Genomic DNA, 144,179 nt, shown 5'->3' on the forward strand with positions numbered 1-144,179 from the left:
GCCTACTAATGGTTTATTTTTGTGTTTTGAACATGCATTGACTGCGTAGTGAACGTGTACTGAACGCGTATTGATCGTGTATTAACGGTGCATCAAACGTCGAGATGGTTCGGCATATCTTTTTTCTGTTCTTTCACTGCGAGGGCCTGCAGCAGAATTTCCTAAACCTGAAACTTTGACTTCGTCAAAAATATTTTGCTTCCTTCTTGCAAGAAATATCTGAGCAAGAGTCTCGGTCTTTAACCTGGTCCAAGCTGTGCGTTATGATCGCAAGGCAGGCGCATAACACTTCCTGATGCTTGTTCAGCGTCTGCTTACTGCGGACCTGCTTGGAAAGGAGTCTTTGGGGCGTCTAAAATATTTAGTTGTTGCGAATAAAATAAGAATGTATACACCAGTTACCAAGCGCCATAGTCGCTGTGCAACACTAGAGAATTCACAGGAAAGTGCGTAAGATGTGTAATGTCGAAAGATCCAGCATGTCTAACACGGCAATGATAATAATCATGTTGCAAAAGTTAACTGCCGCAAAGTAAGAGATAAAAAAAGATCAGAAATATACCTTGGTGCTACATACTTCTGGCTCATGAGTAATAACAACGATGCAGATATTTTGAAACGAGTGTTTAGAGATACCTCAATTCAAGCAAGAGAACCACCGTTCCTTAGATATAATACATCGGTACTGTTGCTAAAGACCTTTGCAAGCTGTTCACTATAATTCAGGAGAATATGCTTTATCAAAACAACATAAAGAGAGAAGTGGGGAGGGAAAGTATTGTTTATTTTAGTAGAAGTTTCCAGAAACATACGTTCTGTACACTTTGAATAGACGACTTGATGTCTCTTGCATGTTCTTTTTATTTTTCTAATGTCAGGCTTAAAACTCTGAAATAACTGCTAACATTTCTGTTGCTCCAAAAGTCAACCGTGCGCGAGGATGACCGGAAAAAAGACGAACTCAATGTTTTTTAATCACCCTGTAATGGGATGTATATTAGGCTAGAACCACATTGCAACCATGGGGTTATTACATGGCTATGTCAAAGTCTACAGCAAGTCAACCGTGCACAAGGATGGCCGGAAAAAAGGATGAACAGGATGTTTTTCTACCACGGTCAAACTTGATTCGAATTTAGGATACAACGACATTTTAAACACGGGGTTTTCACACGACGACGTTTAAGTCTGCAAAAAGTCAACGGCAGACAAGGATGGCCGGAAAGAAGATGCACGGAATGTTTTTGAATCAAGGTCAAACGTGATTATAATTTAGGATACAACAATATTGTAACCATGGTGGTTGTACAACATGTCTTCACGTTAGCATGTTTTCCGGCCAGTATGCAACAGCATTATTGGCAAAAACGGTTAGTAGTCCGTTCTTTTTTGCCAACTGCGGTGATATGTTTTTATCTACATAGAGTTATAAGTGGTCTCTTTCATACTAAATTCCCCCAACACAAAGTCTGGTTCGAAGTTTCCACCGGTCTAAATACTTGTTTTGTGAACCCTCGGAAGCAAATAGGGGTTCATTGGGTCTCAAGCATGTAACATGTATAAAAAAAACCATAGAATGTGTGAAGGAATTGTAGAGTTATAACGCACGTTATAAGGCACACATATTATTTTGTGTTTCTTTTGACATTTGAAATCATAACCTTTTGCGTTGGTGTATTGACCTCTGTGGCCTAGAGGTAAATAAACTTCGTCTTGAAGGTTTAAGGCTTAAATTCAAAAGTAACTACTAGAAAACACTGAACACATTCTGAAACCAGTTTTGAGACGGGCTTGTCAAAGACGTGGAAAGCACATGTCCGAAAAGGAACAAATGAATTTTAATGACGCCAGTGTTAAGCAACCGGCGAAAAAAAGCCATATGTCGCCCTGGGCGATACGCGTAAACTCCGGTTCACTTTTATTACATACCTCTGGCGCCCGCACACACACCCACGCTCACACAAACACACATACACGCACGCACGCACACACATACTTACTTTCACTTACACTCTCTCCCACACACGCACGCACAAACGCATAAGCACGCGTACACCTCCGCACACACTCACGCACACAAACACACGTGCGCACGCGCGCACACGCACAAACACGCACCCACGCATGCTACACACGACAGTTTCAGCAAAATACATTAAGAAATACAAAGACCAAAAAAGTACATTCCGGTTATTTTATGAATAAATCATTTAGGTCAGCACTGCTACTCTCTAATTCCTGACCCTCAAACTGATTGAACAACCTCGGCAGATCCTTCTTGAGCACTTTAAGCCAATAATTTACCTGATATTTCAGGACCTTCTATTTCTCTGCTTTTGTAGTTTGTTTTAAATCATTGTTATGTATATAAGCTTCTTCATTTATAAGAGGCTATTGGTATTGGTAGAGTATTGGTAGTAGCAGAATATTGGTAAACTTTCCGGCTAACCGGTGTTGATTGATTTGATTTATTCTCATACTTTGTTGCGCTGTAGGCACTATATATGATTTAGTTGTAAGTACTCCTGTTTAGTACTCACTCTTAGTACTTACTCTTACTCTTACTAGTACCCTTATCTTATTTAAACTTCCTAATTTTGTTTCCTTTGGTCCGGTTGTGTAACCACACATTCAAAATGTCAATCATAAAATGTGTCCACATGGTCAGGTTGATATTCACTAATGCCGTATATCCTCGCGAAGGTAAGCCGCTAAAACGCTGCTGCATTTAACAAAGGAAGCGAACAATTACTAGTAGCAGATGACCAATCTTTTGTCTTCCTTCCTTAAAGGGGCACTGACACAAAAATTTTGCATCTTGTTTTTTTTGTTGCGATAAGTAGCTAGTGACGTACTTATAACCTGTAGAAACCTCATTTGCTTCTGCGTGCGACGGTTGTTTAATTAGAGGCATTTTCAATGCGGCCAGTCGCAGTTTCGGTTTCAGCGAGTGCCGCGAAACGATGGATTTTGTGGATTTTGTGTGAACAAAGCTGACCACGTGACCGTCGGAGGGATATCACAGAGCAGAGCCGCCGTAGCACTGTCGAATCCGCATCGACGGCAGTTTCTGCGAATGCCCCCCCGTACTGATCTCGTGAGGCGCCTAATTAAAAAGCGACCGTGGATGTGACGCAGGCGCTGCGAGTGCAAATGCTAGCGCGGCTAACGAACGACGCGCGACGCTCGAGACGGTGGGTGGCAAGACGCGCGCTGGGAGCAGCCGGCCGGTCTGCCTACAGGTCCGCCTACAGATGTGTTCGGCTTAGCACTGCGGCGGATATTCGAGTGTCGCTCTCGTAAGCGGTGCAGATGACAATTTTTAATGCAACCCGCCATCGCATCATTAACTCCTTTCTCATGTAAGCCACCATGGTCGGGACTTGGGGACAATTTCGTGCAGCGGTAACAAGCTATCACTCGAGCTACCTGCGCCGGCGTGGGCCACTTCGCGGCCGTGGCCGCCGCCTGCACAGCGACCGTGCGGCTTGCTCAGTGGGCTTTTCGTGCCTCCGGCGCGTTTCCGCATCCAATGGTAATAAACAGTAATAGAAACAGAGTGCCTGGAATCGCTGTAGAACTTTGGTCGCGGCCAGCTGCCCGATGAGCTGACGAAATCACGGCGCCTCCGCCGCCAACGATCGGGTCGTTCGTTCTCGTGAGCAGAAGCTCCGCCCTCCGGCCCTCCGATTGGAGCGGCGAGCCGCGCGAGACGGCGCAAAACGCCGGTAGTGCGGAAGCGGCAAACACAAACTCGTGACGTGTTTGGATGTTGTTTATTTACAATTGCGCGTGGTCCTCTGCTGGCTGCTCGGTTGCGTTTCGCACACTTCAAAACTGATTTTAAATATGTTCTAGGCTGTATTCGCCGCTGATATTTTGCAGATGATGTATGTGTGTTCCCACCAATCTATCTCCGAAGTTATCTCGCCTTCAAAATTTTGTGTCAGTGCCCCTTTAAGCAAAATAGTCGAAAATCTATTCGAACAGTGCCTTCCAAACTATCTCCGAAAATGTCAACTTCTGACACAACGCAATACCAATTCCGCCATGGTGTATCGACTGGCCTTGCCCTAACAGGTTTAACAAACAAGGTAAGAACCAAAATTCACAAAGCAATAACGCTGGGTCTGTTTCTACCAACATTAGTGAGGTCTTTCGCTGAATTTTTTATGGTATTTTTTGTAAACTGCTATCATTACTCATAAGTCGGCCCGCAATACAGCTCTTCCGCAACTATTTGCCTCATGGTCCGCATAAAGCAAACGTATGAGGAGCTTTTCTTACACCACAATTGTGACAGATGGTGTTCCCCGATATATCATTCTTGGCTTGTTAAAAGTCGTGATTTATATTGTCAACCTGTCTAATTGTCCGACATCCAAAAACCGACTGCATTTCGTACGCAGATGGCACCCCCTTTTCACCTCGCAATAATATTTCACAACGTAATATTACACCTGAACCATAACCTGGCTAATATATCTCACTGGTGTACTGAAATTAGTTACAAAACGTATCTAAGAAAACATTCTTAGTGTTAAAAACGCAGAAAACCGCTTTCTGACGTCAACCTTAAGTACGTTAATACCCACACCATCATTTCGAGTGATAAATGCTCATTCTAAAATATTAAACGTGATCTTTTTCGGAAATTTGATGCACGCCTTAACCGAACAATAAAAAAAGGTGTTTTAGGAGGGTAGGGTATTGAAAAGGCGCGACATTATATAAAAAAAACAGGCCTACATCAACTTTTGGTATGGTCTGTTTTATAATTATTTTTAATACTGTACCCAGTCACTGGTTCTCACAAGTTAAACATAGCAACACTACAGCAAACTGAAAATCGTGTATTGCTCATAAACACCTGTGCTCGTGTTAATGCCCACGTTACTCAATGCCCCTACTGAATTGCTTATAAATCTCTTACAATTACAATCATAATAATTAACGTTGCCACAACTGCTTTCCCCTTTACGACGAACCCGAGATTCTTTATATAATTCGTAGAATGAAAGTAGAAAACAATAACCAAACCAAAGTTTCCTGGCAAAATAATTCTTTTACTTCCAAATGTGCGCACGACCTACAATAAACAAAGGTTCGCTTTTTTAAAATTAGAATTCGTAAACGACCTATCTTGTACCATTACAATGTCAACACGCAGATCAACATTTTAGCGTTCCTTTCGATCACTTTCGACAAACCGTTACGTATGAGATTGACGCACACGTGCCAACTTTGCGCAGTGCCGTTTATTTTCGATGCATTTATGCACTGCATTTATGTTGTGATTGGGGTAGAATTTCCACTGGCGCACCCGCAAATTTTCCCAACATTTTTTCGCGTGGCTACCATAGTTGCCAGACCAGGAATGCTCTCCCCGCTCAAACAGCGGCTGCAGGTGGTCGCCAGTTGACGTGACACATTCGCCTAATGTACTAAAGTTTTTTTTTTGTTTTTTTCCCCTCTCTTTGTTCACTTCGTCGTGCCTCCCGTCATCCCTCCCTCTCCATTTATTTCTGTTGTCCCGTCGTGGCCGATTCCTCTCCGCCCTACTCGCCGCGCGTAATACGCGCGCGTTTGAGGCCTGCCTGCGAGCGGCATTCGCTTTGTTTACTGTTTTTTATCGCATTCGCGGGTACAAAAGATTTATGCGCACCGGTTCCAGCAGCGGCTGTGTTGATTAGCTCGCATCATAAATTCGCGGGTACTACAAACTTATTGGGGTCCGTAAAGGCCGTGGATCTGTCAGTCCCCTCTTGTTACAAACCCCTGCGCGCTCGCGCCGCGGGCTCGGGCCCGGGTTCGCTTTTTTTTCGCTTTGTCCCCAGGGGAGCTACTACAAACGTATTGGGACCCGTAAAGGCCGTGGATCCGTCAGTCCTCTCTGGTTGCAAACCCCTGTGCCCTCGCGCCGCGGCTCGTGCTCGGGCCCGGGTTCGTTCTTTTTTTTCGCTTCGTCTCAAGGGGAGTTTGCGCGCTCTAAATAGCCATAAATGCATATTTTATGGCTCATTTCAATATCGGTGCCTATGTGAACACTATTTTGTGTCAAGTTTCTCTTTTTGAGCAAGACCTCTGCAATGAGGTGAGCCATAGTTGAAGTGTGCGCAAAAATTCTGACCACAACGGCAGCTTTGACGCGAGTCAAAATCCCATGATGGTACGTATTCATGGTTCAGATATTTCCGTAAAGCAGGGCGCGCAGTAAATTGGCTGTTTTATTTCGTTTACCTATTTCCTCAAGGTTATCGTAAAGGTCGTCTGTTTGCTTTCATCAATTTTTTTCTCATTCATTGCTAATATCTGCAATGTGAAGACTCAACCTGCGCATGTCTGCATAGTACCTTTCTTTGCATCATATAGCTGATTACTCTACTGCTAGGAACTGCAATTGATATATTTCTGCGTATGGTATCAAAAGGTATACAACTACCGTATATTAATTTGGTACACCATTCCGTATTAACTGCAATTCATTTATGTACCGTATGTAGAAAACAATAGGGTTCGGTAGAAAGTAACTCAGTCAACGTCACCCGCTGGCAGTGAATATGTAGGACGAGTAAGGTCGGCCTAAGCCTGTGTTTATATCAACCAAAAAAGAAAAAAAGGCACCGCAACCGAAAAAGCATGGCGACGACAATGGGATACCACAAGCGTACATATTCCTGGTCGCGTGCCACTATAGGATCCATGTCATTAGGGTGCTGAGAGTGAACGCGCTGCCATTGACGTGACACTTGTTCTACGCATTTAATCGGTGCGGTGTATGCGGTAGCGCATTCTGAACCTTCTGTATGTAGAGAAGCTGCAAAACAGTGCGGCGCACACCATACCGGCATTCCCTTTCCATAATCCTACACGTATGCTGTCACGTTCACTAAGCGCAAGAAGTACTTGTCCAAAGGGTTTCCTTTACTATAGCCTACTTAGTCACCCTTTCACGGCTTCCTTGTTTCAAGTTTTTTTTATCCCGCAAAGGGCTATCAATATCTCCTAAGGCTCCCCTCCTCGCCCCTTCTCTCGCCTTCCCCTCTGCTGTGCCTAAGCCCGCTCTCATTCCCACCTTTCCCTCGCACTGTGAATCCGTGGTTTCTCACCTCTCTTCATCACTTCTCTTCCCCTCCACCTGCAGTTCTCCTCTTGCTCTGCTATTTTCATGTATCCTTTCGCCTAATTCATAGTCGGCCTCTCTCCCCACTCCATTTCTTTTTTTATCGCCTGTTCCCCTCACATGCACAACCTTCTCAAGACGGCTCATCACCTGCGCTTCGACTTATAATTTGCCCACACACACTCCCCCGGCACAAAATTACCCCGGTCCCTTTAACAACGTGGTCCTTTTCCTTGGGTTGCCTCTTGTGTGTTTCTGAGTTTCTTGCTATATTCTTTCTTCCGTCTCTGGGTCCCGTTCCCGTCATCTCCTTTACGCTCGTCCTTCTTTCCTACCCCTTCTTCCACCGCCACCATTGCCACCATCTTCGGCGCCAGCCTGTATGTGTCCTTTGCAGGACAAAGCCTATTAGAAAGTTTTTCAGCATCTTGTATCGGGAGTTCTCCAGGTATATTAAAACGCGAAAGCCCTAATTGTAAAATTTCCCCAAGTACCGTTGCTGTTGTTGTTGTCGTAGTCGATTTCCAGAAAAAAAGGCCGCCTAAGTAAAGAGTAAGCAAAAAAATTACACGTGTGAACCGAGGGGAAAGAAGAAAGAAATATTGAAAGCACTTGAAGTTGCGTTGTATAATTTATTGTAAGCTCATTAAACCAAGATTTCGGTTCCTGTTCTCTCCCGGTATGAGCGGTTCGGCGAGCTATGACAGTCCTCCGGTACGTCAGTGGGTTTAAAATAGCAATAATCGCCAGACAAAAAGCCAGCCTGAAACAGAATTCAGTGCAACATGCAACATGCTTGTTCTCGCCCGAGTAAGGAGTAATTTCAATCTTTACTTTTGGTAAAAATCAACAAAATGCGTTACTCTCTCTATGAAAGAACAATTGAACAAGTATTTGTTTGTATTTGAACGCAGTGACTTTTATTTACTTTGAGAAAAAAGCGTCAATAGAACAAGCTTCCTTTTAATTTTGCATTGCTCGTACGACTTCGTTCGCGTGCCCGTTGGGGAGCACTCTTTCTCCTCTCTGAAGCTGCTGTGTGTGGGCGCAGCTTCCACTCTTCTTGTATTCCGTAATCGCAGCTGGGTGGGATCGGTGGCGCTATCAAGCGGTAGCCAAGAAAGGCAGTGAGTGCATTCGACCACCATGCATTTCCGACCGTACCGATAGAAACGCGGGTCTTGGTTTGAACCACCTTTTTGAAACTCCTTTAAAGCCTCGCCGTCATGAAACTGATATTCACTTTGTACGCACGGATCTCCTTTCGTAAGGCATTGTCTTTTCCTAACCTCTCTTTTAAGGCCCTTATTTTGCGATCGTTAGCTTAAGCGGCAGCAAAGCAGCCTTGCACTCCCATGTTCGTGGCAAGAATCCGAGAACCGCTAAGAACGTCGGTTTCTTCGGCAGGATAGAGTGGTGAGCGGCTTAGTGCATCGACATGTGCTTTGCTTGTATTTGTTTGCTACTCAATATTGCAGCTAAACTCGAGCAGTGGAAGCCACCATCTGCCGGTACGAGGCAGGAGTGTTCGTTTGATCATCGTTGCCCGCACAGCGTCGCAGTCAGCCACCCGATTGAAGTTGAGTACTACTGAGTCGGACGGCAACTTCTCCAGCGCCCACACAACTGCGAACATGTCCAGCTCGTATGAGCGGTAGCTCTCCTCACACTCGGTTGCCCATCGACTGGCATACACGACAGCATGAAGCTGCCCGTTGTCTTGCTCGTGTAAGAGAATAGCTCCCAGTCTGTGCGTGCTGTCACCTGTGTGAACTTATGTCGTATGAAGTATGAGACAAGGTAGGCTTTTCAATTAACATACTTTTCGCTCATCGAATGCAAAGTCCCCTTCTGCAGCCCACCTCCAGGTTCCGTCTTTCTCAGTTTCTCAGTTTCTCACAAACTTAGCAATGGTGGCAAACCCGTTGACAAATCGTCGGAAGGAGCTTGCGAGTCCCTTGAATCGGAGGTTGGGTTGTGGGTTGAATCGGAGTTGGTTACGGTAATCCATGACTTCGAGTAGCGCAAACGAAAAAACGAAATGCCCGTCGTCTCCCTGTGTCCGCTGTGGTGTTTTGTTTCGCTCTACTTGAAATCATGGATACCCTTGAATCGGCCGACCTCTGCACTTTCACCGATTTCGGAAATTCCTCGACACACTGAAGTTTGAGAATCTATACCTGTACCCTATCCGAAAAAATGTTACGAATGTAGTCGACCCAGTCGCAGAAGAAGTCACCACCATCACCCCATCACCACCAGCCTATCTACGCCCACTGCAGGGCAAAGGCCTCTCCCTTTAATCTCCAATTACCCCGGTCCTGTGCTAACTGCGACCAATTTATCGCCGCAAACGTCTTGATCTCATCTGCCCATCTAACTTTCTGCCGCCCCCTGCAACGCTTGCCTTCTCTAGGGATCCACTCTGGTACCCTTAATTAACAACAGTTATCTTGCCTTTGCATTACATGCCCTGCCCACGTCCATTTCTTCTTCTTAATTTCTACTAAGATGTCCTTAACACGCGTTTTTTCCTGACCCACTCCGCTGTCTTCTTATCCCTTAATGTTAAAGCTATCATCTTCCGCTCCATTGCCCGCTAAGTCGTTCTCAATTTAACTTGAACCCTCTTAGTGAGCCTCCAATTTTCTGCCCTGTAGGTGAGTACCGTAACATGCAGCTGTAATACTTTCTTCTTCAGGGACAATGGTAGGCTTCAATTAATTATCTGAGAATGTCTGGTGTATGCACTCTAACCCATTCTTATCCTTCTAATTATCTCTGCCTCATGATTGGTATCCGGGGTCACAACTTGGCCTAAGTAGATATATTCGCTTACCACTTCCACTGCCTCGCCACCTATACCAAACCGCTGTGCTGTCCCGAGGTTATAGATCATTAGTTTGGCTTTCTGCATATTATATTCAGGCCCACCGTTCTACTCTGTTTGTCCAGTGCGGAAAGCACGCTTTGCAATTCGTCCCCCGAGTTACTTAGCAAGGCTACGTCATCAGCAAATCTGAGGTTACTGAGGTATTCTCCATTAACCCTTACTCCCAACTGTTCCTAATTCAACGTTCTGAATACTTCTTGTAAACATACTGTGAATAACATTGGAGAGGTTGTGTCTTCTTGTCTGACACCCTTCCTTGTAGATATTTTACGCACAAGAAGTGCACTTACTCAATCATAGCGTCAGTTGGCTATCTGTAGAGCCTTTAAAATCTTTCGTGAGTGTGCGACTGCTTCGTCTATGGTTGTCATTGGCAGTAAGATGTCGTCCACGTATGTTAGCGCCGCATAGTATCGCTAACATTCGAGAACCGCGTCCATCATGTGTTGGAAGACCACTGGGGCGTTGACTAACCAAAACGACTTTCCGAAGATCTTTTAGTGCCCGTCAGGGGTAACGAACGCTATCATGTGTCTCGGCTCGTTTTCCATTAGAATCTGGTAATAACCATACGCCAAGCCGAGACTCGTCAAGAAGCAATTTACACGGAGGTAGTCCAGCTAATAATGAATTAGTGGTAGCGGGTAGCGGCCCCTTTACGTCGCCACTGCTAAGTGCACGGTAATTGACATAGTTATTCGGTATTCTTTCGCACAAAAAGAATAGGGCTGGCGTGTTCGAAAGGCGAGACGACAACGACTCCCGCTGCTACTGATTCGCGCCGCCGTTACCAATGCTTTAGCACTGGACTGCCTTTTCAATTTTATGGTTGCCCAGTGACAAAATGCAGCGATAGTCAGAAGCGTGATCGGTTTTGTGATTCAGGAAGTAGGGGCAGTAGAGAAACGTGATCGAGTGAACTGAGTGGCCGTTCTATTTCCTCGTTCGCGCTCACTTTAGTTACGCTCTTTCCTCATCCATTCCTATTTCCCACTTAATAGAAAAGAACAGCGTTCGCCAAAGTTTTAAGGTAGAGGGCCGAGTTGGACGAAGCGGGAGCGGTGGAGGGCCGGGTGGCGAATATGGGGGGACGGGGAAAGGGGCTGTGAAGGCAAATTGGAAGGAACCCAGCGAATCGCCAAGAATATTTGCCAATAATTGAGAATCTGACTGAATGTGAAAATGGGGGACAATGCAACTGGAAGCGATCAATTCTCTGTTCTTGGCTCCAGCCTAACTCAATTTGATGTCAAAACTGGCGTGTCGGTCTTGAGATAGTTTGTTATAGGGGGAGGCGGGCTTCGTGCTGGGCGACACATTATAATTCCCCGCGGGCTGCATGCGGCCCAAGGAACACACGTCGTTGACCCCTGCACAGATGATGACGGACATGGTCAGTGAGAATCGTACGTAAATACTGGGGTCGCGCACATTGCATGCGGTTGTTTAATGTGATGTAAACATAGAAGTACACATCTAAGCAGTCATTGGACGTGCGATTTGGTGCTTGCTCTACGTCCTTTTATTGCGGTTCATTTGTTTATTTGACGCCATTGCCTCACCCTACTCGCTAGAATACATGTGTACCCTGATGTTCTTTGTGAGGCGTAAAAGGTTAAGAAAGAATCATTTAGTTTGGCGAAATATAAACCGAAATTGCCACTCATTTTCGAGGTGTTGGCAGGCTAGCAGTGTCAACTGATTCGGCTCCGCTTTCCGCGTCAGCTTGCATGCACCTGCTGAAGTAACCTTTTGCAGTCACCTGAGGCTTATAGGGGAGCAACGTTCTGTGTCCTATGCTACTTGCGAACTGTTCCTTTGTCGACCGTACGCAACAAGAAAGAGCGATAATTATTGTCATGAAGTTGGACCACCTGACTGGGCGATGCTGACGCACGTTGCGACGATGGCGGCAGCTCGCTCAAAAGAAGGCGGACAAATCGGCTTGTTGTGACGGCTATCATTTTGCTTATCCTTTGGAACTACTTTAAGGGCTATTTTATTCTGTATGCAAATATTGAAACGAACCAAAATGCTATTAGATGAAGTACAATGGAGTTTTCTCTGGCTTGCAATTGAAAACACCGGGAGGGAGGCCCGGGTGGTCTGATTCTGTACTACCTAGACGCGGCGGGCACGAGGGGGCGCTGCATTTCACCAAAACTAGGAAAACTTGAAAAAGATTACGGGCGCAAGAAAGTGCTTAGATATCTACAGAACTGGGAAGCGGGAGATCACTAGGGAAAAATTCTTTGATAATACCACAGGGAGTGCATTCCGTTTTGAAGCCCTGGCGGGGTCCTCAGGGACAAAAACGCTTGCCCGTACAGGACGAACTGCGCGCAGTTTCTGACAGGGAGCCATAAGCCATGCGACATATTTTAACGGAGTTCAAAGGTATCCTCGAGCCGGTGCAGGAAGAACTCTGCGCAGTTTGCGGCAGGGAGCCATAAACCATGCGACATATCCCGCCCAGTACTCAGCGATGAAGACAGCCAGCTTCCAGAAGCCCTTGGCTTTAACGTTAACGGAAATGTTGGTGGGAAAAAAGGGGAGAACAATCTTGGAACACATGCAAACACACTCAGGCTAGCAGGAAACTTCCATAAAGCTTTTCTTTTTTTTCTTTTTTGGCCAGGTGACTGTACAATGTCGTTACGACTAAGGTCGCTGTGCAAAGCGACCGCGTTACAAAGGGGAAGCCGCTAAGCATCATCATCAACACTTCAGTGAAGGAGCCCCATTAAGCCTACTCAAGCATTGTTAGCTGTCTGCCCATGTGAGCACGTAGGCCGTGATGCAATTCGTATTCAATTCGTATTGCAGTTCCAATTGAAATTATCAGAAGTAGTATGCACATGTACACTCACTGTTGCACCAATAAGGACGCAAGCGATTACACCTTTTTCTATTAATTGCCTTGCTTAAATGGCATTCCCTCCGCACCTACACCTATTTGTTTTCGGGTGTGCCAAGCAATGGTTTTGGACACTGTCCTCAAGGAAATAGACGCGTTTTTATTATACATTCATTGACACTCCACGATGTTTCAATTGACACGTGTTCTCTTACTATTTCCTCCTCCTCACCTATGCTTGGCACATTGGGTACCCATTTTGTCAACAACAAAGGGTAATTAAGGTTGATATATTCTTTTCCAGTGTACTCACTGTCTTCCCTCTAGCCATTGTGCTACTATTTGCAACTCCAAAGTTCCGCGGAGTAGCTCGGCAACATCAGACAAAACAAGTAAACGAACGTCGTAACACAGGCCTGCCTTGGTACTTTCGCTTGCTTCCTTACTCAGATTCTTATGTTTCTGCGTTGATTCTCATTGTTTTAGCGAGGAAGAACCCATAATTTCAGCCGAGAACATCATGTTGTTGAGCGGGTCAACACATCGGAGCAATAAGAACGCCGAGATCGTTTTCATCACTCCGATGCTTATTCAGGGGCCGTATGCGGCCCCCAGCACGTCATAAGAACCAATACGCCTCCCCATGTCACTTCCTCTCTGAAGGCCGACACGCCAGTTTTGACCTCAAACAGGATTAAACAAAAGACAAGAACCGAGAATTGGTCGTTTAGTCCCCGATCTTGACGCTTCGCCAGATTTTTGTGAAATATTGTTGTAAATACGGTGAATTTTTTATCTTTGCCTGCGAACCCCTTTCACCACATTTGACGTCCTGCGCTCCGCTGTATCGACTTTATGCAACTCGCCCTACATCTGAAAAGGTGGCCGTCCCCCGCTCTAAATGAACTGCCTTTCTAGCAAGCCACAAATCGTGGAAGGGCAGTGCTCGTGCGAAGCAGGGCTGTCAGAGAAGTACAAGCACCTTGCTGCGGCTCTCATCCGCTTTTACCGGTAAATCGTAAAGTTTTAATTACTTCAGACAGATTGTTTCCCAAATCCAGTGGATTACAGCCGATCTTACCCAGGGGTCTATTCAGATAAATGCAAGGCGGGGGGTGATAGGGCTGACCTACATCATATGGTATGGTATTGCCCTCTCCGGAGAAATGACCCCCAAAGCAGCAAGGCAGGGCAGACTGCACTCAGCATAATTTCGAAGGACCAGTGGGAGACAGCGCTACTCAGCTCCGACCCGACTATCCAGACCCGGCTCGTCCAGATGGCCACGACCGCCGTCAGGGACCAAGGACTCCTGACCGACGGCTAAGAGACAAATCTGGGCAAATAAAAAGTTGTTCAATCAATCAATCAATTTAATTACCGCTGTTGGGGCCGTGGTAGAGCTTCGTCATAGCGCAAATAATGATGATCTGTTGAAAGCGCAAACTGCCCACAAATATGAATCGGAAGAGGCAGGGGAAGAAGAAAACTTTGGATTTTTTGTTTCTTGCCTTTTCACTGGCTATACCTTATTAGAGGCCCGCGATATACGTTATATCACTGGCGTATGCCCAAGTGGTCTGGAGCCCGAGGTTTGGTGTTTTGCCAATCGCAAGTTAGAAAACCCAATACTGGATATTTTTTTAAAAGTTGATGTATTTGCTTTTGGACAATGTTTGGTATACTGAAGTCTCCATTTTTGCGCTGTAACATTCATTGCTCCGCGAGTGAGTTCGAAGAACGCGTGCAGACTGACATTGACGTGCTGGAGGTCTTTTCTTGTTGGCGTAATGTTGTCGTGAGCAGCGACTGTTTGCGCGCACAGTCCCGAATCAGCCAACCCTTGGCCTGGTGCTAACGCGTGTCTTAAGATGCAGGCACAGGCCATGCAAGATTTAAAGATGGGGGAAAGAGCATCACATTTGAGCGTCTGCGGTGACTCCGAGGGCGCTTATCAGCCGCGCATTCCTCGGCTAGTGATTGCTAAGATTTCAAGCCGTGCTGGTAGGCTTATCTGACACATTTTACAGGCAACATGACTGAAGCGCGGTATGCCCATTAGTGAGACATCAAGGGTGTCCATCCAACGATAACGTCGGATGCCAAAAATGTTGTTTCACAGAACCGAAAGCGAAACTCGTTTGAATTCTAATATTGGACATCGTCCAATCACGCAGCACCTTGTAATGACGGCACTGCTGCTAATTGGTGCGGCCGCCGCAAACCACGCATGGTAATTTTTTTTTCCAGTTTATGAAAGAAATGCCGCCTCATCGTCCAGATAAACTATGAAAAGTGTGTTTATGAGAGCCCGTCTACGCAGTGCAAGCAAAAACAGGAGTTTGACAAATTCACTTTAGTGTTCCTTTAAATTAACATATTTTTCCTGGTGGAGCTTATGGATCACTGCGTTTAATTGTAGTGGCGCGCTGCAGCAGTGTACCTTCGCTGCCGAAGTTGTGCATGCTGCAAAAACAAAAAGCAAAGAACTGGAGTATCTCCAGTAAAGAATTGAAATTTTAGGTAACTTGGTTTATTTGACGGGATCTTGAATCCCTGCAAAGGTTTAGTTAATAGGAGTCCGCAGGAACTGTTAAAACTATGTATCTTTTGTAGAAGTAACGCACAGTAAGTACAACTTGGTGTGTCATATTCAGTGTTAATGCTGTCTTTTAGGGCTGGACTGCAATCATTACCGATGATGCGAAGCTTAACAGCTGTGGACTGTTCACAGGCAAAATGAATGTTGTCTGGCATAGGCTGTAACCAGAGTCTGTAGTAACTCTATGGGAAATAATCTGGTGAAGGAATTAACATTGGAGTTATCTAGGGTGCAGAGAAATGTGGGCCAAGTGCTGCTTATTTTACTTGGAAAACCTTGTGAATTTTCCGAAGAGTTTGAGACGACAGTTCTGCAAGGGCCTTGCTCTTTAGGAGTGAAAGTGGGGCTCTTTTGCACTTCCTTGAAAAAAAATACGAATAAAAGTAAACAGGAAGTGCTAGTGCCAGCTGATCAATAATGGTTTTTTTTTTTAAGTAAGTGCTCGAAGCTTCGCGCTTCGTTGGGACCATGAAGATAACATGGGCTGGCCTAACCAAACTGGGCTCGACCGCACCGCAATGGAGCGAGCTATTCTTTCACGCTTCTCTTTGGTGCAGTTCTTCGGATTTCGGTGCCTAAAGCTCTGCGAACCGCCCGGACTGCGCGTCGCGTGCCCCACCGCGGGTGTGGGTGCGCTGTGGGTGTGCCGTTCACGGTCCGACTTTCGACAACGAAAGCGGACGAAGCGGAGTTACCGACACCCGAAGGCCACGCGCATCCAGATCGACGCAGCCAGCTCAACTTCCTGGCCATATCTGGTGACCTCTTGGCGATGCCGCACCTATCTGGAAACCCCGACATCCTGCACAGCGCATGCGTTCAACGTGGACATAAAGACCACCCGCATCTTCGAAGGACTCAGTCGGCTCGGTAGCACCGCAATGGACTGAGATAATGTTCCTCGCTTCCTTTGGGTGGAGTTCTTCGGATTTTGGTGCCTACAGCTCTCGGAACCGCCGGGAGTGCACGTCGCTTCCCCACCGCGGTCGACAACAAGGTGTGCCGTCCACGGACGCGCATCCAGATCGACGCAGCCAGCTCAACTTCCCTAGCCATATCTGGTGACATCTTGGCGGGGCCGCAGCTATCTGGAAACCGGGACGTCCTGCACAGCGCACGCGTTCAATGCTTCTTTTAGGTGCAGGTGAAAAACTGCAATGGTCTTTCTGCTAAGCGAACTAGTTACCGTGCTCTAGTTGTGCTGCCGAGCCCACACTGGTTTTGTAATTATGTTTATGACTCTACAAATGCGCTAGTACAGCTTCTTTTGTTAGCTGGCGATGTTGAGACAAACCCTGAGCCTGACTCTTCCAACTCTTATGACTACGCCGACGTTTCGTCGCAAACGCTCAATGCACTAATGAATAGAGATCTGGGCATTCAGCTATGTTATATCAATTAAAAGCGATTCAGACAACGTTAATGAAGCACGAAAAGACCTTCACAGAGCTGAAGGAGCGGCTAGACAAGGTTGAGTAAGACCACGCTTCCCAAGGTACTATGAGACCGCTACTGACGGGACTGCAGTCCGATGGAGATAACAATGCTCATCATGTAAAACTGATGACGGCTCGAATCAATGACGGAGAGAACAGATCAAGGCGCAATAACTTGGTATTTTATGGGCATAAAGATACGGAAAACGAATCATGGCAACAGTCAGAAACAGTAGTAAGTGAGCACTGCAATCACCTCCTTCAAACTACCGTTCAACCCCGTGACATTGGAAGGGGCCATAACATTGGTAGGTTTCGCGCCGGAAAGTGCAGACCAATATTAGGTAAATTCGCCAATTTTAAAGATAAGGACCGTATACTGTCACTTAGAAGTAAGCTTAAAGACACTGACTTCAGCATTTCCCAGGACCTCTCCCCTAGCACTAGCCGTGCCCCTAAGAGGCTGATTGAATTTGGAAAAAAACTCAAAACTCTAGCTACAAGCTACGCCATGAAACGCTGACCGTAAACAACAAAACCTACGTGTTTCATCGTGCTTCATATACAGTTGTCGAAAAGAGCTCATAGCAGCCAACAAAGAAACCACACGAGTCACCTCCTTCCCATCAGTCTTTAGCATTTTTGTTAACCAACGTACGAAGTGTCATTCCAAACCGGAATAAGCGGTGCGACTTAAAAACTCTTCATCATCAAATATTGTGCTGCTAACAGAAATGTGGCTTAACCCGCTAATCGATGATACGGAAATATTGCAAGGTCCCACTAACTTTGACATGTTTCACAAGAACAGTGATAACAACTTGCGCGTTGTTGCTGTCCTTGTAGCCACGAAACGGGCCCTACGCTGCGTGCGCACAATACTACCTACCATTAGTAATTGTGTGGCCCTGCTGCCACGCACCGCACCCGGGCATCTTGATCGGAGTTTGCTATCGCGCTCCTAGTTCTGACAGTTCTTTTGCACGCCGGTGTTATGAAAATTTGAACCAACTAAGAACGACCCACCCGAACACTCCTATATTGTTATTTGGCGACTTTAATTTCTCTTGTATCAATTGGTCTGATATTGCTTCTATGTCATAAAAAATACGCCCCCTGTCGAGTTTATCCACACGTGCCTCACCTTAGGATTGACCCAACTGGTCACTCAGCCTACACGCGTTGCCGACTACTCTTCTAGCATATTAGATCTTGTCTTAACTTCACACCCTGAGAATGTCTCCCCTATCACCTGCCTGCATAGCCTGAGTGATAATTTTATTGTGCATACCTCATTCTCATACGCAACTAAAAAACCAGAAACACACTTACGTTGTACGATAAAGGGGATTACCACAATAACAACCGGGACTTATCAACGTTGTTTGAAATCTTTACTCTAAGCTTTGCACACTGCTCAGTTGATTCCAAATAGCTTAAATCAGAAATTCAGCACCTAATACGCATTTATATTCCTATTGAAACGATATCCGAACGTTCGAGTTCTTCGTGGTTTAATACACGCCTTAAACTATTAAACAACGAAAAAGAGCTATTGTGCCAGGCATCAAAAAATTTTAACACGAGTCATGTATGGCAGAAAGATTACACCGCTGAAAATGATTACAAAACCCAAACCGCCTACGCTAAACAAATTTTCTTCTCTGTCACCTTACCCTGTATGCTAAGCACTAAACCCAAGCGGTTCTGGAAAGCAATTAATCGCAGTGCATCTAACCCTGCTTCCCTATGCGATCGCTCTGGACTCCCTACCTGGGAACATGAAGTACCAGATATATTAAACGGCGCGTTTAGCACCGTGTTTACGCGTGAACCCTTAAATGGCCTTCCCACTGTCCCTTCTTATGGTAACCCCCAATTCCGACTATTATGTTTGAATCACAAGGCATAGTCAAAGTTATTGACTCACTGAAAAATTCATCATCTGTGGGGAATAATGGTAGATATGCTAAAGTGCTAAAAAACACCAAAAACGTGAACAGCTTGCTTCTCTCACTCATTTTGCAAGTCTCTCAGCACAGAATCGGTTTCCTATGACTGGTGCATCGGTAAGGTCATCCCAGTCATTAAAAATGAAAATTGTTTGACCCCTAAACATTATCGCCCTACTTCAATTACCAGTGTTTCTTCTGACATCCTGGAGCATATATTGTATTTGCACATTGCCAAATTTTTTAATTCTGGTAATTTCTTCAATCATAATCAGCATGGTTTCAGTAAAGATCATTCATGCGACACTCAGCTGACCATGTTCCTTCATGACGTACATTCATGCCTAGACCACAACATTCGAACTGATGCAACCTTTCCTGGTTTTCAAAAGAACATTTGATAAATTCCCACATAATCGCCTACTGCTAAAATTGTCTCGCCTTAATTTGGACCCATTAGGTTTGAATTGGATAAGCCCATTGATAAGTGACCGCCAGAAATTTTTTTACGCCAATTGGCATACATCACTCACGCACGTGCCCTCCGGTGTGCCCCGAGGTACCGTCCTGTGGTGACTTCTTTTTCTCATGTATACAAATGATCTCCCCATAAATCTCACGTAAAACGTCCGTCTCCTCGCTGACTGCTGTGTCATTTATCGCCCTATAAATGGTAGCTCTGACATATCCGCACTACAGGACGACCTCTTTCGCGTGCGGAATGGGTGCAATAACTGGCTAATGTCATTAAATGTGCAAAAAAACTGTGCACTTTTCATTCCCCCAGCGCCGCAATTATGTGCAGCCTAAGTATACTATAAACAACACTGCCATTGGCTCTGATGACTCGGTTAAATACTTAGGTGCCCATATATCGCACTACTCAAACTGGCCCTGCCGCAATAACCACATAACAAACTCTGATAACTTTGCTCTTGGCTACCTACGCCGTAATCTTGGCATAAGCTCTCCCTCAGTAAAATTACTTGCGTACGTAACTTTCTTGCGGCCTAAACTAGAATATGCAAACGCGATCTTTGATCCTTATCAAACTTATTTTATCAACACCGTCTAATCTGTCTAAAATAGTGCCGCTCGATTTATTTTGTCTCATTACCCCCACCATTGAAGCGTGTCAGCGTTAAAAGCAGAACGTAACCTTCCTACACTTCAATCTCGGCGCAAAATAGCTGGACTGTGTGTTTACCACAAATTCTCTTACTCGCAACAACTTAAAAAACAATACATCCGACTAGCCCACCTCATTTCCCGTACTAGTCGCACCAACGCCGTCTATTCGGAACGTGCCCATACTAATATCTTCCAACCGTCATTTTTGATATGCACATCCCGAGACTGCAATGACCTACGTGCTGCAGTTGCTACTAACATTGGCCAATCTCGTTTCAAGCACGCCATTCAAGTGCCCCCATAATTAGTGTGCCCATTCTGTTGCTGTCACTACGCTGTTGTAACCCCACTTTCTACTAGTGTATCATACTTACCCCTTATATAGAAGTGCCACCATAATTGCTCTACATTGTTGCCGTTACCATGTTGTTACCCTTCTTTCAAGTTCCCTGTCATGCCCACACGTCATGTAATGTCTAATGGGACCTTTGAGGAATAAACAACTCAATAAATCAACTGGCAGAAGTGCCTGTCTGGCCATTCTAGTACGTTCTCTGTAGCGTAATACAAAGGGGCTTAATTTTCCAGCTTGTCAGTTTGTATCCTGATGTGTCAGTCGTCGGTATTGTACTATGGCTCACTTTTGGCCGAAAATACATTGAAAAACTATGTGCTTTTGGCAGTTCCGAAATTGTGGTTATTTAAATGCAGGCCCCTCTGCTTTTCAGTAGGACGGGTGACCTACGGCCCAGACAGAAGCTTTTGTTAATAACAAGCTAAAACCCCGCAAATTGTGCATATGTGTGGCCTGTTGTAGGGCATATGTGGCTGTATAAACATTCATTGTGGCTGGTATACCTCACTGGAAATGAGAAGAGCAATGCAAAAATGCATGCTGTTGCTGGTTCTAACCCATACCGATACAGCTGCGACATATTCACACGGGCAACATAAAGAATGGCAATAACCGACTAGGACATGTAAAGGGTCATGTGCCAAAGGATAATACTAGCAGGTTTCCACATGGCGGATTTCGGCACCCTGAATTCTTTTTCTCAGTTTAAAGCATCAACATTAAGAAGCACTTAATCAATTGTTGCAACAAGGGGAACACAATACTCCCAAAGCTGTGTGGCAACAGATGTCACTGTGGGTAATATCACGATAGTGTTATTTCGTAAATTGGTTTTTCTTATTGTCTCTACACTCTAAATTTTCGGGAGCACTAAGTAAAAATAAATTTGACGCGGCGAAGAGCCAGTTTCATTACTGGCAGCGCTTGCTTTTGGGTGTGCTGACTGACTTATGAGACAAGTTGAAAGAAATTGGTGGTCCTACGCTGCATTTTTCTCAAAAATGAAAATATCCGTGATTGACGCAAAATGATGTTCGTTGAAATGGAATAGAAAATTAGCACTGTTGTCCCACCTGAACAGGAGAAGTGACGGCAGTGGTGATCAGTGTTATGTCAATAATGTGAGCTGCGCGATGCAACCATAACCATTCTCGGATCCTTATTTCAAGATAGGCAAAAAGAATTAGTACTGGGCACATATTTAGAGAAAGGTGACAATCCACAGAAATTATTTCAACTTATGGTTCAGGTGGTAAACCACTAAATACAATCCTTGCTGCTTTCTTTCACTCAGTTGTAGAAGACAGACAGCTTTCGTTGCATCGTGTGTGGATGATTTTGGCATGTTCTGACTTCGAAAAGGCGTTTCTTTTGTGCCTTCCTTTTGGATCTTGAACCTGAAAATGAGTTCGAGATATTATTACTCAGCCATAATTCATGCCTTGCACCACGCAACTTCAAGTGCAATCCATAGTGCATATCCGTTCAGTTATAAAAGAGGTGTATTTTGAACAACATAGTACATACAAAATGCTGTAAACGTTTCGTTAAAAGGGAAATGTTTTGTTTATGATGTTGCGATGATGACACAAGAAGTTTACACGTGTTGAGAAAACTTATGAAGCGAATATCTCGCGCAATTGCGCAATTTCGAGGGTATTGGGCAGCTGCAGGGGCCGTCAGGCTGTATGCATCCGGGATGCATTTTAAATTTCTCGACATTCAGGGTGCACGTTATGTTACCGGTACATTTTCTCCGCAAATTCTTAATTCTTTGTTTCAAGACCCACGGTCATACTTTTGATTTGAAGGCACCCGGGCCGTTCGGTAATTAATAACGAGTAAAACTAGACCAGAATGTCCATGAGGGATGCTCAGAACACTCGTATGGGGATGGGGTCCGGCAGATCGTGAAGACGCTTACTCAAGTCATCGCCACCACATACAAGAATCACTGCGTAGACACGGCACTTAACACCCATGGGACGACCATCACAGTGTCACCAGGATATGAAAAAAACAGAGGCATAACCGCAAGTTCCGCAAGAAACTAGCTATGACAAACAAGCAAGCGGCTGAGCATGCAGTAGCCTTATGCAAAGATAATTGGCTTGAAGCATGTGATGAACGATCGACGACGAAGTCCTGGTAGCTGTTGTACCGCTTAATCGCCGCTAACCAGAAGGGCGAATCGGAACGTAGCATGGCCGGCGCATTCAAAGCATAATCCTGTCTCATTAATATGGACGCCTCCGTTCCCCAGGAAAATCGTCCATAATGTGAGTCGTCCATAATAACGAATCAACGTCAAAAAAGAAAACCCTCAGGAATATTCGTTTAAGGAAACATCGTTTCAGGAAGAACAGTTTAAACAAATGTAAGGGAAAGCTCGGCCCATTTACGCCTAACACCAGCCATTGCCTCCACCGAACTGACCGTAGAAGCCTTGCCTTTTATGCGGATTGAATATTGGCACGAAATATTATCGTCATGGCAGCTTGTCCTGAGCCTCAGGACTGGCTCTTTCCGGCTTATGCAGCGCCGGGAAATCTTGTTTGATATATCAAGGACGACAACCTGTCGTCACTGCCCTAGAGTGATGTTCGCTGATCCCGAATGTTCTCTATCTAACTCGCTGGTACTGGTTTCTGAGATAAATGCATGCTTCGGCTTTGTATGCTTCGTAAACAAGAAAATTCCTAGTCGCAATGGGGCCTCGGGGGTCGTCAGCCGTCTTTTGTATTTTTTTCTTTGTGGATCTGTTTCCATAATAACAAGACAAAAATGCCTCCATTTATTCCATTTAGTCCCCAAAATAGCCGTCCAAAGTCGGAACTGCGGGTTTCTATATTGACGGTGCAGAATTGGATGGCAAGAGACCGGTCGCCGAAAATTTCGTCCATATTGCTGGGTGTCGATATTAACTGGGTCCATATTAACGAGACATCACTGTACCAGGAAATTACGGACCAACTTCTGGACGATCTAAAACACAAATAACTGAAGACGGAACGTAACTTCACGCCTCCTTCATACACTAGGAAACCGAACGCCGAAATAACAAAAAGTTACAGCTCTTCGAAGTCGAGGCAGCAGTAGCGTAAGGCAGAAAAAGCTGAGCCTTAGAACCAGACCGCGTTACCTTCAAAGTTCTGGCAAACTTAGACGACTAAGCCCTTGAAACTCTCGCAGACCATTTCAAAAATTTCTGGACTGATGAAAAGTTCAGCAGAAAGGGAAATGGTAGGAAAGTCACCACACACCCAAAACTTTCGACCAATTTATATGACGTCCTGCGGATGGCGAATATGGAATATATAATAGTAAATCGTCTCCAGAAACAAGCAAATGCGGGAGATAATGTTGATATTCAGAATACACCTGGGGACCAGGATGTGCTCTTCCAACAGAAGAGGAAGATCGTCGTCTTTACGACTCGTCATACACCATGGGCCATCCTCGCTCTTGATCTGAAGGGGCTTCGACAACCAGGCACAGGAAGAAGTCCTCCATTACCTGAGCACTGGGTGCAGAAAGAAGACGTCAGACTATATTGTCAACGTCCTGTCCAACCTAAAAGCCATATGTGATACATCGACAGCGGCATTGTTGCCTGTGGACGTCAACTTTCTCCCCATCAACCTTGGCTGTGGGAGGAACCCTAAGCTTAGTCCTGTCTCCGCTTTTGTTCAACATCGCTTTCTTGGGTCTTCCCAGGAAGGCTGGAAAGTATACCGAACATAAGACATGCCTTCTGTGCAGAAGATGTAGCCCTGTGGACGGGAACTGATTAAGTGGGAGGGTCTGCAGGAAACTGTAACTCGCCGCTGATACAGTCAACCAGTTGCCAAGCAGTATGAATTGAATTCCTTACTCTCAAAATCAAACATCTGGTGGTTCAGCGCCACCGCTGCAAAGGGGAAGACAACATCCAGTTAACCCTTGAAGAAAAAGTAATCGAGCCGTGCACATCACCAAAAGCGCCATGTGTTATGATACAATTGGACACGAAAAACGACCAAAAAATACAGCGGTTTCCAAAAACAACAGGACAGGTGTTACACATAATCAAAACGTCACCAACCTACACAGAGGTAGGAAAGAGAAAGACAGACTTCGTTTCTTCCAGGATTTCATCCTCTCAAGAATAATTTACTCAGTGCCGTATGCCGTACTAAACAAGAGATAAACGAACAAATTTAACACTGCCATCATTAAGCAACGAAACAAGCCCTGGGCCTTCTGAAGAGCGTGTCCACAGGCAAGCTATTAAGCATTGGGATATACAACATAGTAGGTGAGCTATTTGAAGTTAACCTGTCTAACCAAAACTCTCGACTAGCGCAAATCCAAACGGCACAAGGGAAATCCAAACGAAATGCCGGAGAAATGGCAGAAGCACAACATAATCCGTCCACTGCCGAAGAATATGTATCCTGTTCTCCATCAGGGTAGGTGAGAAGCAAGAGCTCCAGCTGTGGAAAAATAATATGAATCTCTACCCACAGTGGTCTACACAGATGCAGCCAGATACCCCTAAAACAAGCCAAAGTAGCGGTGGTAATAACGGAGACGGACGTCGTTGTGGGGGAAACCCTGCCACGAGCCTAGCCCAACAAGCTGAAGTAGTATCCGTAGCCTTAGCTTTCTGAAAAAAGGCAAATGTCATAATTACTGACCCACAAGAAGTTTGCAGGATTCTCACGTCGGGCTGGGTGGCTCCGATGATATGCCGCATACCATCACGCAAGCCAGCAGACAGGGTAGTCGATGTGGTGTGGACAGCGGCCCACTCCTCTCTCGAGGGCAATGATCAATACCACCTGGACGCCCGAGGTTTTGTCGACAGGCTGCTGAGGGCTAACCTTAATTTATGATACTTATGACGTACGAGGATATTACAGAGCACTGCAGACTCGGTCGCGGAACACTTCCGTTGTTTCACCCACAGCTAACGAACACCCAAGAAACTACGCTCACACTTGTGCAAAACAACACGTATCCCCAACCAACACTGATGTACCTGATGTTCTTAAATACACGAGGCCCAATGCAAATTCTGTACGCAGCCAGGAGCACTTAGACACGTTATCCTTGAATGCAGCCAAAACCCTGGTTTTCCACCACCACCCCATACCCATTCACCGGACCAGTGGGAGACGCGGCTGTCCAGATTCCTCCTTTGCCATCAGCTCCTTCTGCATCAGAGAGCGGGAACATTCATGCACGGGCGTCCGGAAGGGGGGGGGGCAAGGGGGGGCAACAGCCCCCTCTTGGAGATTCGGATATTTTTATGCACTACAAAAAAGCTGCACAGCTTGGTTGGCCCATAATTAAAATAACTTTGCCCTGAAGGGCGGAAGAGAAGAGAGAATGACGCCGAAGTTCTCTCCTTTGTCCCGCCTTTTAGCGCAAAGTTTTTTTAATTATGCACGTGTACCAAATTGCCCAGCAATACATGCTACTCAAATGATTAGTACACTCAGGTCCTGCGTATCCGCATAGAACGCCCTTCAGGACTGCGGTCAACATTGCACTTTAGACGGTGGGACTCTTCGATTTACAGTCTCGGACTCGCCACCGACTCCTCGAGAAGCAGTCCGGCATTAGATTTTCCCATGCATACCTATGGCTTCGGGGAATCCTCGGACTACCCGCGGACTCTCCACGGTGAGTCCGAGACTTTAAATCTAAGAGCCCCACTGACTGACATTGCCGGTCATGTGACGGCAGTGAAACAGACTGCCTGTGCTGGCTATTTAAGATAGCGAACAATTCTGAAAGGCTTGACGTTTTTTTTTTCTCTTAGCTCTAGATTTATGCAGTCTTACCGCAAGAACATCAGTTTTCGGACAAATTTGCAGCTATATCTAGCTTAATATCTTCACCGCTACAGGGAGAGTGTAACATCCTCCCGGGCCACGGAGGACAACCTTTTCTTTCCTTCATGTCCCGTCCCATCACCTTGTACACCCTTTCCTTCGAAATTGCGAAATGTCGGCACAACCCAATCCCCGAAACAAAACCTATAAATCATCCCCTCAAAACGCTTGTACGCCTTTATTGCATTGAAAGTGAGCGAGGCCGGTAGTATCTTTATTGTGTGAGATATTTCAACAGACTTCATCACACATGCCATCCCGCAATTTTCCCAGAAAAACTCGAGGCGTCTGCAGCTGCTATTCAAGGAACATTAACGGAGTGCAGTTGTATGTATGTGAACGTATTTTGCTGTGTGCTGGCGATCAGTTGTTCTAAGTCAAAAACCCTCACGCAGCGAGGCTGGCCACTCTTCTTTACAAAGTGACAGTAACTTTTCGCATTTTCTTTGTTAACTTTATTTCTTTGTTTGGTAATAAAATCCAATGTATATTCTCCAAGTCTTGTTCTAATAAGCTGTTTGTAATTTTTGTAACCACAAATAGCGCCTTTTTTGGTGCTATCCAACCGTACCCCCCCCCCCGGCTAATGAATGCCCCCCCTTGCAAAAAGTTCTGCGGACGCCCTTGGGTACATGACCATTTGTAAGAAACCTATACTCCCACAAGGCTCTGCTGACTAAAGAAGTTTTATTTCATTCGTAACCGCTGGTTAACAGGCGCGTGGATATTTGCGGTAGTTTGGTGCATACACAAAATACATTCGGGAAACGACTGAACGTGCGCGTGCACCAAATGTAACCAGAAAGGCGATTGGTCATGCGCTGACAAGATCCCATTGTAAGCTCGCTGCTTTGAGAAGCCGAAGCTGCGGGCTTTGTGCACGTCACTTCAACTTGACTGTCATGGACCTTGAGCTGCGCGCAGTGTGAACCCGCAGACGTGCAGTTGAGGTCCGCTCGAAGCACGTAGTAAAAAAAAACAATGATCCAAGCAAACTTTATATGGGCCTTCATTCATTTCAACCAAGTGTATTGAAATATTTAGCACCTAACAAATATCCGAACACGGCAGGTACTGTACATGCACGAGCATAGCACAAGCGGGAAGGGGGCTGACAGAAAGTACGCGCCCGCATGGAAAGTTGACACACAGAACGGAATGAAACAAAAGTCCTCACGCGTCCGCTTTTTGGTCTTCGGTTCTTCTTGCAGCGGCATCACGACAGCTACGCAATTACGAGGATAAACAAGTGCGCTGCGCCACGGCGAAGTCTGCAGCCGGACACGGTACGCGGTGCCCGTGACAGCCGCTAGGTGGCGAGCAAAAACATGGGGTCGCGAATTGAGCCGCGTAAAGCGGAGTGGTATGTGCGAAAAATCATGTAAAATATGCTTCAAAAGAGCTGGAATCTTTTAAAAAAATACTCTTCATGTCTAAAAATAGGAAGCTGTGAACATCACTACGTTAAAACTGTTTGCGCTCACAAAACTGCCGCTCACATAGCAATAAAATAATACAGCCGGGCAGACTTCCTTTGGACGTCATTGTTATTCTGCTCATCAGATCGACGAAAACATGGCATTGAAAAATGCCATGACCCCGTCACGTATTACTCCTGCATAGATGCTGACATGTGTATTCCGTTCGTTTCTGAGAAGTGGAATTCAAGCTGTTGCGGTCGCAACTATAAGAAACAAGAACTATCCTCCAAGGCGTGATTCGAAAATGAGGTTGACATATTTGCTTTTTCTGTGTCTCCACGAAGCAGCTAGTACTGGCTATTATACTATCGGCAAGGTAAGTACTGACTGATTGATTGTAGACCGCAATCCTGGGCGTCTAGGCCAAGTGTACAACTCCGAAAAACGAGTAAAGCCACACGCGCGTTAAAGAACTTACGTCGTTTAATTTAGAGATTTTACTGTAACGGTCCTGTACAAAATATTCGTATGTGGCAGTAAACGTGCGCATGATTTTTATTTGAGCATGCTGGCAATGCCGTTATACATTCCACTTAAACGCGTAGGCTATATCATCTTCGAAACTGTAGTTTCTACTCCTGTACTACCATGTCAGGTGGACGTTCCAATAATGTACTGACACTACAAGTTGTTTTTTACTTTCAAACAGGCTGAGAATCGCACAATGTGTAACATTAGCTCGGCTGTTTCCAATTGTTGGAGCTGACGAATGTTGTTTTAGGAAACAAAAGGGAATGGCGAGTGGACTTTATTTCCAAAAAGCACACATATTTTCGCAGCCACAGTCATGTAGCATAGAATCCAGACTTAGCTCCGCCAGAACGTCGGTATGTGGCAACCCTTGCGGTTGCTATGAAAGCCAGTGAATAGCAAATACCAGTTAACTGGTGCCACAAGAACGAGCAAAGTCCGAGAAGAACGGTATTTTTAAAAACGTTTTTAAACAAGATTCTGCCTCGAAACGTTTAGCACTGTGCAACTCGCATAACTGCCCACATTATATGGAAATTACAAAGACATCCGAGGAAGATCAATATAGTTCTATGCGACGGGCACATCAACGCAAGAAAAACATCGCCTCATGCCAATCGTGCTGCGGTGGCATCAGGCGAAGCCATGGCGCATTTGGATATCTATGTGATGTATCGAGGAATTCAAAAATCGGAAGTCAGATACTTTGCAGAAAGTACACAAGCTACTGTCACTAGTACGGCAGTCCTAAACCACAGCTGGTGGACAGGTTTCTGTCCGTCTGGTATGTCCTGATCAAGGAAGTATTAGAAGTGCTCCCGGCTCCGACGACCGAACCTATTCGCCGTCCATGATAAGACTTCGGTGAAGCTGGGTAAAGCGACCGTTTAAAACGTGGACTATGCATAACGTTTTTAAATCCTTCTGTAGGCGTCAAATCCGCACGCAGCCTTACATGTCAGGTAAACCTAGCCCACCATGCTTACCGGACCCGTCTAACACGATGTTGAAGACTGGCTGTTATCCTACGGCCGGTTCACTGGATACAAGTCGACGACGGACTCCTGGGAACGAAGCAGCTGACGTGGCTGTGTAGGAGGCCCTTCTCACAATAGCCTCCGATGGGCTCCTGCACCGCCCTTCTCAAACCAATCCTGGCCCAACAGCACTGACGATTACCCCACTCTCGCTCCCGTAATCAGGCTCCGTAGATTCAGGCAACTGAAACAACAACTTCTCAAGGCACTAACCCCTTCAGGCCACCTTACCTCCTTCCCCACCCTGACCGGTGTACAAGATATCTTCTTGAACAAGATCCTGACCAACACCTGTACTACACCAGAGGCCATTCGACAATGGTATTATTCGCAGCACGCCCCCCGATGTCCCTACTGCCAGCATACTATCGCAGCCGATCTCCACGACCTCACCTGACACTGCCCCAAGTTTTCTCGATTTCGTATATTCACTCTCTCTCACCACGACACTTCAACATGAATCAAGCCAATATCCCTCTCACAAGACACACTATTCGAAATCATCATTTACGCCTCGAAATCGGCTTTGTATGGGCAATTTAGCAGTGGTCTGCACGACCTCTGATGAGATCCCGTGAAGACGATGTCATAAGGAGTCTGCTCCGCACTCCCCTTTCTCTTTCTCCGCCCCCCCCCCCCGGTCTTCGGCCTTCCTTTCTAATAAAGTTAACAACAACAACTTAAGAAACTGAGTGATGTCGTTCTATAGCATGCGCACGTTTCAACCTAATGGTTTCACTAACACTAATATAACGTCGTCACTAAGACCTTCTTCGCACTGGCCTTCAAGGACATCTTCGGGCTTTCGGCAGAGCAGCGGCTGCGCCAACCAATGCAGCAGTCGGCCGACATTTTTATGTGCTATATTGAGGACGTCGTCAACCTCATAAGGCGCGTTCGCGCTGAGAAAATATGGACTTGTCTGAAAGGCAGTGGGGGCAATGCCTTTCCAGGGCAACAATTGGAAGGTTGTTTGAAATGTCAGCTGATGGTGCCAAAGCAATGACGAGCTCCGTATACGACATATTCTGACACCCGCAATGCCGTTTGCTGTTTCCCTTCCAATTCGGCTATCTGAGCGACTCTTTGGCCTAGACGCCCTTACACGATTAAGCACAATCATCAATCAATCAATCGATCAATCAATCCCGTTGCTGTTTGCTTGGCAGCCTAAACGTGTCACAGTTGACATTTCCTGTTTCTTGGTTGGTTTGCTTTGACGCGTTTCTATCCATTCTTGTTTGTACCTTAGGAACTATGTCCTACTATCGGTATTTGCTGAAACTATATTCCAAAACAAATGTCATTACGAGTTTTTAAAACATTTTCTCCAGTCCACAACGTCGTGGAAACACGCATGGTCTCATAGAATTTCCGATACTATGTGCAGCGACAAAACCTATTTAACGATTTCTACGTTCCATCGTTTAACCTTCCAGTGTCAATTCCCATTTTCTGATTCACTACATGCATAGGGACGGCCTCTGTTCTGGCAGTCTTGGTGCCAAAGGTAGCTTAAGAGGGTTCAACGCTAGTCGACCACTCTCGACATGTCGTAGACACTCGAGTAACGGCCCGGGGGTTAAAAAGAAGGTCCCCTTCACCCCGAGTAGTCCGAGTGGCGCTGGCTACCACCCCCAAGTGCAGGAAACAAAAATACCTTGACAGAAATACTCAAGAAAGTGGTGGGGAAACACCCCCCCCCCCCGGTAGCGTAGTGGTTATCGCTCCAGACCGGTATTCTGGAGGTTGTGGGTTCGGATCCCACCCGGCGTGCATTTTTTCACCACTTTCTGACTCAAAAAATTCTACATCTGTTTCTAAGACCTACCGCAGTCCCCACTTTGCTTTCCGTGGTTTTCTTCTAGAGTAAACCAGTTCTAGAGTAAACCAGTCATACAGTAAACCAGTTAAGTTTGCCTTCGGCTTCTCGTCGGCGTCTGCAAGGCAGAAACATTTGCTGGCCCCTCAACACCACGCTACCACATGCATGACGGGGGCGACGGAGCCCGGTGCTGGGAAGCCTTCCCGTCAATAAGAACTTGTTGGCAGTGGTGGGATGGCAAGTTCGTAACACTATGCTCTCAATTGTGAATGCTGAAGAATTGGCTGCAATTCACGCTGCGAAGGTGGTTAGAAAGCCAGGCTTTAAACCACACCCACAAGAATTGCCCACACGACGTCACTTGAATTCACACACGTGGCTCTGCAAGGAGTGAAACGAGAGGTTCTGCCACCCGTTACTTAGAATTCACTGGGACGGCGTCCCGACCCAGCAGCATCTGCCAGGGCCGGGCTAGAGTGGTGGACGCCACCGCCGTAGCTCGGCCGTGCGTCGGCAGAATGAAAACGAAGAGGACCGTCTTTCGAAGGCTGAAACTGCGGAACCAACCCATCCTGATTTGCTGATTTGTTAGACCATCGTGCGACAGAAGCGTAGATACCGAAACAATTCGACAAGTGAGCTTAGTGATTTCCATTTATACCGATTTAAACTAGTTAGTTTAGTAAGTTTGAGATTTTCGAGAAAGCTCAGGGAACTTTTAGAATCGCTATTTATCAGGACCAGTTGCCCCTTCCGCTTTTTGTAATGCCTCTAAAAGCACAAGCGAATTAGTATTTGTGAATTTTGAAAAGGGAGTCCCATTCCTGGCAAGCAGGGCAAAAAAGTTAGCGTTTCTCAAGCGGCCAGATGTCTGTATGTAGGCTCTACATTTTGTTTTCCCGCCCTTCGAACCAATCATTAACGTATATTGGCCGTACCACCACTTAATTCCGCCGGGTCCGGGTTACCCAGGAGGCGCTGTCGAACAAGTTAATCAAGCCGTGCGAAAGAAGCGCGGAATGGAAGCGAAGCTGAGCCAAAACAGACCTAAAACAACCGTCGTTAAAGCAGTCGTCAAAGGCGTACCGCCGACGCACATGCATCTCCACGAGGGGAACGCAGGGTAATAGCGCCCTATCACCGCGCCATCTACGCGGGAGTGAAACCCTCCGCCCCCACTTCCCTCTCCGCCGCCACCGCCGCGTTGGGAGTTTGTTGTCGGGCACGCCGCAAAAGGACGTCCCGTTGGCTGCCAGAACTACACTGCTTTGGTTTAAAACGTGCTGACATGCGGGCGGACTGAGCCTCAGCGCGCGCAGTGAAATAAGCAGGCTCTGAGCGCCGGTCGGGCTGCCTAGGTGACGGTGCCATATTTCCCGCGGTGCTGCGCTTGCCGCAGTGAGTTGGTAAAGCGGCTTCCTTTAGCTTACGTCGCCTGTCGAATGGCGCCCCAACGTGCGAGACGCTAACCTTGGAAGATATCGCGGCGGAATGACAACATGAAGCAGCGCCGGCACTTGAAGAAGCCTCCAAGAAAGATGGCGGCAACGACCGGGAGGAAGAAGTGGCGTTTCTGTAAGGCCACATAAGCTTAGGCCATAGTCGGTTTGAAAGCGGTGCATAGTAACTTTGGCTTGAAGAACAATGACAGTGCGAACAAAAGTCTGCAATGCTTAGGAATAGAGCTCTTTCTGTCAAAGGCGAGCATGCGCCTGCAGACGTTGACAGACAGGTACAAGTCAAAAAGGCCGTTAAATGCTCATGTTCGAGTCTCAATAGCTTGTTTACTACGGTGAATCATACATTTTTCCTGATATTACGGTTCTGCCTCGTGGTGTTTTGAAAAATATATTGCAGAACCTTGTTGATACATTAAAAAAAACGCAGTGTAGAAATGTACCATCCGCAGTAAAACGTACTATATATATATATATATATATATATATATATATATATATATAGCGAATCAGAAAATGGGAAATGAGCGGCTCCGTGAAAATAAGACAGAAAATAAGGGTTGGCAGTCAAGAAAACCTCGGAGAGCAAAGGGGAGGTTGTGGTGGGTCATAGAAAGATATGAAGAATCTTTTTAGTCGAAAAGAAAGTGGTGAAAAAATGCCCGTCGGGTGGGATCCGAACCCACGACCTCCAGAATACCGGTCTCGTATTCTGGAGAAAGATATGAAGAATCTTTTTAGTCGAAAAGAAAGTGGTGAAAAAATGCCCGCCGGGTGGGATCCGAACCCACGACCTCCAGTATACCAGACCGGTATTCTGGAGGTCGTGGGTTCGGATCCCACCCGACGGGCATTTTTTCACCACTTTCTTTTCGACTAAAAAGATTCTTCATATATTTCTATGACCCACCACAACCTCCGCTTTCCTTTCCGAGGTTTTCTTGACTGCCAACCCCTATTTTCTGTCATATATATATATATAGATATATATATATATATATATATATATATATATATATATATATATATGACACAAAATAAGGGTTGGCAGTCAAGAAAACCTGGGGAAAGGAAAATGGATATATATCTATGTATATATATATATATATATATATATATATATATATATACGCACAAAGTAGAAGCAGACCTGTCTCAGGTCTAAACGTTGGAAATCAAGTCTCCGAAGAGCGTACTTCTACTTTGTGCGTATTCCTGCAGCAACTAAGGACTTTACTTCACGACTATATATATACATATATAGGAAATGAGGGGCTCGTAGAAATAACACAGAAATAACGGGTGGCAGTCAAGAAAACCTCGGAAAGCAAAGGGGAGGTTGTGGTAGGTCATCACAACACATAAAGAATTTGGAAAGAAAGAAAGAAAGCGGGGAAAAAATGCCCGCCAGGTGGGATCCGAACCCACGACCACTAGAATACCTGTCTGGTGCGATAACCACTACGCTACCGGCGAGGCGATTCCCCCCCCCCGCTTTCTGGGGTATTTATGTCAATGTAATTGTTTCCTGTGCATGGGGGTGGTAGCCAGCGCCGCTTTCTCCGCTTTCTTTCTTTCCAAATTCTTTATCTGTTTCAATGACCTACTACAACCTCCCCTTTGCTTTCCGAGGTGTTCTTGACTGCCAACCCTTATTTCTGTGTTATATATATATATATAATATAGAAGGGAAATGATGGGGTCGTTGAGGAATACAGAAAGATAAGTCAGCAGTCCACAACGGATGAGGTGTGGTTGGGCTCTTTTTTTTACTACGGTTAATGAACTCATTATTTTTTTAAATATGCGGAAGAAAGAAAGAAAGAGAAATATGCGCGCAGAGTGGGGACCGAACCCACGCCTTTCGATTAGATCTTGAATGCCTTACAAATTCGGCTATCTGGGCTACTGTGTTCTCCTTCACTTTCTGGGCTATTTATATTGTTACCCGTCGGTGCCGTGAATGCCGATGCTTCGAGGAGGCAAAAAGCCGCCGGATCGGTCAGCACTTCGCCCGGCTGCCGAATACTGCCGCGACATCGACGTGCGAGGACCGGCCCCTACGACATCCCGAAGCGCCCCCGTCTCCGGCATTAGAGAGTATTAGCATAGCGGCTCCCGTACGCTACGCTAAGGTTAGCGGGTAGCGGGACCGGACTGCGCATGCGCGCGCGGGGAGTGCGAGGAGGTTGCCCCTCAGCGGAGGGTTGATTGATTGATTGTGGGGTTTAACGCGCCAACGCAACGCAGGCGATGAGGCGCGCCGTAGTGGAGGGCTCCGGATTAATTTTGACCACCTGGGGATCTTTATCGTGCGCCGAAATCTCGTACACACGGGCGTTTTTGCTTTTCGCCTCCATCAGAAAAGCGGCCGCCGCGGCCGGGAATCGAACCCGCGACCTCGTGCTCAGCAGCGCAACGCCTTAGCCACTGAGCCACCGCGGCGGGTCCCTCAGCGGAGGGAAAGAGCGGGCATGGCGAAGGCAGGCCGCGCGGAACTAATCGACCCCACCGTATTTGCTCTCCCCAGTCGCGCCCCGCTACCCGCTGCCGTAGCGTTAGAGTACGGAGCACGCTATGCTAAAACTCTCTATTAACACGACTCATCCGCCGGGAGGTCGAAGCCATGTCCCCCGCTACTTTGCCACCGTCACGGAGCAAGATAAACAGGAGCGCCGACTTCACTCTCTCCTGCGGGCTCTTAATGTCCACCACTCGCGGAGGACAATGTAGATGGCGCAGCGAATGGTCAAGCGGCCGGCGTTGCCTGTGCGCCGGCGGGCGCGTTTGCGGAACGCATTCCGTCGGCTTTTGTCGTCTGCTTCGGCGACGGTAGTTTTGTGCACGGAATGCTTTGGGCCTGCGTTGGCGCCGCTTCGCGTTCATTACGCTCCTCCTTCGCACGGCTTGATTGTTCGACATCACCTTCTGGGTAACCCGAACCCGAAGGAATTGAGTGGTCGTACGGCACGGCAAAGATACGTTAAGGACTGGTTTGCATGGAGAGAAAACAAAATGTAGAGCGCACATATAGACATATGGCTGCTATACAAACACTACCTTTTGCGCAGTGCTTGCCGAAAATGTGACTCCGTTTTGTAAATTTGTGAACACCAATTCGGGTGTGTTTTAACAGGTTTTACAAAAGGCGAAAGGAGCAACTGGTTCTGATCACTAGCGATTACAAAAGTTGCCTCAGTTTCCTCGCCATTCTCCAACTTACGTCCAAAAAAAGAGTGTGCCTAGAACCACGGACCGGCACTCACACGCTCATTAGAAAATAACAGAAACGTGATAACATCACCCGCGACTGCCCGCGACGTAGCAATCTGCTAAAGATCGAGGCGCTGACAGTGCGGTCTTTTCACAAGCCTTAATTTCACGATATTTGAATTCGTCCGGACCCTATATCTCTGTGGTGATGACTCGCTAAAAGAAAAAGTTAGACGAGCCGGATGTTTTGCTGGTCAGCCGCTTAAAGAAAAAAAAACGCCGGGAACCCTCGTAGGCCGAAAATTGCAGCCATACAAAACGCAGCATTTTATTTGGAATCCACGGCGTTATCGACGAGATAACACGACCGTAGAGCGACAGTGAACATCGGGCGGTAAGTTGCGGTATGGGTTACAATGAATGTTGCGTTTGATATTCTTGGGTGCTTCAAATCAAGATCACAGTGTTTTTGTACACTTATTACAACAGGGCAGCCGTCCAATTCAGTCATTGGCACAGAAATGTGTGTCTCATTGCCGTTTGCCGATGGAGCCTCCGGGCGACCCTTGTAAGCATTGTTCGTGCACAGAAGGGGCCTAAATATTAGGCAGGCGGCCGGAGAGCGGGCCAAGAACAGAGGGTAATTTTTGCGCTGCATCGGTTTGTCGTAAGCAGAATCACGCTAGACTGCATGTTGTGGCGTTTCATATTACTCTTGCTCATTCTTTGGTGATTCTAAAGTCGTCGTCGTTCAGTTGCGTCTTACATCTGCTGGGTTAGTACAATATTTTTAGCGGGTCTTCATAATGTCAGAATAAACGCCCCCCGATAGGGAATAAGCGATCGCCATGAATGCGGTGGCGTGAGATTATCTGCGCCGTCAATTCCGGCTGCGCACCGGTGTTTAAATTCCGCGCGTTTAAATTCCTCATTCCCTTACTATATTATTCTGCGAAAGCCTAACGAGGGTCTCCGTTCTGGATGCCTTGATGCCTAGGTAGCATAAGAGGGCTTCCCGCCAGTTACCCGCTTATGACAGGCTGTAGACATTCGAGGCACGCTTTGAGGGTTGAAAAAGAAGGTCCCCTTTTCCCCGTGTAATCAGAGTGGCGCTGGCTACTACCCTCAAGCGTCAGATACACTTCTAATAAATATAAATACCCCAAAAGTGAAAGAGAACACAGTCGCCCAGATAGCCGAATTGGTAAGGCATTCGAGATCTTATCGAAAGGCGTGGGTTCGGTCCCCACTCTGGGCGCGTGTTTTTCTTTCTTTCTTCCGCATATTAAAAAATAAGAACTTCATTACCCGAAGTAAAAAAAGAGCCTAACCACAACCCTATGCCTCCTTTGGCGTTGTAAACTACCGACCTATCATTCTGTATTTCCTCAACGAGCCCCTCATTTCCTTATTATAATATTCTGCGAAAGCCTAGCGAGGGTCTCGGTTCTGGCAGCCTTGATGCCTAGGTAGCATAAGAGGGCTTCCCGCCAGTTACCCGCTTATGACAGGCTGTAGACGTTCGAGTCACGCCCTGGGGGTTGAAAAAGAAGGTCCCCTTCTCCCTGTGTAGTCAGAGTGGCGCTGGCTACCACCTTCAAGCGTCAGATACATTTCAAGTAAATATAAAAGGCCTAGAAAGGTAAGGAGAACACAGTCGCCCAGATAGCCGAATTGGTAAGGCATTCGAGATCTAATCGAAAGGCGTGGGTTCGGTCCCCACTCTGGGCGAGTGTTTTTCTTTCTTTCTTTCTTCCGCATATTAAAAAAATAATAATAACTTCAGTAATCCTAGCAAAAAAAAGAGCCTGACTACACCCCTATGCCTCCTTTGGCGTTGTAGACTGCCGACCTATCTTTCTATGTATATATATATATTGTAATGTGGTAACTTGCGCTGCAATAATTAGGAACTGCGGACAATCCCTTGTAATGGCTATGTGCCATCGGTCATCGCCATGTTGCTAGCAGACAACCAGCCGCTCGTGTGAACGAAGAAGCTCGGTCTGCACGGCTTTGGGTGTGACCGTTCGTCGGCTCTCTCGCTCTCTCTGGTTCTGGACCTCTGCGACCATCTGCATCTACCAGCCAATAAGCCCCCTTTCATTTTGGTGGAGTTTGCGGTTCTTCAGCTACGCCCGTCTGGGTTCTTGAAGCCATCCCCTCAAGTCTCAAGTATCGCATCGGTCCGCGTCGGTCGGCGTCCCTGACCAAGCCCTGGAACTACGCAGCCGCACCATACCAACGGCCATGCCTGGCGGTAACGACACGCCCCATGTGCCTCCGAGCCCAGCTATCATCTGCGCTGGCGCTCTCCGTGAACGTGAACCTGCCAAGTTCAACGGCAATGAGGAGCAAGACGTTGACGACTGGTTGGCGTCATTCGAACGTGTGAGTACGCATAACAGATGGGATGACGCCATGAAACTGAATAACGTCGGCTTTTCTTTCACCTGTCTCGCCGAAGTGTGGTTCAACAACCACGGATCCGGCGTAACCGCGTGGCCGGCCTTCAAGACGGAATTAATTGCTGCTTTTGGCCGTCCCGCTGTGCGGAAACTGCTCGCCGAACAACGCTTGCACGGCCGCGTCCAGAAGACCGGCGAGACGTTCACGCGCTACATCGAGGATGTTTTGGACCTCTGCAAGCGTCTGAATCCATCTATGACATACCCTGAGAAAATCAAGCACGTCATGAAAGGCATCGACGAGGGTGCCTTCCAGATGCTCTTGGCGAGAGGCCCGGGCTCCATTGCTGAGCTGGTGAACCTTTGCCAGAGTTACGACGAGCTTCGTAAACAGCGAGTGAGCACACGACGCACCTCTGTCCAAGACGAGGCCATAGCGAGCTTGGTCCGTGACCCCGACAACTCTTCTCTGCTGTTGCAGATCAAGCAGATAGTGCGGGAAGAAGTCGCCCGTCAGCTCTCTCTGCTGCCGTACACCCCGGAGCCTTCGTCTACTTTGGCGCCAACACTCCGCAGTGTAATTCAAGAGCAAGTTGCTGACGCCATTTCGCCGACTTCCACTGCGCCTCCTCGCCATAACTTGACCGTTACCACCCCGCTGCCGTATGCCGAAAGCGTCGCAAGGACTCCGGTACCGCTCGTCACGTACGCTGACGCCGTGGGTGTCCCTGTTGAGGAAAGAAGAAGACGAGCTTGGGACTATCACCTTCAGTGGTTGGAGAAGAGAAAGAAGTGGGAATAAATAGCGTTCTGAGCGGTGCCATGGCCCGGGGCCCAGTTCCTCAACATTTGGTGCCGTGAAACCCGGGAGGAACGACCCAGTGGACTGCCTGACGGCGCAGCGCGTCTCCGAGGCTCGCGAGGCCTGGGAAACTCCTGGTTGGGATACTTCGTGATCCCCTCATCTCGGAGGCCTTGCCCTTGGGAGGCGCCCGCCATGGCCGGCTGCTCGACACTCCACACCACCCACACTGAACCCGGAGACAACCCATGAGCAGACCTGACCTGATGCGGAGCAGTCTTCGAGGACGCTAGGCCTGGGGTCCCCTGGAAGCTACGCAATTCTGCGAGCCTCGTCATCGAACCCTGTCTGCCACTCGTGCTCGTGCCTAAGACACGCAGTCGCCTGCGTTCGCGCCGTCTGCCATGGAGGAGCTCCGCCGCCACCGTGACACTGTGAGGGAAGCCGTCACAAGGGGCGTAGCTGCCATTCAATTGCTACTTCAGGATCCCCTCTCATCGACCGGCCAGATCCGCTCGCACCTGCACGCCGTCGACAGCAGGTACGAGGAGTTGAAGTCCCTCGATAAGCGCATATATGAGGAGACCATTGATTTGGACGACCTTGAGGCCGATTTATTCGATAGCTACGAGTACGACGAAAAGGCCGTCACGATCCGTACACTGGTGTGCTTCGCCAGACCCTCCGCTGTTCCTCCGCCAATTGATGCTCGGAGCACCGGAGCGCCCAGCGATTACTCCGCCGTCATCAGGCACGGCAAGACCGCGGCGCCCTCCGGCGACAGCGGGATGACCGTGGAGGCTGACAAGGTGGCGAAGGTTCGCGCGGCGTGTGAGCCGTGCGTTTCTGACCGTCGGAACGTCCTCACAGCTGCCGACGAGTCTTATCCTCCAGAGAAACCAGCGGAGAGCACGACCGATTCTGTTGAGGCACAACTGGGTGCACCCGGCCGTCCGCCCAGCAGTGACTGCGCCATCGTCCAGGACGGCCACGGAACTGACCTCTCCGAGGACCCCATGACCACGATGCACGGTGATGCGGACCCGTCCAGCGTGATGTTCTCCGACGCTTCGGACATCGCTGCCGCTCGTGGGGGTTCCTTGCTTAGACAACACGTTGTCGTTAAGTGTCGCGAGCGGGCGCCGTTCCCACTAGTACGACGATGGCCGTGTTACTCCCGGCGCTGGCTTCTCCGTTGCCATCTCCGCTGGAGTCAGCGCTTCCTGGTATCCCCGACTCTTATCGGTGCACCGGCCTTCCGAGTTGGATCGCACGAACCTTCAGGTGACCATGGTTGTTAGGAGATCGTGAACGGCAAACGGGGAGCCTCAACTGCCACGCTTGGCGGTCCCCTAGGAAGCTCCAGGAAGCCACACCATCCGCTGCCACGATCATCGCTCCTGAGGCATGGGGTCGCAGTTCGCGATCGCGATGTGTGCACACGATGAGCGGTCACGTGTGAGCAGCTACCATCCCTGCCGCCCGGCACTGGCTACGTGCGTGCCTGCCGCGGGCACAGGACTGGGTTCGTCAGTCTGAGGCTACAGCCCGAGCAGGGTGAGTTCCCGTACGATCCTGGCGGCTACGGCGAACCGGGAGAACAAGACGGTTACCAACGCACGGGGGCCAGCAATGACCTGTTTGCTCATCAGCGCTTCCTCGCCATCAGCCACTCCACAATGTTCACTGAGGATGGTGAAGAGGAGCCCGCAGCCGCAAAGGAAGCTTGCAGGAGCAAGCTAGACCAAGTGTCCAAAGGTACTATGCACTCTTACCGACGAAAACGGCCTCTGAATCACGAGGAATCTCAATCAACCTGGTGTTGCAAAGAACCTCGACCCAAGATCGCCCGCTATCTAACTCCTACACCGAAACCGAGTGTTGTTGGATTTTCCTTTCCAGTGCTAAACAAAACCGGTACAAGGAATCTACATCACTCCTCAAAGCACCGGTGGAAAAAGAAGCCACTCACGACCTGAGACCGACCGGCTCAACGAATCACAACCAGGATGCTGAACTGGCTGTTATTTATATTTGTGATATTTCCTGCGTGGGACCTGTGCATGTGTGTGGTCACCAATCATTGTCGCGGGCGGGAGTGTGTTGAGGAAAGAAGAAGACGAGCTTGGGACTATCACCTTCAGTGGTTGGAGAAGAGAAAGAAGTGGGAATAAATAGCGTTCTGAGCGGTGCCATGGCCCGGGGCCCAGTTCCTCAACAGTCCCCCCTCAGCGGGTCCCCATGTCTTACCAACACCCTGTACCGATGAGGCCGCCGCCCTTGTCTCGGCCTCCGCCGCAATCCAGCAGTGCCTGGCGAACGTGGGACAACCGTCCCATCTGTTTCAATTGCCGCTGTGCCGGACATGTCGCCCGATACTGCCGCCGACGCCTGACGCCCACCAACGACGATATCGGGGCCCCTAGTTATCGCCCTCGCAGCCAATCGCCACTCGAAGTCTCCTACAGGTCCGACTTCACCGCTGCACCTTCTGACTCCCGCACTTTCGCTACCCGTCGCTCGTCCTCCCCTCGTCGTCGGTCTCTTTCTCCCATGCGCCGCCGACCAACCGTTACCGAAGAGGAAAACTAGTTGACGCAGTTCAGGAGGCAAGAACTGCGTTACCAGCGAACTGTCCAAGGCCTCATTTTTCGCCCTCAAATGTTATAGACGTATTTGTGGAAGATCGACGTGCATTGGCGTTAGTCGACACGGGCGCTGCCGTTTCAGTTATTCATGCCGACCTTTGCCGTGAACTTAGAAAAGTGACGACGCCGTTGGATGGCTTTGCCCTACGTACTGCAAACGCACAGCACGTGCATGCGTCTGCAGCGTGCACGGCGCGAGTGACGATCCAGGATGTTTTGTACATTGTAGAGTTCATCGTGCTTCCTACTTGTTCCCAAGACCTCATATTGGGTTGGGATTTTCTCGCTCGTCACCACGCCGTCATCGATTGTGCGCGTGCGGAAGTTGAATTTGCACCAGATTGCGACACGCACCATAATGAGGCAACTGCTGCTAAATTGGTCGTCAGCGAAGATGCAAAAATTTCGCTGCACTGCTCGGTTTCCGTGCCCCTGTGCTGTGTGTGGACTGCTGACACAACCGTGCTTTTTACGCCGTCCGACCTCTTTATCCGACGGAGACGTCTTCCGCTGCCGTCCGCTCTGTTAACGACCCATGCTGGTACGAGCCGCATGATTGTTAGTAACTGGTCCTCGGATGAAATTTCGCTGCTACAGGGCGAGACTATCGGGTGGATTGAGCCTGTCGAGCCAAGTACTGTCATCGATGTTCCCGACGATACTCCCATTATCACTCATGTCGTGGAATTGAGTGTTACATCCGAAGCAGAGGTTTTGCCATCCGACGTTTTCAATCAGGCTATCGATGGAGATCTCACGCCCACACAACGAGATCAACTGCTGGCCCTCCTCCATCGGTTTCGCTTGTCTTTTGACTGCTTGAAGGCTCCGCTAAGTCAAACATCAACAGTCGAACACACGATTGACACTGGCTCGCACCCGCCGCTACGACAACGACCTTATCGCGTTTCCCACAAAGAACGACGTACCATCGATGAAAACGTGGACGAGATGCTTGAGCGAGGCGTCATTAGGCCCTCCAACAGTCCCTGGGCGTCTCCCGTAGTCCTTGTGACCAAGAAGGACGGTTCGATACGCTTTTGCGTCGACTATCGGCGCCTCAATAAGATAACTAGAAAGGATGTATACCACCTCCCGCGTATAGATGACGCCCTCGACTGTCTGCAGGGTGCCGAATATTTCTCGTCGCTCGACTTGCGCTCCGGGTACTGGCAGGTACCTATGGCCGAGGCTGATCGCGCAAAGACGGCTTTCATAACACCTGACGGCCTGTATGAGTTTAATGTGATGCCGTTCGGCCTTTGTAATGCGCCTGCGACTTTCGAGCGCATGATGGACAGCATTTTGCGCAAACTAAAATGGAAAGCATGCCTGTGCTACCTTGACGGCATCGTCATTTTTTCTCCGGATTTCGAGACACATCTACGCCGATTAGAACAAGTTTTAACTTGTCTTGCCGACGCAAAGCTGCAGCTCAACCTCAAGAAATGTCACTTCGCCGCTCGCAAGCTCACTATTTTGGGCCACGTCGTTTCGAAGGATGGTGTTCTACCCGACACGTCTAAGCTGAAGGCAGTTGCGGAGTTCCCGAAGCCGACATCTATGAAGGCCCTCAGGAGCTTCCTCGGACTGTGTTCTTACTTCAGGCGCTTCGTCCGCAACTTTGCGAGCATCGTTGCACCATTGACGCAGCTTCGGTCCGGTACCTCTAAAGACCTCACTTCGTGGTCCCCTGCTTGTGAAAACGCGTTCACGACATTGCGGAAGCTTCTTACGTCGCCACCTATCCTGCGGCATTTCGACCCGAACGCCCCCACTGAGGTTCACACTGATGCCAGCGGCGTTGGCCTTGGGGCTGTGCTTGCTCAGCGAAAATCGGGCTTTGACGAGTACGTTGTCGCCTACGCTAGCCGTAACCTTACAAAGGCAGAGGCAAACTACTCCGTCACGGAAAAAGAGTGTTTGGCCATAGTTTGGGCACTAGATAAGTTCCGACCTTACTTGTACGGCCGCCCTTTCGACGTCGTCACAGACCATCATGCGCTATGCTGGTTGTCTACACTAAAAGATCCGTCTGGACGGCTAGCTCGCTTGGCTTTACGGCTACAAGAGTACGACATACGTGTCAGATATTGGTCTGGCCGCAAACATTCCGACGCTGATGCCTTATCCCGTTCTCCAGTGTCACCAGAGAATGCCTGCATCCTGCCTGACGACGCTGTTGTGTCCCCTCTCTCTTTCATTGACATGCCCTCTGAACAACGCAAGGACCCATGGATTGCTTCGCTCATCTCCTTGCTCTCGGACGTCTCCCGTCCGAGGTCCCGTCTGGACCTCTGCGACCGTCTGCATCTATGCATCTACCAGCCAATAAACCCCCTTTCTATATATATATATATATATATATATATATATATATATATATATATATATATAGAGAGAGAGAGAGAGAGAGAGAGAGAGAGAGAGAGAGAGAGAGAAAGGAGAGAGAGAGAAAGAGCACCGTATTTACAGGGCAGTGGTCAAGGTTGCTCCACGACGGGGCAATGTACCTGGCATGTGCTGCAACTTCCGAGGACTAGAGAATCGTGGTTTCGAAAGGACGGGAAACGTATACAATAAGGTATTCAGTGGGTAGGGAGACTGGTTCGGAGGGATCCATACAGGCATGAACAAAGAATGTGTTTTGGGTGTGCCCACCGCGGATGGACAGAATAGACAAACTACACAAAAGAGCATTGCACAACAGCTAGCGACTGAACAGGAAATAGGTAGGGTCCATAGATAACAAAGGGTTAAACGTTTCTAAGTTGTGGCGAGAACGCGGCCTCCTTCCTAAGTACAGATCGCATTGTTGAGTCGCATTAGGCTAATAAAGCTGCTCCATTTGCGGAGTTTCAGCGAATTCTGATGCTAAACTTAACAATAGGGTTAATGAAGAATGTGATATAAATTATGAAGTCGCCAATTTTAATCGAGGGATAAGCACGTCAGTTTTCCGTAACTTTCATTAATACCAATTGTGGCTGACCCAAACTTCTAAATGAGATAAGATTCCCAAACCTCGCGGTCATGGTGAGTTTTCAAAGCGGATTCTAAAATTGTGGATTTAAAATGTTCAAATGCATGCCCGGGACCGTTCACATGTCTTCACAGGGGCAAATAAGGGCAACGTTTTGCTCGAGAGCGGTGATTACTGAATCATATCTCAAAGAGCGTTTCAGTTTGACCCGTATATTCCTGCCTTCAAACAGTGCACTCTAGAAGGTATACGACATTAGCAGAGTCACAGTTGAAGTTACCCTTTATATTTACTTAGTAGTCTGAAACCGGGCTGGATTCACGCTGTGTAGTGGTCATGTGTGGGCATACTTTACATCGAGGTTTATTACAGGGCATGCAACCAAGATTTTCTGGTCGGTTGATACGAGAGTTAGCAAGAAAGTAGCGCAAATTCTTATTACGCCGGTAGACAACGCGCGGCGGTTCGGGGAATATGCTTTTTAAGCATTCACTTTAAATTAGGATATTGTGATGTTTTCTTAGTATGGTTGACACTCTTGTAGTGGAGGCTGAGTGGGTTAGAACTAAGTTTGTTTGCGGGTTGAGGTTCGGGGCTTTTTTTCTTATAGATTTCATTTCGGTCTAATTGGTTGGCTCACACAATGGCTTCGTCGATAACTTGTTCCGTGTACTTCTTATTCAGGAGGGTGGTCTGTAGATCTCGACAGTTTGAGTCAAAGTCTGCTTGGTTCGTGCAAATTCTCCTCAAACGGTGGGCTTTGCTGTAAGGTATTGCTGCCTTCAGTGTCTGACATGGCTACTTTAGAAGTGGAAATACTGCCGCGTGTCTGTCAGTTTTCTATAGTTTAGTTTGAAGCCGACCTTGGGAAGAAGTAACACTGGCGTACAGAAAGTTTACGTTGTGTTCCGAATACGAATGAGCAAGCGAAATTTAGGTTAAATGCCTCAATGAAGGTGAGGAGCTCCGCGTCACCGTGCTGCCAGATCATGAATGTGTCGTCAATATATCTTTTATAGTACAGTGGCTTTAAGTTTTGAGTGTCAAGAAAGTTTGATTCCAGGTGAGCCATAAAGATATTGGCGTAGTTGGGTCCGAATCGAGTTTCCATTGACATTCCGCTGACTTGCACGTAATGAACTCCGTCAAACTCATAATAAGCCTAAGGACAGTTTGGAGAGTAGAGGAATCGATAGGTTTATCGCGCGATGACTGCTCATACGCAAGCGATACAGCGGTGATGCCATCTTCGTGGGCGATGTTAGTATACAGGGACGTAACATCGAGGGTGACTAGGAGGCAGTTATAAGAACTTTCAATTTTTGGGAAGTCTGAGAGAAAATCATTGGTTTCCCTAATGAAGGAGGAAAACCTGGGCTGAATGTCGCAAACGAGATTATCGACATAGAGCAAGAGATTTTTGGCAACAGTGCCAATGCCAAAAACAATGGGGCGCCCTGTGTTGTTCACCTTGTGAATTTTAGGCAGAAGATAGAATTGACGAGCTACTGGGCTTAAAGGGATCAAGGAACGAGCCGTGCTTTCATTTATCGTTTTATTTTTAATAAGCTGAGCTAGTTAATCTTCGTCGCTTTGCCTATAGTCTTGAGTGGGATCATTGGGTAGTGCTTTGTAGAACGTCGATACCGATGGTTGCTTATTGGCCTCGTTAACATAGTCGGTTTTTTGAAGGATTACGATGGCGCCTCCCTTATCGGCAAGTTTAATAATTACGTCGGGACAGCTTGCGAGTTCCTTTAGAGCTTTCGTTTTGTTGGTAGTCATGTTTTGGTGGAAAGAAATTTGTGTTTGGTATGCTTTTCGCAAATCGCATTGGACAGCTTTGATGTACTTGCTGAGGCAACTATCACGCTGTGTTGGAGAGGTCCAGTGCTCATATATAGGTAGGGTGCGGCGGGCTTCTTCCGTCGGAGGGTGATCGTAGAGATATTCTCGTAGCCTCATGTCTCTGGCGAAGTTATCTAAGACCCTAAAAAGTTGAAAATCATCAAAACCACCAGTCGCCGGGCAAACAGTTAGGCCATTTGACAATACGTTCATCCGAACTGGGGATAGAGACATACTTGAAAGGTTCATTACATTCCCGGTCAGATTTCCTTTTTTGACGGCCTATGAGGGAAAAGTATTAGTACTGGTGTTCAACTGAACTTGTTGGGGTGCAGTAGTAGAAGCATTAATTACAATCGTAGGGACATTATCGGTTGTGTTGTCAGAGTGGGGGAATTTACTAGTGCTGGAGCTTTTTAGATTCTTACGCGTGTGACCAGTGTTAGAAATCTCATCTCGGTAAAATTTGCAGGCTTTTGTTCGGGATATGGCGGATGCCTTCTTTGATGCGTAGTTGCTTAAAAGGCTCAACTCTCTTTTCCTTAGTTCCTGACTGAGTAGTTCTTCTTTCTTTCGGAGGGAGTGTGCCGTAGTTTTGTAGTGATTGAGGATTATATCAGTTAATTGTAAAGATGCCTTATAGAGTACCTGTCCCACTTTTTCATGTTGGACGGGGAAAGTTCGGTAGTAGTAGGTTTTATTCTGATCCTGAGACCCCTGGGTGCCACGGCGGCAGTCAAATACTGTGCAGGCATAAAAGAGAAAGACACCCTTCGTCTCGTCCAGGCTTTCATCTTCTCAACAATAACGTACTCAGTGCCATGTGTACTTTTAAAGAATAAGGAAACCGACAAACTTAACACCATCAACAGGAAAGCAACAAAACAAGCTGTGGGCCTTCCAATGAGTGCGCCCATAGACAGGCTATATAGCATTGGGCTACACAACACAGTCGACGAGCTAATTAAAGCTAACCTGTCCAACCAAAAAGCTCGCCTCGCGCAAACCCGAACGTCCCGAATGGTTCTTGCCGAATTAAAATTGACGCTAGTGGGGACGGTATCTCAACAGAAGAAATGCCGGAGAAATTCCAGAAGCATATCAGAATCTATCCACTGCCGAAGAATATGCATCATGTTCACTGGACAAAAGGACAAGCCAAAGTGGCGGTGGTGAGAACGAAGACACCTGATCGTCGGGGCAACTCTGCCATGAGCCTCAACGCAATAAGCCGAAGCTTTAGCTCTATCACAAACAAAGGGAAGTGTCATAATTATTGACTCACAAGAAGCATGCAGAAGTCTCACGTCGGGCTGCGCGCCTCCAATGACATATCGCATAATGTCAAGCAAGCCACCAGACAGTGTAGTCTAAGGGTTGTGGGCGCCACCCCACTCCTCCATGCAGGGCAATGTTAAAGCCCACCTCAAGGCCCTAGATTTCATCAACCAGGCCGCGGAGGACCCACATGATCCTATGCTACTCTCGACGTACCAGGAAAAACAGAGTATTACCGATTCGGTCGCAGAACACTTCCATTGCCCTACCCACAACTAACAGACACAAGAATTTACGCTCAGAGTTGTACAGACAAACACGTATCCTCGCCCAACACTGATGCGCCTTATGTTTCCAAATCAACACGAAGCCTAATGCAAATTCTGTACGCAATCAGGAACACTTGGGCACATTATTCTTGAATGCACCCAGAGCCCTGATTTGCTACCTCCATCTACTCCACATTCTCCCGAGGAGTAGGAGACGCTGCTGTCCAGCTCCCGCTTTTTCGATTTGCTCCTGCTGGTTGAGAGGGCGGTAGTATCAAGGACAGCACAAGGTACCTGTAAGAAGGCTCCACTCCCACAAGGCTTTGCCAAATAAAAAAATTTTCTCTCTCTCCGTTTGATGACACGATACGGTCCGCGGTACTTTGAAAGGAGTTTGCACAACAGCCCAGGAGTAGTGGCCACTACCCAGAGCTAAACGCGATTATTCGGAGACGATTCTGCAGTAGGCGTCGATGTATCATGGCAGAACTTTTGGCACCATTGCTCGTCCGACGTGAACGAGCGAGCCAGTTGGCGACACTCCTCCACACGTCGGGCGACGTTGGAGATTGACGAGGCTTCAGACACGTCGGGGCTGTAGGGGAGGATCGTGTCAAGCAGGCACAACGACTCGCGTCCTTACACCAAGAAGAACGGAAACCTGAGGTGTCTTTTGTAGCAGTCTTGTAGGTGTAGGTCATGAGTGGAAGAAACATATTCCAGTAGTAGTGATCGTATGTAGAATACATTGCTAGCATGTCCTCCAAGGTGTGGTTAAAACGTTGCGGTTAAAAGTGCGGTTAAAGGTGCGGTGGACATTGAAGCAGGCTTGTAGGAGCGCTTCAGTTACGTCAGAAAGAAATACACGCCCCCTGTTAGTGGGATATTCCCGAGGAGCGCCGTGACGTAGGATTAAGCGGTTGACATAAATGTTGCAACGGCGTCGGCAGCGCCGGCACGCAGCGCAGCAGTTTCGGCATACCGTATCAGGTGGTCGATGGCTACGATGACCTAGCTGTAATGGACCTCAAGATCCTCTGGCTGCCAAGCCGTCTTGAAAGAGCGGAACGTACACGTCAAGTTAAGATGAGGGCTTTAATCGAACTTGCTGCTGGTGCAGCGCGAGGGTGTAGTGCGAGCGCCTGCAACTGCTTCGTAGCCAGATGTGAAGCTGGTGATTATGAGCGTCATTCGCCATGACAGAAAAGAAAAGTTCCAGCATTCTTCCCCGTCGACAGATGACGCTAGTTTGCCTCTAAGGGGTACAACAGTTGAACCGGACGGCCGACAATTTTGTTGCAAAGCAATCAAATGAAACAGGAACGAACTTTTACATCCCGTCTGCGATGGATTTCTTGAATTGGTCCAAAGGTCTTCACCTGTCTAGGACGATGCCTTTCACCGACGAGAACCACGTTTCCTTTCATTAATATCTGAAGAGCCGCAAAGGCCTGAAAGCTGATCTCAACGCCTTGCAAAACTTCTGCTTTAAACAGGTACAAATTTTATAAACACATCCTGATTATGGTATACCAGCTCTATATCGCTTTATAAAACTTCCACCACGGAGAGAGTGAAAATTGCCAAAATAATTTTTCAGATGTTTGTTTTTTATCGCAGCAAGTTCGCATAGTGAACTTTATATTATTGCTAGAGGTAACCTATTCAGGTATATAAACACTGTTCCAGAAGATTTTTCTAGAATATCCGATAATGGTGACAAATAAACTCACAATACTTTTTATCAAGTTAAAAAAGAAACTTCGCCGCAGTAACGGCAGCAAAACACAGAGGATGAACACGGAAGATTTCAACTGCCTGTTCAACTGTCGTCTAGATTGATCGAACGCCTTTCAAGCCAGAATTGCACTAACAATTCTGAGCTTAGAGTTAAATATTTAGAATCTAATCTTATGTCAAACTACCGTGTTTCAAGCGTTTAGATTTATCGACGCACTGGCTACCCTCACTAGCAAAGTATCCCTGACCCAATACACACCCCATATAACCAAACACTCCTTACCGATTTGTAATATGCCGCCAGCATGCACCCTTTTTACGGGTAAAAGCACCATCTAAGATATTTGTACATCGAACACACTATTCTTCAACGTGGTAACAAACGGGTCGAGAGATTCTAAGAGGAGTAATCACACTATCATCATCCACAAGCGGCAAAGAGAACGAGAACGCTGCAGTGAGTATGATGGTAATGATAACTTTATTTTCCCACCACAATTAGGAAGCTCACAACGCGGAAAACGTGATGGTCGTCAAGCTGCAGGCAACCTCGAAGACCATCACGACTGTTTAATTCCACGATTGCAGCCGATTTTCTTCTTCATCGCTGCCGCAAGGACCTTTGCTTTATCTTTGCTGCTTTAACAACGACGAAGAAGCAAATCAAAGAAGTAGAACGAACGAACGGAACGCGCACATTTAAACTAGGTGGAGCAGTTGCAATGTGTAACTTATCACGTGTTCCGAGTCGAAAAATTGGCGTGATTGCTCTCCGCTCCGCCACAGCCGAGCGCGTAATCCGTTTGACTAACTTCTGGGTATTAGCTGCCCGTCGTAGACGAGTGGGCCAGACGAATGACCCCCGCACAGGGCACATTGAGTTTTCTTGGTAACGGTATTGGTGACAACACGGATTCCGAGCCCACAAACATAAGCTGTGACCAACCGTGGCGAGGTGCTTAGAGGGGGGGGGGGGGTCAGAAACGGTGAACGGGAGCCGTCGGAGCCCTGGCCAAGCTACGACAGATGGGCTCTCTGTCTGTCTACCAGACAGGGAGCTCCGGGACTTCTTTGACCGTCAGGGCAACATCAAAGAAGAAAATACCGCAGGTCCCTGCTTTATACTATGGCGCATAATAATATCTAAAGGCATTCTTTTAAATGATTGGGCACAGAAAGCGCCCGCACTACAGAAATCTTCAAATCCCTACCAAACCTTGCTTTCACCAACCCAGAGAACTTTCCTCGCTTTCTAGTCGTGCAGACTGTCGATAAAGCAATGCCTATAAATTCGAAAACTGTGTTCCTGATCGCCAAGTTCATCGAAGATGTGGTCGGAAGAAAATTTGACGCAAAGAAACTTGCCTTTCGTGACATGCTTATTGAGGTCAGAACTAAACAACAATCTCCTAACCTCCTCAAACAAACAAGCATAGGGGACGTTAAAATCACTGTACAGTAAAGCCCGCTTATATCGAACACGGATACATCGAATTATTGCTTATATAGAACCCTTGTATAATTCCGGTTAAAATGACATATCGAACGCGATTTTGCTCACAATGGATATATCAATCTCTCCCCGCGCGGGATTTTTCGCTCTCCTTAGGCATGCGGCAGGTTTTCCCGCAATACATCCGCGCGCAGCGGTGGCGCGGGTGTCGCATGCGACTCCCGCGCGGGCTCAGGTGTACCCATACCGGCAGTGGCAGAGTGGACCAGCTCCACGCATGCATGCCGTTGGAGCCGGAAGCGCCACATTGGGCTATGCGGGCTGCGGTGTCACCGAACTTCAAGTCCGCGCCACTCGCTGCCCACACTTGCTCGGTTCGCTGGGTTCGCCGTTATTCGCTTGTATCCATGCTTGTCTCCGCTCTGTCGAAGACGCCGAAGACTCCGTACCGCTTCCGAGCACGAGCGAAGGCGTCGCTGCAGTGGCCCTGTTAGGCGATACTGCAGTACCATTCAGGGCAGAGGTGTTGTGCTTGTCGACTGTTTAGATACCGTGAAGCAAGCAGTCACCAGAGACGCGTTGCACCCCAAGAAGCAGGCTACACTCACATAGTCCTTTCGCCCCAATAAATGATTGTTTTCTTTCCGAGAAAGTGTATCAATAGTGAACTGCAGAGTGGTAAGATCTATGCGTTAGGTGGTGACTTCGCCGGCAAGATTGCTCTCGTGTAAGTTTTTTTTGCTTGACTTTCTATATCGAATTTTTGATATATCGAACTAATACAGTCGTCGCGCGGTTCGATATAAGCGGGCTTTACTGTAACACCTCACCGAAAATTCAATAGCTGCCAAGGCGTGCTCTCGAAAACTCAACTCAGAAATGAAACTGAGGCCGATATTCTCGAATGCTTGCATGAACAAAGAGTGACTGCCGCTAGACGCATCACAATGAGGCGCGACGAAAATGTGATCAAAACCACGCATGTGTTCTTAACATTTATTCGCAGTACACTCCCCGAATCGGTTACAGGAGGTTTTCTTGACTGTCAGGTGGGGGCATACATACCAAACCTGCGGCCTTGCTTCAAATGTCAAAGTTACGGGCACAGTAGCAACAACCGTCGAGGGCAAAACCCATGCGCATAAGGCAAAAAGCATGACTACCAGACAGACGAGTGTAACACCACACAATTTCATTCTTGAAACTGCGAAGGATCTCGTCCCGCAAATTCCGGTTCTTGCAAAAATTCAAAAATGAGGAAGAATTCATAAACCTCAGAGTGACTTATAACCTGTCTTACCCACAAGCTCGGCAAAGACATTCGATGCTTCCGTGAGGAAGATACGCTGCCGCTGCTCACTGGGGGTGGGGCGGCGTCAGGTTTCGGTGGCGACCCAGTGCAGCGACGTTGACCTGGTCCGACCCCAACCAGCCCGCTGGGCTGGCTTCGGCTGCCCTAAATGTTGTACCACAGCCTGTGCATTCCTCTGCCTCGGAGGTAGCAAGGAACACCGTGTGTTAGATGGCTTGGTTTCAGCTCCTGCTCCGCCGTGACCCGTGGGCACAGTAAGCAGTGAGGTGGGGAGCCACGCGTCCACATCCACGCGCGCAACGCCGCTGCAGTCGTCATATGCACGCGCAGAAAACACGATTGGCCTTTCCGGTGCCCACGGCAAAAGGAGGCAGATCCTGCATCTAGTCCTTCGCCGTCGGATGTAGTGGTGGACATAACACCCACGTTAGCTAGGTCAGCTTTTCAACCAAGCGAGCAGAGTGGCAACATCGGCCGCGGGGAAAAAACCAGCTCCACATACAAGTGGTCCTAACGCAGTTTCAGTGACACAGATAAAATCACCCAATTGCAACACAAAGACACACGCTGCTCTCTTTCTTTAAATACTTATGGTAGATCAATGCATTACACAATGGAACTGCGGGGGCTTAATAAGAAACTTGGATGACGTGTACAAACTTTTTCATAAAAACCAATGGACCATCTTATGTATGCAGGAAACACACAATCGAAAGAAACAAACTTTCTAGCGCGCTATTCTGTGTTTAAGAAAGATATAGACAACGATTCTTACTTCTCTCGTGCTGTAGCCGTAGTCATACAGCAACCAATTCCCTGTAAATTTGTTGCTTTGGCCACAACCCTCGAAGTGGTTGCTGTGCGTGCAATAATCGCCCACAGGGTAATAACGACAGCTTCAATATGTATCACCTCTGAAGTTCAGAATTCGAATTCTTAATTATTCAGCTACTTGACCCATTCCTACCAGGGGTCGAATTTAATGCCCACAGTAAACTTTGGGGATGTGAACGCGAAGATTGCTTGTGCCGTTTAGTTTAGAGATTCTTACTCTCATCTGGAGCCTGTCTATTTAATCAAAAGAAACCCGCATACTACAGCACAATACAAAACACCTACTCACACATCGATTCAGCAATTAATTCGTCCCTTCCGGCAGTTTTCTTCGTTCTAGTGGAATGGGACTCCAACCGTAATGGGAGTGGCCACTTCCCTGTCACTTTTAAGTGCTAAAATACACTTTCTGACAGTTCCGTATACCATAGGAAGGGCTCTACACGTGGTTATGCCCAACGTGTAATTCCCGTGAGCTTAAATCACACGTGCCTGGACGAGTTGGCTCCAGCGCTGCCGCTAGCTCGACCGGCAGTGATGACGAACCTTTTTTGAATGACGTGATGGCAAAGCTAGATATGGTTCTTCAGCGTTTGAACGCTCTTGAAAAAAACCATGAAGAGCAAATAGAAAAGCACGAAGCCACAAACGATAGTATCGCTAAGCAGGCAGAGACAATCCAGAACATGGAAGCGAGTTTAGAAACGCTTTCTTCAAAATATGACGATGTTGTTCGTTCGCTTGAAGGACAGAGAGCGGAAATAAAAGACATAACAAAGAAAACACATGACTTTGGAACGAAAGTGGCTGGCAAAAGTGCCCGAATTTCTTTTCTTAAAAATTAAGTGGATAGACTGGCAAGTTTAAGGTTGAGATTCATGGCATTAAAGAAACCGTCGGGGAAGACCTCCGAGGTGTCCTGGGTTCATTACCTAATAAGCTGAAGCTACCGGTTCCCCATCCTGAAGAGGTAGAGGCTGTTCATAGGGTCAAGGCCCGATCTAATGCTGTTGCGCCTATTTTATTTCGCATCACTAGGCTTGACAATAGGGACAAATGGCTAGAGCAAAGGACTTTTTTGAGGGACGAAAAGATATTCGTGAACGAAAACCTGACTGCTCGCACAAAACATATTTATTGGTTAACAAAGAACAAGGCTGCCGCGAACCAGTACCGTCTCCTTTGGGTCCGAAATGGGAAAATATATGGTAAGAAAGATGAAGGGATGTCACTGGTCCGCGTTAAGTGTGAAGCCGACTTGTCTAAAATAGTTGGAATTGATGACTGAAACTTTAGAATCTCTCATTGAATGGGAAAACAGAAAACTGCGAATGGGCTGCTGAGCATTGTAGCAATGTAGTATTTAATTTAGTTCACGTAAATGTTAGAAGTTTGCAGAAACATTGGGGTATGCTCCAGGTTTACCTTGATTGCACACTGCTTTCATTGGATGTCCTTGTTCTTACAGAAATGAATGTCAGCAAATCTGAATGCTCTCAAAGATTTCTTAACAATTTTCAGTTAATTAGTCTATGTAGAGAAGGTAGAAAAGGAGGTGGTATTGGAATGTTTGTGCGGAGCACTATGCTGGTTGAACGTTTAGAAGTCCAGTTCAGTGAGGCAGAGGTAATTGCTGTTTCTATTACTAAAGATTGCGAAGATTTCCTGATTTGTTGCGTTTACCGACCCCCGAATAGGGATATATCTGTCTTCCTTAACGAACTGCATAATTTCTTAACCACAGTTGCAATAAACAGGTAATTTTACATGGCGACTTTAACATTGACACATGTAATTCATCTAAGCCAGGAGTTACTGACTACTTTAGAGTATTGGCAAGTCATAGTTTCGAAAATCTGATTCAAGGATATACACGTGAAGAAATACTAAACAAACGATTGACAAGGACGTGTATTGATCATATAAATGTTAGGGTGCTCCCAAAAACTACCCTGGGCTGTATAATTAAAGAAAATGTTCCTGATCATTATATAATTGCTATGTCTGTGTTAGGAAATGATAATGTACACGATAATGTTGAAGGTGATACCAAAGTTATTATAAATTCTGAAAAGGTAGACAGAAAAATCGCAGCATTTACCTGGGATTCCTTGCTACACTACGACCATTTACAAGCTTATAGCTTGTTTGTTGAAACATTCGAAAATATTTACGATGACTCAAAGGTTAAAATACAGGTTACACGGAGAAATAAATCTAGCCCGTGGATCAATGTAGAAATAATTTCGCTTTGTAAATATAAAAGCATTAAAATATAAAAGCATTCTGCAAAAAAGTGCCAAAGAAATCCTAAAAATACCCTTTTAAAGAAAGAGTGTCGGCAACTTTGAAACAAAATAACAGCAAAAATAAGGTTAGCTAAAAAATTATATCATGTTAAACATTTTACAGCATGCGGCCGTGACATACGAAAAAAAATGGGGTGCCGTTAATAGTATTGTAGGAAGACCGCAAAAAAAGAACATTGATATGATGCTCCAAGAAACATTTCCAGATATAACTGCCGTGACACTTGCGAATGAGCTTAACAATAACTTTGTCCGATCAATTAACCAACTTACTAACCTCAAAAACGCAAATCGCCTTGATGAATATACGTCGCCCTAAATATAAAATCAGCCTATTTTCCCACAGTCAATGAGTCTGAGTTATGGGATGTTGTTAAATGGATACCGCTAACTAAATCAGCTGGATTTGATGGAATTAGAATTCGAGACCTGTTTTGTAACTTTGAGAAACTGAAAAATATATTGCTCTATATAATAAATAAAATCTTGGCTACTCGTGAAATTTCGAATAAAATGAAAGTCAGTGTGATTAGACCCCTTCATATGAAAGGTTCTAAAAAACTGTTTTATAACTACCGACCGATAGCTAATTTATGCTCCTTGTCGTGTATTTTAGAGAAAATTGTGTATAAGTCCATGATTTCATTTTGCACTAAATACGATTTAATAAACCCTGTTTAATTCGGTTCCCGCAGAGGGCTAAGCACAACACAATTATTGGAAGATTTTAACGATTACATTTGCAGCATCTTTGATAATAACAAAATGGTAATTTGCCTTTTCGTCGATTTGAGAAAGGCATTTGACACAATTAACCTCCAGTTATTGCTAAGGAAATTAGATACCTTTGGTTTCAGAGGACCGTATCAGCAGTTTTTTAATAATTACTTTCCCGATCGTGCCCAATGCGTCCGCATTTCAAATTGCAGTAGTAATATGCTTCCCATAGACCATGGAGTACCACAGCGGTCTGTGCTGGGGCCTTTATTATTTAATATATATGTTGACCAGCTGGGCGATCTTCCTTTGAAATCAAACATTTTTCTTTACGCGGATGATACAGTTCTTGCATTGGCCTGTGACACATACGATGATGGAGCTCAAATTATTCAAGAGGACATTTGTGTTTTGGTAGACTGGTTCAACATAAACAGTATTTTTGTTAACAAATCAAAAACAAAATTAGTATGTTTTCATAGCCCGCATAAAGCCCCAGCGCCGACTTACTCTGCTTTTCTCCATGGTACTCAATGTTTCGGTTTTCGTGCTCTGAACTTGATCTTGTACACAATGTTAAATACCTTGGTTTGATCTTTGACGACACATTATCTTCGAGTCTGCTAATTAATGAGGTGGCTAAACGGTTGCGTTTGATTTGTATATATTTGTATTCTTTGAGGTCGTGCTGTGACGTTTCCGTTAGAAAAATGGTATACAAATGTCTAGGTGAGTCTATTATTAAATATGGTTTGACTGTTTATGGTTTTGCTTCCCCTTACAAATTAAACGTTATAAACCGAATATTGAATAAAATTGCCGTTAAACTTGCGTATGGTACGCGATACCATGATTACGATCTGCAATCAATTATGTATTCCTTTGACTTGTTGTCCGTGCACCAGCAGTGTATTTTTGATGTAATAATAAAAAAATATTTTGATGATTCATTCAAAGTAGTAAACAATAAAGTAAAGCCGCTACGTTACACTCAACGATTCGTCGTACCTCGTGTGTACACCAATTTCGGTAAAAGATGTCGCCGCTTCTATATTCCATTTTCTTTTAATAAGCTTCGCTTTGACCCCAATATCCCTAACTTCACCACAGTGAAACGCTTGCTTCGACAGTGGTTGAGCACAGACGCATAAAGTTTCGCATTCTTCCGTTTGTAATTCTTACTGTGTTTGAACACCAAGCTTGCATTCCTTTATGTAACGATTGTATTATTTTTTTTCCTGCGAAGCTTCCTTAATTGCAGTGTTTTCTCACGTCTTGTGTGTTCCTATACTCGTGTTTCTATTTATCGAGCTTGTTTTGTTATGTTGGAAATCTAGTACTTGGTTGTAAATGGCTATATGTATAGTTAGTATGTTCAATCACAAACTGTAATTCGCTGGGCTGCCCAGCCACGCACACAAGCGACCCCCACACGCTTATGCGGGCTAGATCATGTATTTGCATATGTACAGTGAATAAATTATTATTATTATTATTAATATTATTATCATTATTATTAATATTATTATGAAAGGCTTAAACAAACGAGCGCAGGCTGGGTGGATTTTAAGCAAAAGTTGTAACGCTCCTACACACTCATAAAATACTGACGGGTCGATGACGCTTATCGCCTTTTTGCCACCTATAATCTCGATTCTGCCAACAGTCCAATTCTTCAAACTCCCGGTACTCAACAACAACCCAGGAGGCCCTGGTGGAATGAACACTGTCTAAACGCACGAAAAGCAAAAAAAACAACACCTGGGGTCATCTTCGAAGGTACCCAACAGCAGAAATCCTTATTGCTTTCAAGAGCGCCAAGGCAATTGGAAGTCGTTTTCGCCGAGAAGCCAAACCAACAGCTGGAGGTCTTTTGCCGGTTAGATTATTCTTACACTGACAAAAGCAAGGTGTGGAACCGAATAAGTAGCTACAAGGGCACAAAACAACAGTACCCCTTGTGAGAACCACAGGTAACGCGCTATAAGACCAGGCAAACACACTAGCCTAACACTTAGAACTTGTATCAAGCTCTTCACACTACACAGATTTGTGATGTAGAAAACATCTGCCAAGCGCAAATCTATTCGGGACTTCAAGAATCGTGACAAGACTCTTACAACTGTCCATTTTCCATCCACGAGCTTAAGGTTGCCTTGGCGACTTGTAAGAAATCAGCACCAGGTGGAGATCAGAATGCATACACAATGATCCAACACTTCCACGCAGACACCCTCGAAACACGCCTTTGTGTTTTAACAAGATATAGAATACAGGACAGTTTCCATGGACGTAGAAAGAGGCAATTGTAATACCGTTGTCAAAACAAGTGAAAGATGCCTCTTCTTCTAGTCATCGGCCAATAGCAATTAGCAGTTGTTTAGGTAAACTGTTCGAGAAGATGGTCAATAGAAGGCTCGAGTACTTGTCAGAATACCACGGTATTCTTGATAGCTGCCAGGCAGGTTTTTGTTCGGGAAGATCTACGACCGACCGGCTTTTGGCCTTGTAATGGACCGTTTAAAATGCTTTTGCCCAGCGGCTGCAATGCATGTCGATTTTCTTCCCCTAGAAACGGCGTACGATACTGCATGGAGCTCTGGCACCCTGCGTGTCCTAAAATATTACGGTGTATCTGGAAACATGCTCAACCCTACAGAAAGCTGCCTTTGTAAGCGAACTTTTCGCGTAATGGTAGGAGCATCACTTTCTAGAACACACATGCAAGAAAACGAGGTCCCGCCTTTTGGAGTACACAGTTGTAAAGTTTTTATTGTCAAAAAACGGCGGCGTCTCCACTCCGTGAATGATGGCGAGGGTGCGGAGTGCGGGGACTCGAAATGACTTCCATGTTGCCCCGTGAGTGACAACCGATTTGCGCCCCGACCGTCATTAGATTTGAGCCCTGAGCTGCCCCGTGATTATTCCCTAAATAAAATTGCAACTCACGGCTCAAATCCAATTTATCTTCATGGTGGTGTGCGCAGGGATGAACGCGGAAGGACATTGGGAGGTCCTAATGTACTCAGCATCGTTACAGGCGAGGAAGTGAGTCGTTTGACGCTCTGGTACAACACATGGTCGTAGCCCAATGATTCTGCTTCCAGCTACTGCACAGCGCGGACGCAGGGTGGCGAGGTCCGCTGAAGGAGCGGCTTTTGCGGGCCTTGCGGCCCGCGGTAACCGGTCAACCGGTATAGATAGCGCCCAAGATTATCAAGTTGTGCTGCCGCAACTGCCGCCCGGACCATCTATGCTTAACACGATTTTTTGCACGCCCATGTCTGAGCCAGGCCGTACAGGCGGGGACTTAATTTTGCAGACCACGCGAGCGCGTGGCAAAAGCCACCGATGCGCGCTCTGTAGGCCCGGCGCCTGTTGTCGAGACCGGCGCGGCGCGCATGCGCGACCTGTTTTACTCGCAGGCACGCCGATTTCCACGCTCCCTGCAGCGGTGCTGAGATGGTCACTGAAGCACCGCAGAGCGACGCGTTTGTAGCATTCCCTTCTTTCCGATGACATATTCGGGGCCTAATGTGACGATTGCGCGGCCGTTGGCGCAAGTGCTCATCGCGTCCTGATAAACACTTGCGTGGAATGTTTTATTTGTTTGTTTTGGGCTTTATCGTTTATAGACGATGAGACTGGCGGCTTGAGAACGGCGTAGCCAAATCAAGCGCGTACGAAGCACAGTCACACGGTACCGCACTACGGACAACGAAACGTTAGCTATACGAAAATCGAACCTTTATTCATGTTGTTTATTTTGTAAACTATTTGTCCACTGAACATAAATTTCAGCTCGCTTTCCGCTGCCGATAAAGTAGGCGATTTGCAAGTTTTGTAAAAGAATTTTTTTTTTGGTTTGTTTGCTGCCTACTTCCTTACTTAAAAATGATTGAAAGACATGTCGGTTCGTTCTGCGTGTCAGCATTCATCAAAATGGCACTTCGGGTTTCCATCGAAGAGGGCCATAACATTATTCGCTACTTGTAGCCGTAATATTAATCGCGACTTAGGACCTTCTGAATGTTTTTGTCACTAATAAACGGGTGTTCAACCACAGCCAAACAATCAGCTTGTTGTCCTCCTGTTTCGTTGTTGACCTTGTCCTGCTGCTCAGCTGGGCGTCTGCAAGGCGGCCCTTTGCTAATTGCGGCGAAAAGGGAAAATGCTCGAGTGTATTCGGGATTTCGGTGCATGTTGAACATCCCCAGGTAATGAAAATTAATCCGCAGCTTTCCACTACGGTTCGCCTCATCGCCTGTGTAGCGTCGGCACGTTAAAACCTCATAATCAATCAATGCAAGCCGACCTTACAGAATTGCTCCAGCCTTGGAGCAATTCATCCCCGTAGGCACGAATTGCTCGGCTAACAGCATCCCTTGGCCTATTAGTAAGCCGGCAAATGTCCCTTTTAAAAACGGCTTCTAAAAAGTAGCCAATAATATTATGGCGTTCTTCGATGGAAACCCGAGGTGCCATATTGACGAATGCTGACGCGCAGAACAAACCGATATTTATATGGGTATGTCTTTCAATCATTTTTAAGTAAGGAAGTAGGCAGCAAACAAACCGAAAAAAAAATGCTTTTACAAAACTTGAAAATCGCCTACTTTATCGGCAGCGGAAAGCGAGCTGAAATATATGTTCAGTGGACAAACAGTTTACAAAAAAAAAACATGAATAAAGGTTCGCTTTTCGTATAGCTAACGTTTCGTTGTCCGTAGCGCGGTACCGTGTGACTGTGCTTCGTACGCGCTTGATTTGGCTACGCCGTTCTCAAGCCGCCAGTCTCATCGTCTATAAACGATAAAGCCCAAAACAAACAAATAAAACATTCCACGCAAGTGTTTATCAGGACGCGATGAGCACTTGCGCCAACGGCCGCGCAATCGTCACATTAGGCCCCGAATATGTCATCGGAAAGAAGGGAATGCTACAAACGCGTCGCTCTGCGGTGCTTCAGTGACCATCTCAGCACCGCTGCAGGGAGCGTGGAAATCGGCGTGCCTGCGAGTAAAACAGGTCGCGCATGCGCGCCGCGCCGGTCTCGACAACAGGCGCCGGGCCTACAGAGCGCGCATCGGTGGCTTTTGCCACGCGCTCGCGTGGTCTGCAAAATTAAGTCCCCGCCTGTACATGGTTGAAGAATTCCGCGACACTTTGGTTCGTTTGGAGCTGTTCCTCTAGGTTCCTCGAGGTTATGAAGCTGTTCCCCGAGGTTAACTGTTCAATGATGCACACTGCGCAGGAAAAAAAAAATGTGCTGAGGTTTACGCATTTTCAGGGAGCGAGCCACACGCGATTAGATAGGGTGTACGTTTCTTGCGATCTAGTTTCCACACGCAAAAAATATTGCTTAGACGACGTTTCTTTAACTAATCAAAGTTTTGTTACTTTTTCCATGGGAGAAAATAGAGAAGGGTATAATAAATTTACATGGGAGTTGTGGAAGTTAAAGGAGCACTGACACTAAATTTCTCGCTTTCAGTTTTTATCCTGTAAAGAACACCTATTGGCACAGTAATTTCGAGAATCGAACCTAAAGCCGTCAGCCGCCAGCACAGAATTAATTATAGCACGTTTATTGCAACCAGTTTCAAATTCAGTCGCCGCGCGAGAAAATAGCCCGGCCGTTCGAAGGCCAACCTGCAAGCGGGCCAGTCTGACGTCACGGTATCACCCGTGACGTCAGGGACGTTCGCCGCATCGTTTGCTTCGATTGCACATGGTCCGCACTCGCCCGAGCAGTCGACATGTCGTCTGAATCGTCAGACTCGTATGAGTCGCTGCCACCGGACAGTCAGAGCAACTTTATTTGGCCAGGCGATTCGGCCGGCGATGTCTTCGCCGTCTTCCGGTTTTGAATATCCCTGCGGCTCGAACCGGCACAGACCGTGATAGCAACAGCTTGTCGCCACTCTTATAATCAATCTGATCGCGAAGAAGAAGCTCCACATGGGAGAAAGTAGATGTTAGTGTGGTGAAAATTTGTGCTAGGGGTCGTTATCTGCGCTGAATTAAAAAGCGGCGTTCAGATATTTGCGGCGATGGTAAGCCTACGCTGACCGGCAGCGGAGGTTTGGCACTCCGACCTAGCACTGCCGGCACCGCGGTGCAGCGAGCGGCCGAACGATGGCGCCACCTGCGCGCTAGAATCAAAACAGGCCGCGGCAGATGTGTTGGTCACCGATCGCTGAAACGGCAATTACCGCCAAAATAAAGCTCAGTATGCGAAAAAGAGGATGATAATGTGGTGGAAAGTTGTGTAAGGGATGGTCATTCGCAGTTGTACAGATACTGGCGATCAAATATACGCCACGATACTAAGGCTGAAGTTCCCAATACCCAAGCTGATCCGAGCAACGCCGAGCCCGCTGGCTTGGGCGACAGTTCTTGCAGCCGCCGCCGCGCACGAACTCAGTCCACGTTTAGCGCTGCATGTCGTCGCGTGGTAAATAATGCATGTTGGCGTCGTCGTCGATTTGCTCGGACAGGCTTCCACGAGCAGTACTTCGCAATGCCGTAGCTTGCCATAGCACAACTTGCCATAGCACAACTTGTCATAGCTTGCCATAGCACAACTTAGGCGAGCTCGGCGACCGCACCGCCGCGTCGCCGCGGTGCCAGCACCGCGCAGTTTTCGGCACCAGTGCAAGGGAACACCATGCGCCCCCAGGAACTGAAGAGCAAAGACGTCTAACACGCTAAGTGTAGAAGTTTACAAGTATTGCTCACACAGCTACACCGGTACGTCTCCTGCCCAAACGAATACCACCGACAACAGCAGCGCAGGATATCGTTTCCGGTTCCGAAAACGACTATAGGACGTCACCCTAAACCGGCCGGGCACGCCGGCCGATGTTTCGTCACGCCGAAAGCGGTTTCGCTAGTGCTGCCGATTTGTGTAAGCTCGCGGCCGGGACAATCAAAATCGATTTTAGATGTGATTCCGGCCTCGGATCGCTGCAAAAATATCTGTGAGGCATCTGTACTAACTAATGAAGCCAATTAGGATATTTTTTAGGCTTCGAAGTTTGGTGTCAGTACTCCTTTAAATATAAAGCTGTTGGATGATGATACCATCATAGAGTCCGTAAAAAAAGCTTTTTGCAAACACACAAACACAGAAGGTATAAGTTGGGGGGAAAAGTGGGAATTGTTCAAGCAGGACTGTAGGATTAACGCCATAGAGGTGGAGAATCGACTCAGAAGGAAAGAGAAGGAAACCGAATGTAACCTGAAGCGTAACTTGAGGGAGATGCTCAGGCTGGAATGCGAAACACTTGGTGCCTTCTGGGATAACAGAAGCAGAACAATGAACAAGGTAGAAGCCATAAATAAGCAAACGTATAGGGGGGCGACCGTGCGAGCGCGAGCAGAACACTATCTGGCGGGCGAAGCGCCCACGAAATGAGCGTTAAATGACGAGGCACGTTACGCAGCTAAAGCCAACACGATTACACGATTATTGAAATACTGGTTGGCGGAGAGCTTACCCGAGATAAAAAGGTGATAGAAGATGCTTTTGACCAACATTACATTACAGTCTTCAATACCCGCCGCGGTGGCTCAGTGGCTAAGGCTTTGCGCTGCTGAGCACAAGGTCGCGGGTTCGATTCCCGGCCGCGGCGGCCGCTTTTCTGATGGAGGCGAAAAGCAAAAACGCCCGTGTGTACGAGATTTTGGCGCACGATAAAGATCCCCAGGTGGTCAAAATTAATCCGGAGCCCTCCACTACGGCGCGCCTCATCGCCTGCGTTGCGTCGGCGCGTTAAAACCCTACAATCAATCAATACACTCTTCAGTATTGGCATGTCTGCATGACGATGTTAAAAATACGTTAGAAGAACCGATAACGTCAGGCGATGTAGAGACAGCCGCAATTTAAAGGACGGCACGTCTCCTGGCCCGGACGGCTTGGGTGCCCTTTTTTGCAAGAGGTTTTCAAACATCCTAGCCCCATTTTTGTATAGGGTGTTAAGTGAAGCGTTCAAGGCGGGCGCTCTGCCGCTTTCTTTTTCGCGAACGCCCGCTGTCTTAATCCCACAGTCAGACGACCGAGAAAACTTCAGTCTGTAACAGATTTAAAAGTACTAATGAAGATTATAGCGAATAGATTACAGGGAATTGTAACCACACTAGTAGGCCCGCATCAGACATGTGGCATACGAGATAGAAGGATATTAAACAATGTTCCTGTCGCACGGGGTGATATACAGTGTTGTGATGTATTCCCTGGAAGAGTAGCAATGCTTCAGATACAATATTAGAACGCCTTTGATACAGTGTGTCACGAAATTTTATTCTTCATTCTGGACTGTGGTAATGTTGGCGATGTTGTGAAGGATAGTGCACGTATTGCGTGTAGTGAATATTTTAAAATGGATTGTAAACAAGCGTGTATCGAAATGTATTTCAGTGTTAACTGCGGAGAGACAGGGATGCCCTGCCGCACCCTTATTTTTTGCATTTTTTGAACCTTTTTGTTTGCGAATAATCAATGATGGTGGTTCGCGCGGGTTTCGTCTCCACTCAAGTGAGGTCAGACTGTAACAAATGCGAATGACGTGGCCGTATTCTCTGAGGGCAAGGAGAGCATCAGCAAAGCAATATTGGTAACAAAAGAATTTTTCCCGTTACAAAGAGTTCTGTTAATTAAGCAAAGTGTGTAGGGTTTTTTCATGGGGAGTGGGCGGCAGCACCATCGGTGTTCGAAAATGCGTCATGGTCACGCACACCAATGGGTTATTTCGGTGTTCCTATTGGCAGCTATCAAGATAGCCGCGATTACAGGGAATCCGAAAAGGTGTGGCTCGGAGAAAATTTCGGAGTTCCTATTGGCAGCTATCAAGATAGCCGCGATTACTGGGAATCCGAAAAGGTGTGGCTCCGAGAAACGACAACCAAATGGGGAGGTCGAGCTTTGTCTATTTTCGCACATGCCACGGTTTGCAACCTTTTTCTGGTAGCAAAGCACTGGTAGGTGATGCACGTCATTCATTGTTCGAGAGTTCAAGTTCAGAAAATACATCGTGTTTCCTGTGTTCATTTGGTCTTCAGTTTGGGAGCGTTCAAGCCGAACCAATCATTCGGGCGAATTCAGGAGGGCTGGGTTGCGTTGTGTGACGTTTACATTCGACAGCTTGTTGATAGGTTTTTGTTCTTACGGGATACGAATGACCCTTTTCTGCTGACATTTTTACAACGTGTGCTGTCAAAAGTGTTGCCAACATGTATTGTCTTCTCCGCAAATGAAAGCAGTAGCAGCCCTAAGGGCTATATGAAGGAGGTTGTAGACCCTTTCAAGTTTCTAGCAGTGCGGTTTTCATTGGAGTACCTAGCAACTGTGTCAAGAAAGGCACTTACTACAGGCTTCAAGGATGTGTTGCTACCTGTGCCACTTTACCGATCAGTGTATAGACCTGTTCCTTGCCAGAATGTGTTACGTCGTGTTAAAAAGATGGCCATCCCAGAATCCGTGAAAACCTTTTCTTAAAACTGCACACCGGTTCACTCCCTGTTCAGACGTCGATAAAGAAAAAAGGCTTGCTGTCGCTGGGCCTACAATGTGCAATTTGTGTACCAAACCAGAAACTGTTGAGCACGTTTTCGCGGAGTGCTCAGACGCCATATTTTTCTGGGATGTGTTACAAAGCACCTTAAAATTTGACCTGCCAGTTTCAACCCAAGTCATACGATTTCTTTGCGTACCTAGTGACAACAGTGTGCCGTATGAGGTCATCATGGCTCTAAGATTGCATGCCATTTGGAGGTCGAGAATGGCGGTGCGGCACGCTGACCCGCGCGCCCTCACTGTGAGCAAATACTTTGCACAGAGTATTCGTTTGCTCTATGAAGTGCACGAGTAGCAGACTACCGATATGGAATGGCTACCTGTACTAGAAGAACTGTGTACGTTCAATGTTTATTTTAACTTCCGCCGACCGTTTTTAATCTATCCGTGACGTGTATTGTGTGCGAACAAAAGTTATAAATAGCAAAAACGGTCGTAGCCCAATGGGTAAGACGACTGAAACTAACTCTGTGTAGTCTCCCACACAGTCTCGAATCCTGCCGGTGCCTGTGTGATTTTTCGCGATTGTAAATGTTATGCGCACGGAAGCGAATGGACATTGTGCGGTCCTAAAGTACTACGCACCTAATAAACCCACACCAAAAGGGACTGCCACCCGTTGTTTACTACTCACTTTGCGTTGATGATATTCACACCATCTATAAATGTTGATATCCCTAAATCTGCGAGCGGCAGTTAAAACTGGGTGCTACTAAACTTGAATAGTGGGCGGATGAATAGGTTTCAAGAATAATCCTAGAAAGAGCACATGGGTTTTGTTTTCTAGGCAGCGTGGAGTCCGGCCTGACCCTGAAGATCAAATTGAGGGGTAGTTATTCCCGCTAAAATGGGCAAACTATTCTGCTTGACGAAACGCTCACATTTATCCCCCCAATAAATAGGTAAAACGTAAATACACTGAAACTATAAACGCTGTTAAAACTCTCTCCAACCAATCACATGGTGCAGATAAGACATGCCTGCTCCGTCTTTTTAACAGTTAAGTCGGTCGCGCAATAACTACGGAAGTGGGGTGTATGCTTCTGCTTCAAAACCAGGTTTAAAAATCCTCGACACGGTGTTGCATTTAGGGATCCGCCTTGGGTCTGGTGCTTTCCGGAGAAGCCCTATTGAAGCCCTAGGTCACCAGTCTGTCCCTAGCCACCTGGTCTGAGCCAGCAGCGTCGTCAGGGCAATCCCACGAGATAAATCCCCCGGCAGCCTTATGTGCTAGCTCGTTGCCTGGGAGAGATCCATGGGCTTCTGCCCAGATTGCTTGCACGTTGGGCATACGAGCGGCCTGTGCGAAAGCGTAGGGTGGCTGGGCCTGTATTGGAGATACTGCCATCCGGTGGTTCCGGAGAGCTCTTTCGGAATATCTCACAATAATTTCAGCCATTGTGGAGGTGATGGCAAGTGACATAGCAGACTCTTCTCCTTCCTAAGGCGTGATTAATCTAAGTAGTGGCTGATACTGGAAAGTTGCCGTTAGCATCTACTGCTACAATGGCCATGGTGTGCGTAAGGTGGTAGTGAGCGGCGTCATCAAAACATACGTCAAGATTATCTCTAAAACGCTGGTGCAGGGCAGACGCTGGAGCATCACAGTGACTTTTGTGGTATACCGGGTGCAATATCCTGGGTATGCGGAAGACGTAGATGGCCTTTTGAAGGTGAGGAGGAAGTGAAGTATTGGTGTCATGTTGACTGGTGTATGGAATGCTTAGTTTCTGCAGTAAGAGGAGTCCTGTGGGAATCCTAGATAATCGCGGGTAGTGGTCTATTCGCTGCGATTGTACAAGTTTATTAAGGTATTATCTATAACCATAGCCATGAAACTTTCAGTGGAGGCCGTGATGGGATTGCCCGCTGCCTGTTCAGAGGCATGGCGTATTATTCTGTCAGTTTGGCCTTATTCAGCTTTTATTAGGGGGAGGTATGCAGTGACATACGCTATTCGGGTTATAATGAAAAGTTCCACTAGCCGGATGAGGTAGCGCTCCTTACTCCCAAGGGTGGCCGCGCAATTTCTGAAATAGGGCGGATTATTTATAGGGAACTTGCCGACAAGGCTTTGATGGTGAGCTCTTGGCCCACTTAAATCGGCTTGAAACGCCAGTTTCACCAGTGCTGCGGAGTTTCACACAACGTTAGATATTTCGGCCAAGAACTTCAATTTGACAAGTTCAGTTTTTCCAGTCTGCAATTACATCAAAAAAACAGAATTTTTAGATGCTCTGAGCCAGCATCTTTAACTGTAATTGCAGAAAGCCTTGTTCAAGTTCTTTGGTGTACTCAGTATAACTTCTGGGAAATGTCAGGATGTGGTGAAAAAAAAAAATGTTTCGGGAAGCTTCACCAGTAGTAGGCTGCGCAAAATTGTGTCGAAATATGCGGCATCACGCATTTTCGGCTTTTAGAGCCATGAGAATGGGCATGTTGCTGTAAACTGCTATGAACAGCAAATCATGAAAATTAACCCTACTTTTTCTAGGTGAAAAAACAGAAAGGGCGGCTGCACGTACAATTTTCAAACTATGCTTTAAACGACCAGCAATCCTGTCAGTCTGTGGAAGTTACCAGAAATCACTACAGATATGTCAACGTGACATATCGTGTGCTAGATTCAGAAAAACAACAGCTGTGAGTATTTTCTGAAAACCAATAACGCCATGCCATGGGAAGGGAGAGGTATTGCTTGTCTCACGGTTTTGTGCTTTCATTTTAAAGGAAATGCTATAAATTAAAAATGAATATATCAACCACACTAAACAAAACTGGCGACAACAATCTTTTGATCTTCGAAACAGCTGAGGGTAAGTTCCTGTGAATGCATAAATGCTCGCACCCCAGTCACTGTCCAATTTTCTGCTTTGGTACGAGAAAAGGTGCATGTTTTAAATTGGAAAGTTCCAGATCTTCTTAAAAATTAATCGGCGCTAAAACAGGGACGAGAGGAACACGTAACTCACAACACGGTGCCGAACTTCCAACTAGAATTTATTGAAAAAGATGCTGCTTATATACACAAAACTAAAAACCTAAAAACGAGAAGCAATTGTCACGTCTAAATGCATCACGTGTTTAAAAAAGCCACTTCTTTATCAGTCAGCGATAAGGACGGAGTACTCACGCAGTTATCCCCTGCCTGTCTAATAAAAAGAGCTTCCATAATTTCGCGCTCAAGCCTTCCTCGTGCTTTCCGCAAGAACTTTGTCCTATCTAGCAGGGGGCTACACTTGCATCGTTTGCAGTGATCAGATAGGTGGCCACCAGCTTTATTTTCAACTGCCCAATTGTGCTCCCTTGCCCTCTCATTGAAGCATCTTCCAGTTTGCCCAATATACACTCCGAATAAAAATCCGAAGAAAGAATCTGAACCCTGTGCAAAAAACCACGCTGTTCGCTACACCGACTGCAGGGTGGGTGTAGTTTATGAAATTCCCCTGAGCTGCAAAAGAGTGTATATTGGGCAAACTGGAAGATGCTTCAATGAGAGGGCAAGGGAGCACAATTGGGCAGTTGAAAATAAAGCTGGTGGCCACCTATCTGATCACTGCAAACGATGCAAGTGTAGCCCCCTGCTAGACAGGACAAAGTTCTTGCGGAAAGCACGAGGAAGGCTTGAGCGCGAAATTATGGAAGCTCTTTTTATTAGACAGGCAGGGGATAACTGCGTGAGTACTCCGTCCTTATCGCTGACTGATAAAGAAGTGGCTTTTTTAAACACGTGATGCATTTAGACGTGACAATTGCTTCTCGTTTTTAGGTTTTTAGTTTTGTGTATATAAGCAGCATCTTTTTCAATAAATTCTAGTTGGAAGTTCGGCACCGTGTTGTGAGTTACGTGTTCCTCTCGTCCCTGTTTTAGCGCCGATTAATTTTTAAGCAGTATGTACCAACTCGCCCACATCAAGCTTTTGTTATTCCAGATCTTATCTGCGCGTGGAACACCGTCTGATCAAATGTGACAGAACATGCGAAAATTTTGCCTCGTTTTGTATTGTCTTCTCACTGAGGAGATTCTATTTCTTGCATGCTTTTTGAAACTGAAGGACACATTGATGGCAATACATTTTTAAGGGGCATTTTAACTTGAGCTCATCAAAAAGACTTGCAATTAATCGGAAGGTCACAAAACCATTTTGCAGGGTCTCGAACAAAATTCTCGTTTCAAAACGCAAACGTTTTGTTCTAATATTTCGTTCAAAAATCTGTGATTATGCAAAGTATACAAAGGAGTTAGCTGATGTTTTTGTAACGTTGTCTTTTACGGCCTGTGTATCTGCTTTACACTATGTCGTTGTACTTGATGTCCTGGTGGTAATAAAATAAACTGAAGCAACGTTATATTTATTCACTCCCGCAAGCCCACTCATAATGTGCCTGTTCGTAGAAAGCTGGCTTCTGGTGTACACTTCCCCGGCATTCAAGCAGTTCATATGCATCACTAGAGAATTTATACTGGTATCTGCCGCATTTTTCGCGAAAAGGGGGACGCTGCCATCTCATTAACCAAAGATGCGGAAAACGTACATTTTCCACATCTTTATCTGTCCAAAAAGTGACATAGCTGCGTGTACTGACGGGAGTATACAGTGGACATTTCCTACTCCTGTTAGAGCAGCTGCTGCTCATTTTTGTAGTTCTCCCTTGCTTTCAATGAATGGTCTCCATAGAGCTGAAACGATAGCGAAGAAAAATCTCTTTAAATATAAATGTGTTCTTTTACAGGTGAGTCTTTACCCTACGAGTATGGACATTGCGTGTAAAACGCCACAACAAGGCGTTTTAAAATATTTTTAAACGAGTTGTCGTTGTTATCGAATGTAGCAGCGCTACATTAAACCACTATTATTTTTCTAGCATGAAGGTAGAGGGCAGAGGTCGGCGAACTCACTCATAAGTCCACTCACTCAGACTCACTTGGACTCAAACTCACGCGTGAGTTTGAGTTTGAGTGAGCGCGCGAGGCTAGTGTGGCATGGTGAGTTTGAGCTTGAGTGAGTTTGAGCCGAGTGATCCCGACTGAGTTTGAGACCGATTGAGTTTGAGTACGCCTGAGACCTAGTGAATTCTGAGTCCATTTTGAGTTCTGAGTACATTTTGAGTTTGAGTCCATTTTGAATTCTGAGTACATTTTGAGTTTGAGTCCATTGTGAGTTTGAGTCCATTTTGAGTTCTCAGTACAATTTGAGTTTGAGTCCATTTTGAGTTCTCAGTACATTTTGAGTTTGAGTCAATTTTGAATTCTGAGTACATTTTGAGTTTGAGTCCATTTTGAGTTCTGAGTACATTTTGAGTTTGAGTATATTTTGAGTTTGAGTACATATTGCGTTTTGAGTACATTTTGAGTTCTGAGTATATATGAGTTTTGAGTCCATTTTGAGTTTGGGTACATATGAGTAGACTAGCAGGCAGCTATGCTTGGCTGTTAAGTTTCATTCGTCCCTGTGGGCTCGGAATTCAGGTTACCTGCGGGTACGGCACCAATCGCAATCTGCATGATCGGTTGGGGGGGAGAGGGTGTCTGATTTTTTTAGTTTCTTGTTGAATTTTCATGGCCATAAGCACTAGCTGTATACCTATTTTCGCGGCTTGGCGAGTGAATGATAATGACTGGTGATGTCATAAAAAGGGTTGTCTTAACTTTTCCTCCTGACGGATCCACTAAGAGCGTGGGAAACGGTGGTGGGAAAGTACACGGCGGCGCTGGCGTGCTGGTTGTTCGCCTGCTACTGTTAATGGCTTGATATACTAGGGGTCACAAAGGAAGAGGTGAGAGCCGGGGGGAAATGGGGGCGGGGGCTGTCCTTTCTGCTGTTTCAAATAAGTTAGCTGAATTCACTGGGCAGCGCCCCTTAAGACAGAATAATGACCACATTAGATTGGGTGAAAACTGAAACTGATGAGGCTAGGCGTGTAAGGTATCAAATGAAAGGTCCGGATTAACGGAATCACGCGGGGTAAATAACAAAATGCTTCCTGATTGTAGTCATCAGGCAGTCATAATGAGTAATAGATTGGGTTAAAATTCAAAATGACACTCCGAGGGCCTGTGGGGAATCAAATTCAAGGTGTCGATGTGGGGAATCATTCGGGACGAAAATGTGTTATGGATATATCATGACGTAGTCATGGTAAGTCATAGATTCGGTTAAAATTCAAGTTCATGACGCTAGGGCGTGTGGCGTATCAAATGAAAGGTCTCGATGAGGGTAATCACGTGCTTCCTGATTATTATCATGACAAGTCAAAATGGGTCATAAATTAGGTTAAAATTCACAATGATGCCACAGGGTGTCCGGGGCATCAAATTGAAAGTACCGATAAGGGAAATCACGTGGGACAAAAATGTGGTAGGGCTATTTCATGAGATAGTCATGGTTAGTCATTGATTGGTTGAACATTCAAATTGATTCCGCTAGGATGTGATGGGTATCAAATTAATTTTCTTGATGAGGGGAATTACGAGGGAGAAATAGAAAAATTCTTCCTTGTTATAACCATGAGATTGTGAGCTAGTCTTATATTGGGGTAAAATTCCAAGTGACCCCGCTAGGGCGTGTAGGGTATCAAATATACGGTCTTGACGAGGGGAATCACGCGGTACAAGTAACAAAAGTCTTCGTAGTTTGAATCATAAGATAGTCATTATGAGTCACAGATTGGGTTAAATTCAAGGTGAGGCCGCAGAAGCATATGGGGCGTCAAATTGAAGGTTCCAGTTAGGGCAATCACGTCGGACACCTAAATAATGCCTTCTGGTTACAGTCATGAGAGTCATGTCTAGTTTGACTGGTATGAATTTCATATGACCCTGCTAGGGTGTGTGGGGTATCAAATTAAAGGTCTCGTCGAGGGGGATCACGTGGGACAAATATAAAAATGGTTTCTGGTTATAATTATGAGGATATAGCAAAAGGTATATAGCAAAAGATACACACTCTCAATCACACTCTCACTCACTCTCACTCTCACTCTCACTCACACACTCACACACTCTCACTCTCACTCTCACTCACACTCACACTCTCACTCTCACTCTCACTCACACTCACACTCTCACTCTCACTTTCACTCTCACTCTCTCTCACTCTCACTCACGCACTCACACACCCTCACTCTCATTCTCACTCTCACTCACACTCTCACTCTCACTCTCACTCACACTCACACTCACACTCTCACTTTCACTCTCACTCTCACTCTCACTCACACTCAACTCACAGTCACACTCTCACTCTCACTCTTACTCTCACACTCACACTCACACTCACTCACACTCACACTCGCACTCACACTAACACTCACACTCACACTCACACTCACTCTCGCATTCACACTCACACTCTCGCATTCACTCTCACTCTCACACTCTCACGCTCACACTCTCCTCTCACACTCTCACGCTCACACTCTCTCACTCTCACTCTCTCAATCTCACTCTCTCTCACTCTCACTCTCTCACTCTCTCACTCTCTCTCACACTCTCACATTCTAACTATCACACTCTAGCACTCTCACACTCTCACTGTCATTCTCACACAATCTCTTTCACTCTCTCTCTCACTCTCACACTCTCTCTCACTCTCACTATCTCACTCACTCTCCGTCTCTCTAACTCACTCTCAGTCTCTCACTCACTCTTTCACACTCACCCTTACTTACACCCTCTCTCTCTCATTCTCTCTCTCTCACACTCTCACACTCTCTCACTCTCACACCCTCTCACTCTCTCACTCTCACACTCTCTCTCACTCTCTCTCTTTCACACTCTCTCACTCTCACACCCTCTCACTCTCTCACTCTCACACTCTCTCTCACTGTCTTACTCTCACTCTCACTCTCTCATGCACTCTCTCTCACTCACTCTCTCTTTCACACACACTCTCTCACTCACTCTCTCTTTCACACACACTCTCTCACTCTCTCTCGCTCACTCTCTAATTCACACACACACACACTCACTCACACACGCATGCATGCTGGAAGTTAACAGCTGGGTACGGTGGCGGTCATTGCTTACAACGACAGCGTGGTGTTTTTCTGAGCTACGAGAGCTCATCCCACCTACCAAATGCTAATGAAAACTAATACAAGTGCCTCAGCAAACAACGAGGCACTTTTTTGTTTGTCCCAGGTGATTTCCCTCCTCGAGACCCTCAATTTGATACCCCACTATCTTTAGCGCCACAGCTCTCTGCATTTTCACCCAATCTGAGATCATTTATGACTCCCGTGTTACACGGTTCGCCATTTTCGATATTTTTCTGATTTCTTTTTTAGATTTTTAACATTTAGTTTTATCAGTTCTCTGCATTTACGCTTTTATAATGATTACAGGTTGAACTTCCGTGATATCTGCATTTTTGTGTATATGCAAGGCGTTACAAGATCATTGCGGGTATAGGGGGAGGGATGTACTCGGCAAAGAATGCTACGCAATAAAACAGCAAAGGTATATCCATGAACGCCTCGCGCTTCAGAGATTCGCGGGGACAGTTCGCTTTGACAGAAGGCGTTTTTTCAGGATGCAGAGAAAGAATGCACGGAACCGTTACCCTAAACAGCTTCGACATAAATGAACGGAGCAGTGAGCGCACGTCCCCTCACCCAATCTTGCTTGTTTCGACCTGGGGACCCAGCACACCAGCGAGCCTGGACCACCTCTGTCATGAACACGAACACGGAGCATACATAGAGTTTGGTATCCAATATATACGTACAATTGCTTCCAATCAGCGCTACTCTTCATGGGCAGCAGGTATCGCTGTATTAAATCTGCAACGAAAATTGTTTCCGAACTCAAAGGAGCTACGGTGTCATGTCGTGGCGAATGCAAGAGTTTGAGCTCACGAATTTGCACCCGTATATTTTTACCAAGCCTGCATTTGAAAACACTGACTGCTAATGAAATCAGAGTTCATCTGACCCCGAGTAAATTCCTAGCATGAGAGTTGTGAGGCCATTTGAGTTCTGAATTCATTTTGAGTTCTCAGCCCATTTTGAGTTCTGAGTTCATTTTGAGTTTTGAGTACGTTTTAAGTTTTAAGTTAATTTTGAGTTTGAGTAAATTTTGAATTTTGAGTACATTTCAAGTTTTGAGTACATTTTGAGTTTGAGTACATTTTGAGTGTGAGTACATTTTGAGTTTTGAGTACATTTTTGCTTTTGAGTTTACTTTGAGTTTGAGTAGATTTTGAGTTTTGAGTACATTTTGAGTTTTCAGTCCGTATTGAGTTTGAGTACATTTTGAGTTTGAGTACAATTTGAGTTTTCATTACATTTTACGTTTGAGTACAGTTTGACGTTTGAGTCCGAGTGAGTTCTGAGTTTTGCGCTCAATGTGAGTTTGAGTTTGAGTGAGCGCAGATCTGCTGCTCAGCATTGAGTCTGAGTTTGAGTGAGTGGTGATTCGAAAAAAAAATTGTGAGTGAGTTTGAGTGAGCCGCACCAACTTTGCCGAGGTATGGTAGAGGGTACCTGAAACGGTGCGTCTCGTAGACTTGTCACGTTTATACGCTACGGCACAAACGTTTAGGACAGAAATAGGCTATTTTATGTAGTATTACACAGGATTGTGATAAAAAGTTTTGAGACCTGACTTCTACTAAAAAGTATTGAAAATTATGCGGTGACGCCACTGCTGCGCAACGCCCCCAAAAAGTCTAAAGGATGATTTTGACGAGCGCGCTCCTTCTCATCCTGTGATAGCCGAATCACAGAAAAATATGTGCAAGAATTAGGAGGCTTGTTCCGTCGGTAGACACTCAACATTGACTGGCTGGGGAAGACGAGGACGAGTACAGTGACAAGCAATTACCTTGATTCTGCTAGACACTCAGCACGATGAGCTTTGTTCACTGTACTGCCATACCCGCGCTCTACCACAGCATTGATTCGTTGTGGGTGTGGGGTAACGAATCATCGGAAACAAACAAGCTGGGCTACCAGAAGAACCAACTAAATTGCCTAGCCGGGAAAGGAAGGAGGGCAGAGGCGATAACGTTTTGCACGTGCTAGGTAATCCAGAGCGATTGCGACACCGTACTACCGATAAGACTCTGGAACATTCCTCGGCAAGTCTGACGAAGATTTTGAAGATTGCCCTAAACACTACAAAATGCCATCCGGAACCACTCATGGGACTAGACAGCACAGTTGGCCTATGGGGTCTTCATCGTTGAAGGTACAGCCCAACTACGGCTGAAAAACCACGAGGGCACTGTCTTAACCTAAGACAGGTTGGTGGAGCAGTTCAGAAGGTGTTTTTGCGAATAAAACTTCCAAAAACTGGTCGAAAAGATGCTGCTCGTGCCGTCCCATCTACCTATATGGAACGGAGGCCATGTCAGAGCAAGGTTCCGGATGAAGATAAGGTAAGGCACCTCCTAAAAAGTGGCCGGCCGGCGATTACGGTACTCCCTAATGCAAAATTTCGGCCCAGCTGTTCAGCTGTTTTTACTGTGCAAATGTGTTGAGGCAAAGAATTTCAGAGCGACATATTTATGGTTTCAGAAAATTTTTATCTTCACATTTTGCTTATTCTTCACGAAACCCTCTTTTGCAGTCCTTGGTTATCATGAAAGAGATTTTGTGGTCAGAGAAATGAACGGATATATCTAGAGGTGTCCCACCAGTGGCTAGTTCTGATAGACGAGGTCTATGCAAGTATTGTGCGAGGTGGTGACAGCGTATGGCGGCGATACAATGGAGACAAGCAGGGTGTTCTCGCACATGAATGGTAGCAAATTGCTGTTTGTCTTCTTGTCTGCAAAAAAGTTCCCCAACACTAACATCGGTGTAGATCATCGTTGTGTAATTCGAGGCCCAGTACGTGCATTATATCTTTGCGCTAGGCAACAAGTAGACGGCCACTACCAGCAAGTCGTTGTCCAACTTTGCGGTACACAGCTCGCCAACTTTATATACAGGGAGACCGACAAATAGTTTTATTAGGGATGGATCGAGGCCGCACGTTTGGAGGAGGGGGTTAACAATGTCCGGCCATGGCTGCCTTAGAAACGAAGTGCCACAAGGCGGCAAATGTAGCTTGGTCCTGGTGTAGTGGCCTGAGCCAGTCCCCATAGGGGAGGAACCAGGCAGCATGATATTTTGCGCGAAGCCGATCTATTGCACCGCAGTCCCAAACAATATAGCCGATTGTGGGAGTCACGTCCGTTTTGCAGACGAATCATTGGACTGGTCTAGGAACCGCAGCAGCGGAACCACCGTTAGAGAGGTTTCCATCGTGGGATGTAGTTTGCAGCGGGTAATTCCGCCATCGAGAAACCACGTCGTCTGCATAAGCTTACTCCTACCGCGGCCGGTTGAGAAACACTTGAGCCCCTCGGGGTAAACCGGGTGTGCGGGATCGCCGCATGGTGGAATAGCAGTTGCTGATTCCTGCCTCCGTGGATTGCGTGATTATGATGGTTGAGTTTTTATGGCGCAAGGTCGACTAGGGCAAAGAGCGACAAAACAGTGGCTATGCATGAAGGATGTAGACGCAGACTCTAATCTTGTTCAACAAAAAGAAAGCAAAACCAATAAAAGACAATGAGGATTGCTGGTGCAGAAGGCTAGGTTGTGATTGTGTGTGGGATAAAATTAGGCTAAAAAACTAGGTGTGATAGAAAAGGAGGTATAAAAATTTTATTTCGGCTAGAAACTTAAAGGTACCTTGTAGAGGAGTTATGGGATCACCCGCTAGACTGAGTGCTGGGTGTAGTGGAATGTGTTGTCTGTAGAGTTGAGGGAAGTGCTTGCGTCTTGTGTGGAGTGCTTTGCATGTAATGAGGGTGTGCCGTACGGATAGGCCCTTCCCACACATGTTACCCAGGGGTCTTGAAGATCCAGTGAGCAGATGGGGGTGTGTCCCGTGTGTGGGGCCTGTGCGTAATCTATCTAGGGCAACTGCGATGAATCTGTTGCGTGAGTCACTAGTGTATCGTCGTAAGTGTGATTTCATTATGCGCAACTTGTTGTCTATGTGTGCACTCCAGTCGGCTTCCCATGTTTTGCAAAGGTGTTGTCTTATATGTGGCTGGAGGTCAGTAAAGGTAATGTTGTTATGTCCACTCTGTTTGCAAGTGCAGCAGCGGCGGCAACTTGATCCGAGGTCTCATTCTCCGAGATTTTATCGGGGGCTGGAACCCAGCACACGATTAGTTGAAAATCTTTAGAATATATATAGACATTATGGGATTACAGACAAGACAAGAATGTAATTTTTTCTGGGTTTGCGGGATGACAATGCACGCAAAATGCTCAGAGTCTCTAAAGATGACGAACTTAGGAATTTGTTTTTAAGAATGTGCTGAACGATGAGTAAAATGCCATATGCTTCTGCAAAGAGGGTTGTGCGTGCGCTCATGGTTCTGCAAGAATTAAAATTAGGACAATGTTTGATTGATTGATTGAATAATTGATTGATTGATTGATTGTAGCGTTTAACCCGCAGACGCAACGCAGGCCATGAGGAGTGCCGTAGTGGAGGGCTACGGATTAATTTTAACCACCTGGGGATCTTTACGTGCGCCGAGCTCTTGCACAAACGGGACTTTTTGCTTTTCGCCTCCATCAGAAAAGCGGCCGCCGGTGCCGGGAATTGAACCCGCCACCTTGTGCTCAGCAGCACAACGCTTTAGCCACTGAGCCACCGCGGCGAGTAATAGGAACCATGAGCGGCGCACGATGCCGTAGTTGAAGTTTTCGGGGCATTACCGCAAAATAGGCACATGTATGTTTATCCTGCAGGGACAAAAAGTGCTGCAGAATGCAGTTCTCGGAACCCTCTTTTATCCATTTTCATAAAAGACAAATCGCATAATACAGTCTGAAGTTGTATTGGTGGCAAAATGTCTATAAATAATTATGTGTATACATCTAAAAATCCTACGGAAATACCTGAAGCTTCCTCTCTCACCCTCAGTTGAAAGAGAAAAGAAACAGATGGACGATTTGAGAAGAGCTGGGTTGTGGATGTATTGTTGAGGACAAGTTTAAAAGGATATCTATTCAATTATGAAACCTTAAAAGCCTATAATAAATATATGTACATTTGTTGATGTTCCAGGCACCATTCTTTACATTCAACGTACAGACTCTGGGCCGGGATAGTGCGGAACGTACTAGACGCAAGGCGAAAGCCCAAGTGGAGTACTTGGTTAAGAATCTTTAGTGTGTTTTATGCCGACCCAAGTACGACACTACCGTAGTCTAACCGAGACGCGACTAAGGCGGTAAAGACCCGGTGAAGCAGCTCTTTGCACGATTGGATTGGTGGGAGGGTACCTTGAGAGTATCTAGTATTTTTAGGAATTTATGTTTAGGTGGTTTGATGTGTGGGAAAAACGTGAGTTTTTCATCAAAAAGGACCACCAAAAACTTGTGCGCCGTTTTTACACGAATTGATGCACGATTAAGGGTAATCTGTGTGTCCGCAATATTCCCTCACTTGCGGGAGACCACAACACAAGTACTTTTGCCCACGTTTATTTTAAAACCGTAAGGTCCACCCAGCCAGCAAATGTCTTAGCACCGAGCTGTACTTGAAGTTCGCCAATTTGCAGGTCGCAGGATATAAAAGATACTGGTACATCATGTAAAGATGTAAAGATGTAACAGGAAATGGCTGGCGGCAGTGCGTTTCGGAGGGAGTTCATCTTAACTAAAAACAATATGCAGCTTAAAACTCCACCTTGCGGCACACCATTTTCCTGCACATGTATCCCGGACAGGGATAACGCAACCTTAAAACGAAATGTCCTCGTCGACGTGTAACTAGAAATGGTGTTTAACATGTTACCTCACACACCAAAGGACTTAAGTTCGCTAAGGATGCCGTATCGCCAGGCTGTGTCGTAAGCCTTTTCAAGATAAAAAAATACCGTAAGGTAGAACTGGTTATGCACAAATGCATCTTTAATGAAGGATTCCAACGCAACAAGTCGATCGTTGGTGGATCGCCCCACCCTGAAGCCTGCCTGGGAGCTCTCGAGGAGACCCTTGTACTCCAAAAAGTACACGAGCCTCCAGTTTATCATCTTCTCGAGGAGCTTCCATAGGCAGCTGGTCAGGGCAATGGGTCGATAGCTAGCGGGAGAGGAGGGGTCCTTCCCCTCTTTCAGGAAAGCTACAACTATAGCCTCCCTCCAAGACTTTGGAATGTGCCCTGAAAGCCATATCTCGTTATATAGGTACAGGAGTGTTAGAAGCAGTGCCTGAGTGTAGGTGCTGTATCATTGTATCTGTGATTTTGTATGGGACTAGAGCTGAGGGATTACAAGTGCTCACAGCAGCACTCATCTGATGAAGAGAAAACGCGGAGTTATAAGAGGAGGTTGACTTCTGGTTATCAAGGAAAGACTACTTTTCGGCCGATTGTTTGTGTTTCATGAAAGTGTTAGTGCAGTGTGCTGAACTGGGCACATGTTGGAACTGTTGTGCGAGCGTGTTACCCTGGTCTGCCAGTGTATGCCCTGTTGTACTAGCCAGGGGCTGCCTGTGTGTCTGTTGTCCTTTTATTTTGCGTATTCGTGTCTAGACTTTATGAGTGTCGGTATATCAGTTCATATTATGGTATGAATGAGCGCCAACTATCTCGTTTTGCCTTACTGTGCACACGTTTTCCTATCACCTTGGGCATTTTGAACATTAAATGGTTACCCGACGTGGAGAACCGAAGAAGGATACCCCGCGCCTTGTTCTGGGCTTCTCGCGCCCGCCTACAGTCCTCATTCCACCACGGCCTCCTCGGGTTGCGCAGGCAACAGAGGCGTGGGGAATAGACTTTTCGGTGGCGTAGAGGATGTGCACCGTGAGGAGGTGGGTAGCTTCTTTAAAGTGTAGGTGTTCTATGGATGCGTGGTGAGTTTGGATGTATCTTTGAATGTATTCCAGTTAGCCTTTGCTTCATTGAACCTATTTTGGGAAGATGGATTGCATGGGACTTTACCTATATATCTTAGTGAAGTGGGGAAGTGGTCACTACTAAATGGGTCCATGCCAACGGCCCACTCAAGACACGGAAAGGGAACTACGGAGCAAATAGCCAAGTAAAGATAAGATTATGTGTTGTGCCTATGTAATGGCATGTTGGCTCATTCTTGTTCAAAAGGCATGATCCAGAGGATGTTAAAAACTTATCTATCAGGTGACCTCGGGCGTCCATGCGAGAAAAGCTCCAAAGAGAATTGTGTGCATTAAGGTCACCTTTGAGGATGTATGGTTACGGCAGCGGGTCAACCAGCGCCTCGAAATCAGATCTGGAAAGTGCAAGATCAGGAGGAATGTATATGAAGCATACCGTTATCAACCAATTAAATATTATTGTGCGAATTGTTACTGCCTCAAAGGCAGGGTTCAGAGTGACAGGGTGGCATGCTAAGGATTTCCGAGCGATTATGGCCACACCGCCTGAACAGTGTGTGCCGCCATCACTGTCCTTTCTGAACACCTTGTAAGAAATTTCTGTGCTTGGAATTCAAATGTGTTTCCTGTACACACTTTACACTTGGCTGATTATCATGCAGTATTTAGTAAGCATCGTCAAGATGTTTAAGACATCTGGAGTGCCATTGGATTATGTCTTCTTTCCCCATTATGGAGTGTTTGGAGCTACTGGAGTGTGGTGTTTATGTATCGACTTTCGGCGCTTGGACTCTCGGGGGGATTTTCGGCCTCTCTACAGGTTTGGATGCCGGGACCCATTCCTTCCGCAGGGACAAAGAGAGGAGCGGTGCCACTTCCGTCTCATCCTCGTGCGTTCTAGGGGTGCCCGATGAACGGGCCCCTTGGAATTGGCTCCCATGCCCGGGGTGCCTTTCCTTTTCTTAGCTGATGCCACCGAATGTGTCGGGAGCACCACAGGTGGCACGGGCGGTGCGGCAGAGGTGGGAGCCGATGCCGGACCCCTATTGTTAATCGCCTCCCCAGATTCCAGTGGAAGCAGGGAGGGTGAGAAACCAGTGGCCGGAGTTGCATCGGTCCCGATGGTGGCTGTTGCCACCACAGCCGCTTCTGGCTCAGCAAGCGCTGTGGGGGAGGGACGGGCCACCAAAGGCAACCCGCGGGGGATGGGGGGCGTACGGGACCAAGTCCAACTCGCGGTACTGGGTCCCCGCAGAAACCACACGCTGCTTCGTCCCCCGGTGAGCTGCCTCGCCATAATCCCCCGAAAATGCTTAGCATGCCTCCCCAGGGAGAAAGAGGCGAACTTCTTTCACACCTCTGGTTAGGTGATGTTTTCGGTGACCTTAATGTTTATGATTTGTTCTCTAGTTTGAACTTCTCGCATGTTCACCATTATGCGGCGTGAGGTGCTTGACAGTTGAGGCTGAGGACAGTTATCAGTTGAATGATGGTGTTGCGCGCACTTGGTACAGGTTAGTTGGCCCCGACACGAGTTATTAGCATGCCCGAACCGCTGGCACTTGTAACAGAGCCACGGATTCGGGATGTACGCTCGTACGGAGCACCGGATGAAGCCTGCGTTGATGGGATCTGCAAGAGTGGGTCGGTCAAAGATAGGGATTATTTGCCTAGTGGGTATTTTCTTGTCATCTCTTCGTATGACAATGCGCCGAACTGCCGTTACACCTTGGTTTTATAGTCCTTCAAGGGGATCGGCCTCTGTCGCGTTTGCCAGATCTGGCTCCAAGATCACACCCTGCGAGATGTGGAGGCTACTGTGGAGCGCGACCTTGATGTCGAGATCGGCAATTGACTTTCGGCTCAGGAGTTTGGTGGACTGAAGCTCGCTAGTGACTTCCACAAGAATTTCACCAGTTCGTTTTCTTAGCTTTGTATGACAGGCAGATTAGACTAGAGAAATTTTGAAACAAGAAAAGCGGATTGTGAGGTGACAGGCATTTTTCAAGAGACACAATGATTAGGAAACGCGTGTTGTTGTCAGGTTTAAAAACAGATATACTATGAAGAGAAGGGAATGCTACTTCGGTGCGGGCCCTTTTTAAGGACTTATCACGTTTGGGGGGGGGGTTGAATGTACCATATGCTGTAGTATGGAAGCAGGGGACGGGGGTACTTTCTTTGCTCGGGTTACCCTGTTACCGAGAGAGGTCCCGGAGCTCCCTTCCTTGTAGACAGACAGGGAGCTCATCTGGCGGAGCATGACCACGACTCCGACGTCCACCGTTCGTGGTTCCTCTCCCTCCACCTATAAACACATCGCTACGGTTGGCTGCAGCTTATTTTTTGGGGCTCGGGGTCCGCGGTTTTTTTCAATACCGTCACCAAGATTACTAAAGGTGGCCTGTGCGGAACCGGCGATTACGTCGACGGCAGTGCCCCACATCTCGATGAGCAAGTAGTGTAATTGGTCTTAGAGGCAACATAAACTGGAAATGGTGTAAAGAAGCCTGGCTCGCACGTCCAAGAGCATTCTTGTTTTCTAGGTGTCCTTGATGTCCAGGAATCCAGCGTATGGTTACCAGTACGCCACAGTCAACCCTCACTTCTTCGTATGTCTCATTGGGCGGTGCTGTTCTGCACCGAAGAACCAATGAAGCCTTTCAGTGCCTCAGTGCAATCAGTCAATATTTCCACGGGGTCGTAGCGCCACTCTCGGGAATCTGTGACAACCTGGCGTGTAAGGTGAATACCTTCATTTATAGCAACAAGGTCAAAGTCCGTAATATGGGAGTCGGCGTCCAGCGAAATAAGTCGAAGGCTTTAGTTTCGACACAGCGCCCACTTCCGCTATGCAGGACGCAGCCCACAAAGACGCGTCCACAGACAAATCGTGATGTACTGCTCCGAGAAGTAGCACCTACAACCGGCGAGGTCCGCTGTGACGTGAGCCTCCGACGCTGAGTTTTAGAGGGTGCAGGTTGTTGCGCTGTAACAAGCGTGTCCTCCCATGGCGGGATATAATTTTGCATACGTGGCATCTCTACGGGCATGAAAGATGCGAACACACTTTGGCTCGTTGAGGCCTTTGTGATGTCCCGACTGGCTTCACCCTTCCATATGCCATACTCAGTAAGACTAGAACAGCTAAATTAAACGCATTAATAAGAAAGCCATATATGCAGGCTCTGGGGCTCTAGTAAGCACATCAAATGAAAAACTTCTAAAACTGGTTATTCACAACACAGTGGCTGAAATCAACGAGGCTCATCTACCAAACCAGCGACAAAGATTTGGGTAAAGTATCACTGGGAGAAGGCTCCTAGGTAGACTAGGAATGACGTCCCCTGTAGAGATACAGTAACGTGATGTGCTAATCGAACAGCGAGAGAAGATTGCAGTAGGACCCATACCGCACAACATGCATCCAGTACACCATGCAGGCAGAAGAGAGGCTAGAGCTTGTGCAATCGGAAGAGTCAACGACAACAGGGACCGCACGGTCTATACTGATGTGGCAGACTATGCCAGAAGCGGATCGATGACTGTTCTTGTGACAAGCGCAACGTCGCATATTACCAGCATCACCCTGCCCTGCACGTGCACTGACCAAGCCGAAGAAATGCCACTGGCCTGGCCAGCCCTCAGACGACCGCAGATACAGTTCTAAGCGATTTGGAACAGGCATGGCGAAATTACCTCCATGCAAGACTATCCAAATGTCCCTTACACATTCTTCAACGTCCGCTTCACCAACGAGTCAAGGTACTCTGGACTCCAGCCCATTCGGTCCTCCAGGGAAACAACAGCGCCCACAATACTTCCTGATAGTTATCCCACCGCGCACCACGGAGGATAGAGGCTGCGAGCTCATTGCTCACCTACCACGAGATCAGTCAGCATTATAGGCTCGAGCACAGGATTTACACTTCGGTCCGCGAATTCTTAACCAAAAGACAGGAGAGAATACTTTGGCAGCTTCAAACGAATACGTTTCCCCACTTGACGTAATTGCGCATAATATATCCCACCCAGTACTCTGCTCTGTGTCAGTTTTGTAGCGAACGTGGCACGCTCTACCATATTGCCGCGAACCATGTATGGGTTTGTTTATTTATTGTTTGTTTTTACTGCCGGGCCACGCCCGGCTGTGTTATCTGCGTTCCAAACGAAGCGCGTCTTACATTCTTTACTTTTATGCCGCACGGGCTATCACATTCAGATAAGCAGACTGCTTCGCCCTAACTAGCCCAGAATAATCCTCTGTGATCTACAATGTTCTGGATGTCAATCGACGGCTCCAGAATGACTTGCGCCGAAAGATAAAAGCCTGCAGAGCAGACGCCGCGGCATTCATTCGACGACAATCGCCCGTGCTAGTCACTTTGTTGACCGCTGCTTCGCCGCCTTTGTATTCTTTTGAGTTGTTAGGGGAGCACAAGTTCGCACCAATAAGCTTGTTTCTAGTTCAAGACAACTGCGTCGTCCTTGGCTTCGTGACATCTGGTGGAGGTGCGGGGTACGCACCCTTCATGCCCACTTCAACCTCTGGAAGCCGCCAAGCCAGTCCAACAAGAGCCAGCCCCCGCCAGCAAGATTTACCACCTGAGTTCGGCCTACTACCGGAGAAAGCGAAGAAGAAAGACGTCGCCACCAGCACCATGGTCAACCAAGCCAATCCTCCCGTCGTTCCGCAGCAGCCACGGGAACCGCCATCATTCCGAGGAGCCCCCGCTGAAGACCCAGATAAAAGGTTGGAGAAACTGGAGCGCGTCCGGAAATTCAACAGGTGGGACGACGCAGAAACGTTCCGGTATGTTTTCTTTTACTTGGAAGATTCGGCTCGCACTTGGTTCGAGAATCACGAGAGCTCCTTGACAAACTGGGCTCAGTTCAAAAACGAGTTCACTAAGACCTTTACTACCGTGGTCAGAAAAGAACGCGCAGCGCTTTTGCTTGAAACTCGAACGCAGCACCCCAACGAAGGGGTCGTGATCTTCGTTGAGGTAATGAAGCAACTATTTCTCGCACGGACCCCGAAATGACGGAAGAAAAGAAGCTACGCTTCTTAATGCGCGGCATGAAAGACGAACTGTTTGCTGGACTCGTCCGCAACCCGCCCAAAAACGTCGACGAATTCCTGACCGAAGCCAGCACCATTGAGAAAGCCCTGGAAATGCGCGCTAAGCAGTATGACCGCAGCTTTATTGCACGGCCAATACGAATTGCGTCGAGAGCATGCGCATTCCCGCAGATACCCTACGCGAGGCTATTCGCGAAATAGTGAGAGAGGAACTCCGGAAACTGCTCCCAACGCCGCCGCAACCACAAGTTTCTTCCCTTACCGACGTCATTAGAGAAGAACTGCAGCAAGCGCTCGAAACTTCAACGACGCCAGAAGCACCTCGCAAGCCGCAAGCCATGGCCTACGCGGCTGCTGTCATTCGCCCTCTCCCACCTGCGCCCTATCGTCGCGAGGCTCCGTACCGTCGTCCCCTGTCGCCGGCCCGACCGCCTGCGGTGCAACCCCCCGCCCCAAGGAAGACCGACGTCTGGCGAACGCCCGACAATCGTCCGCTGTGCTACCACTGCGTTGAGGCCAACCACATCTACCGTCGCTGCCCCTACAAGAGGCTCGGTTTGCGAAGGTTCCCTGTCGACGCACCACGCCCCCTACCCGGCCAGCGCCCATCTGAGATCGACGAATACCTTTCTAACACCAGCCGTGGACCCTCCCGTTTCAACCGTTCGCCGTTGCCCTACCCATACCAGTCGCCGACCCACCGTAGCAATGCTGAGTTCGCACGTGGAAGGTCCCCCAGCCCACGCGGGGGAAACTAAAAGCAGCAACTTCTGGAGGTGAAGTTGCACAACGGCGGAAAAACGAAAACCTTCCAACGACGCAAGGACGCACCGGACACCGTGATTCAAGACATGCCCTCATCCCGACCACCCGACAGGACCTTGACGAGACTCCCGACCACGACGACAACTACACGGCGCGACGCGTACCCGACATGACCGAGACTGCCGCTGATAAGACGACGACAACGACGACGCGCAGTGCCCGAGCGTCTACACGCACAAGCCGAGACGCGACGCCCCGACGAACCCGGAACTCGATGAAGGCAGCGTCTGACGTCCAGTTGTCCATCGACGGCTTTGACGTAGTCGCCCTCATCGACACGGGAGCCGACTACTCGGTGTTGAGCGGGTCATTCGCGTCTAAACTGAAGAAAGTTACGACAAGATGGGACGGTCCGCACATACGCACAGCAGGAGGCCATCTCGTAACGCCAAGTGGAACGTGCACATCACGCGTCACCATAGACGGCACTACGTACCCTGCTGCGTTCGTCATTTTACCTAACTGCTCCCGCGACGTAATCCTCGGAATGGACTTTTTGACGGACAACGGCGCAATAATTGATCTGCAGACCAAGTCGATAACATTTTCTTGTGATCACTCCACGACGCCACCACCGAACCCCGACCACCGTGCTACTGTAAGGATCGCCGACAATCACGTCACCCTGCCACCCCGCGCAAGCTTGATGATCGCCATCTACTGTGAGGATGTTGCTCCTGACATCGACGCTGTCGTAGAGAGTGACCAAAGGTTGCTTCTCCGTCGCGGTGTCTCCGTCGCAAGAGGCCTTGCGCGCGTTAAACAATGCATATCCCACGTTTTGGTCACTAATTTCACCGAGGAGTACCAGCATCTAAACCAGGGCGCTGCCATTGCGTTCCTCGAAGAAACGCAAGAAGCAAGTGACGTGATCGCGGTCGCCGACTTTGAACGCACACCCGAAGACACCTTCAAGCTTCCACAGCCCTTCGACGTGAATCCGGCGCTACCCCAAGAACAACGGAACAAATTATTGGCTTTGCTGCGTTGCTACAGCGAGTGTTTTTCGTCGAACTCAAAACTACGTCGTCAGACACCTCTAGACACCAAGACACGAAGAAACATCATTCGGCGGGAGTGCGGGAACAGCCCCTCAATGAGTCATGACAGTGAGAGTATCAGCGCACTATGGCGTCAGACGTCCATCCAAATCGAATTCCTCAATCAACAGGTCACTAGAGAGTTGGTTCTATGGTGCCTTAATTATAAAGGGGAGTAGCCACATATTTCCGAAGCTAAAGGCAGTCTTTTCAATAACTAGTGGCTGTGCGTACGAGTGGATAGCGCCAGCAGCAATTACAACAGCAGGCGGCTCGCAACACTCGCAACTCATGAGTGCTGAGCGGAGCTCGCCGCGAGTGGTGAGTTTGACTTACTGCGAGCGGAACTCGAACTCGCGAGTGGTGAGCGGGGCTCGCCGCGAGTGGTGAGTGGGGCTTACGGCGACTGCAATTCGCACTCGCGTGTGGTGAGTGGGGTTCACCGCGAGTGGAACTCGCACTTGCGAGTGGTGAGTGGGGTTCACCGCGAGCGGCTTTCGCACTCGCGAGTGCTGAGCGTGGCTTGCCGCGAGTGGAACTCGCACTCGCGAATGGTGAACGGGGCTCACCTTGAGTGGCGCTCGCACTCACTCGCAGTTGCTATCACCAGGCCAAAATGACGATGAGGCTCACTCACTCGTGAGAAGTGAGTAGGGGGTGTATGAGTGCACTCATGAGTGAGTTTGCCGACCTATGCTTGTGCCAATGCGTGTAGGCCTACTCTGGCCGGTGGGAATCGTGAGGTCTAGATTCTATCAGCGAGCTTAGTCTAGTTCCTCTTGGGGAGGTGTATGCGTAGCCCCACAGAGGGTGAGCAGCGTTGCAATCACCTGCAATGACAAGCGGGTTGTTGGCTGGTTTGAGTGTCGCTTGTTCAATTACTTGCTGAAAAATAAGCGGGGAGATTTAGGCCTCGAATACACATTCAAAACGTACAGCGAGCGGGCCTTCTAGTGACCGTGCTGCTCATCTGCTCCCAGGAATATGAGCTCTGGGCTGTGCAGCTGGCAGAGGATGCTGGCAGAACGCAAAGTGTTATAAATTGACTGTGTGTGCCAGTGTGTAAGTGTTGCGCGGGCTTCGACAGCGCGCTGGGATAATTTTCCGCAAAGCGGAAATGTCGGGAGCATAGAGTTTCTCACTATCTTACCTAGAGTGTAATGCGGCGCTACCGTAAACGTGATTCGGCGAAAGCACTCTACGCCTCCATGGGTGCCGCCATACTGTGTAATTCGGCAGTTCAGCACGGCATGGCCGGCAAAGAATTGTGGCTATGCAAATAAAGTTTTTGTTAACAAATTGCTGCCAAAAGTGCCGCTGTTAACCAATTTTATTTTGTATAGGCCACTGTGTTAGATGGTTTACGTTGGATAAAAAAATTGTTTGTTACAAAGAAAAAAAAGCAGAAGTCCTCCCTTTGCGCACGCCGCGAGATACAGCGGGCCGTCGTGGTTATATTGTTAAACTATTGCATACTCAAAACTGGGTGAGGTGTTCTTTGATTTTTCTATAATATTTAGGTGAAAAAACGTATTTAGATTGTCTTAAAGACTGTTCTTGCTTTCTCTAAATACAGTGTTATTATCGTGTGCTACGCGCTTTGGCAGGTGAAGCAGTTGCAACATAGAGATGCAATGATGTAATTACGTCGTATTCATCTGTTTTTTCCAAGCTGAGATAATAAACCTAGAGGCGGAGCCTATTACCGCAAGTAAGTCTTCAAGCACGTGCGCAAAGCATTATGGAATTGCATGAATGCTTTAAATGGCAACAAAATACTGGCTTGTCGAGTCGCTGTCTATGTTGCCTCATTCCGCGTGCCCAAGGCAGTTCATGCTTCAAGGGGTACGTACGCGGAGCGACTGTGATGAGCGACGCGAAAATGGGTACACAAAACGGATAGGGTGTGTTAGCGTAGCGTAATTAGTGTCTATAGTGTGGGCGATAGCGGCAAGCGGTAAAGTGGTATACAGGCCTCTGAGACCCTCGCTCGCTTTTTGCCGGCCAGAAGCAGCCCACAAGGGAGTGGCAGCGACAATACAGTGAACTGTAGCGACGACGACAGAGGACATTGGCGGCTGTGTATTAATTTTTTTCGCTTGTCGCTCTCACACAGGACTCTGTTGTTATAGCTTTCGAGTTACGTCTTAGAGTTACGTCTGAGTTAACGTTGAGTTAACGTTGAGTTGAGTTGTACCTTTTGAGTTACGTTTCAGTTAACGCATGTGCTCGCTTACGCGAGGACGTGCGTTAAGCGCTAATCACGCTGTTATTTAGACATAACTGGGATAGCCATTCAATTCCAAACAGTGCCATCCCGAAAAGAGAAAGCATACCGAATACAGAACTAACAAACCGAGAAGCCTAATCCATAGCACTTTGCACTGGCCACTTGCTGCCAATCTGATTCTCAAAGTAACCACAATTCCCATGACTGCGTGCTACCGCTGCGACAGTTTTCACTCTAGGTGATATTGAGAAGCTCTATCGTTGGGAGAGGGAGACCACTTTCGATTAAGGGATTTCGAAACTGCGGCGCGGCCAGAACTCTCTTTACCGGCTGTCATCGTTCTTACGGCGGCTAACTCATCGCCACATGCTCTGCAAGAGTGCTTTTGTTTGTGTGTGTTGCACTCTAACTACCGTTATACCCTCTTTTTTTCCTCTCGCCGGCACAGCAGGCGTCGGCTCTTATCACAGAACCCATCGATATTTTTTGTTGTATCTCTACTTTTTATTGTCGTAGGCAAATGGTGGGAAGGCCCTCAACCGTTGACGCTTTTTGTATGCATTCTTGGCCTTCTATGCCGACGAGGGTCCAAGAGGCGTATTGGGTACCTACCACAGACACTCCTACCATCCCACCCGCCCTCCCTGACGACTCAACCACCCTCACAGGCCAGCACTGATGCAGACAGCAAGAGTGCTCTCGCACAGGCCTCAAATAAAGCACGTCTTTCTCTCTCTCTCTCTCTCTTGGCTTTCGGCTACCGACTTCGTTCGCTTCGGGCGCTCATTAAGGCTGATTCACAATGCGGACGAAATCACTGATTCCGAACGCGGAATCTGAACCACGTGATACGACGTCACCAACTCGTGACGCTAGTGAACGGACAGTGGACGATGTGGGCTGACAATGCGAGGTGTCTTTTCCGTACGAAGTTTTGGCGGGGCAAAACAGCAGAATACTGCGCTTTGGCACTCACAAGACAGGATAATCTCGCAACCCTGCCTCTCTGGTCGAAACAGCTGGGGGCGGATCGAAGTCGCCACTTGACCGAGATAGCGAGCTGTGTTTCGGCGTGGTTGCACGGCGGTACAGGGCGGTTGCTCCAAGGTCATTTGACGTATCAGCCACAAGCAAGGGTGGATGACACACTGATCGGAGCGATCATCAGGTTCCCGCAACAACGTCGTGAGCTACGTCTGAGAGTCGAAAAAATTCCACCATCTTCCCGAACGGGAACCCTGAGTAGCCATGAGGTCATGAGTCAAATCGACTGCGTTTAGGTTTTCCGCAGACATCAAGCTCATGTCGTCTATGATTACACATTTCACGCTGCGGAAGGCCACGTGGAAGGTGTTCAACTCGCTGTCGCTGAGGCCTCCATCCTTGTTGGGGCCGGTGGTCTTCCGAGAGAGCTTGAAAACCGCGTGTACCACGTTTCCTCCCACTGCCACAGCCGCCTTTCCGGTGCTCGTGCAGATGACGAACGCAATGTCGGCGGTGTTGTTGCCGGTGTCACTGTACCGGCAGTAGAGGTCCATGGCAAGCCGGAGGACGAACGTCTTGCCGCAACCGGCCGGTCTGGTGAAGAAGACCCGTAGCGGCGGTGCTGATGGCGTCGCCTGCCGGTGGATGATCTCACGCAGTAGCTGACGTTGTTCCGCGTTTGTCATCCGTATCAAGTTGTAGTATTCGTCGCGGTCCATGATGTCCTGGCGCTCGCGCATGGCTGCGCACGGACTTGCCTGTTTGATCAGGCGCACGAAGTCTTGGCTCGGGATGAGGTCGGCGTCTTCGTGTTCCGGGTGCACGATCACGGCAGGAGGAGGTGCTGCTCCTTCTTCTTGTTCGTCTTGTTGTGCCCTTTTCTCCGCGCCGCTGTCCGCGGCACTGACACTGGCGTTGACGGTGGCGTTGCAGGTGGCGTTACCGGCGGCGTTGCCCGTGGCACTCATCACGGCGCTGTCGAAGGAGGTTCTCCGATCAGAAGATGGCGACAGTGCTTGAACGCGACGCTATTTTGTGACGGATTCTTTGGTTGGCCAATTCCTAGGGCCATCCTGCCACAATTATCATCAGCGGTGCCTGGCCAGGCATGCGCAGTGGGGGTGTGGACGCCGCACAGCAGCGCCCACACAACGGCGGAGGGAACAGGCGCCAGCGTAAGCTGCTTCGCATCTAAAAGGTAGAGCTGTTGAAGCGACTGCAAAGGAAGCAAGAGTTCAGTAAACGCAGGACCATAAAACGTGGGTGCTACATCTGTCCTGTATATATGCATTCTCACTTGGCAAGTACGTGATCTTATGCTGCTCATTATGTGACCAAAGCCACGGCCACCGCCACACAACGACGCTTTCGGCCGGCGTCCATCTCTGCCACTACCCTCAACCATTCCTATTTGTTGCTCTGTCCGTCCGCGCTGTTGTCTGCTCACTTTATCCTTCGTGCGAATGCTTCCTTCCGCCGGACTATCTGCTGATGTCATGCGACGTCACCAGTACGGCTGCGGACATGTCCGTCATGTGAATTCACCTTTATGAGCGTTACTTTGACTGATTCATGCTGCGAGCTCACCAAAGTACTTCTGTTCCTCTAGCATCGCTACTCTCGTATCGCCATGCATTAAAGAGTGAAGTTTCGCCGTCGGCTCTTCGTCGTTCAAAACAGAGGCTGCCGCCGCTCGCTACTTATCCACCATGCTAGCACCTCAGTGATAGATGTGACAGTGCCCGGTTCTTGGACGCCTTCTCTAATGTTAGGAACGGCTCGAGCGCGACGACTGAGCACCACCGTTGGTGAACAGAATAGAGTTTATTCTGTCTTTCTCTCTTTCTAGGGGTTAGGAAAGTATTTAACACTGGCAAAAATATAAACTAAGTGTGCTTTTACAAACAGCTTGATTCACTGTCGAGACTGCCATTATTGTCATAAAAATCGGACGGATTATATCGACAATGTACCGTAATTTAGAGACAGCTTTTCCATATTGCTGGGCGCTACTGTGTGTTTCTAATCCGTCACAGCTGCGGCTTAAATTACTAGGCAAATTTGCAAAATCACCGCCTCGCACCGACTAGTGAAAAAACCGGTAACGCAAAAGACTACACAAAAGAACAAAGTTTTCGCCTGCCATTCCGCCCTTTAAACCATCCCCGGCCTTGCATCTGCTATACAGTCCCCACAAGGTACGTTTGCGGGGTCTTCATGTACGTACAATAAAATACCTTTTTGCAAAGCTGGAAGCTTGCTTTTCGCTAGCAATACTGAACGCGTGTTCTGGGGCGGCAGGCTGATCTCAGTGCAAGAAATAAACTTGACTTTATGAAAAAAGTTATCTGCACGTTCATGCATGCTCCCGGAAAATTTTTAGCTCGACGATGAGTTATCAGGAGTGTCGGTATACACCTTGTCCAGGTAACGTAACAGAGGTGCCCTGGAATGTAAGCGACTCCTGCGCCAGATTATGAAAAGTTATTTTTTTCGTATAACCACTGGTTGTTTTACTGTATCTGTATTTCACGCCACGTACATGTTCACAAATAACAACAAATCGGGGCTGCGCCTCATCAACAAGAAATATTTTTGAACAGGATGATGAAACTGCTGAGTTTAAATATAGATGTCTAGATACATATATAAGCAATACCGCATTTACTCGCGTAATGATCGCAGTTTTTTCCAAAAAATATGTTGCAAAGTTAGGAGTGCGATGATTACGCGAGGTAAACTTTTCGGGAAAACGTTTTAGCGCAGGAAAACGCAAGTTGCAGCTCAGAATGTTTACGATAAGTCAACAAACATAATAAACATAAGAAATAAAAACATAATTAAAACTCCACTGACCACTGAATGAGACCAAGTGATGCAAAATGCATTGTTTTTATTACGGACGGCGCCGGAACTACGGAATTACAGAACGCGCCGGAACGAGTATGCTGTGAGGTGCGAACAGGTCGACCAGTAAAAGGCTGCTGCTGCCACAGTGTGGGACATCAAGGCACGGCGGACGACACAGGAAGCCGAGCGCGTTTTTTTATATGTTTTGTGAGTACATAATGTGCATTTAGTGAGAGTTTCTCCCGCACCAATAATGAAGTCATGCTTGCCGATATCGCTAATATCGTCAAGTCCGCGGCAATAACGTAGCCATGTCCGCTTTGAAACAGGAGGAAACTAACGTAAGCACTACAACCGTCGTCTAGACTTGGCACACAGACGACATATGGCTGCGGCAAGTTCAGGGTGCGGTCATTGCGCGGGAAATCAAATAATCCCGCCATCTCCACGACGTGAATGATGATGAGAGGGGCTATGCTAAAATAATTATCGGTAAAACCTTGAAACATTTGCGCACACATCATACAAAGACTCGACACGTTGTTATAGGCCTTCTTGACTGCGCGCAACATCTGAATGAGTGAAGGGCATAAGGCGCGTTGGTAGCCATGTTCGCGTTTCGGTTTGTACCGCAGTGAGAAGAGCGCCACGTACCTCCGTCGCGGTCAGGGATTGGGATCTAAACCAGGCGCCACCGCGTCAATGGCACTCGACACGTTGTTATAGGTCTTCTTGATTCGCGCACCATCTGCATGAGTGCAGGACATAAGGCGCGTTCGTAGCCATGCTCGCGTCTCGGTTTGTAGTGCAGTGGGACGAGCCCCACGTACCTTCCGTCGCGGCCAGAGAGTCGTGGGATCGAAACCGGGCGCCGCCGCTTCAAGACAACCACTCCTCACTCCAAAAGCTTGAGACTTCCCAGCGCTCCGTTAACAAACCCGTCGACAACGTCGATGTTTGTAGTGATCATGTAGGACTCGTTTGGGACGATGAGAATCTCCATGGGTCACCTTGGCCATCGCCTTCTGCAGAGCGTCTTGCGTCGCGTACCCCCGGTACATGTCTTGAGCTCTCTGGCCCTCACACAGACGCCGGCACAAACAATTGTCACCGACTCGCAGCAAGCATATCGGAACTACCAATCAGGATGGGTGTCACCAGTGACCCTTAGATTGCTGCAGAACAAAATAGCAAATAGAAAAATCAAATTGGTGTGGACGCCTGCTCACGCCTCCATGGAGGGTAACGAGTTTGCCCACCAACAAGCCTGCGCACTCGCACCCCAGGCTACGGAGGAAGGCGTGGAGTACTGCCCGCTTATCACTTTCAGAGAAGTCACGCAGCACTACCGGCTAGAAAGAGACACTCCCTCCACCTCATCCTAGCCTCTCTAAGGAGCAGCAGATAGTCTTTCGCCTCATTCAATCTGGATCCTTCCCCCACCCAACAAGGCTACACCTCATGTTCCCGGAACAGTACTCGGCCGAATGCAAATTTTGTAAAAAACCAGGATCACTCCGCCACATAATTGGGGAGTGCGACTTCAGCTCAGAAAATCCAGCCCTCCTCTATCCCCCCACCCCCTCTTTTAGAGAGCAATGGGAGATTTTGATGTCTAGCTCCTCACTCGCGACCCAGCTAGCGCTGGTCGACCGGGCGCACGCGGCCATGACATCATATGGGCTCCAGTAAATAAAGAACCACTCCCAATTTAGACGCTCAATAAATGTATTCTCTCTCTCTCTCTCACTGACGACGAACGACAACCTCATCTTCTTTCTCTCCTCCTTGTTGGGTAGGAACGAACGCGTTGAACGTTTTGACCTCTTCGTCCAATCTTTGGTTGGCCAATTCCTAGGGGCAACCTGCCACAATCATCATCAGCGGTATGTACACTGCAGCAACGAGGGACGGGACAGTACCCGAGCAAGAGGAGCTCCGCCCTGAAAAGTCATATTTTGACGACGAACTTCAGGAGTACGATCATAACGCGAGTGCGATCATTATGCGAGTAAATACGGTATATCGGGATTCCTGAACATAATGGGAACCTTAAGTCGAAACAGCATGTCAGGTACGCTTAGTTTTTATTTGGTTTATATGGTATTAAGAAACCGGTTTTACTAAATGTTTATTTCTATGTTGTAGTTCTGTGTTCTGTGGCAACAAACCTAGTAATTACGTCATATTGAATTTTTTTACGGTTGTTCAGCACAACTATAATTTGGAAATTTTGGAAATGAATTGAATGTTTTCTTCGAAAAAATACTTCTGACGGTGTTTGGTGGACTGTCTTATGTTAAGGAACTTTGAGTACTGCCTAATCGGAGTTCTTTTGACACAGATGGTTGTGTTCGAAAGCGCAAGATAATCTACGCAGAACCTAACAACACATGTTGGATTTTCCAGGATCCTGTTGAGATCAATAAAGAAGGCAAGTGCTTCTTTGCTTTCCAAAAAACTGCTAAATTTCGCTGGTGAAAAAAAACTGTCGCTAGATATACAACACAGTGAATATCCAATGACACAATATCTTTCAAACTACGTAAAATTTTGTAATACCTAAAGCATTCACCAGTTTTTTTTTTATTTACACGGTAGCAAAACAACTAAGCATATATAGCATAACAAAGAACATTTCGCCTTTTAAGTACTATAAATACCACATATAGCATCCTCCAACATCTAGAAGAAATGCTGCCCACGCACATAAAAAAATTATGCATGTACGGATTTCAATGTTAACTTGTGTCTGTCATGTGCAATAACTATATTAGGATAAATGCTTCCCCATAAATGCATACGGGATCTGAGAGTTGTAAGTGAATACAATACTTGATAACGTCTGCTATTCCAGAAGGCTCGAGACACAGCAAAGCTTGGGAGACACAAGCTCTGGCGCCGCCTACGTACTATGATGTTAGTATTTTGAGGCGCAGTTCAAATGCTTCAAAATGGGATTCGTGCTATTAGCTGATTATTAAGATGACGCAACCGGTCCAGAACAGCGCACTCCAAGGAGGCGCCGCTAGTGAGTGGCACCATTTTTCAGTGCGTTCTCTCAGTCCACTGGTGCAGCTGTGGCTACTGGGGGCAGGCAAATTAAATTACTTTGATACATTCTTCTTTTTAGTAAGTTGTATTTCACCGCAAAGTTTATTAATTAAACTCTTCAGGCGGTCGTACAGTATTTTCGTTTGAACTTTGTCGCCCTAAGAAGCAGGTTCTGCAATCGGTGCCAGAAAATGCCATCACGTGACTATGGCCGGTTAGTAAAAGAAGAAAGTAGGCGACTGAAAGGCGCTACCTAAAAATAATTCATCTTCACCACCTTCGACAACTTCCCAGGCCTACTGCAGGACGAAGGCCTCTCGCATTGCCTTCCAACCGGTCCTTCCTGCGCCGCTCAAATTTACTTTTGGCCACTGAATTGCTCTATTTCATCCCTCCATCATGTTATTGCCCTTCCCTATCTAGACACCACTCTCGATCTGCGCCCTGTAGCCCAAATTGTCTGCCGATTGTCTATTCCTCTTACTTAGTGGACAGTCTAAGTCAGTTTATTTTTATTTACTTGCACTATATGATCTACTCGGTTTTGTTCCCTGACCCAGGAAGCTGAATTCCGGTACCTAAGTGTTACTCCTAACGTTCATGGCCCATCGAGCCGATATATGTTTGCTTTCCCATTGTTTCCTAGAACGCGAAGTTTCAACTCTATGTCAACACCGGCATTATGCATAGTTTGTATACGTGTCTTTTCCCTGATGGGGGTAGCTTACTTTTCAATATTTAGGAGTGCTTGCCGAGTTCTCACCAGTCGATACCTGCTCTGCGGCGGATTGCTCTCTCGTGGTTGGGGTCAGCACTAACCTTATGTTAGAGGTAATTATAATCTTTTTCTTCTCCTATTGCTATATTTCCTAAGCTGAAGAGGGCGCTTTCGGCGGGGTTATTCATAGGACGGTTAGCTACAAGGTAAGGGTGAATCTCAAAAGAAAAACAAGGAAACTCGTGAGAGGGGAGAAAGCTAGCATAGAGTCAGTCAAAGACAGGACGGCAAAGTTCAAAAAGCTCTTCAAAATAAATTTGCATTTCTGGAGGAGAGTGAGGATAGTGCAGGCAGGCTAAATGACAACATAGCAACGGCAATCACAGAGTCTTCAGCAGCTCCGACAGAAATAGTATGTAGGAAACAAACTGGAAAACCAACTGAGAAAACAAAGGAACTAATTTCGAAACTTAAGATCATAAAATTGTCAAGTTCTGGGGATCAAGATGAGTCAGCAGGGCTGCCTAAATAGATTACGCAAGTAAAAACACTACATTATTGTGTATAACATCAACCGTAAAGATTCGTTATTGTAACACACGCATAAAGCTGGTACTGCTATATATGACGGTAAATTAAGTTGGTCTTCCAGAAATTTAAAAATTCGAATCTTTGCTCAACAAAACTAACTTTGCCTAGCTAAAACTTTGATCGAGCAGGGAGTAACTACTGCTCAGTCCATCACAAGGATGCCTGATGGAATCGAACTGACAGAAAAAGATCTTCGTAACGCTTCATCGCTGCACTCCGGAAGAATCCCGGTAGCCCTGGATTCATGCAGTTTAATACCTAAGTGTACATCCCGAACGAACGTCGTTGATTCACCTGTGGGCGGAATGGGCGTAGTAGCAATACGTGTGGGGGCAAATAAATGTGTGTCACAAGGCCGCGGGTTCGATTCCCGGTGGCGGCGGCCGCTTTTCTGATGGAGGCGAAAAGCAAAAACGCCCGTGTGCACGAGATTTCGGCGCACGTTAAAGATCCCCAGGTGGTCAAAATTAATCCGGAGCCATCCATTACGGCGCGCCTCATCGCCTGCGGTGCGTCGGCGCGTTAAAGCTACAATCAATCAATCAAATAAATGTGTGAAAAGTGCTGCTGTACAGACCCTGCAAAGCCTCGAAATTCCGCTGTTGCAGTCGCCGGAATGCCAGTCTGATTTCCATAAATCTCGCTAAAAATTAAACAGGAGAAAAAATTAACTTTAATGCAACGCTGAAACGGCGCTTTGGAGAGGCTTCTTAATAACACACCGCACGTTCTTCGCATAGATATGATCAAGCTGAAGCAAAATGCGAGCTGTATCTGTTTCTAGCAGCCACTGAGGTAAGCAAATTTTACTTTGGCTCGCAAACATCACCCGAGATGGTTCCCATGGCATATGGTGACCGCTATAGCATCGCGTGTACCGCTCGCCGGTATTTAGCCTGAAAGAGAAGACCTAGTCCCTCATCTGCTTCAGTCACCCTCTTCGGGGCGCGTAAACACTAACCGCGATGAATGTTGCGCTGCTCGCTTGCCTTCAACATGTACGTCGTGCACAGCACACAAAGGGCGAAGAGATGGGCTGCCAATACTCTGAGTGGCAGTGGGGGCGCAATCAGACATCGGTATTGCTGACTCCACATGCTGATGTTGAGGATTTGGATGTCGGACCATATCCGTATGAGTCCCAGTCGTCAAAACAGCAGCGCAACAATGTTGCCCACGACAAAACCCACATGCTGCAAGTCTCACGGGCACTTATACTTGCTTCGCGACTTAGTTACATGAACCTATAATAATATACACATGGCAGCAATATTCTTCGAGATGTTTCTATTAGTTCAAAAGTCTACGAAAGCACGAATAAGACCTCACTTATGGCAAAAGTGCTGTGCAACACAAATCCTGTACGAACACGATATCAGTTCTCAGCGTTTACCGGGAACACTAAAATCTGGAAAAGTAAATCTGAATTTTTCATTGGTATTCTGGACAGACATGGAAAGCGGCACTGTCCGTTGTGCTAATGTAGCCACGTTCTGGGAAATTCTGTCCCACGGTGGTTGGTCTCTTCACTTGTGATTGCTTGATGTGAGCCTCAGGGATTTGTTGAAGAAACGTGAGTTACATCGGTGATGCTTTGCAGCATCGACATGCTCGATTACTCTCGGGTGCGGCAAGCTGTGCTTTCTTCGACTGCAACAGTCAAGTATTCAAAAACGGAACTCTGACTGGACTTCACTGCTTCTATTAGGTGCCGCTTCAAAACAAACTTCGTCAGAGGTCTTGGCCCCATGAACCTGTGAAACGTACCGACATACATTCTAAATATTCACGATGGACTACCCATTTCAGAGACCCACTACCTGATTCGTCTTATCTGAATAACCTCATCACAACTTAAGCTCCTGGCTCGCAAACTGGTGAAGGAAATACCCATTAACTACGAAGGGAATGTTATGGCGGCCGACATGAGTGCTTCAACGACAATGGCACGCCGCTGCTTTCAAAGTCCATGCGGATATTTGAGTTCGGTTCGTCCCAGCTCATAATATAGAAAAAGTGATTGAAGTTCCGTATGATGGGGACATTGACACAATTCACACTGACCTGCCCAGCATATCAAAAGCATAGCCGGGATTACTACGCATTGCCAGTACAGGTGAAAGTGAGATGCGTGAGCCGTACCGTACACAGCACTCTACACTGTCCCAGGTCCTGTTAGCCCTGTGCAGAAGAACCAGGTATGTGTGAATGTTGTGGCGGAGCTAATTACTTGTCTAGTAGCTAAGAGGAGTTGGAGTGTTCAACTGCTTCTGTCTGCATAAGCCGCATCAAAAGGGTGCCCTTAGCTCAAGCACGACACCGTGATACCGAAGACGTTGGGGCAGGTCGGCTCTTCCTGCGAAAAGGCATTCATTTCTATTGAGCAAAAAGGAAGCGCATACGCGCGAGTATTGGCAGGGCTCAATGCCAACAGAGCAAGCCATAACAAGCCCAAACAGAACAGCCTGCAGCGGCGCTAATAAAACGATTTGCGAAACTAACAAACTAAACTGGCCATCTTTCTATCGGAAACACTGTGTTTCCTCACGCAGTACTTCTGATATTTACTGGCCTTCGATTTTATCAACGCCGGATTCAAAACCGTATTTGAGCAAACACGATGATAGGCTTGAAAATAAGAATGGCGAGAAATTTTTAAAGTTGCTGCTGCACATAGTGCATCTTAAAATTTCGAGTGAGCGAACAGAAGCCGCGAAGATTGTAATGCAAGTATTGTACGTTTTGGATATCCTTTTTGTGGGTATTCATCGGAGGCAGGGATTGTTCCGCAGAAATTATTGCGCAGGAGATAAAAAGCGCCGATCTGTATTGTTGCAGTCAAATCGTGACAGAGCCCTACAGGTTAGGTCGCAATCCTTGTTTTGGCCCCATCAAAATTATCTACCACCTGTCAGCTGTTTCTAACTTGTAGTTGACTGGAGAGGGGGGCTCCTAAATCCATACTATACTCCGCCAGAGCCATCGCACTTCTCCACATGTTTACTTCCCCTCGTCATTTTTAACCCATTGCTTCTAGGGAAGGCACCTTCTCTCTGTCATTTCTTAAAAATATGTTTACTTTTTATCTTACAAAAGTAATGCCGCCAATACTAACGCAGCCCTCCACATATTAACGATAAATACTCACTTCACATACTTTTTGCTTGAAATTCAGAGTTGTGGGCACAATTTACAATAAGAACTTCTAGCGCAAAGTATTGCGACACCACTTGGCATCCCGCTTCGTGGTATCTAGATTGGTGAGCTTCATGGGGGTTAATTTCATTTATCTGCGTTACGATAAGCAAGACGCATACTTAAACACACACACTCCATGGCACGTTGCGTAGCATAACAAGGCCCACAAAATCGTCGTGGAAAAATGTTAACCTAATGCCTCACTATAAACATTTCACTGCGGCACAGGATGCTCTCACAACAATGCAGTCACTTCATGAACTTCGTGCCGAGCCAATGATGGTTAACAGACAAATGCGTCAGTAGACGGCATAAAGTAATTCGAACATTTAGGCAAAAGCACAGATTTCTCCCAGCCGCGTTACAGGTTCATTGTTCCGTACTCGAGTTTTGGTGCTGCCAGCAAGTCTATGAAATGAGCTGGGAATAGATGAATATTTCTCATTCTCGGGAGGGAAGGGACAGTATGAAAAGAAAAAATTTATAAAATTTGTTAGGGCATGAACGAATAACTTAATTCAGCAAGTAGGGTAGTGTGATATAACTTAACGCCCCAAAATAAAGGGAAAACTTTGTTTGCATTGTTGTGTTACTAAGCCGATCACTGCGCTTGTAAATAACGGCGCGTCGAGGCTCGACCGCCAGTTGAGCTGCGCACACCCCTTCGCAACTACTACTCACTTTGCATTTAAACAAAGAATTGGTACCACTTAATGTTACCAATCACCGTCGATACGTGTTATATTTATCGTAGGGGTTCCGTGTAGCACTGCGGGTTAAAAAAAGGAATCTAAAGGCAAACAGAAGCTGTTCTGGATCGACATGTTATGTCACTCAGACCATAAATATACCCCTCTTAGAGTAGTTTCTTTAGAATAAGACAGAAAATAGTAAAAACGCCAAGACCACTATCGCTGCCGCTGGCCACACCGTGCCACTCTCGGAAGTGGTCAAAATACTGTGAAAAATAATCTAACAATACGAATTCGCACGTTTATAACGACTTCAAATGGAAGTTTTTCAACGTCATGTTGGAACGTAGACGAAGAAAAACAAAGCTAGGGACAATATCATCCGATCCCAGCCGATAGATCACGCGGTACACCACAAGCCAACACGTTCCTCTGGGGTTTGATACAATACCTGGTGCAATAATCGGCCAGATGTGTCTGCGACCCGTGTGCAGTATTGCGGGCATAGACACTATCGTCATGACTCCCTGCGTGCTTTTTCTGAGCTAGAAAACACGGGAGAGGCTATTTTGGCAAAGTAAATATTTTCAAAAAACACGACGCCTCGCGTACGCAATGTTTTTCCTGGCTTCCTAGGGATTTCGATACACATCAACGCTGGCGGCTGTGCAACCATCGAAGGCGTCGTGCGGGTGCCGCGACCGAGCATGTGTTTCGACGCCAACATGCACGCGGCCTAAAAAGGAAAATATGCTTTTCTTCAATGAAAGGTCAATACGGATCAGAGATGTCATGAATATACACAAACTTTAGACTTGCGCAGCAGCTAAGGGCGTAGGAATGTGGGCAAGCATGACTGATTTGACCGAAACCGATAAAACTGCTTCATGTGTGGTAGCATTGTATACGGTTAAACAACCGTATACAATACTACCACGTGCGAAGCAGTTTTGTCAGTTTCGGTAAACTATGGCAATCATCAATGGCGTAACAGCACCGCTGCGTCGCTTGCATCCGGTTTATTGTGACGGAAACAGCGGCTGCGGCCGCTGTTTGCGTCATCTTTGATCAGCGTCTTATCAGCGATGTCTCAAAAATTGAGCATCTTTCGGCAACAAATGAGCGATAAAATGGTTATGGGAAGATGGAACTTTTCTTTGAAATCAACTTGCTATTTACCTTCAGTGTTCCTTTAAAGCCCTCACGTTAATTCTGGGAGCGAGAACACTTCATGCTCACTTGTTTATTCCGCATCCAACGGCTCGATATATACCCGCTTTTGGAATACAAAATTCCAAGTCGTGACACGTAATGATTAGCACTAGCCTCGTTTTTGCAATCACCTGCGCTGCGTGTTCTTCTGCCATAATTATGGACGCCTTACTCAGCTTTCCAATATTTTGCAACTGGGGAAACATGCTGCATGTTTTCCGGTTTTCCAGGAAAGAACAACTGCGAGCTACTCACTACTGCAGCCATCTCGAAGGAGTCTATCCCTGATGACTGCCGTTCAGCCTACGAAAAGGAGTGTGGATGTGTAATGGAGGGGTGCTTCGTGCCTGACTGCGCAAATTACGAAGACGATGAAGCAACATGCGGACCACGACCCACAACACCGGGGCCGACAGAACCTCCTGTAACAGTTCCGTTTCCTGATTGGTGCCCCAAATTTGACAGTATAGCATAATGAATGTGCCGCCTGGAAAATGTTCTTAACGTTTAGGTGAATGTATTCCGCACCGCCATTTAAATACCCTGACTGAATAAAACATGTTTTGTTGCGTGGTGGTTCACTTCAAAAACGTATTGCGTACTATAACCGGCAAAAAATTCGGTATTTAGTAGTTTTGCCCACAGTAAACAGCAAACGGACAAAAGAACCAATAAAAAATTATATACCCTCAGTCTAACGATGACGGTGGTTGAAGATCAAAGTTTTATTTCCCACAAAAATCAAATGGCGAAGAGATGAATTCAAAGGCGCTGCAATCGAAGACAAAATGTAACGAGCAAAATGCAAATCGCCTGAGAGTCAAAGTCTATACTCAGACGGCAGCAAATAAAACCCCTCAGAAAACTGCTGCCTGGAATCGAACCCGCTTCTTTGGGCTTAGTAGCGCAATGCTTTGCCCCCTGAGCAAGCGCGGCGTGTTTTCCATCGTAACTGTTTGCGGCCCCAGCATTGGGTCACGAAAACTAAAACACGAGGCAAAAGAATAATGCCCGTCGCCTAGAAATCAAGGGAAGTATACATTGTGATCAGAAACCAAATAATATAAAATCCTAAGTATAGCGCCTAATACACGAATTTTCCAACTATAGTCGATATTCCCGCGGTTCTCTTTCCGGCGAAAGCTGTGTTTGACAAACGACGCAGGCCACCATGGGGCATATGTCACCCAGAAAAAAGCTACGGATATCCTCCAATAGAGCAGGAGCGGGTGAAGGCCTTCGTCCTGCCGTAGACCTGAATGGTTTTTCGATGACGTTGACATTGAAGTGGTCCCCAAATTGTGTCTTTAAAGCGTATTTGAAGAAACCAGACCGCTTACCTGGCACCAAGGGCGCGGCTCGGAAAACGATATCGGTCTGGGTCATCGTAAGGAAGACAGGGCCCCCACCTCCCCTTATGGGGAATTATGGAGTGGACGCCATAACGTTCGTGTCACCGATCCAAAGGGTCCGGTAAAAAACTCTCTACCAAAAACATGATTCAAACTTACGCAAGGAAAGGCAATGCCTTAGGATTACGTTAATTCAAGAAAAGTCATGTATCATGAGAACAACGTATACTCCGACTTTGGTATTTATGATATTAAAAGGCAGCAATTGGCGTACGTGGCTATTCCGGCAGTCTTTTTGACAGCATGACGTCCCTACCCACAAAAACAAAGAAGCGGATTTTGGAGCCATAATCTTCCCCATACCAATAGGTGAAGTTGCAAAAAAAACTTTAGCATCATTATAGACTCTCAGAGGGCATTAGACTGTCCGCTGCAGGCAGAAAAGCGAAACGCTTTGTAAATATACTCCAGTATATAATGAACAAATTAAAAGATGTCACTAGGACAACCGGGCACAAGGGTTGGAAGACATCGATGTACCGACGAAAGGGTCCTGAGATCACACACCGTGCTACTTTCGACAACGACCGAGCACTCCTCTCCTCGAAAAAAAGTTAAAGGGGTATGAAGTACCTTTCGCCGATACATGGATGTACATGTAACCACATAAAGCAATGTATTAGCAACCTCATCCTGCAAGAAGTTTGTTAGAGCGATGAGTATTAGCTGGGAAATTGTAAATATAAAAACCACGCGTTATCGTCGTGCCGCATTTCCTACTTCTTTTAACTTTTATTTTGCTGTTGACGCCGCGCCAGCCTTCCCTCTCATGATGCTCCGGCGCTCAGCGGTGACGTACTTCCGGAAAGCTCTTTTGGCTTTTTCATCTTTGCTGACACTATGAATACTGCAACCAGCTCAAGGCTGGAAAAGCGAACGAAAGACCTGGAGTGGAACCCCTGCGAATCCACACCACGACGAAAGGTCGAAAGAAAGAATGATGACCCTGAATTGCCAGCGTCACCGAGATGTGCCGACGAGATGAACTGGTAGGTATGGAAGAATGAAATATCTGAACGAATGATAGAAAAGTCGGCTCGAGTTTTGTTTGAATGAGCACGCGTGCGTTCTAAACCGATGTCGACTGCGTACGCACCCGGTATAGCGCACGTTATCGTCATTGCGACGCCATGCGTGCACTGCCGTCAGCATCCTATTCCAGTCCCAGATATTTTCAAAAGATTTATTACACAAACTCAGCCGGAAGGTTCCGGTATGTGGCGTGGGCCAATTTTTTTTCTTCCATTGTGCACTTGACTGTACGGTCTGTGGACTTGGCACGACCACGAATTTCTTTGCCTATATTAGGCAACTTTTCGTTTGAGGTTCGTGCCGTGCGAGCCCCTCCTAGAGGACTACACATGATTGCACAAAACAGTTCTCTCATTTCATACCCACCATCTCTCCTTCTCATAATGGCCTAGAGGCTTACCCCCTGCTCCTTCATTCATTTTATTCATTGTTACCGTTGTGGTGGGCTCAGTGCTGCCGACACCTCCAGGACTGTGGCCCTAATTTTTCCCGTCGAAAACCGATGCCCCTCTTTTGTGCGTGATGTAAACGGTTTAATTTCTCAATAATGACACCGCAATTTTACAAAATCATGAAATCAATATCTCTTTTCCTCTGAAAGCGCTATAGACCCTACAGGTAATGAATGGTAGCTGGTCCCAGCGGGTATATGGTTAAATTCCCAGTTGGGAGCTGCAGTTCGCAGTTTATGGCCAAAGTTCCAGTTGGGACTACTTTTTTCTCTAGGTTAGACCCAGTGCCCAATTTAACAAATAACTCTTGTCAAACACATAACTAGGAGTCTTGATATTTGAAGAGGTAATTTCATAGTTTAAAAGCAGGTATTTGTTGCCTACATGTTGATATTTGAAACCGCATGTTTGCATAGCTTAAAAGCAGATATTTATTCTCTACGTTTCTCTTATGAGAGTGGGATAGGATATGGGCTATTTTCATATTGAGAATACTGGTCTCTACGGCGGCAGTTTAAATTTAACATGGCACCTAGTCCCTCATGCTGCATGGTGCACATCATCTCTGCTTTACGGGCTGATTGTCAAACATGCGCTTATCCGTCATTTTGAAAACATGCACATATGAAGAGTGTTCAACAAAGCTTACCCGCATGTGCGCACTTGCGTATGCAGGTGTCAATGTGGGCTGTGCGTTACAAGTCCCAAGCCACTGAAAAATATGTTCTGTAGGCGGATTGCAAAAGTGGTTGCCAAGGGCAACACTGATTGCATCACTCGGCACGCATATTTTCCGAGCCTGTGCCTTACCCCAGAAGTTCTTGAGGCTGTGTACTGGGAGCTGGAGTCCCATGGCGTCCCCATGCCTTGGGAGGTGCACATGTAAGACCGCTAGCAAAGGTACAGCGACGATGTGCTTTATTATGGGCAACACGGATTGTAGGCGGGCCAGTTGATACATATTTCTGAGATTAACAGCGCGAATACTAGACAAACACAGCGCTGAATAACAACTGAAGTTTTATTATCGCTGGACAGCAATAAATAGGAAAAAGGAGGGTGACATGTGACGCTAGACTTAACAGAACATTTTTTACAAACAAAAACAGAATGCCACGCAGTCTAAAAACAGTAATCTGCACAGCTAAAGCAGACCAGCACAAACAGTCCACCACATATCGGAGGCTCCTACGCACGTGGATTCTGCTAGCTGTCTAGATAACTGATTTCTTTCTCCGTAAGGTCGATGGAGCGTGTGCTGACACAATCTTGCTCCCGCTTCTGAATTTTCCATGCCTCTCGTATCTCTCACCTCATTCTGTCAGGATAACGGGCCAACACGTGGCGCTGCTGAAATTCTGGCAGACATGCAGGCGGGTGCGCACTTTGCCACATGTGCGGCAAGCGTGCTCCCCGAGTAGTTGCGTACATTGCACGCGTGCTCTCGTAGGTGATCGTTGAGGCAGCGCCCCGTCACCCCCACGTACGAGGGTCCACACAACAATGATATTTCGTACACCACCCCTTCCTCACAGTGGACAGCCGGCTTAGTGTGCCTCTTTTTATATTTGCTTTCAGCTGGGCCTTCGCAGTTCACCTTTCGACACATGCTGCTTAATTTGTTAGGTTCCAAAAAGACAAGGCCTAACCCCACTCGCCCTACTTTTTTCTTCAGCCGGTGGTTTACACCATGGATGTGGGGAATGACCGCTACCATTTTTTTCTCTGATTGAGGCTCCCGTTCACGTTGTGGCTTTCTCATGTCTTTTACCAGCTTGTGGCCGACGCTACGGAGAAGCGAGTCAGGAAAGCCAGCCCTACGTAGACGGCATGTTTGAGCGTCAAGGCTGCCCTGCACGTGATGATGGCAAGACCTCAACAATGAGTTCTTCAAACCAGACGTAGCCACTCCTCTCTTGACAAACTTGGAATGTTTGGAGATGAAAGGCATGAAGCCTTTTTGGGAGCGCGGCGAATAGCTCCAACAGAGGTGTTCAGCGCTCAAGTACAATCTTAGATCTAAGAACTGGAGTTCGCTATTTGCGGGTATTTCCTTAGTTTGCACGAAGTCCCTTAATGTTTCGGCGAAGGTGTCCAAAAAGTCATCAACGAAATGCGCTTGCCCGTTCTCAGACAGCTTGCAGAAAATGAGAAAATTGTCGACGAAGCGGAAAACCTTTAACGCTGCGCTGTCTTTCTGAGATGCATCGAGGCTTCTGTCATGCCGCGCAAGCACAAGGTCGCTCAGAATAGGCGCGATGTATGAACCTAGGCAAACCCCCTTTTTCTGGAGGTAGAGGCAATCTTCAAACTTGATGAACGTGGAACGAAGGTAAAAGGATAGCAGCTCAACAAAGACTCCCACGCTGGTAATGAAACTTCAGTTGTTAGTCAGCGCTGTGTTTGTTTATTCCTCTGTCGTCCTGTTCTTTCGCGCTGTTAATCTCAGGTTTATTATGGGGTTCAATAAATACATTTACTTCTTTATTCATCCATGCATTTTGTTTCCAAAATCTAGAACAAGACTTGTAAAAACAAGAAGCACACATAAGCCTGATGTGTACACAACACCGAGCTTGAAACAATAGCAGCACTGCTATGTGCAAAGAACACACAAAGTTTATGAAGCGCAGCAAAAAGAAATCGGTCTATATTAACCCATCAGTGTAAACCAACCTACCCTCGCGTATAGCTAATTGTTAGTCCATTGTTATACATGCCTAGTAATTAGCCAGTAAACGCAAAATATTGGCTTTGATTCATCGCTTCACTGCATACAGGCTCTTCAAGCTCTGGAGTAGGGGCAGGCTCGGAACAGCCAAACGCGTCGTACTACCAGCATGCGTAGTGGGCCACATACGGCAGCACTTTCCCTCGGCGTCATGTATGGGCTTCCACTACCGAGTGCTGTAAGGCTCGTATGCCAAGGTAAGATCTTTCTCTTTCAATATAAGTAGCTCCTGTGTGTACAAAAGTGCACCCATTGTGCTGGTGTAGTTTTTGAAATTGTCTTAAATTTTGGTTGTTTAACAGGCACGGTCGCTCAGTAAGTGGGAGGTCTTGAAAACTGCTGTTTTATGATTCAGACGTAAAATATTTACGAAAAACCTGGCCTTATACCGCTTTGCTGTGAAAACGTCTACAATGTACACAGCAGCGGAACCTTTATGGATCGTCATGTGCTGAAAGCTTGCTGAGCCCAAGGACGCGGGTTTGATTCCTGGCCGCGGCGGCCGCTCTTCAGAGAGAGGCGACAAGTAAAACGCCCATGTGTTCGAGATTTCGGCGAATATTTAAGATCTCCAGGTGGGCAAAATTATTCCGTAGCCCTCCTCATCATCGCTGTGTAGCGTTGCCGCGTTAAACCCCACAATGAATGAATGAAGTCAATCAAATAAATAAACGTAATGAAAGCTAATGCTCCACCAAGGCCTCCACAGTGGGTTCTTGAGATGCATATCTACTAGTATACTCAGCGACCAGTGCTTCCAGCAGGTCGTATGCACAGGCTATGTACTGCTCAAGGTGCTGTTCACGACACTTTCTCTGAGCGTGGTGGCCTTGCAACACATGGCCACGTCGTTCACAGGCATGCGCCATAATCTTGCTCAAAAAAATAAGACAGCACTTCAGTGTTGCAACTGTCAGCACAAATGAACATCAAGTGTGTCATGAAAAACGCACCTTGAATGGCAGCATAATGGCAGCGCAAGATACAGGTCAAAGTGTGAATTCAAACGTAAGGAAAATTTCTTCATCTCATTTCTGAAACCCCTTTTTTATTCTCAGCCATGTTTGAAAAACTTTGCAGTGGTATCACAGCCTTGTTCTCAATTTCAGCTTTATTCTCGATTCCCGAAACCGCATACTCAGTTCTGGCAACCCAGAAAGGATACAAACTGAATCCTTCGAAACAAATATCACATGTTGGAAGCTCGGCATTCAATTCTGTGTTGGAACTACACAACCCTCAACCGACTACACTTAAATATATTTATTTCAAGATCTCCCGCAATAAAAGAAGAGCTGAAACTCCCAGAAGCTGGATGAGAATGTTCCTTTTTTCAGCCTAGCCTTCAGAGATAAAAATTTCATCATTTGGATACGTTCCTTCGAAACGAATATATCCAATCCTAAAATTTGTATACTGTGTACACTACTGCTTTTCAGCGCCAAAACGTGCAGTCGCAAACACTGCAAAATCAAAGAGCATACAATATAGATAACTTGCATGTATATTTTGACCAAAGGCCTCAAAATCTTGCCTAATAGTTCTGTGTTATTTTTAAACTCTGCATATAAAAACTATGTTGTTCTGATATGGGGACTTCATAATTAACAAAGGTGACACCTTTAAGCCTTTCTACAACTGTCAAAAACAGACTTGTATTATGTAATCAATGCGCCATGCGCTTTCCTCACAAGACACTCAAGTTGAATCGTTTGAACTGATTAAATTCCAGGAACCTACTAACAATCCTTCTGCTGAGGAGCTTGATAGAACAGTTCTAATTCCTTCTCTCCAGCATGTAGTGACTGCTGATGAAGGACATACCTCTTGGACGCCTAATAAAGGTCAACTGGTGCCATTCTTTTCAGGGTAAATTAATGCGTGGTGGTGCACAATTCTCGTTATCAGGAGAGGAACAAAATTTCACACAAAATAACCGGCTTTTAAACACGTGCATTCACATGAAGGTGTGAAAGGACTGTGTCGTCAGATTGAATTATCCAAAATTTTAAATTAACCATTTGGGAACTAGCAAGCTCCTACTCCGTAATGGCAAGTTGATATTTTTGAATTACCTTGCTGCCATTCCGTCTTCCGAAAATGCTATTGCCTTGGGTGCAAAACGAATTATAAGGCATATTGAATGATTGCAGTGCAGTGCAGTCTGTACAGTCGGAGATAATTGCTGCAGGTCACTGAGGAGGCGGGGGTTCTGCGAACGTTCTTTGCAGATTCCCAAAGCAGGTGGATCGGTATGAAGGAAATTGTTCACACAATTGTTATTGCCTCCATCATTAGTTAGGTTATCAGAACTATGAACACCATGCAAGCACTTCAGGACCATTTGCTGCATAGTCTCATGCAGAGTTCTCCAAATAATTTGATGAGATGTGGGCATTTTGAGTACGGGGGAGAGGGGCTGTCAGCAATAAGTTAAAAAATTTTAAATTTTCATCACAGATATTGAACAACTCTTGTTAAACAGAAGTGACAGGTGAGCTAGTTGGTAAAGCATATTTTACAAAAAAACAGCACGCCAATTGACAGAACAACATAAAGGAAGGTGCACAACACCAGCGCTGACTCTCAAGTGAAGGCTTATTAGAAAGACGAATAAATTTATACATGAAATGTGCACAGGAGTTTGCGCAATGAAAACCAAGGAACGCACGCAAAGAAACCACTGCGCGATAAACATAAAAGAAGGCACAGGTGCGCATGCAGACCGGCAATTCACTCAAACATGGAGCTGATTATACGCGATTCGTTTTCGTGTAGTGCAATCGACGGGGAACTTGTTCGGAGCCCACGAAAAAGACGACCGACTCGTTCAGCAGCGAGAATGCAACTCTTTATTCCCGACAGCCTCGGAACACGCGATCCACGTCAGGCGCTCTGGCACTCTCACTCACACGTGTCAGAGTGGCCAGCGGGATCTAAATCTCCCGTCTTAGTCTATAACAAAGTTGAACGCTCGAACGCTATAAGTTAAGTCTTTGCGGGGGCCGGACCATTCGACCAGATCTCGTGCGATAGCTGCCTGGAGACCGCGTCAAATCAGGAGCAGAAACTGTGCCAGAAGGTGGCGGTGTCCCCGTCCACTCTTCTCCCTCGTGTGACGCCGATTCCTCCGTCGCGTCGGGCTGGAACCGAACCAAGGGGCGCCGGTTTCTTTGAACCACGCTAATTGGTGTTTCGCCCCCGAATGAGCGAGGCCTTTGAGCGGGGCTGAGGGGCATCGCCGCGCAGTTTAGGTCCTTCACCCATACACGGTCACATGCTCTTAAAGGCGGCAGCGTACTAGCTCGGTATTCACAGTTGAGCGGCTTGGCTTGTTGTATTTCATAGGAAGCATCCCTATCCTTGAACTCCCGATGACTTGGGGTATGTGGACTCAGGCGTTCAGAAAGATCCTGAACTGGTATCTGAAGAATGCGTACCATCAGAAGATGAGCTGGGGAATATCCGGATGATCCCGGTGTATCACGATAGGACCGGAGTGCCAGGTACGGGTCATCGCTTTTTCGAGAAGGTTCTTTACCGGCAGTAGCCTGCTCTCCACCTCCCCAATGCTTTGCTCGTACCGCGGGCTGCTGGTTTCACGGCGAAAATCATACGTTTGAGCAAACTGGCAAACTCGTTGGATGAAAATAGGGGTCCATTGTCCATCCGAACGACATCACGGATCCCGTGCCACGCGAAGAAACTCTTGACCGCAATGGTCACTGTTACGCTACTCGTGGAAGTGAGGGACAATATTTCGGGAAACCGCGAGTAATATTCTACGACGACAAGGTGTTCCTGGGTTTTGCAGTGTAATAGGTCGATCGCAAGATGTGGCCACGGATGATCCGGTGTCGCTGTAAGCATGAGTAGTTAGGGGTTCACCCCTTTGTTGGTTGCGCACTTTTCGCAGCTTGTAACCTTATGTTCAATGTGCATGTTGCACCCAGGCCACCAGACACTTTCTCTTGGTCGTTTTGCACCGCTGAAGCCCTTGATGTCCTTCATGAAGGAGGGCCAGCACATTGGTTCGTAACGCCCGAGGGATACCTAGGCTACAATCCAAGAGTGTAATTCCATTGAAAGGGCTCAATTTTGCCCTTTCCTTCCGAAATGGTACGAGGTGAATTACAACCTTGCTTTTATCTGGCCAGCCATTTTTATGAAACCACTGACTGCGACGCATTCCTAATCGTGGAGCTGGGCTTCTTGAAACTCTTCACGCCGGCTTGCTACTGGAGCTGAGGAGCCTTTGTAGACATCCGCAATAAAGTGTTCAGCAGCATTTACTAATTTGGGGGGAGCGGTATTGCAGGGAGCTCTAGACAGCGTGCCTCATGCTTCCAGCAACTTCCCCGGCACATACTTTCCTCGAAATTGGTATCGCTTGAACTTTATGCGCATGCGCTGCATCCTAGATGGCAGCTGATCGAGGTCTTTAGATCGGAGAAGAGCGACAAAGGGTTGATGGTCAGACTCCACCGTGAAGAAGAGACCACGCAGCTACTGGTCGAACCGCGTTATAACCCATGTTATCGCCAGTGTAACCTCTGTCTGGCTGTAGCGGGCTTCTGTTGGAGTCAAAGGTCCCGGGGCATATAGAGCTATGCAACAGTCTCAGCTGAGCATCTTCTTGACCTTCCTAAACGCTGTATCTTGATCTACACCCCAAGTCCACTTCTCCTTTTTGTTAAGTAATGCTCGGATGGGTGCAGTCATGCTTGCGTTGCGAGGTGCGGAAGGAAGCGACCAACGTGATTGAACATACCCAGTAGCCTGCGTACTCCGCTGGTATCCGTTAGTGGCGGAAGACTTGGAATTGCCTTCACTTTGTCTGGGTCTGGTAACACTCTGTTCTTGTTCACGACAAACCCAAGGAAACGGAGCGACTTGACTCCTAAATCGCATTTCTTCCTGTTGAGCGTGACCCCGACCTCGTCTAGGCGCTTTAGGGTGGCTTCAACTTTTCTCTTATGTTCCTGACAGTCTTTCCCTAATAGCAAAATGTCGCCGATCATGTTGATAACTCCCAGAAGACCCTCCAGGATTTGAGCCATCAGGCGCTGGAAGAAATCCGGAGCCGAAGCATTACCGAACGGAAGGCGACGATAGCAATACCGACCGAAGGGTGTGATAAAGGTAGTGAGCTCTGCACTTTCAGGGCAAAGCTTTACCTGGTGGAATCGCGATGTGGCATCTAACTTGGATAAGACGTGTGCGTCCTTCAGCTGACCTAGCACATATTTCACATTTGGAAGAACGTAGCGTTGCCGTTGGAGATACTGGTTTAACTTGGTGAGGTGTACACAAATTCTGTAGCCACCTGTCAACTTTGGTACAACAACGAGACTGGCGCAACAAGGCGTTGGTCTGCGTACTTTGCGGATGCTACCTTGACTCTCCATCTCGTCAAGTGGAGTTTTAACCCCTGGCAGTAGTGGAAATAGATTCCTCCCTGGGGTGCACAAAGCGAAGGGCTGTGCATCCGGGGAAAGGCGGATCTTGTACGGTACTGGAAGTACACCCAAGCCTTCAAGATTCGAGGCTCAGCAGGAGGCATCGTAGAAGATGTCGCGTCGACGTACTTCGCGACACCCAGGTCTTCTATGGCGGGAAGCCCAAGTAGCGGGGTGTTCTGACCTCGAATGACGTAAAGTCATTGAGTGGTAAACTTGTCTTTCCAGATGAGGGTCGCCGAAAGCATCCCGATGCTGGCATGCGCTGGTTGCTTGGGCCAGCGGGCTCCACTTCTACTCGATCAGGAACTTTGAAAACGGCAGCTGAAGTTGAAGGGACCACTGTTACTTCTGCGCCAGAGTCTAGTTTTAATTTGGCGGGTATGCCATTCACGCGCACGTCATCGTACCTTGCACAGTGCGCGCGACCGCATGGAGTTCCACAGAACCTAGCTTGGCTTTTCGTTTCCTTGCTCGGATGATATTGGCAAATTTTTCCTGCTTCTTGCAGTAGTTGCACGTGGCCCACTGCGCCATGCACTTTTCTGGAGCGTGAGGCGGGTGACCGCAGCTCCCAGAAAGCGGGCGTGCCTCGTGCTGAGTGAATATCGAGGAGGGTGTTGAGCGGCGATGGTTGCCCTTCTTACTTGCGCCGACATTCAAGTTTTCTGACGTGCCAAGTGACCGCGCCGCATGTTCCTTTTGGGCGTCCTCGTGCAAGCGAGCCTGATCTAGCGCTCTTATGCTGTTAGCTTTGTGTTGCGGCAAAGCTGGTCTGAAAGATGTTCGTCTAACAAGGCAACAACAAATGTGTCTCGAACCAAGCGGCTTTCCACCTCTGAGTTTGTGTAGCTGCACCGCTTCACCAGGTTCTGAAGCTCCCCGTAGGAAGCATCTACTGACTCACCGGGCTGCTGTGTTCGGCGGTTGAAACGTCCACTTTCGTAGACCTCGTTGATAGAAAGAAGAAAATGACGGGTCAATGTCTGCTTGACTGTGGCGAAGGGTTGCGACTCCGGTGCCGATAGTACCAGAGAAGTCAGCCAGGTCCGCGTCTGCAGTCCAATGGCGTAGAGGAACGTTCGAACCTTTTCTTTCGTTGCCAGCAGAGTCAAGGGAAGACGTGAAGACATTATTTTCGAATGTGGCAATCCACGTAGGCCATTCTCCCGGATTTGTGAACACAAATGGGGCCGGCGCTTGCAGGCCGAAGGCGCCGACACGGACAACGGGAACATCTCGGTTGCTAGACATGGCTGAACACTTCTGGCACCATGTTCAAAGCCCGCGATACAGACGACCGACTCGTTCAGCAGCAAGAATAGAACTCTTTATACCAGGCAGCCTCGGAGCACGTGCTCCACGTCAGGCGCTCTAGCACCCTCGCTCACACGTGTCAGTGGCCAGCGGTCCCTACAGAACTAACGCATTTGTATTCATCACGGTTAATGTAGACCGCTTCTACAATGATTGATTGATCTACAAGCTCTCTTGTGGTATGATATTTCTGTTTGAATAACACCTCGGGGCTATCAAAATTGGCTTGCATCATTGCGGCTTACACGATTTACAATGGTAAGGCAGCTTTGCAGATGTTTCATTTTTTATGGTCCCCAAGAGCTTACTCAGGCGAATATTCAGGCAGCGGCACGTATGCCCCACGTACACTTTTTCACAGGACAGGGATACTCAATACACAACACAGGTTCTTAACGGTACGAAGGCGCTTGTGTGCATAACAGTGCACTTGTATGGGTTGTTCCCTCGTTTGCGGTACTTTTTGTTCGTCAACGAACACAATCTGCCTATTTTGTTTCTGGCTGAGAAAATCACTTCTACGCCATACCAGGATCCAACTTTTTCCAGCCTTTGTGCCACCTTGTGCGGGTAAGGCATTATCGCGCGTTTCTTCGCCCGTTCTTTCTGCAGTTCATGCTCACCATACTTCATCTGTCTAATTTGCCTTCCTTGGTTTCCAGTGCCCAAACTCGTGTCCACATTTCATGTATAAATTCATTCGTCCTTCTAATAAACGTTCAGTTGAGAGTCAGCGCTTGTGTTGTGCACCTTGCTATCTATTGTCCCGTCCGTTTGCGCACTTCTTTTCGTAAGATGAACTCTGGTTAAATACGGGGCATCTTGGGTCTGCCCTGTGGTGAAAAGTGAAAGCTGGTAAATCAAATGAGAAAGTGATATGCGGAAGCATTTACTCGAAGATTTGCATGCAGACCGCAATCTGAGACATCAAAGTTTATGCTCCTTCTCAAATAGCCAAATGGAAAAAAGTGCTGCCCGCTGCTGCCCGCATTGCTCTCACACAGTGGGGGTTTTTGTTACTCAGACGCACATTTCAAACGGGACAGCCGGAGCAGTGGGCGGCATACCGAAGGCAGTGAGCGGCATTTCTACTACCACCCACTGTGGGGAGAACTTCGGTCGCATATATAAAACACGCGAAAAATGTTGCCATACTGCTAGTTATCATGTTAATCGGACATCAGTGATTATGTTTTAATTCATCAAGGTAAGACAACCAGCACAACAAACGTTCATTTGGTGTAAAACTCATTCATCTGCTCGGCAATGCAGGCCTAATGCAATGCCAATAATGGCACACCAGGCACCACACGAGTCAACCGTATGTCAAGGTGACAGCGAAGGGCAGCCCAGAAACTCCTTTCACATCTTTTCTCGAAGGAATACGAGCTGCCAACTATGCACTGCCATTGTGGGCAAGGTACACGTGAACTTTATGCTGTTTTAACTAGCAGCCTCCTCAATGTCACATTTGTAGTGGCACGCAATTACGCGAAAATTTTAACTGCTGAAGCAAAAATTGCAATATGTGATTCCGCTTCCAAGTGAGCAGCACTATTAAAAAATTTTGAATAGTACTTAAAATATGGTTGAAACCCCAATGGGACAACTGTGTCAATAAACTCTACGTTTGCCCCCTGGCTGTTTGTTTTATTGCCAAGCCTGGGTTTGCGTCCACCCTGCTGATGGTCAGTCTAACCCCAAACCTGCAGGTATTTGCTGTGTTGTTAGTACCGGAGCTGTTACAGCTAACTAAATATTTGCCAACTACCATAACCATAATAGGCAAACGGCTGTATTCTGTGGTAAATACTTTGTATAGGAGTCCTAACTTCTACTGCGCATCCATGATGTGTAGTGCTCTGAAAAAAGTAAAGGCATAAGGCAGTAGTATGGAACGTTTTGCGTAAATCTTGCACTCCATAACACTAACCACCCAGTTCATTCTCAAGGTTTAATTTTTCCTGCCTGTTCGAAGCTGCAGGTCTTTTTAGCAAAAGGTGGCACCAAAAGTGAATAGAAATCGAATATGGGCTGTGCCATCATTTGTCATGTTTTTTTGCCCTGATATTTATTTACTTCTAATTTGCACTAGTGAGTTAAACGGCCACCCCCACTTGTACTTTTTCTTACAAGATGACAAGCGAATGAACTCGGATAGATAAAATTTTGACTCGCTGGGAAAAGGACCGAATGGCCTGCAAACTCATGTGAAAAATACAAACTTTGCAACAAGTTAAATAAGCTAGGCACAGGATGTATCGCACCACTTGCGGGTAATTGACTCAAGGAAAGTGTTACTGGGGAACGCATCATTATTCCTCAGTGTTATGCCAACTATACCCTGGCGTGCGGAAGAAAAATCAGCTTTCTTTCGTGCATGCCCTGTTCTCACATCCTGATAAGGTGGAGGTCACACCCAAGCTTCCCTGGTCAACACTCTCTACATAAGAAAGTACAGCTCTGCACTGCCATATTCCCCAAGCTCCCACTTGTTTGAGCAAATGATGCGCAAAGTTTATCTTTTCTTTCTAAAACTGCAAAGTCCCTTCTGTTCTTTTATTGGCACATTAGAAGAGTGATGAACTTCTCTCGCTTCGCACTTGCAGACACCAAGGTAGAGCTTTCGTGACAAAAAGGCGTCATTCACAAAGCTGACCAGACCGTCTTTGTTTATTATCACGCACTTGGGCCACTTTTGGCCCCAGCTCTTGGGATATTTTTAATTAGGCGTAAAATCTTTCTTGAAATCCATGCTTCAGATAATTGTGCGTGCGGGTGAGGTAATTTTATTTTCAGTGCAAATGATTCCTCAAAATAAAATTCATGCGCTGTTACTGCGAAGCGAACAAACGAGCAAGTGCGAAGTGGAGAATATACTTCGTGGCCATGAAGGCAGGCTGACGGAACTTTAAAGATGAGGCTAATTTGTCATTACTTGTGCTGCTGAATTTTCCTTCCTAAAACTGACATGAATGTCCATGACACTTCAAAAGAAAAGTTTAGTTTTCTCTGGTCAGATTATCAAGCTTATAATTACGCTAATACTGAGACACTTTTTGTTGAGGTCACCACATAAGATGAAATTTAGCCCCATATCAAGTTCATTGCTGTCAAAAGGCTTTTAACCACTGTGATAACCAGTATGCTTGCTCTATGTCAAAAAACATGTTGCAACCCCTTTAAAACGAGCCGCTAAGTTTGTACAGGCTACTAGCGACTGAAGCAAGATTGAAAAATTGTAAATTTTCTGCTTTTTTGGAAGTCGCTAAATATTCATTTCGACTACAATTTCTTTTGGTTCACAACTATTCAAACCAAATAAGTATTCACTTCATATTCGCTGGGAAATTAACATTACTGTTTGCACACAATAACAAATTGGTACGCATACACCCACTTTACTATGGAAGCCCTTCAAAATACTAGGTCATGGCTGAGTCGTAGCGCGCCGTTTCCAAACAGCACTTAAAGATGTCTCTGACGGCTATGAACTACTCCAGAACCCCGGTTATACACTCCCAGATATCACTATACACTAGTCAAGTCCCGGCGATGTTCCCATGGAAATAATGCACAAAAACCTCGGTTAACTTGTGGGATTTCGAGCGTCACTCGCGTTATCGATTCTCCCACGCCAAACGCGCTAGTGAACCGCGGACTAAATGATAGTTTTGTGATATTGTTCCACTGTTCTTCACCTCCTCCATCGGTTCTCTGAGACATAGCTTTATTCTTCGTGTCATCTTTCGTTTCTCTCCATTCCGGGGTCCACCTACGCATCTCCACGATTGTTTTTCTCCTCGTATCGCTGGTGTCTACTATCGTTGCACAGAACTCACAGAGGAAGTGTTTAGGTGTGCATTTCTCCACTCAGCAGTGAATTGCCTATGCGGTTATGCTGCCAGGCTAAGGCTTCGACGTGCGTTTGTTTCCAAGCGTGTTTGTTGCGACCACATGTGTCATGATTCGCACTGGCTAGTGGGAATGGCTGCAGTGAGCTGCGATGCAAGATTTGTTTTATAACAGGATGGCTGTCACCTGCACTGCATTATTCTTATCTCGTTTACATTTTTTTAACAGTTTGGGTTTTCGAGTTGTGCAAAATATCACTTTATAATTTACATTGTAGATTCTAGTAAAGTCGTCGCACAAAACTATTTATAGGCGTAATAGTTGTCGTATGCATTGTACGATGATGCATGTTACTACAATTTTTCACGGCCCCGAGGAAGTTATCAGGGTTACAGTATATTCCCGTCCCCTTTCCTCCTATGTATACGCATATGCCCTAGGTGGCCCCCTTGCTTAAAGCTCCTAGCTTGTGATTCAGCCTTAGGCCTGTCTTTGACTTCATTATTTCCTTGCCATTTCTATCAACGTAGAATACCCAACCCAAAGAAACCTAAAGAAAGAAACTGACACCTTTGAAAGGAGTGCTTTAAGTGCGTCCTTGTTGATCTTGGTCTCGCAGTACATTTAGTAATATCTTGCCAAATCCACCACACCTGCTACTCATCCGTAGAAGCCACATTTTTCCGCCATACATATTCATACGATGTGGTTGCAAGATAGTTGCTGCCACTGTGGCCATCTTTAGCAAACTGGAAGTTGGGGAAAAGCCTGCATTTCTAAAGTAAAGATTATTGCAATACGGCGTATTGCCTGGTCTTATACATTGTCCATCTTCAAGAGGGCTCATATTAGGCATTGGGAGAATGGCCCCTGATGTCTCACATGCTTGTCACATACGTGGTTGAGTAGGCTGTCTCAGATGCTCAGGATGAGCTCTCCCTCCCCATCGCCCATAGCTGCCGTCCAGTGCAAGTGCTTCTTGATGGCCTAAATGCAAAGTTGAGCTACAGCCTTGTGTGGAGCTACAGCCTTTTAATTTGGCTGGAAGCTTGAGCTTCTTCTTGAGCCCTGAGACAAACAGTACAAAGTCTTGATTAACTGATGACTTAGTAGCCCGATCTCCCTCTCACCTTTAGCAATGTGCGACACGTCATAAACGTGTCTCACGTGTGGCTTTTTCTGCCTGCACAATGTTCTTATAGCAGTGCGGCGATCTGAAATGCATAATAAAAAAGAATTATCCCGATATATAAATCATGTAGGTAAGAAGTATGAAAAAAATACTTGCAGTATTCGAAACCGTAAAGTACCCTTGCAACGCTTTTATTTGAGATACTTTTCAGGCTGTACATTTTTTCTTTGTGTCATGCAGGGATGGCTGAAAAAAGAATTATCACGATTTGTGCAGGAATAAAAGAGTTATTCCATTTTTAAATTTAAAAATACAAGCAAATGCATGGTTTCTCTCTCTTTCTCGAAAACCGGGGGGACTGCTGCTCGCTTCCCACTCTTCCCGTTGACGACCATCGCGGGACCAATGGGGGCAGCAAAAAAAGCCACTTTCCAGAACGTTTAAGGGTTGTATGTCCTAGGAAGCTTCTTTGCTCGATTATTGACGGCGTCATTCGGTGGCACCGTGCCGATACAGTGCCGACGAGTAGAAAACGGAGAACACCGAAGTAGCCTGCCCATCGCTGTGTTACTGTGTGTTGCTAGGAATAATTTTCTGTAATATACCGTACTATTCAAACTATTTTCGGTAGAGAACGAGGCTGTTCATAACAACACCTAGTTTGAAGAATGCCCCAAGTGATTCGCGGTGTGAAGTGTGTGCGCTGCCTTGCTACTGAGGCTTGATGTGATCTCCACTTGTGGATTCAAGGAAGGGAAACAAACAGCCGCATATACTGGTTTTACATAACTTGTTGAATGGTTACCAAAAAATCTATGCCCCGAAGGGGTCGAAATAGCGGTCTCCAAAACGAAAGTCTGATGCGCTAACCACCAAGCCATCCCAGCAACGGGCGAAGTGGTGAGAACTTTGCATAAAATGCCTGGGCGTCAACGAGTAGCTATGTGGGTGTAGTTTTTTTGTTTTTTAGATATTATGGCTTTTATATCGTGTGTTCATCACGAACATATCTGGCATATGAGCCCCTTCACGCTAATACTACAAGAAATTAAGGCAGACCTCACTCGTTCAACTCATAAAAAGCTATCGCACATTCGCAATATTCCCGACGCAAGCCAAGGAACGGTTGTCTGTCGTGACAGCTTTCCAACAAAAATTGTTTGTCTGAATTCGACACATGGCAGCCGATTGGTGCCCGAGAAAACAAAAGGTGTGGTTGCATTTTGGGGAACGGAACGGCGCCTCCCAGCATGAAAGCACGTCACTGAACGTCAAGACGCTGGAGCAGGACTAGTTCATTGGTTACGATAGAAATCCGGGGCGGAAAAGTCGCCTTCGAGTACTCTGGACACTGTCGTCTGCACCGTTTCATGGTGGCGTAGCACAAACCTTCTCATTGCATTTGCCTGTGAATAAACGCACGCTGCGAATATGCACTTTCTTTCACGCAGCCATACCGTAAGCCACTTTCTGAAGAAGGTAGTTTATGCCTTACAGCCTGAAGAAGATATCCGCACGAACTATGTGCGCCTCTCAAACATCCCCAAACCTCCTAATAAGACGTGTGTGGCGGTGCAGATAAATTATTGCGTTGGGCACAGAAAAAACATTCACCTGATACAAGTCAACAACGCAACAACGAATGAAATAGAACACAAAAGCTTTGTTTCCTGCTTTGCGATGCGCGTGTAAGGACGCGCTGCTTGGTGCGTAGCATTCACTGTTGAGTCTTCATAAGAATATCTAGAAAATACTTTAGGGGGCCTACGGATTTTACATACTTATCGAGGAGGTCTGAGCCCTGAACCTCGCAAATAAGCTAGAAAGGACGAGTTACACATAATTATCGCACCGATGCTCTGAAGAAAGTTGGTCTCTCTCTCCTCGTTCGTTGCAAACTTGTGCGGTATACAGCTTCGAGTTGTCAAGAGTTGTCAGAAGCTGGAAAAATAACTGAATCACCGGAAAAACGCTTTTTAATGCCCTAAGAGATCAAAGAGGGTGATTTTTTCGCTTCGGCTTTGCTGCCCCTCACAAGCGGACCACAGCGGCGCAAGTGCAGCAGACGACAGCGGCGCGAGTCCCTAAGCTGACGTCAGAGCCAGGGGGCGCCACTCAAACATCTCCCCGCCAATAACTCAGGGATTTCGCACATACGGATGTGAGCGGCGCAGCGGAGCCGTAGAAGACGACCGAGCGGCTTCTCCCGCCTCGTGCGGCCATTGCGCATGTGCAGGCTGTCTCCGATTCTCGCCACTTCTCGGCGCCGGCGCTTCGCGGAGCGCAGCATCGACGCCATTAAGGAACGAAAAGGTTCCTCCATGATCCACCCGCTGGCTCTTTTTCTTTAACGGTGGACCCCACCATACGTACAAGTCGTGGAGAGCAGGTGTTTGCCATTGTGATCGTAAATCTGCACCGACGCTCGCCGCCGTTATCGCTTGATTGTGCTTCCCGCGGTACTTGCTGCGCTCTGGCTTTGCTACAAGCAAGATAAACCCAGCCGAATCTCCACCCTTACTTCCAACTCCTCTTTAAAGGGGCGCCAAATGGTGGAAGCAAGTTGCCCTGAACCGATGGACTGCGACGCCGAGAATATAATTATACCATTTTCTCGCATCTAGCAGTAGTTGAATAATGCAACAAGCCAAAACGTGCAAACACAGGGACGACGCTCCGAAAGATTTCGGGCATTACGGTTCGTGACGTCACAAAAATGGTGAACTGCGTGAGCTCTTAGAAGAAGCGTCTACATATGCTTGGATGAAAAACAAAACTTTCCTCTAGTGGCTAAGCTTGTGAAATAAACCTGAATCAGAGCTTTTCGTGAGCTCATCGTATCTCTAACCGAAGACTGCAGCTTTTGTACACTAGCAGGAAGTCTACTTCCCGCATTATTCAGTCAGCCATCATGACTTCGGTTTTGTTGTCGCAATGCTTTGGTGCGCAATTAGGCAAGTTAATAACCCACGATGTTGAGCCCCCGAGCTTCTTCAAGCAACATACACAGCAGGAAGCAACTAAAGGTCCTTGATTAGAATCCGCAGAAGCAGCAAAATTCACTCCAGGTTGCTAAACGACCCGACCGAGCTTCTGATCTCCCGTTCTCACTTGCGGTGGAGGAGGAGTCAGAGGAGTAGTAACACGTTATTTAAAGGGACACTGAAGTGATTTGTAAACAATGCGGGATTACGAGCGCAAATTGTAGTCCAGAGTCCCTAGGCCCTGTTTCGACCACTCTGAGCACGTTTACGTGAATTCATTTAGTAGAAAAATCAATTCGAAAATGCTCTCCTCCTCTCTGCACTCTCCCCCTTTTTCTGTGGCGGTTTCGTGTGACGTCAGCAGGAGAGGAGCTGGCAATTGGCTGCGCTACTCCACGGCTCGCCGACCTTCCGCGACAGAGTCAGTCGGCCCAACGTTTAGTCCGCCGGCGCCGACGGGCCGTCGCAATTCGCTCGATCAGTTGAAACTAAGCCACAACACGTTTGGGAATGGAAGAATGTACCTTTCTTTACTTCGTTAGTTTGTACACTGTATCTAGCGCCAAGTCAAGGTCGCTTCACAGCGCTGCACAAGCGCACATGCGACGCTTCGCTGACTGGTACGCCAGTAGGAAAATATAAGGCCTCTTGAAGGGGGAGAAGAGACAGCGAAGTCAATATAGGTACTAAGGAAATAAAATCAACTGATATTTTTACCGTACAGCGTAAACCTAGGGTGCGGGAAGCACTTTTTTGCGCTGGGCGAACAAGCACAGCGGTCAACAGCACGACTACGCATCTGCGAACGCTTTTCCGTCTACGAAATGCAATTCCTAGACGTGAGCTATTGTGGAAACTCGGGGGACGCTTACTGTACGAGCGCAATACAACAAATAGTCACCTAAGTTGATTGATTGATTTATTGTGGGGTTTAACGCGCCGACGCAACGCAGGCGATGAGGCGCGCCGTAGTGGAGGGCTCCGGATTAATTTTGACCACCTAGGGATCTTTATCGTGCGCCGAAATCTTGTACACACGGGCGTTTTTACTTTTCGCCTCCATCAGAAAAGCGGCCGCCGTGGCCGAGTCACCTAAGTTGTTTGAAATACTACAATTAAATAAAAGTGTAGACTGGTTATACATTATATACCTTATACTTCAATCACCGCTAAGCCCGTGCGCGTGGCCTAGTGTTCTCGAGTGCTAGGTATGTCAGCACAAGTGTTTTGCCAGTCGCAAGCTTGAATTCTTGCGGGTACATGCTTTTTTTTTATAAGTTAACTTTTTCGTTTTTCGCCGATGTTTTTTATACTGAGTTCATCTTTTTTTGGGCCGCAACGTTCATTGCTGCACGAACTAGTCCACAGAACTCGCGCAGGCTGGCACTGGCGCGCTAGCGAGTTCTCCTTGGCGTGCTGTTGCCATAAGCACCCACTGCTTGCGGGCAGCGGGCACAGGCCAGAATCAACAAACCCTTGGCTTGGTGCGAACACACTTTTTACGATACAGGCATGAGTGATGAAAGCTCCAAATATGGGGGGAAAGCGCATGTATTTGAGCGTCTGCGGGGACGCGGAGGGCGTTCATGCACTGCGTAGGCCTCAGCTAGTGAATGTTACGATTCCAAGCTGTCCTGGGAGGCTTATGTTCTGCATTTTACAGCCGACAACATGGCAGAAGCGCGGTACTACGATTAAGGGGATATTGAGAATGCCCATCCAACGACGCCATCGGATGTCAAACATGTTTTACAGAACCGAAACCGAAACTTGTTTGATTGCTAACCTTGGACATCGTCCAATCACGGTGCCCCCTCTTCCCAACGTCACAGCTAAGTTGGTGCGGCCGCCGCAAACCGCGCGTGGCAGTTTTTCTTCTTTCGCGATTTGTAAAATAATTACCGATTTGCCAACCGGATAAACGATGAAAAGTCCGCTAATTTGAGCAAGTCTACGCAGTGCAAGCAAAAACGGGAGCTTGACAAATTCACTTCAGTGTCCCTTTAAAAGGTTGCGATCGGTAAGGCGCGCCAGGTTCGAACATAATCTCCTGTGAAATGAACTTACTGCGACTGGGTAATGACCGATCCGCCTGTTCGCCTCGTGCTGCCGTTGATAATCCATCAAGCGTACATCACTTTCCCTTCTTATGTTTCCGTCATGGGGTACACGGGCGAGGACGACGGCCGACACGGCTGCCTTGAAGAGTGCTTAGTTTTTGCTAGGTTCGCGCCGCGTGAGAGAACATAATGTGAGATGGCGGTGGTTGCTAAGCGAGCTGGAAGCGCCGTCGGGAATGCTGCGAACTGGAAGCCCTGGACACCGCGCGGATATTCGGAACGCCGCTTGTTGTTTCAAAAGCTGTTTCGGCGCATCCTTCCATGCTCACCGCCGGATGGATGGGGTCTGGGAACCCGGAGTAGGCGGGCACAACGACCGCTCGAGCACCTAAGCGCATCTCTATTTCCTGTTTGGCAACACGAACGTTGCAGAAGTGGCCGTGGCTTGGAGGCGTGAAAGCTTCTTATTCCAGCGTTCGCGCTCTATAGCACTATGGGTGTTCACTCCTTTTTTACACAATAGTTACGTCACGAAAAAAAGAAACGGAAGGAGGAGAGACAAATGCGAGCTTTGTCTGCTTACTTCTCAGCAAATATCGTTGCTCGTCGAACAAAACGAGGGAGAACTACGAAATGTATGATCTTTCAGTAAAAAAACAAAATTTCATTCAGACTTTAGTGTTCTTTTAATATGCTTGGTCAGTAGTGGCTAATCCAATAAGTAGGAAAGCAATGTAACCTTGACTGTAACCTAGAATTCTCAGTCACATAGGACTTAATAGACTACCTGCAATTTTTTTCAGAGTACCGATGTAAAATTGCCGCGCGATTTGAAGATACGCGGATGGAGCAGGTCAAATGTTCGGTAGCTACACTATTAAAACGCGGAATTTCTCTTAAACAGTGTCTATCTTGAATTTTTTCGGTTGCCTTTTGTCTAGAAAAAAATTGTGGCGGCCACGCGAACGGTCGCGAAAACCGAAATAATAATAAAACACCAAATAACAGCGGTAAATATTTCAAAATAGCGTTTTTTCGGTCTGACTCACTGAAGCCACACCTTGGCTACTGGGCGTGGCTAGTAAAGGGCTACAAATTGTTATACAGCTGGGGGGAGGGGGGGTGTTAACCGGTGCAGAAACCTGGTTCCAAAGGCAAGGTTTGTTTCCAGCTAGAGAAAAGCGGCTATCATGAGCCAGATTGCAGGGGCGACTACACGAACCCTAAGAGGTAAGTAACTTCAAACACGATTACGTATCTTGCGGCTACTATCAACCGGGTACAGATTTCTTGGTATTGGTTGCTTGTTTTGTGCTTGCGTTACGTTTATCTGTGATTATATTTACTTACAGCCGATTTGATAGAAACATCCGGTATAGCCTATAGTACCAATTCGCAAGCTATTCGCGAATACAATTGATAGTTTGGAGTAAGCGGTCGCACATGCCGTGGTGACAATAATAGAGGCATCCCTGTTGTCGTGTCTTCCATCAAAACCTGATCGACGCTCTCCCAGAAGCGTCCGATAAATTTGTTTTGGTGGCGGCCGCATTATTACACCTCGGTAGACGGTGGATGAAAAACCCGGGCCAACTCCACTAACAAGAAACCGGGGAAGGGCCGAAGGATGCAGCGCATAGGTGTACTCTTGGCGCCTTGCCGTGTTTTGCCCATGGAGATGAAATCGTAAGTGAAACCGTAGGACGAGCGAAGGAAGCAGTGTAGAAATGCATTCCTGGCGTGCGGCCTTTGTGCCAATGGTGGTAAAACCGTTAGGTAGTAGAGGTACACAGCTTTGCTCTACGTATCGTGTCTTTCAAGCAGGAAGCGTTCTAGAGTAGTTGGAAAACACGTATCCCGGTGTGGTATTTTATTACGGCTTACGTTCTACGTGAAGCGCTGGAAAACGAGTGCCCCGATGTTTGGGTATCGTCACTATATGATACTAAGATTACATGAGACGATTATGACATAAAACTACGACAGCCCCAGTGATAAGGGGCTCCCCCCTGAACAGTTAAGGCAGCTTACAGTAAGGCCTAATATTTGACGTTAGCGAAGCCGTACGCAACCTTCATGAACATCACAACGGTTGATGTCCACGATTGCAGCCTAACTGCTTCTTATTCACTCCGCAACATCCTTTACTCCATAATTGTTCTATTAGTGAGAGCTTGCATCATTTTTTGGTAGTGACAATGATTGGACATCACCTTCTAGGGGCGTACCCTAGGTAGTGTCTTTCTTGATCTGAGCAAGGGTTGCCACTATTCGGGGAACGTTGCTGTCTTTCTTGTTCCGAGAACGTTTTGTCGCGGTCACAGCTACGGCTGGAGTATTTTTTTGCCAGCCTTGGCCAATCCTCCTATGTAGGTATTTTTCGTTTGACAAAACTGCGCCGGAAACGGTGGGAGGTCGGCTGGGGCACGCAAATACAAGCCCTTGGCATTTTCTTGTTTTTGTTTATGGCGGACACGCAATTTTATGGCGGACGCGCAAAATAACGATTTGCTGAACACCTTCGCGTTCAATATAATATTACCACAAAAGTGTTTTATGCCGGGGTCCACCAAGGTCTCACTGACGTCAAATCCGCCACGGAAATGACATCGCTAGAAAAACTTCGATTGACGTGGCTGCGCTGACATTTGAACCACGAACTCTTCCTTTCGCCGCAACGGGGGGTACGAAACGCGCTCCCTTCTGTGCTATGAACGAACGCATAAACAGGACGACAAACGCGCCTTAAATCCTTCCCTTTGGATGGTGCTGCCGCCTAGGAGAAGTGAAGCGACGTAGTGCATCCTGACGCTAATTAGCGCCGACAGTGGGCGCCTCGATGCCAGCGCCCACGTGTACAGGGGACGCGCAGCGTAACCTGTGGAGAAGCTTGTAAGGCAACGACCGCGCAGTAAGATCGACGCCGACATGCGAATGTCGTGCTCGTTGAACGGTTTCGCTGCAGCGGACCGTGTGTAAACAAAACGATTCGCTCACAACCCGTTCGGTTTCGTTCGCCCGGACGGTTTGCGAGTGCCTGTGGTTTCAGTCGGATTTATGCAATGGTTCGGCGCGTGCAATCCAGTGTCGCCTACGTTGATGCATATAACGGTGCAACCTGACGAAATGTAACTAGCGATGGGCAAGTTCATATCGATGCACAATAACGATTTAACTGCTCCTGTGAAGCCAGATTTCTCTTCCGTGTTTTACCGGTTCTCATGGAAAATGGATCAACCACAGTTTTTACGTCCATAAATACTCGTGTTGCCCAACCAGGCTGCGCAAAAAAAGCCCGCTAATTCGAAACTATCTGCTAAAGATCACAATGCAGCCCTAATCTCTTGAAGCCACAATGGACCGCGATGCAATTCCATTCACCTCTTTCTTGATATCAGTCCAGAATGTATCTTAGCAATATATTGTAGCTTCATGCTTTCAGCGATCCAAATGCTACCTAGCTTTTATTATAACATCCTTTTACATGGGTAAGTAATACCCTTAACCCATTGTAAAAATGAATAGAACGTAAGGAGCCGTTAAATATGTCGTGAACACTGCCAGTAACCTAGCAGTCATGGTATGTGCGAAGGAAGGCCGCTATCGGAAGTTTAAGCCAATCTCCCTTCTCTCCCTTCGGGGGTATGCCCCCTCAATCAGAGAAGAAAAGACAAAGAAACTGTTTACGTTTATTTATATGCGGCCGCTCAACTTCTTGGCACCAACCAAGTAGCTTTGGCAACTACACCCCAGAGAAGATTTGGTCAACCATCACAGGCAACTATGTCCATCGTAGACAAGATAAGTAAACCGCATCCATCCAACACGTACATTCTGATCGACGAGCTAACTGCAAACCCGCGTGGTAGCCTGTCCAGCCCTGCGCTGCGTCGGTTCTACTGGGGGCCACCTGTCTCCGCGTCCTGTCCGGAAGGAATCCAGGCCGGCCTCAATTCGGAAGCAGCGTCTGCACCCATGCCCCACCAAACTCCTGCGGCCCCGTCAATGACTCCGCTCGGCCACACGGGAATGGATCAAGCTGCGGCAAGGGAACACTCTACCAATCTCAAGGTCAGGGATAGCGCGATTCCACGGCCTTCGCATACAACGAAGAACCTCTGTTCAATTCGAATGGCGCTGATCACGACCATGCTCGTGGTTGGTGCCCTACTGCTTGCAATGGTGCTGTTTAAAGACCGGTTTCAAACAAACGATCTCGGAGGCACTGATAATGTTAAGGACGACTTGTTATTCTTGCCTATGATCAAGGCTAGTACCGGGCGGTCGTCCAAGGGGCTGGAATTCGATTTAATGACCAGTGAAGACGATGGAGAAACGACTCCATCGGCCACCAATGATACCAGAGATGACACTGAAGATGCAACTTCACCTTTGGAAATTAAAGCCACACGACTCAAAGAACGCTCAAGGCACCGTACTCATCGCATATACTACGCTAGCACTCATAGCCTGCATTATTCTGACACGCCGAACTACTATACTACGACTATGAAGAAACCTTACCGCAGTTACAAGCGCCGGAAACACTCAAACCTGCATTCGCCGACTGCAAAAATTGTAAAGGCACCTCGTCCAAGAGTACGGCTCCACTCTACCGGAATTACTGAAACACGAAAATTCTGAAACACAGCAGGCACCTCGGTGTTGCCGCAACGCTGACTCAACGAGCAGACAACAAAAGCAAAAGCTCCAGTAAAAACACTTGAGGTTTTTCATGGGCTCCTCAGAATTGGTTTAGAACTTTGCATAATTTTCAACACCTTTACCCTGTGCATAGGCACAACATCAAGTAACATTACTTGCCTCAAGGAATAAATTTTATTGTAATGCGTACTCTCTCACCCAGAGCTCTTTTACTCTGAGTTTACCGCGCTGCATGAATATAGGCAGAAAATACAGTGTGGTTTCGTGAACGCGAAATTTTAATCGCCAAGTCTCCTATTACAAAAAAATATTAGTAGCCGCCGCCATACTTTCACTTCAGCTTTTGTAATTAACGTCCTGCAAAGGTTACAAAAAATTTCCCGAAACTAAACGAAAGGTAACCAAAACGAGTAGACAAAAAAAGCAGATTTCATTTGACGGTAGTTAGCACGGACTATTGTTAAAAAGTCTTTTTCGTTGTTTGCAAATCTTGTGGATTTGTTATTTTGCATGCCGTGTCTGTGAATAAATTGGTGCGATGAATTATTAACACGTAGTTGAAAGAAAAAAAGTGGTTAAAATTTATTTTATGTTATAATAAAATATATTTTAACCAACAAGACATTGTTCTGTCGAAGCAAAGCACAAGCTTAACCGCGAACGAGTTGTTACTAATGATACGAGTAGGTTCATTTTGAATATGTTGTAATGTTGCACGATGGCAATCCTAATGGTTACCCCATGCACCAATACCATATGTGATATGACTATGTAGGTAAGCTAAATAGACAGGATACCTTGGCGTGAAAAAATGGGCGAGATTTAATGAGTGCTTGAATGTCAAAAGCCGTCTTAGTTCTTCGGTGATTAATATGTTTCTAAACTTCCAGGTGCCAGTCGATTAACACTGCAGGAAAACGGACACTGTCACATGTGGTTATGGTGTTCGAACAAAGTCAAATGGTGGGAACATATCACGCGCTTATGCGGCGGATTAAAAATTATTATTTTAGTTTCGGGTGGATTGATTTTTACGTGGTTCATCAGGCACCATATAGTTACTTTAGTGAAAGCAATATTTAGGTTAGACTTAGCAATGGACAAAGGTTTATCAGCCGATGATACTGTGGCGTCAGTAAATACAGCACAGCATGAGGCATTATTAGAGGTTAAGAGGTCAATAATATAGATAATATAGAATAAAGGACCTAAAACAGAACATGGCGGCACGCCTTGGTTGATTATTTTAGTCTCATAATGCGCACTATGAACAGAAATGCTAACTTCTCTGTTTGTAAGAACATCCTTTAGGAAATGTAGAGCCTGTCGGTTAAACCATATATTTCCAGCGTGTGGAACAGAATATCACGGTTAATAGTATCAAAAGCTTTAGTACAATTAAAAAAATTTTATCCCTCAAACCCACCTGTGTCAAAAGATTTTTAATAAAATTGGAAGATATTTGGAACTACCAGAATGAAAACCAAAATAACAGGACTGAAGAGTATTCTATTTCGTTAGGTAGATATTTACTCGATTAGCAAAGGATTTTTTCGAATACTTGACTAAGAGATTTAAGGATAGAAACGGGACTGTAGTTAAATATTAGTTACTAGTATGCTTTCTTGAAAACAGGGATAAGTTCAGCAAACATTAGAGAGCTTTTACGACCTCTATTTTCCTGGATTTCCTGATGTCCTTTAATTATTTAAAAGCATTACATGTACCATAAAGCAAAAGCGCGGCACTTTTAGCGGGCGACATTGCAAATACTCAGCGCATGAGTCAAAACAAGCGCCCTGTCATCTAGCTAAACTATCCTTGAAAGGGACGAAAACGAAAGCAGTGGCACCCGTTACAGAACAAGAAAAGAAACAAGGTCACCAGCTCCGACTCGCTTTTTGGGAGCACTGCATTGGTCAAAAAATAATCGTGTAAACGCGTTATCAGTGTAATTACAGCAGTGCAGGCGCATCGAACCATATGAAGGGCACGTGGCCAGGGTAAAGTAACGCTGGTAAGCTCCACTTTCCTGAATTTAGAGGCACACTTCAGATCGTGCGGACTAAGCCTGACACTGGCTGAGGATCAGGCACCGCCCGGGCAGACGACGCGCCAGGTGCTTTACTGGGGAATAACAATCTAGGCATGGGAGGAAAAGGCAATGAAATGCAACGCGACGACATCGATGGAAACCAGGATCATGGATGTGTAGAAGTTTGAACGCCGCCAAAAAAAATTCCGGCGACAGCTAAGTCAGATCAACCGACAGACGCCGCCTTTCTCTCCCCAGGAAGAAAAAAATTCCCCGCATTTCCCCGAGGGGAAGAATGTGAAAGTGCGAATGCAGGAGTTGAATTTGCGCGGTTCGGTAATGTTCGCGAAAGAGAGATCACACACACACACACAACTACAAAGAAACAAAGATGCATTTATTCACAGACACCTATTTGTGTTGTCGTTGTACTTGATTGCTAGAGCGGATCTCAGCTTTGAAATTTCGTGTCAGTACTCCTTTAAGCGGGTGCATTAGCCCTTCTCACGCCCGATTCCTCGCCAATCCCCCACGTGGGTATGTGCCATGCACAGACACCTATTTGTGTTGTCGTTGTGCTTCATTGCTAGAGCGGATCTCAGCTTTGAAATTTCGTGTCAGTACTCTTTTAAGCGGGTGCATTAGCCCTTCTCACGCCCGATTCGTGGCCAATCCCCCACGTGGGTATGTGCTAAGTCAGCGGCCAGGCAGCGCGCGCCCATCTCCCACCGTTGCCAAGGAAGACGCGGAGATTCCTGGCCAATCCCCCACGTGGGTATGTGCCATGTCAGCGGCCAGGCAGCGCGCGCCCATCTCCCCCCGTTGCCAAGGAAGACGAGGAGCGCGCGCACCCGGAGCTGTTGCTATGCGGACGGCGGCGGAATGCGGACGGCGGCGGACGCTTCAGGCTCGCTTAAGAAGTGCATTCGCACTTAAAACCAAGACCCCCAAAGACAAAGTGAGCACTCAGGCCAGTGCCACTTCCCCATGATGATTACAAATACGTTCGGCGGCTTCGAAAAGCACTCAGAGTGGGCAAACTCGACCGTGTAAATTGTCACTGGGTCGCCTGCAGGCCACCAACACAACGTAGCGGCAAGCAAACGTGAAACTACGGGTGGTAATCTCCCAACGATGGTACATCAAAACCTAGAAAAATTAGAATTGCTTTTAAGTGCTTTATGAAGATCAGTGCAACCTCGCCTAGCATATTTTTGTATCAGGATACATATACATATGCTTTGAAGTTAACATTCTGCTCATCGCAACGTATCTTGTGTTACAATATTTGAAAGGCTCAAAACAAATTTAAAGCTACTTTGCAATGCAGCTTCGAAAATTGATTGATTGAGTGATTGATTGATTGATTGATTGATTGATTGATTGATTGATTGATTGATTGATTGATTGATTGATTGATTGATTGATTGATTATTCGATTGATTGATTGTCTGATTGATTCATTGATTGATTGTGGGGTTTAACGCGCCGACGCAACCAAGGCGCTGAGGCGTGCCATAGCGGAGTGCTCCGGACTAATTTTCACGACCTGGGGACCTTTATGTGCGTCGAAATCTCGTACACACGGGCGTTTTTGCTTTTCGCCTCCAACAGAAAAGCGGCCGCCGCGGACGGAAATATAACGCTCCTTCTCGTGCTCAGCAGCCAGATCAACTCCTTTGCGTCGGAGCCACGGCGGCGAATCATTTCCGAAAGTTACGATCTTCATCCCGAACTTGTAATTAACCTTGCTTCCAACACTCTAACCTATAAAAAATTGAATGTTCATTCGTGACGGACCTACGCTACAAAGACTCATTAGAATTACTGTTCATTTTTTGCTAGAGTGGCGGACTGGGGACTGGGCTGGCCTAGTGCTCTAGGCTGGCCTAAAACATGGCGGACTGGGCTGGCCTAGTGGTGCGCATCCGGATCGGCTGAGCAGTACACCTTGGCGGAGAGGTACTCCCAGTAAAGGTGTGATTGAAGGTGCTCAGTGTATTTCTGGGGAACTGCGCCGGAGAGTATGGTAGCCCGGAAATAGTGGCGGGGAACAATCCCACGGGATGGACATGTGCTGGGTGAGGATGAAGATGTGGCGCGAGTTCACCGGGATTAGAACATGGAGGAGTGGGCTGGGCTAGGGGTTCCCATCCAGATCGGCTGAGCAGTACACCTTGGCAGAGTGGGACTCCCAGTAAAGGTGTGATTGAAGGGGCTCAGTGTGTTTCTAGGGAACCGCGCCAGAGAGTATGGTAACCCGGCAATAGTGGCGGGGCACAATCCCACGGGATGGACATGTGCCGGGTGAGGATGAAGATGTGGCGCGAGATGACCGGGATTAGAACATGGCGGACTGGGCTGGCCTAGTGGTGCGCATCCGGATCGGCTCAGCAGTACACCTTGGCGGAGCGGGACTCCCAGTAAAGGTGTGACTAAAGGGGCTCAGTGTCTTTCTGGTGAACAGCCCCGGAGAGTATGGTAACCCGGCAATAGTGGCGGGAGACAATCCCACGGGAGAGACATGTGCTGGGTAAGGATTGAGATGTGGCGCTAGATGACCGGGATTACAACATGGCGGACTGGGTGGCCTAGTGGTGCGCATTCGGATCGGCTTAGGAGTACATTATGGCGGAGCGGTACTCCCAGTAAAGGTGTGATTGAAGGGGCTTAGTTTCTTTCTAGGGAACCCCGCCGGAGAGTATGGTAACCCAGCAATAGTGGCGGAGGACAATCCCACGGGATGGACATGTGCGTTGTGAGGATGAAGATGTGGAGCGAGATGACCGGTATTATAACATGGCGGACTGGGCTGGGCAGGGGGTTCCCCTTTGGATCGGCTGAGCAGTACACCTTGGCGGAGTGGGACTCCCAGTAAAGTTGTGATTGAGGGGGCTCAGTGCCTTTCTGGGGAACCGCGCCGGAGAGTATGGTAACCCGGCAAATAGTGGCGGGGGGAAATCCCACGGGACAGATATGTTCCGGGTGAGGATGAAGATGTGGCGCGAGATGACCGGGATTAAAACATGGCGGACTGGGCTGGGCTAAGGGTGCCCAGCCGGAATGGCTGAGCAGTACACCTTGGCGGAGCGGGACTCCCAGTAAAGGTGTGATTGAAGGGGCTCAGTGTCGTTCTGGGGAACCGCGGCCGGGTGCAAGAACCCTGGTACCACAGAGCATATATCTTCGCTACGGATACCTCTGTCACTGCAATCGAAAATTCATCCTCCATCTGGTATCTGGCTCAGGGGCATCCTTCAGATTGATCTTTTCTGGTAGACATGGGACACAAAAAAACATTAGCGTTCATTACAACTTCATGCGGATGGAAAACCAATATGTATCTGCGATGGAATGATGGGGGAATTACTAACACGCACTGAAGTTTATGGCACTTTTCTTGCTTGAGGTCGAGGACCATTGACGTTTTTGCGCTTACGGCCCTGATCATCGGTTCTTTCGAGGACGCACGCCCCTTTTTGTTTCTATCGTTTGAGTGACGGAAAGATGGAATCAGCTGAATATTGCCGCATGTTTTAGATTGGCAACTTCTGGTTTCTTTTAACTCGATAGGGTTAATAGGTTCATTTTTATTTCCAAGCTTGTTAGCCGTCCGCTATCAGTCGCGTTCATCAAGCGTCCGCGGAAATGCGTAACGCTACCCGGAGGCTACCTCTTAGGCAGACAGATGCGAGTGTTCGCCTAACTGTGGAATATGGCACAGTGTCACCTGAAGTGTGGAAAGCCGGACAATGACACTATGGTGGAGACGAAAGAAAGAACACACTTTTTTACTAAGTGGGGCGCTTACGTAGTGTAGTTCACTCTACGCCCTGTCATTGCCAGCATGCTTGGCAGACACGGTCGCCAGCCCTGCCCCCAACTGACGCCACCGCGCCAGACACCCCTCCACAGGAAGATTAAAAATTTAAATTTTTGGTAATTCATGTCCGGAAGCCACACCTGTGCTGCGAGGCGTACAGTAGTGGGCGGCTCCGGATTATTTTCGACAACCTGGCGATCGTTTATGACTGTTGAAATTTCTACACGCTTGAGTTATTCTTTTCTGCTTCCATCAGGAAAACTGTTGCAACTTAAGGGAACCGAACCGGCGTCCTTAGGCAATGTAGCACAGTGCCTTACGCTCTGAGCCACAACGGCGTGTTTTCCACAAGCCCCGTCCATGGGTCATGAAACTGAACGAGGGTGCAAAGTATTAACGCCAGCCTCTCAAAACCCAAGGAAAACATACATTACAAGCGCATACGAACTGAATAAAGCCAAGTATACAGCGTCCAATACATAAGTTTACGAGCTATTTTTTATATAACCGTGGTTCTGCTTGCGAAACGACGGAAGGCGCCAATCGGTAAAGTAAAAATTGTCTCTAAAAATTGGTCCGGATGTCCGACCACAGAGAAATGAAGTCAACAGATCGGCGTGCCCCTACAGTCAAGGGCCGTGCTGATCTCACTACCGCTATAAAGAAAAAAAAAACCTTCAACCACTTTCCCACATTATGAAACCTCTCAGCAAAAAGAGAGAAGGAATGAGAGAAGAAATGATAACATTCACGCAGTCACTTGTCATGAGGCGGATACCACTGAGCCTAACGTACCACTAGCTGCCCAACACCGAAGGTCAAATGAAAGCGATCATCAGGGCAGCTTATAAGGCCGCCACCTCACCATTTTCCCTGTGATATAACTGAAATCTGGTGGGCCACGCGAGTAACAGAATGGAGACCCACACATGGATCTAGAATAAGGTCAAGGCGTTTAACTCCACGGCTGGAAGAAAGAAGAAAATTCGGAGGCATTAATCTTAAGTTCAGCAATTTCTTTCCATACGCTCCCTGTGAGTCGCAGTAACCCTATCGCGTCGTACATATTAACACCCAAACGTACACATTATCTGCACTTTTTTGAGGTGGCTTTTGTGACATGGCTTAAGCAAAATGTGACAAGGCACTCCGCATGGACAGTTACGGTATGTTCAGACTACCGACATAAAAGACATATCCTCCGTGATGGACGTAAAAAAAAGGTGTTTCACGCAGTTCGGTTGGGTGAGACGTGAAATAACATTATTATTTAAAGATATTACAACAGTTGCGACACCAGCCTGAACCTGGCCTTACCAGAGAAGCTGTACCATGCGGACGGTGTTTACACAAGCGGTGCTCCTTAAGGGGAAACTGATGCGAATTTTCAAGCTGCTGCCTTTGCACTGTGCAGACTACCTCAAATAAACACACTTTTCATCGTTTATCCGGTCGGTATGGTGGTATTTACTTTATAAAACCCGAAAGAAGAAACACTACCATGCGCGGTCTGCGGTGGCCGCACCAACTAAAGCAGTGACGTCCATACGACGTGCTACGTCATTGGACGATGCCAAAGATTACAATTCAAACCAGTTGAGGTTTCAGTTCTGTGAAACAACGATATCAATGTTTGGCCATTCCTGATATCTTTGTAATCAGCATGCCACACGTCTGCCAATTCTCAGCTGTAAAATGCGTGAGATAAGCCTACTAGCACGGTTTCGAATCGTGGCAATCACTAGCCGATGCGAACGCAGTGAATAAAAAGCCCCCGCGTCACAGGAGACGCTCGAATGTGATTTGCCTCTTGCCTCCCTCTGTGGGCATTATCTGTCTTCTGTCTGTATCGTAATAGGCCTGTTTACAGCAGGCCAACGTTCGGCTGATTCGTGACTGTGTCTGCGGGCAGTCGGTGATAATGGCAACATCCCGTCAACGACAACTCGATAGCGCGGCAGTTTCGGTATGCAGGTGTTCTGCAAATTCATTCGTGGAGCAATGAACGTTAGAGCGCAAATATTGTGAATTCAGTAAATAAAAAAAAAATTGCCAACAAAAAAAAACGAACTTAACAAAAACTTGGCTACCGGTGATTCGAACATGGCGTTGAAGTTGCGAATCGCAAATAAATATACCTAGTGCCCTAGATCGCAACTATGTTTTTTTTACTGCCAGGAAATTTTAGAAAAATTCAGCAGTGAAAATTAACACACAATACAAAACTAACAGACGTCAAAGAGTAATAATGTCAGTCTAATGAAGGTCGGCACCATTTCGTACCTCAGGCAAGCTGGAGCACGCTTGCAAAAGATGCAGCCATGCCGGTGGATAAAGCTCCCCGCCACCGCTACCTGTTCCTCAAAAATGCAATTCCTGGCCCTAAGAGGTTTCTCATGCCGATACTATATGAGGCACTTCCTGAAACTAACCAATCCTAGCGGAACAAAAACCCCGTATGGCACCCGCTTAAGATATTAAACTATCTCTAAGGGAATGGTGTACACGGTGATATAAATGCCCTTTTTTATTTTCTCGCTACGCTTCGCTTCGCCTCTTAAAGCTGCGCGTAGCCGATAAAAATAAATATTGTCAATACTAATCAGGCTGCAATTCATGCGACATGTTTTCTTTTGAAGGCGCACGAGTCTGGTAATTTTTGAAGAGATTCTGGTGCCCTATACGAGGAAGCAAAGAAGTTTGTATGACAAGAACGCTGAATTGCATAATAGAAGCTTTGTCCTCGTAGGAAGCAAGTCAGAGCTCAATAGAATATGCCAAAGGCACCGTCTGCTGATGAATCAAGAAATCCCAGGACAAATTTTCAGGAAAATATAAATGTTTTGTTTTAATCCTGTCTACAGGTTCAATTCCACTCCCGTTCATAAAAGAAGATGCAGAGAGGAGGACAGCATTTACGAATTGATTTTCCTACTGAATAAAATCGCATAAACACCGCCAGAGCGGTCGAAACGTGGCCTTGATACATCAGACTACAAATTGCACTAGTAATCCCACAATATTTACAAACCGCTCCAGTGACCGTTTAAATGGTTCACTATGCTCGTTAGCTCGTTTTTATTATACCTTGCATAGTCGTGGTATCTTCTTTCGTTCCCGTCCCTGCTCACGGCGTCGCTTATCGTAATGTGCCTGCTGCTCTGAAGTACAGGTGCCGTCAAAAGTAATTGGAACACTGGAACACGGTCCAGTGGTTTTACAGTAATTCCTTCTCCCGGAAACTGCCTGGCTGCATTGTTGTGCATTTAATGGAGTCCTGCCCAAACGAAAAAGCTTCGTGTAAACCAGTAATGGCTGTCATAAAACCGATAAGACAAATATTTTGCAATATTCGGAAATCCTTGTTCCACTTACTTACCACGGCACATGTACAGCCATTCAAAATTTTGTGGGCCACGGCGACCGTGTCCCGAGCAGTCGTGGGGCCGAGCAGGGGCGTTGCGCTTGCCGCTGAGAGCGAGGAGCACTATCACGCTTCCTTTCGCAGTAGGGCCAAGGTAAATATAAATGGTAGCGAAGGTTCGGGCAAAAAGCGGTTCAGAACCTATTGCCAGCGACATCAGCATGGGGGCTTATGGGAGTGGCGATTGAAGCGCGACTAGGTGAGGAGGGAACAAACACTAGTAACAAAAAACCAAGTTTTGTTCAACAATAAAAAAAACTATTATATTTTACGAACTATATTTATTTTTGAATCACATTTATTTAGGCACAGTGTATAAATAATTTATGAAAATGCTGTTAATTCTCAAAAACTTTTTTTGTAGCGCCCTCTGAAGAATGGCACATGTCATTGCTCTGTGATGCAGTCCTTGTAGTGATCGGAAAGGCGCTCCTAAAGTTCGTCTGCTAGGAAACGCCCCTCGCGTATTTTGGTGGTGCGAATTTGCATTCGTTTTTCCTTGTTAATTTGGTGTGCATTAATTTTTGCTGTGCGTGGAGTCGCGGGGTGCGTTGTATCGTCGGTGAACACGTGTAGTACCGTGCCCGGCAGGCACGGTGAACTACGGGACGATGCTGCCAACGGTTGGAGCGGAGCGCTTTCGTCGGTACCTACAGAAACGATGTGGTGTACAAGGTTGCAACAGCAACTCCCGTACACCTGGCGTTTTGCTGCACCATTTTCCTCTCATTTCTACAGGTAACGCGAAACTATTGTACTGTTAATATGTGCACGGGGGTTGTGTAAGGGGACATGGTGGTGCTTCGAAAAAAATGGGTCTAAAGCTTTGTTATGTCACAGTTATCTCTTGATTTCACCTCAGGCTGGCTCAGAGCAAGTTGTGTCAGTTACTCTAGGACCACTTGAATTTAAACGAGTCGCTTTAATTGTCTATCTCAGTGTCTTCTCCATTGCATTACAACGCTTGTAGGGCTCGTTGCTTCCCGCACTTGTATGCGCAAGCATTATTTCCATCGCAGTACTGTGTTGTGCTGCTACGTGCTGCGCTGCTGCCATATCTTTCCTGCTATGTGCTTTTACATACTGCCGTCGCTTTCGTTTGCACCAGATCCATTTTTCCTCTCTTTACTTATCTGTTGCGACACTTGCCTAAGAATGCAACCTGGAAATTGCAGGCGTGAATGCTGAGTGAACTTCTGTAGAAACCCTTGTCTACTTGATAAGACGCCGGGACAGCTGCAGTGTGCTCGCTGAACTTTCGTGAATCGGCATTCCTGCGGCCCGGTTTTCTACGTCAAAATGCAGTGCCTAGTTCTTTTCTCTTGTTTCGAAATAGTTCTGCTGTTGACGCTTTCATTGCTCATAATGCTATGTGTTACGGGTAAAGTCAATTTTTCGGCGCGTAAGCAAAATCATAATGCATGTAGCGCCCACGAACATTTTGTACTTATTGTATACGTGCTGATTTTGTGCAGTGTGGTTAATTTGTTTTATGTTTATCCTGGAATAAAATTCAAATGTCTTGATTATAGTATGACTATGCGTTATTTCTTCTCTTAGAACAGAAGTACACAAACTGAGCAAGCATTATATAACTTTGATCTATACTTAAGGCACGCACGCCTACCTGCATATGTGCGACGCAATTAAACTTAGCAGTGGCGTTGGTAGAAATTGGTATCGGGGTTAGGAGTGGGCACGTTTTTATATAAAAGGGGGGGCCGGGGAGCGTGGTCAAGTGTCATTTTGGGCTCTGTATTCCAAGGCAGAAAAAATTCCAGTCGCGGGGTTGGGGGGGGGGTACGTTTGCCACCCGCTGCAATCAAAATAAACAACTGATTGCGTTTATACAGCAGTGGAAGGCATGAATACAGAATAAAGGTTCAGAGAAGATGCAAGATGCTTTTATAAACACCGAGGCGAATCATACGACAGTATGCTAAAGTACGTTTCTCTAGTCACGAGTATAAGCTGGCGTTGACTTGAAGCACACACGCCAAGGGCTCGCCAACTTGCGTCAGATGGCAATGACATGAGCCCTCAGCGATCAGAGTCCTGCTAAGGCTATTTTGAAGTGAAATATTCCCGCTAATGCCACCAAAATGACGTCCCTTTCTGACCGGATCTTGCGTCACATCCTGTTTATTTTTTGTTCCGCCGGAAGTGTTCCCTCCTCACACAGATGGCGCTAAGCCCCATGAGCTGCTTAAGAGCCGCCATTTTCTGAACGTATGGGCTTCTATGGAAGCTTCGCTACCAGTTATATTTACCTTGGTAGGGCTGGCGCGACAAGTGCAGCGGGGCCGGTTTCTCAGAGCAGACGGACTTCGTTTGAGCGCAGGCACTTTGCGCAGCACTTGTTGCTCCGGCACACTACAACAGCAAGAGAAAAAATTCCCCTCGCTCTCTTTAGCCTCGCAACCAGCCGACAGCGGCAAGCACAGCGCCCCTGCTTGGCTGCGCGCCTGCTCCGGACACGGTCACCGTGGCTCACAAAATTTTGACAAAGACTGTGCGTACAAGTCGTGGCCTCTACCATTTCAGGACACATAGAGCAGGTGTTTGCCATTGTGACGGTGAATCTGCACCGCCGCTCGCCGCCGTTATCGCTTGATTGTGCTTCCCGCGGTAGCTTGCTGCGCGCTCTCTTTGTAAACTTAAGCAAGGTAAATCCAGCTGCATCTCCATCCTTACTTCCAACTCCTCTATAACGGCACACCAAAGGGTGAAAGAAAGTTGGCCTGTACCGATGGATTGCGACGCCGAGAATATAAATATGCCATTTTCTCGCAATTACCAGTAGTTTAATAATGCAACACGCCAAAACGTGAAAACACGGGGACGACGCTCCGTACGATTTTGGGCACTACGATTTGTGACGTCACAGAAGGGGCGAACTGCGAGGGCTCTTTGGAGAAGCATCTATGGATGATTGGATGAAGGAAAAAAGCATTTCCTTAGTGATTGAGCGCGTGAAATAAACGTAAATCAGAGCTTTCCGTGAGCTCAACGTATCTAAAACCAAAGACTACAGCTTTTGTACACTGCGAGGAAGTCTACTTGCCGCATTATTACGTCAGCCATCATGACTTCAGTTTCGTTTTCGAAAAGCGTTGGTGCGCAATTAGTCAAGTCTATGGGGCACGACGTTGAACCCCCGAGCTTCTGCGAGCAACATACCCAGCAGGAAGCAACTAAACACCCTTCATTAGAATCGGCAAAAGCAACAAAATGCACTCCAGGTTTCTAAACCACCCGAGCGAGCTTCTGATCTCCCGTTCTCCGTGCGGTGGAGGAGGAGTAAGAGGAGTAGTAACGCGTTATTTAAAAGCTAGCTATCGGTACAGCGCGCCCGGTTCGAACACAATCGCCCATGAAATGAACTTACTGCGAGTGGGTACTTGACCGATCCGCCTGTTCACTGCGAGCCGCTGTGGATAATCCATAAAACCTGCATCGCTTTCCCTTTGTTAGGCTTCCTATATAGGGAACACTGGCAAAAACGACTGCCGATACGGCTGCCGTGAAGAGTGTTTATTCGTGCTAGGTTCGCGACGCGTGAGAGAAAATGACATTAGATGGCTGTGGTTGCTAGACGAGATGAAAGCGCCGTCGGGAACGGCGCCAGCTGGGAGCCCAGGACACCGCGCTCGTATTCGAAACGCCGTTTTCTGCTTCAAAAGCGGTTTCCGAGCATTCCCCCAGCGTTTGCGCTCTACACCAAATTGGGGGTTCGCTCCTTTTTTGTTGCGACCTAGTTACGTCAGGAAAAAATGAAAGAGAAGCGGGTGAGAGATCGCGAGCTTTGTCTGCTTATTTCTCAGAAAATATCGTTGCTCGTCGAACAAAAGCCGAGAGAGCTACGAAATGTATGATCTTTCACTTAAAACAAAATCTCATTCAGCCTTTAGCGTCGCTTTATTGTGCCTACTCAGTAGTGGCTAAACAAATCAACAGGAAGGCAATGTAACCTTTACTGTAACCTAGAATTCTCAGTCATATCCACCATAATTAAACTATCCGTATTCTTTTTCCAGTCTATCGCTCTAAAATTCACGCACAAAATAAAGCTTGGCGGATGCTGCCGGTCAAAATTTCGGTTGACACTGTCTTAAAACGGGCGCTTTCCTTTTGAAACTGCGCCTATCTTGAATTTTATTGGTTTTTGTTTTTCTGGGAATATACATGTCTCTGTCGCGGGAACGATCGCAAAACACAAATAATAAAATAACATCATATAACAGCGGTAAATAATTAAATAACCAGTATTTTTGGGTTTGACTCACCGAAGATACACCTTCCCTACTGGGCGTACACTAGTAAAGGGTTACAGATACGGCAGCGGGGATATTGACTGGTGCAGAAACCTGGTTGGAAAGGCAAGCTTATTTTTCCAGCTTCGTGATCGAAAAGGCAGTCATGGGCCAAATTCCAGGGGTAACACGATTCGTATCAATTAAGTAACTTCGCACAAGATTATGTATCTTGATGCTACTATCAACCGGGCACACATTTGTTCATTGTTTAATTCTAGTTGCTATAGGTTGC

The 144,179-nt window shown here is 47.0% G+C and overlaps 1 long non-coding RNA gene across 1 annotated transcript; it reads left to right on the forward strand.

Moving 5' to 3' along the window:
• The first annotated feature begins 27,861 nt into the window (after positions 1-27,861).
• Positions 27,862-103,969, forward strand: LOC144172533 (uncharacterized). Its single transcript, XR_013323037.1, has 5 exons — positions 27,862-28,028; positions 68,391-68,539; positions 68,627-68,712; positions 96,130-96,219; positions 103,481-103,969. It is a non-coding gene; the product is annotated as an uncharacterized LOC144172533 (long non-coding RNA).
• The last annotated feature ends 40,210 nt before the right edge of the window (positions 103,970-144,179 follow it).

This window comes from Haemaphysalis longicornis, unplaced genomic scaffold (genome assembly GCF_048455015.1).
Source record: "Haemaphysalis longicornis isolate Haplotype H1 unplaced genomic scaffold, Haemaphysalis longicornis Haplotype H1 scaffold_23, whole genome shotgun sequence".
Lineage (NCBI taxonomy): Eukaryota > Metazoa > Arthropoda > Arachnida > Ixodida > Ixodidae > Haemaphysalis > Haemaphysalis longicornis.